The 144,179-nt window shown below is 39.4% G+C and overlaps 2 protein-coding genes across 3 annotated transcripts; one reads left to right on the top strand and one right to left on the bottom strand.

Moving 5' to 3' along the window:
* Window positions 1-62,396: 62,396 nt before the first annotated feature.
* zzef1 (zinc finger, ZZ-type with EF hand domain 1) lies at window positions 62,397-138,440 on the bottom strand. Of its 2 annotated transcripts, none has more exons than XM_017701730.2 (54): window positions 137,891-138,440; window positions 128,534-128,678; window positions 127,769-127,963; window positions 126,852-127,035; window positions 125,676-125,875; window positions 124,550-124,760; window positions 124,093-124,209; window positions 121,683-121,861; window positions 120,696-120,794; window positions 120,259-120,350; window positions 119,775-119,920; window positions 118,533-118,647; window positions 118,012-118,230; window positions 117,161-117,252; window positions 114,645-114,838; window positions 114,311-114,444; window positions 112,272-112,342; window positions 110,963-111,077; window positions 109,407-109,566; window positions 108,171-108,292; window positions 107,119-107,238; window positions 106,472-106,641; window positions 106,266-106,347; window positions 105,939-106,140; window positions 103,865-104,007; window positions 103,393-103,636; window positions 103,073-103,152; window positions 102,898-102,988; window positions 102,138-102,660; window positions 100,650-100,814; window positions 99,835-99,954; window positions 99,474-99,635; window positions 99,163-99,292; window positions 96,935-97,073; window positions 95,315-95,480; window positions 94,958-95,220; window positions 94,569-94,735; window positions 93,245-93,404; window positions 92,653-92,810; window positions 90,679-90,959; window positions 90,147-90,321; window positions 88,465-88,597; window positions 87,914-88,131; window positions 87,126-87,446; window positions 84,298-84,398; window positions 83,711-83,846; window positions 83,202-83,561; window positions 82,443-82,586; window positions 80,199-80,367; window positions 78,814-78,912; window positions 77,348-77,513; window positions 70,588-70,738; window positions 67,650-67,721; window positions 62,397-65,249 (listed from the first exon to the last, which is right to left on the bottom strand). In XM_017701730.2, the coding sequence occupies exons 1-54, from the start codon at window positions 138,317-138,319 to the stop codon at window positions 65,169-65,171; spliced, it is 9,111 nt and encodes a 3,036-aa protein (XP_017557219.1). In that variant the 5' UTR covers window positions 138,320-138,440; the 3' UTR covers window positions 62,397-65,168. The 2 variants fall into 2 exon arrangements, with proteins under 2 accessions (XP_017557219.1, XP_017557220.1); XM_017701731.2 differs by having other exon boundaries at window positions 112,272-112,339.
* A 307-nt stretch (window positions 138,441-138,747) lies between these two features.
* LOC108429703 (neuferricin) lies at window positions 138,748-143,325 on the top strand. Its single transcript, XM_017701648.2, has 4 exons — window positions 138,748-139,170; window positions 140,580-140,720; window positions 141,797-141,983; window positions 142,428-143,325. Exons 1-4 carry the CDS (start codon window positions 138,873-138,875, stop codon window positions 142,603-142,605), a joined length of 804 nt encoding a protein of 267 aa, XP_017557137.1. The 5' UTR covers window positions 138,748-138,872; the 3' UTR covers window positions 142,606-143,325.
* Window positions 143,326-144,179: the final 854 nt, after the last annotated feature.

Genomic DNA, 144,179 nt, shown 5'->3' with positions numbered 1-144,179 from the left:
TTGTTTTGGTGGATTTAAAAAAAAATAATTAAATTTAAAATCTGTGTTTTAGAAATAAAATTACAGGTGTCAACTTCACTATTTGTAATTGCCTTAAAACATGCTTTTGCACTGAACCATAAACCTTTATTTTGAGATGTCTTAAAGATTCTGAAAAATGTATACTTAGATATGTCCAAATTTTTGACTGGTAGTGTATATATACAACCCCATTTCCAAAGAAATTGGGATGCTGTGCAGAATGTAAATAAAAATAGAATGCAATGATATGCAAAACCGTAATGCCGGGGAGCGAGGAGGCAGATGCATATGCGGAGATAAGCGACTTTTATTAAGGGCAAATCCAGGGTCGTGGTCGATACAGTCCAGGGTCATTGAGCCAACACGGATTGATCGGGGAACAGACATGACAAACAAACAAGAATCAAATAATAAACAACTTCCCAAACAACAATCAGAACGACCAAACAGGCTTACAAACATACAAACAAAGACCAGGCCTACACTTAGGAAAACACAGGGCTTAAATACAAGAGGGCTAACGAGAGTTCACAAGGGCGGAAACAAGAAACAAGGGGCAGAACCGGGAGGAAACCAAACGAAGAAGCACATGGACGTTAAAAAGTAAACAGAAAGCACATGGAGGAGTGGGAGGAGCCAATCATGACAAAAACAAATAAACCATATTTTTATAAGGAAAATAGCACAAAGACAACATATCAAATGTTGAACATTTTTTTAATTGTTTTTTGAAAAATATATGCCTATTTTGAATTTGATGCCAAAAACATGTTCCAAAAAAGTTGGGACGGGGGCATGTTTACCATTGTGTTTCATCACCTCTTCCTTTAATAACACTCTGTAAGTGTTTGGGAACCGAGGAGACAAACTGCTGTAGTTTTGAAAGTGAAATGTTTTCCTGTTCTTGATTGATATAGGATTTCAGCTGCTCAACATTTCAAGGTTCTTGTTTTTCATATTTTTCATAACCCTCCAAATGTTTTCAGTGGTGACAGGTCTGGACTGCAGGCAGGTCATTTTAGCACCTGGAATACGTGCAGAATGTTGTTTGACATTTTTTTGCTGAAATAATCAATGCCTTCCCTGAAAAAGACATTGTCTGGATGGCAGCATATTTTGATAAAACATGTATCTATTGTTCAGAATTAATGTTGCCTTCAATAATGTACACCTATACCCTCATGAATATTGGCTTTTGAACTTTGCCCTGATAATAAGCTGAGTGGTCTTTAGCCCAGTGGACACAGCGTCCATGATTTCCACAAAGAATTTCAAATGTTGATTTGTCAGTCCACAGGACACTTTTTCACATTCCCTCAGTCCATTTTAAATGAGCTCGGGTCCAGAGAAGGTGGCAGCATTTCTGGATCCTGTTTATATATGGTTTCTGCTTTGAATTTTAGTTTTAACTAGCATTTATGGATGCAGTGATGAACTGTTTTCACAGAGAGTGGTTTTCAGAAGTGTTTCTGAGCCCACGCAGTGATTTCCACTACAGAATCATGTCTGTTTTTAATGCAGTGTGGTCCGAGGGCCCAAAGATCAAGGCCAGCCAATATTTGTTTTTGGTCTTGTCACAGAAATTCCTCCAGATTCTCGGAATCTTTTAATGTTATGATGTACTGTAGATGATGAAAACCAAAAGTTGTTTTCTATTTTATGTTGAGAAACGTTATTCTTTAATTGTTGCATGATTTCACAGAGTAATGAACCCCTCATCATCTTTTCTTCTGAAAGACTCAGCGTCTCTGAGATGTTTTTTTATACCCAGTCTTGTTATGGACCTGTTGCTAGTCAACCACTATGTGTCTTTTTAGCATTACATAACTTTGCCAGTCTTCTGTTGCCCCATCCCAATGTTTTTGAAATGTGTTGTTGGGATCAAATTCAAAATTGGAAAGCAATTATAGCAAAACTGATATTTCACAAAAGCAATGATATGCTATATTTTATTACCATATTTTTATCATCAGATACTAAAAAATATGGTAAAACCAGTACTGAATTGACTCACACAACTCAGCATAGTGTTCCTAATGAACACTAGAGGAGAATTCAGCGTGGTTGATTTCTGCTGTGAACCTTTGCATCTCTTCAGCTCTGCGCCTCATAATAAGGGCCAGATGGCTCCTCTCTCGCCATCAGAGGCTTCCACCTCTCTCATCCCTCTCTGTCGGCATAGTAACTGCAGCAAGCAACGGCTCTTTAATGACCCGGGCAAACTGATTGCAAATCAGTGACGAGCACAGCTGCAGCCTATAGCCACACAGGAAGCATTAGCGTTAATGTCAATGGACCAGCTTTCCGGACACAGATTAAGCCTGGCTGAATTACTGTGTCAGGCGAGGTTATCTATAGTACACGTTTGGGCTACATCTAAAAAAGAGAATACGCACAAAAGTTTGGTCTCACTTGTGACTTGAATCATTTTAGCTATTTTATATGCTTACTGAACAACACCTTAAATGATTTAAACTATATACCAAAAGGTTTTGTGACACAGACACAAAATGGCACAGACTTCCCTTTTCAGTAATCTAATGTCCAATCACTGCATTGACTGCACATTATAGTAAGTCATAAATACTAAATAATATGCAAAATTACAGGTTAGTCATTTAGCACTGGATTCAGGGAACAAGAAGAAGTTATTAAGTGATTTATGATAAACTGCAATGGTCTATTTAAAATCGTTTGTCGAGTTATCTGCCCACTGAAATACACAGGATTTGATTCTAAATTCTTGATGTTACACAGCTTTCTCAGTCTTTTTAGAATCATCTACAGCTCCATTCATCATTCTGGACACATCTTAAATATTAGAATGATATTGGATGAAACAGAAACATTGAAGCCTTAAAGTAGGATGAAACTGAATAAGTGTTACGAGTGGAGAAACTGACAGTGCATACTGAAACTCTCAAAGCATCACAGAGAGTCCACACGTATTGCCATAAATTGGTTTTGGTTTCATCAAACACATTGACAGTGATGGTGAGGCTTTGACATGAGCAATATCCTCTCAGGAATCAAAGCGTCCAACAGAGGAGAAAGCACAGGGTGAATCAACAGTGGGGCACGAAATCGCTTCATCAGGACTGGTCTTTCTGAACATGGTTGGCATGTCTGCGCACACGTAAAACTCAACTTCTTAAGTTTTTAAAGCCCATTAACAGAAAGTTTCAGGTCTTCTGTAGCCAGCAGATAATGGCAGGATATGTGCATTAGCCTAGGAGCAGCACAAAATGTGAGCTGATGCCCTCAAAATGCATCTGATATGAACAATTACACACAGGTCCGCCAACAAACTGCACGCTCATCCACGCTTTTTCAAAAAATGCTTCCATCAACATTTTTCGCATTTCTTTGTATCGATATAAAGAGTTTTCCACTGCATCAACGCATAAGAACTTTTTTTCCAATATTTATATTTTTTGTAAATATCTAAGGCATGGAAATGAGATTCAAGTTCTTAAAATTAACTTGTGGCCACGACATAGTAAGGCATCAGACAATTTACTTAAATCAATCCCATGCCTTACTAATTTAGAGTAATGGCTTAACTATCTCGTTCTTATGCCTTTCCAACTTGTGGCCACAACTTAACTAACATGGTCACAACTTAATTATCTTATTATAATGCTGTACTAATTTGTGGCCATGACTTAACTATTCCATTCACATGCCTTACTAACTTCTCGTCATCACTTAACTATCTTACTCACATTCCTTACTATGCTGTGGCCATGACTCATAGTCATGAATTAAGCATCTCATTTCACTTCAAATTCCTTACTAAGTTATGGTCACGACTTAACAATCTCATTCCCATGCTTTGCTAACTCATAACCAAGACTTAACCATCTCATTACAATGGCATACTAACTTATGGTCACAACTTAACTGTCACATTCCCATGCATTAGTAACTTGTGTTCATGACTTAACTATCTTTTTCCCACGCCTTACTAACTTGGGGATATGACTATCTTATTTGATCTTATTTGCATTCCTTAGTTTGGCCACAGCTTAACTAATTCCTGGTTACATCTTAATTATCTTATTTAAACTCCTTACTTAGTTGTGGTTACAACTTAACAATCTCATTCCCATGTTTTGCTAGCATGTAGTCAAGACTTAACAATCTCATTCCGGTGGCTTACTAACTTGTGATCACAACTTAACTATTTCTTTCCCATGCCTTACTAACTTGTGGCCACAAAGTAACTATCCTATTCACATGCCTTAATAACTTGAGGCCACAACTTATTCCTTACTACGTTGTGACTACTTAACTCAAGGTCACGACTTAAGTATCTCATTTGCAAGCTTTATCAATTTGCGACCATGACTTAGCTATCTTTTTCACATTCCTTACTACATTGTGGCTACAACTTAATTAACTCAGGCTTACAACTTAAGTATCTTATTCCCATTCTTTGCCAAGTTGTGGCCCCAATTCAGCTATCTCATTACAATGCCTTACTAAGTTGTGGTCACAACTTAACTATCCCATTCATGTACCTTTATAACTTATGGCCACAAATTAACTTGTTTGTATCTTGTTCCCATGCTTAACCAACCTGTGATCATGACTTAACTGTCTCATTACTGTATCTTATTAACTTATTAGCTCAACTATCTCATTTGCATGTCTTACTAACTCAAGGTCAAGACTGTCTCTTTCCCACACCTTAGTATGTTGTGGCCATGTATTATTTTCATCAAGAAGGGATGCCTGGGCTCTGTACTTTTGAGACATGAATGCAATTTTATGCCTGGTTTAATAATCGTAGGTAAATCCATGCAAAACTGGCCACTACAAGTTGCTGAATTATTAGCAAATTGAATGGATTTTGCAATCAGCCTAATTTCCAGTATCAATGTCACAGTTGGCCCCTCCCAGTTATCCATGTGCTTTTGTTTATTTGTCCATGTGCTTTTTGTATTGATTCTTCCCTGCCCTACCCCCTTGTTTCTAGACTCTGCCTTTGATTGTAACCACCTGTGTTTGCCACCTGTGTCTTGTTGTCCCTTGTCATCCCTGTATTTAAGCCCTGTATTTTCCCATGTTAGCTTGCTGGTCTTTGTTTGAGGTGTTTGTACTGTTTGAAGTGTATTTGGGGATTTTTTTGGTTTTGGTTTTCTGGCTTCTGTTGTGTTTATCCTGTGTTCCTTTGTTGTTATGTCTGTCCCTCCTGTTCTCCATGTTGGCTCTATGATCCTGGACTGTTTTGACCCTGACTGTGGATTTGCCCTTAATAAATTTCACTTATCTCAGCGTATGTGTCCGCTTCCTCATCGCTCCCCAACGTTACAATCAACAACTATTTTCTGCATGATCCTCCCACACATAGATAAGCACGAAGAAGAGAAACACATTTTGCACTTTTCTTTACTCATTGCCTGTAAACTACACATTTATGCTTATACTCCAGTACAGAACACACAAGCAGAATGCCTCCACTGAAACTAGCAAACAATTGGCTCAATACATCAGGCCCACAGTCTGCAGTTTTGAGCCAGCAGAGACTCTCCTTTATCTTTCTCCTTTCCTGAAACAAATAAAATCCCCTTAATGCAATGTCAGAGAGCTTGCCAAAGGCATCTGTCCCTCCCTCCATACAGTACAAAAGTTCTTCAAACAATGATGGACCAATTCCATTAAGCCATGACAGCACTAAATTCCTAGTAAATGAATCAACACACAAAGTCCTGTATACAATCTATTCCCAATCCATTATCTCTATCTTGAGGCACAAAAACAGTCTTAATCAAGCCTCGCATTGGAACCCAAGGTGATAAGCATTAGATTAAGGGTGCTTATAGAATGCCGTCATATTCAGTGCTTCATAACATCATAACAATCATAACAGTGATTTTCTGTTAACCATGGTTGGATGGCATCCATTTCATAATCAGGGACCAGGAAAAAAAATGAATGTCTTATTAAAAAAATGTTATTATTAATTTTATTATCAGTGAAACCAAATAAAACCTCAACACTCTGTATAAATGTATTCATCTACAGCCTTAAAACGCTGGCAAATGTGGTTCTTTGGATCGATGCTATAGAAGATGCTATATCACTAAACCTGGCCTTTGAAGTCTACCTTCTTGTGAATTCAAGCTCTGCCACTCCAGTTCCAGCTAAAGGAGACTCCAACGGAGTCCAAAATAATCCAAAGATAGAGATCTAGACAAAGTTGTTCACAGTGTTTAAAGTGAAGTGGCTATTTGTGGAGAAACCTTTGCCATTTGATTTGTGGTCCATAACAACCAGTCAACCTACACATGTTTGCATATGGAATGTTGATAATGGTAAAATAGTGTTAACTCATGCCTTGTAAGGATATTTTGCCTTACAATAGCCTACATGTACCTCTACGCCATGAAGATTATGTAACCCTTATTAGTCGCACAATGGGGAAATTTCACCTCCGCATTTAACCCATCCATGCAGTGAAACACCACATACACACTAGTGAGCACACACACTAGGAGGCAGTGAGCACACAACAATGTCTCAATGATGTCTCAGGCTCTACTCAGAGTACTCATAACTACTTTTATTGTAAAAAACTTTCTGTGATTCTTCAGAAACTCTTTGGATGTCTGATTCCTATCATCACCACTGAGACAATTCTGGCTCAGCAAATTTCTCTACAACAGAGCATTTCACACCAAACCACTCTAAATGACTTTGTTTATCTCAACCATTTCATTATACAAACATTTTGAAAAACTGGTGGAAGTACTTTAGGAGTACTCGACCAGCTGGATCACATGAATTAACGTGTGATAGATGCAGGAAGTAAACTCAGCAGAAGTTGGTGACCACTGCAGTAGAAGAACCATTTTTGTCTAGAGAAGCTTTAATCGATGGGATTCAGTGGAGTTTATTTAAAAGAATCATCAACCAAAAATGGTTCTTCTGCAGCTCCAAAGCACTTTTCCAGTACCTTTATTTTATGGACAGTGTAATTGTCCCAGCTTTGTCTGTATGTCTAATGGCAATTTTCATTGAAAGGCCAAATAATCAGTAAAAGCTTGAATAATCCATAAGGCCTTTTGATTTTGCGGTTTCCTGTCCTGTGTCTTTCAAGTGGCATTTTGTCTTTATTTAAGCTCTTCTAAACATAGCACTTGGGAATGGTGCGGAATGAGGAAAAATATGCAAGAGGAAGAGTACAGATTTCTACTGAACTCAAGGGGCGGATGTGAATTCCCTCAGGGAGGTAGATGGAGGGAGAGAAAGGGACTTCTGGGAATTGTCACTCTTTGTGGTGTTTGACTTTTTCATGTGGGCTCTGACTGAGGCCTAATCCTTCAACTGCCTATCTTTGCTAGTCATCACATCCACTGGTTTTCTGCACAGTAAATCATTTGTTTATAGTTATTGTGATACCAGCCTTCACAATATTAATTTTGAAGAATGAGTGTCTAACCAATCACTGAATGTTTTACTGTGTGCAGTGAGCATCATGTTTGGACTTCCAGAAGGAAGTCCAGCTAAATTTTCAGTGTCCACTCTTCACCTTTATTACAGCTTCCATTCTTTTCAGGAGGCTTGCTTTCAGTTTTCGAAAGACGATCGGCAGGGATGTTTTCCCACAGTGCCAGTCAAGTCCAGTCTTAGACGTTGGTTGCATTTTCTACTTCTCATGACATGTTATCCCACATGCACATTTAGACTCATTAGTTTATAAGACCTACTCCACACCTCAAATGTTCAATTTAGGTGTTCTAGTGCAAATGTCCTTCTTTGTTTGTCTAGTTTCTTTTCTCAGTGAGGGCCTCTTGGCAGCAACGCATCTTTTCAGACTATTGTAGTAGCCTTCTCACAGTGGAAGAGTGGACAGAAACACCTGTGGATTTTTTTTCAACAGTAGAGCTTGATTTTCTCCTCTGTCTCAAACATGAAAGCTTTAAGTGCTGTTTGTCTGATGGTGAGAGTTTTGGTGGTCTACCAGGTCTTGCATTGTTGTTACAAGCCCATATTTTCTCCATATCTTTAAGTGATATTTGAATTCCAGTTCTCCTGGAGGCCAGTTCACCTGGAAACTCCTGTTTTTTTGTATATTTTTTACATACCCATTCCTTATGCAACTCTATGTAATCATTAAAAGGCAGACAGCACTTCAATCCTGACCCTGAACCAGCATCTGGGCCATCAGCAAGCAGCGGAAATGTACTATGTGACCGCCCATCTGCTGCACACTAAGGGTGAATGATATAGAAAATATATTTCCTCACATTTGACATTTTCCTTATATATGACGTGTATCACAATGGAGTAAACAACCAGTAAAACAGTCATGTCTGTTTACTTTTTAAAATAATTTTCTGACCAAATATGTAGAAGCAACAGGAGGATAAATCAAACAATCAGTAAAAACAAACCAATATAAGGTGACGTTATAATGGGATGACTGTATGAGTTACCAACACAGAGTAACAGAGACTAGACTGGAGATGTTTAGCACTGCCTGTCAGTCTGAACTGATCTCTGACTCTTGCCATGTTATCAAGACCACCTGTTTTGGATTATGAAGTTTCTGTGGATAGCAGCAAGGCTTTAAAGGCAAGGACCCGGATATTTGCTAACGTTTGCTCATTTGGTGCAAATGGGACCATCATTACTGCTGTGTATAATGGATCATAAAATGGTTTGCATGAATCCTGACATTTAAAGCTTTCTAATGCAATATAGCATTGGAATATTGTATTGCTGGATGATGATTGATGATGCTTTGACGGAAGTGTACTAGTTTCGTGATCTAGATCAGGGTTACTCTTATCACTCCAGAAACTGAATCCGTTAGGAAGAGGGATGTTTCATCAAGACAATGACCCCAAACAGTTTGGGTGAAGGTGTTTGCTTGGCTTAGCCAGTCTTCTGACAGTGTATTCAATGTATAGTTACTCCCGGGATTCTCCATGGCAATTCTCTTTGCCATTTTTTTGACATAATTTGAAAAGGCCAGTTTCCCTTTACGATGTCTCAACATTTAATGATGAACAGACCAATAGAAGCAGTCCATAATTACTTATAATTTATCCATTTACTTCCATTAAACATGGTCTGGTCTCCTTGTCATGAAAAGTTACCTTTTTGAAACTACAAGGTTTTGTTCTGACAGTAGCGATATGTATGTAACGACATGTATGGAGTTTTCCACGATAGTGATAACATACTGCACCCAGCCCTACTGCATGCCACCGTGAGAAACTTGTCAAAATTTGTGGAATGACTCACAGAGGAGGACATTGATTGGGGTGGCTGAGGCCGAGTTACCGTGGACAACACAGAGGCATGTACAGTAAGCCAGCAGGCCCAAATCTCCCTCTACATTCATCAGCGTCCTGGCAGACACTATGTGTATGCTGCAGAGGGGAAATGTGAAATAAACAGCGCTCCACACACCTCTCCTCTCTGTCAAACAGGAAGCCAGAGAGAACATCGCTAACTGCAGCGTAACAGGGGGGACATTCGTTTCATTGCCGGCTCTGCTTGTCGCTCAGAGAGCATTTTAATCTCGTTGCACATCAGACCGGAATGTGCGGAGACTCAAGGAAACGGGCCACGTGGGAAACTCTCAGCCAGACTTGTACAATTAGTGTGAAGATGGATCACAGTTTAATGCAGTACCAACCTGGGTGACCAGAAGACAGACTAAAGTCATGAACATATAGAAATGTATATTATCCATATAGCACAGCTTGAATCGTCCATCACACACACTGCCGTTGTGTTTTGTATGTTTAGAAAGATGAAGCTGAGAACCTTTCACTGCACTATGGTGCTCCAGACTGCATATAACTACTATTCACATATGCTGTGACCAAAAGGGGATCTTTGAAGGCTCCTTGAGGAAACTTTCAACCTGTTTTGTAAACAAGATATTTAAAGAACCATAATGAATGTAAATGTCCATGTAATATTCTGCAAAATTCTATCTGTGCATAAAGTCCATTATCTTCCTACTTAATAAATAAAAAATGCAGGACATCATATTCTATGCTACCTCCTTCTTGTGAATATATTTTCAGTGCACACAAATACAACTGAAAAAAAACTCTTTAAAAATGCATCATGTTGAAAAATAAGACAGCTTTAAAAGTTTTCAAGTCATTGAAAAATGTTTGTTTGGAAATTCTGATTTCATCAAATGTCATACAGCACAACTGATAACAAAGGACTTTTATTCCGATGTGGTTTTATAAAAGAGTGGGCAGGGAACCATAAATAGGCAGTGCACCATATATAAGATCTCAATTGACATTCATGGTGCAATGGTAATGTGGGCACAGGGCATTGTAAGACAAAATAATGCCCAATAAAAGATTTATGTTTAATTTACCACTATTTTATCTTTATGAACATTACATATAAAGACATGTGGAGGTTCACTAGCCATTATTTGGTAAACAAAATGGCTATATTTGTATTTTTGGCACAACTCCTGGCTCCACTGTAAAAAAAAATATCATTATCATTTCATATCAAACCACTCTGAATGACTGATTACATCAAAACGAACTTCAGTGGTATTTCCCTTAGAGACGGAATTAAACAAAACAACCCCATTCAAAGTGACCCACCTCATTCAAATGGATTTGGTGTGAAACAGTGGTGGTGATAGGAACCAGATGTCTGAAGAGTTTAATGCCTCTAAAAGCACTTTCACAGAAAGTAATTGCATGAATGGTTATGAATGCATGGCCTGATGCCTGCACTCTTAAAAGGGGGTTTTCAGTAAAGGCAGCGGAAGACTCATTTGAATGCATAAATGGTTCTTCTCTGTGATGGAAAAGTAAATGTATATGATTCTGTATAGAACCATATTCATTAAAATGGCACTTCATTGCACCAAAAAGGCTTCCAATGTGAGTCAAATAACCCTTTTTCAGTACTAGTTTTGCTAAAAGTGTGAGACATTGTTTTTTAATGCTAGATTGGAAAAGAACTTTGGCCAAAAATGTATTTTTTTAAATCCATTTATTGCAGAGAAGTACATGCAGGGGTGTGTGGGGCAAAACCATTATCAACATTACTTATAAAAAGAAACATTTTCAATTGTAAATATGCTCCAAACAGTGACACAGTGAGTCTTTTGGGCTCTTGTCATCTGCTGTGAGAGGCATATGAGTGTATTATTTGCATAACCATGCTAATTAATGTTGCTGTTCCATGGAATTTGGTCCAAAGGCAGTATAGAGAGTATAGAGATTGAACTAAAGAGACCAAAGAACTGAACCTGGGGGGACTCCGCCTGCCAAAGACATACTGTTGGATTCATAACTGCCAATGGTGACAAAGCAGTCATACCAGTGCAATAGGATCTAAGAGGGTTTTGACGCTCCAAGACCTGGACCAAGGATGGGATCTATGCTCTTTCATTTTTAATGAAATGTTATGTAAATTCCTTTTGATGCTTAAAATGGTCTCCCCTCACTCCTGTCCCCTGAGTCTTTCTGGTAGTTATTTTACCTCCAGCCTTATAAATAAGACCTGAAATAATTAGGGACTGGTTCAGATAGTCCTACTAAATTTTCCAACTTGTCCAACCAGGAGCGGGTTTAGCAATTCTGGGGGTCTAAGCAAAAGGCAGGAATTGGGCCCCTTGTGTGCACATTTTTAATTTAGTTGTGACTCTGGGCTCCCGAGTGGCATGTCCATTCCCCTTCTGTGTGGAGTTTGCATGTTCTCCTCATGTCTCTGTGGGTTTCCTCTGGGCGCTCTGATGTCCTCCCACAGTTCAAGACATGCACTAAGGTGAACTGGAGATGCTAAATTGCCCCATATGTGTGAGTTGGTGTGTATGTGTATGTCTGCATGTCTGCCCTGTAATGGACTGGTGATCTCTCCTTCCACCCAATGAGTGCTGGGATAGGCTCCAGCAACCCCCCCAGCCCCCCCCCAAAGGTTCCAAGAGGATAAGCGGCTTATATAATGTGTGTGTGCATGTGAGTATAAAGTGAATATTTATTTCTTTTTTCCAGGACGTAATAAGTAATGTAATCCCAGCTTGAGAGATGTAATTAATAACTTGAATGGATTAATTTTTGAGTAATTACCCAACACAGGAGCCACCAGCAATAACGTTACATTGCACTACAGCATTATGTATGGTCTGTTGAACAACCAGCATTCAGGTTTGTTTAAAAAAACAAACTTAACTTTGATAATGTAGCAACAAACATTTTGCTTTCTTCCCTCTTTCAGAGTGTTCCAATAGCAAATGATGCTAGCACGCAACAATTAAAACCAACATGCTCACATTATCACCAGTGAAGCCATCTATACCACCTGCAAGTGGCAAATCGAGATACTTTTTGATGGCCAAATTTCTTTTTTTTTTGACTTTGACTCATTTTAACTAAAATCTCATGATAATTTCAGATAGGTCTGTGGTTTGTGTACATTGTGACGTGAGACATACATTTGTCATTTCCAGCTGGACATCCTGAGGGCTTTGCAATGTTACAATTGAACGCTCACTTGCTGTAGTTTTTGCATTTCTCTACCACACTTGGATAACTTTTATTAGAATTTCCCTCTCAGTACTCATACTATGTCATCATATATCAAGACAGTCCAGAGTCTGGCTCATGTGGGTCTTAGGCAGATGCATGCCTTTGCCTAGTGCAAAGACCCCCCTTTATCCAGCAGTAATCTAAAATTCTACAGGGTCAAAGGCAGCACTGAGATCCAATAAAACCAGAAATGAGAGCTTTAGCATGAGGTCTGCCAGGAAGACTCTAATGCTACATCATTAATTAATTCATTCGTTCATTACTCCTGACCAAATGCTGGCCTACACCTGTCTTTATAATTACTCAACTTATATAGCTGTTATGCTGCTTTCAGGCGCTGGCTTTTCAATGTTCGATGTGAAATCTTATCTGAGCAAGCTTATTAAAGTCACATGGTCATGAATCGGATACGTATCCAATATAGGACAACATATGAAAGGATGTGTTCACTTTACCAGGCGGATGTGACACAGATCTGATGTTTTTCAGAGTTCTGTACACACACAAAATGCCTCTTCATTTGGGTTGCTGACGCCTGACCTACATGAATATGAACTGTTATGTAAGAGAGATCAGATTTTAGCAAAAACATCAGAATTGAGCCATGATGCTTGTATTATGAATGTAGCCAAAATGGCTCAGATTGGATTAGATAAGGTCAGATTTTGTGTCCACACAGCTCTGGAAACATCAAATCTGTTCACATTAAGGCAAAAAAAATCAGATTTGTGAACATAACCCAAAAGTGCCAATTAGTGCAAAATGTTATTTGCCATTTTTGACCATTTTATAAACTATGTTGATGTTAAAATCTTCAGTTACAATACAAAACAAAAGTTATAATCAATGGAGATAACCGCCAGAAGTTCAGGAAAAACATCAATGCAATTTGCAGAGTATCTTGGGGGTCTGTAAATAGTTAAATGGTTTAAAATAAAATATGAACCTTAAATACAAAACAAAAACCTCTTTGCACTGCTACTCCTCCTCCACCTTTCTTACCAGTTCACCTGGTTGAGAACAGTAGCACTGCTAGCTTCTGCCAAGCATGTTTCAACTAGAAACAGACAATCTAATTTGAAGCATATTATAATGTCTTTAACTAAAATGATTTTTTGGCTAGAGATCTGATATTAAGTAAAACTCTCTTCGTAGAGATAAAGGAAGCCCCTGGGACATTCTGAGGCTGATATGATACAGATAACAGATTAGGCTGGCTTACTGTAAATGGAATGGACTGCATTCCTTCTATTTCTAATCAACACATGAACAGATGAACATTACAGACATCATGGATCCCAGTCTGTTCTCAGAACAGCTGTTAGTAGCATCTCTAGTCTGCTGCTGCTATCAGTAGCACTCAGTGAACATTCTGTGAAAGGGGAGATGAAGGACAAGGCTGCTGCTGAATATCAACTAAACATGTAAATATAAGTTGACCAGGTCACCCAAAATTTTTGTATGGATTGCCCCTCATTATCATGAATGGCTTTATAAAATTCAAATGAAAACTTTATTACAAAACTGTTGTAAAATGTGAAATCATTTGTCATGATTGGCCCCTCCCGGTCCTGTCCATGTGTTCGTGTTTTGTTTTGGTCTAGTCCATGTGTTCTTTGTTTTGGTTTCCTAGTCGGCCCCTTGTTTTGTGACTCCATCCCGATTGTAGCCACCTGTTTTCCGCCTGTCCCTTGTTATCCATGTGTTTTATAAGCCCGTGTTTGCCCTTTGTATTCGCTGGTCTTTGTACTGTTCTGGTTGTACTGTTTGATTGTGTTGGATATATTGTATTCTCATGGTGTTTGGTGTCGTTTCATTCAGTGTTCATTTCGTCATGTCTGTCCCTCCTGCTCTCCGTATTGGATACCTGAAAATGGACCATTTTGACCACGACCCTGGATTTGAGGGTATTTTATTATGTGATTATTTGGTTGTTTTGGGTTCTTTTAATTAAAATTGGTTATTACAACTTTAACTGCAAGGTTGTTGCTGAGTGGTTTCTGTGGTTTTCTAAATGTGTTGGTAGGTGGTTGCTATATTACGAGAGGCAGCTGCTTAGTGGTTGACATGGTGTATCATGTGATTGCTAGGGTATTGATAGGTGGCTGCTATGGCATCCTTTATGGGTGCGAGGAGGTTGCTAGGTGGTGTCGGGACCAGAGAGCTCTCCGTCCTCCGCTCCGAAGTTCCCGACGATGTGAAAAACGTTAATAATTAATTAAAGTCAAATCAAAGTTTTACTTTTAATTTAATCTGTTTTCTAATTTGAAAAGAGTAGCAAAGTAAAATTTTGGGATTGGAAAAGCGTTCTTGCAAAAGTTAAAGAAAAGTGAAAAACCAATCTTGCAAAAAAATCTAAGTCAGATGAAAAGACCAAACTTCAGCCGCAGGTTCGGTTCAAAGGGAAGAAAAGGCCCTCTGTAAAGATTGGTGGAGGAGGGATAATGCTATAGGTTTGCTTTACATGGGTTGCCCTGGGACCCTTAGTTCCAGTGAAGGGAAATCTTAATGTTTCAGCAGACCAAGACATTTTAGACAATTCTATACTTCCAACGTTGTGGGAACAGTTCTGACCTCAGTCCCATCAAACACCTTTGTAATGAACTGTAACAGAGATTGTGAGCCAGGCCCTCTCGTGCAACATCAATATCTCATCTCACAAATGTTCTTCTGGATAAATGGGCAAAAATGCTCACAGATACACTCCAAAATATTGTAGAAGGCTTCCCAGAAGAGTGGAAGCTGTTATAGCTGCAAAGGGGGGCCAACTCCATATTGAGCTCTGCTCCATTTTTGTAGTAGCCTGCAACGTAGGAGCTAATGGGACCTCAGGGCTGAGTAGGATACATCAGTGCAACCTCAGAATTCAACTGAAAGAAGGATGCATTTCAAGGCCCCATTTTGAAGACCCTCCATGTTCTTTTAAAATGACATATGCAGCCAAAAAATGGGACCTTTGAGGGTTGCAATCCTGTGCATGAGACATGGCTCTACAATTGTACAAAGTTAGGTGATTCTACCACAAAAGCTGTAGGAGGAGAAGGAGTTTACATTTTCAACAGAGAATAAATTTCCAATGAAGAACATTAAGTTTGCTTAGTCAAGCCAAATTAATTAAACCCCCAAAAGAGAACAAGTAACTAGGTACCACTTTAAAATAAGACTACCTTTATAAAAGGTTTATATATGGTTTAAAAATGTGTTTATTGATGGTTATTAATTAAGTTGTAAACACATTAAAAACCATTAATAAGCAGCTATAACACATAAATAGAAAGGGCAACAGTGGCCTGTTGTTTGCCAAATAGTGAGCCCACATCCATTTTTACTGTTAAACTTCAGATCTTATTGAATTCTAATCTTACTTTGTCTTCTTCCATCAGTCAGCATTTGACCTATCAGCTTCATACAGGTATCTTAGACTGCAACTGGACAATAGGTTGGACTGGTCAGCCAACACAGACATCATGTATGGGAAGGGTTAAAGCAGGCTCTACTTCCTGAGGAGGCTGAGATCCTTTAACATCTGTAGGAAACTCCTGCAGATGTTCTATCAGACCATGGTTGCCAGCAGTCTTTTTTATGCTGTGGTGTGGTGGGGAGGAAAAGGAGAGATGAGATGCGACTAGACAAGTTGGTCAGGCGAACGAGCTCAGTGGTTGGCGTGGAACTGGACTCTGTGGTCAAGGTGGCTGAGAGAAGGACATTACACAAACTTCTCTCCATTATGGAGGATGATGGCCACCCACTGCTCACCATCATCATGGACAGGGCGAGCATGTTTAGTGGCAGGTTGCTGTCACAGAGCTGCACATATTGCACTTTCTTATTACCTTATTGCGCATCTTGCACATCTGGACACTAGACACTTTATTTGGTACCAATATCTGCACATATTTATTCATTCAGTGTGGTCATTATATGCCATTACCTGTACCTCATCGTACAGTCTTTTTGCACTGCATCTTTCATCTCAGGTTATAGATCTTATTACAGATTGTTGTATTTTTCTATTTGTATATATGCCTGTAGATAGGAAGTTCTATATTTATTCATCCTGTTATATTGTCTTTACCCTTATTACTAATACTGTAAAGTGTTGTGCGTCTGCTACTGGCTGCTAAATTTCCTTCAGGATCAATAAAGTATCTATCTATCTATCTATCTATCTATCTATCTATCTATCTATCTATCTATCTATCTATCTATCTATCTATCTATCTATCTATAACATATTTGTTGATAAGCTTAACCATTTAACCATAAATCAATATTAATAATGATGAGATGTACATTAACATCTGAAATGACTAAGCTCATATTCACAAGGCCTTAGCACTATTTTGTACTTTGACATTTTCAGAATACTATCTGACATCTTCCTCATAATTGATATTAGGTATTGATATAATGCTTCAAGATGCTAATGTACACCAGGCGTGAAGGCCCTATTATGATCACTGGGGTTGAGTGGAATCGTCTTCAGGACAGCATTCCAGCTGTAACATTCTGTGACCTGTTTAAAACATCCCGAGGTATTACTTACTCTGCTCCAAGGCAATCATGTAATTTTCAGTGTTGCAGTTGTTGATTCACAGATTTCAGGCATTTGTGTTTGGTTTGATGTTTCTTTGCATCTCAAATGGTCTATGACCATTTGTTAATGAGTTACTAACACTTATAACTGATAAAAAGGAGCCTTATTTTAAAGTGTAAAACACTTCACCATTTATTAATGAGTTATTAACACTTATAACCTTCAAAAGGGAGCCTTATTTTAAAGTGTAAAACACTTCACCATTTGTTAATGAGTTATTAACACTTATAACCGCCAAAAGGGAACCTTATTTTAAAGTCTAAAACAATTCACCATTTGTTAATTAGTTATTAACATTTATAACCACCAAAAGGGAGCCTTATTTTAAAGTCTAAAACAATTCATCATTTGTTAATTAGTTATTAACACTTATAACCGCCAAAAGGGAGCCGTATTTGAAATTGTAAAATACTTAACCATTTGTTAATGAGTCACTAACACTTATAACTGCCAAAAGGGAGCCTTATTTTAAAGTGTAAAACACTTCATCATTTGTTAATGAGTCACTAACACTTATAACTGCCAAAAGGGAGCCTTATTTTAAAGTGTAAAACACTTCACCATTTATTAATGAGTTATTAACACTTACAACCGCCAAAAGGGAGCCGTATTTTAAAGTGTAAAATGCTTCACCATTTGTTAATGAGTTATTAACACTTATAACCGCCAAAAGAGAGCCTTATTTTAAAGTGTAAAACACTTTACCATTTATTAATCAGTTATTAACACTTACTAAATAAGTGTTCACATTTATGCAATAAAAATCTTCACAATGTCATGACAACAGAAATGAAAAAAATACTTTTATTTGTCTGACAAAATACAAAGTTCAAAGGAGGCTGACATTTAAACTGTCATAACTAAAAGTGCATAGACCAATGTTATGGCAATTTACTCTTTAAATAAAAATGTCTTTGAAATGAACATAATGTTACTTACCACATTCCTTAAATCAGATTCTAAATGAAATCTGCCTAAATGCTTACCAAGTCTCTACAAAAACAGTTTTCAGAAAAAAACTTAAACAAACCAAAAATAAACGTCACATACTTCTGCATTTAAAATTTTGGTTTTCACTTGAACTTAAAAAAACATGCCACCTAAACTTTTAACACGACCAAGTGCAAACAGCTATCAAACAGGCTTGCTTCTCCTGATGGGAAGAAGTGTACCCCCAGCCTTCATGCCTTCTATTTTCTCTTTCACATCTTCAACTCCTTGAATAGCAGCCTCACACCGCTTAGCAAAGGCCAGCACTGTCTCTCCACTAGGCTTCTCGGCCAGTACCTCTTCATATACCTCAGGAGCAGCAAAAGCATGTTCTCCAATCGCTGAAGTGTTCCACCGTGTACACCACAATGCTCCTGTCAATGGCATGCTTCTGAAAGGCCCTGGTCATGGTCTTTGCTTTTGGTAATGTTTTAAGGATGGATTTGTAGCGGCGTACAATTTCACTTTTTAACAGTAAAAACAGAGACAAGCTGTAAAAGGGTTTCACTGCAGAGAAAATCATAATAGTCAATCATGCTTCAACAAAAGTTGGGCAATATGATTAGTTAAAGACAGACAAACAGGTGTCAAGTTACATCCAGCAAAACAGGACTAATTTTGTCCTCTTTGCAGTCAAACATGCAGCTGATTAAAGCGTATTGTGACACACCGTGACATAGAATGAGAATTTAAAACTTTCAGTATCCTATTCTATATTCCAGTCATTCTTTTTAGTTTTTTGTCATGTAATTTTAATTGCATAGCTAACTACCAACTATGACCCTATACCTTAGAAGCCTAAAAGCAACAGGCTGAATTCTGAAATCAAGACTTAACTAAACCTACACCAGAATGTTTTTGGATGACCTATACATGCTGCCAGTGCATCGACACCTCTGTAAACATTAAATTATTGCTTACCACACTGTTGAAAGTTCTTGTGCTCTTTCTGGTGTTTATTGGCTCCCTTGCTGTGCTTCTTTTTGGGTTTGTGCTTGTGCTTCCTGGGGGTTGAAGATAAGGCTGAGGATAAAGAGGATGAGGACATGGATGTATCAGAGCTTTCAGAATAATTTGCAGTGACTGGATTGTCCATGGTTTCTTCCTTTGTTTTAACTGAAAAGTACAAAAAAGAATCCCTGAGATTGTAGCCTATACACTCACTTTTCAACACAATACCTATTATCGTAGGAAGAAAGTAGCATAATCAGTGATAAGTGGAGGGCATACAGGGTTGTTCTGAGGAACTTGGGGTACAAACACTATACCGTAAACAACAGCAGGTGGTTTGTGGATTCCTGGTCCGGAAGCCACACACAATGTAATGAAAGAGTTTTGGGGACCATTAAAGGACATATCCGTAGACTGAGAGGAAATCGCACAGACTTTGTTGAAGAAGCACCTCATGGATCTTGAAAGGTCATCCTGGCTAGGCTCTCGTCACCCTGATGAGCCACTTGGACACTTGTTCATGGATGTACAGAAAGCCTTTCTAGTCTGAATTTCAAGGCTTATTTTCCAGTGCTCTATCATTCAGTAAAGACTGCTCTGAAAGTCTGAATTGGGAGATCAACTGTGCTTAACCTTTTCATTATTATGTATGTATGAATGAAAATGTTTGCTCATTAACAAATGGTGAAGTGTTTTACACTTTAAAATAAGACTCCCTTTTGGTGGTTATAAGCGTTAGTAACTCATTAACAAATGGTGAAGTGTTTTACACTTTAAAATAAGGCTCCCTTTTGGTGGTTATAAGCGTTAGTAACTCATTAACAAATGATGAAGTGTTTTACACTTTAAAATAAGGCTCCCTTTTGGCGGTTATAAGTGTTAGTAACTCATTAACAAATGGTGAAGTGTTTTACACTTTAAAATAAGGCTCCCTTTTGGCGGTTATAAGCGTTAGTAACTCATTAACAAATGGTGAAGTGTTTTACACTTTAAAATAAGGCTCCCTTTTGGCGGTTATAAGCGTTAGTAACTCATTAACAAATGGTGAAGTGTTTTACACTTTAAAATAAGGCTCCCTTTTGGCGGTTATAAGCGTTAGTAACTCATTAACAAATGGTGAAGTGTTTTACACTTTAAAATAAAGCTCCCTTTTGGTGGTTATAAGCGTTAGTAACTCATTAACAAATGGTGAAGTGTTTTACACTTTAAAATAAGACTCCCTTTTGGCGGTTATAAGCGTTAATAACTCATTAACAAATGGTGAAGTGTTTTACACTTTAAAATAAGGCTCCCTTTTGGCAGTTATAAGCGTTAGTAACTCATTAACAAATGGTGAAGTGTTTTACACTTTAAAATAAGACTCCCTTTTGGCAGTTATAAGTGTTAATAACTCATTAACAAATGGTGAAGTGTTTTACACTTTAAAATAAGACTCCCTTTTGGTGGTTATAAGTGTTAATAACTCATTAACAAATGGTGAAGTGTTTTACACTTTAAAATAAGACTCCCTTTTGGCAGTTATAAGTGTTAATAACTCATTAACAAATGGTGAAGTGTTTTACACTTTAAAATAAGACTCCCTTTTGGCAGTTATAAGTGTTAGTGACTCAAAGAAATATCGAACCAAACACAAAAGCCTGAAATCTGTGAATCAACAATTGCAACATTGAAAATTACATGATTGTCTTGGAGCAGAGTAAGTAATACCTTGGGATGTTTTAAATCATGAGAAAGATGTCAGATAGTATTCTGAAAATGTCAAAGTACAGAATAGTGCTATGGCCTTATGAGCATGAATTTAATTATTTCAGATGTTAATGTACATCTCATCATTATTAATATTGATTGGTGGTTAAATGGTTAAGCTTATCAACAAATATGTGTTGAAGTTGATAGGTCATGCTGACTGATGGGAGAAGACAAAGTAAGATGAGAATCCAACAAGATCTGAAGTTTCACAGTAAAGATGAATGTAGCCTCACTATTTGGCAAACAATAGGCCACTGTTGTCTGTTCTATTTATGTGTTATAGTTGCTTATTAATGTTTTAAAATGTCTTTACAACCTGAGTAATAACCATTGATAAACAAATTTTAAATCATTTATAAACTCTTTATAAGGGTAGTCTTGTTTTAAAGTGGTATTGGTAATGAAATATAAATTAGTAATAAGGAACACAGTCACAGCTTCTTCCCTCACAAATATACCGTCTTTGAGCATATATCCAAAAATTCATGGAAGAACATGGAACTATTGTCTACCCATATTTGCTGGTGAGGAGTGAAGGATATTTCTGGCCTTCCAGACAGGAAGCTCTGGAGGAAGCAGTTGTGAGCTTGATTACCGCGGCCCTGTTGACACTCTGATCTAGAGGCTTTTGCAGTGAAGCTTGGCTAACGCTCGAAGGCAGGGAAGTGCCAGGGGGTGTCATGTTATGCAGACTTTGCCTTTCAGTTTGTAGCACTTCTTCCTCCTCAACAAAGCTTCTACCAAGAGTTGGGATAGTCCCATTTACTCAGTTCACTTACCCAAGTGACATTTTGATGGGTTTTCAAATGCAAAAAACTTTACTTCTACTACCTCTTATTTTGGAGCTTTAGCATTTTATTTTAGACCAAAAGGATCCCAAGAAAGAGAATAATAGAACAAAGCAAACGTCAGTTCCCATGCTAATAGATGCTGGGCATAAGTTCCAGTGCAGCTCTACTGAAAACTCCAATGAGGGCTTTTTTCCAATTTGCACTGAACTGAACTTTGTTTAAAGGAAAAGTGATGCGACAGTGGTAAACATGCACTGTCCCAACTTTTTTGGAATACATTGCAGGCATCAAATTTGGAATGTGTATATACACAAATCCAACGATTACTGTCCATTTGATCAGCTCTACTTACCATATAGGTGCACTTTGTAGGTCTACAATTACAGACTGTAGTCCATCTGTTTCTCAGCACCCCCCCTTCTTTCACCCTGTTCTTCAATGGTCAGGAACCCCACAGGACCACCAAAGAGCAGGTATTATTTGGGTGGTGGATCACTCTCAGCACAGCAGTGACACTGATGTGGTGGTGGTGTGTTAGTGTGTGTTGTGCTGGAACAAGCGGATCAGACACAGCAGTGCTGCTAGAGTTTTTAAACACTCACCTTCCACTCTATTACACACTCCTACCTTACTGGTCCACCTTGTTAATGCAAATGCAGGTACAGTAGTTCATCTGTTGCTGCACAGTTTGTGTTGGTCATCAGGTCACAGGACGTTGCCTACAGGATGCTGTTGACTGGATATTTTTGGTTGGTGGACTATTCTCAGTCCAGCAATGACATGGAGGTGTTCAACCAGCATTTTATTTCCTCTGACACACAACGTTTAGAATATCAGGCAAGTTAGCCTCGCAGTTCTCATTCTGGGGAGCTGGCAGTGCTGCCTTTTCAAACAATTTTTACCTCTCTTTTTCTTAAACATTAAAATAATCCCCAAAGATTATAAACTCCAATTTTCACTTGTGTTATCTTTAAGCATATCTTACTGGTTAATGCTTATTATCATATCTGTTGTTGTTAGTCCACAGTTCTTGTTGTAATGTTAGTGTTCCCTAAAGCACTCAGTGTTACCCCGTCCAACAAAAATCTCCAGCCCAAGGTTTGCTTGACCGCGATCCACCAGTAGCTGAAAGTACAATTTTCTCCCATGACTACATTTTCAAACTAGCGCCCTGTATCAAACACTTCACAGCATACAGTTGCATGTAGAATTTTGGCCTCCCAATCAAATACCATGTTATGCTGATTGTCCAAGTGAACGTAAATACACATCCTCTGCTCTTCTTTATTCTGAGCAAAAGCTATGACACTTTATATATAATTTAACTTTTTCCAGCATGTACAAGTCAGGTCCAAACTGAGCCCTGGTCATTGGACAGCTCAGCATGCTTGGAGGAGAAGCTAACTGACAATTCTCTTATGTCAGCTAAGAGACCCCAGAGTTGGCTGGCATTTAGTTAAACCAATTACTCTGTCTTGGATTCCCAGACAGAGTCAAGGAGTATTTTGTTCTGAATGTTTTTACCTCTACTCGTTTTTGCGATAGGCTAATTTTACTACTCAAGTCAGGAAGCAAGCAGCTAAAGCATTATTATTATGAGCACTCTGAAAAAGCATGGTCCTTCATGTGTCTTGAGTAAAGACATTGGTTCTACATAGAATCATGAACACCCAAAGAACAACTTTCAGGTTTAAAGTGTTCTTTGCATGGTGAAATTCAGATTGATAGAGAATGTGTAAATAGTTCTTTATAGTACCAAAAATTATTCTTCTATTGTCACAAGCTTATAATGCCAGAACCATTTTTTGGTGCAATAAGAAATTTGTACAAAACATTGTCCATCAATCTGAAGAACGATTTTACCAATGAAAGAGCTATTTAAGCATGTAAAGAATTCTATACAGAAACTCAAAGTTCATTGCCTTTATTCCAGAATCTTTAAAGAACCATGCTTTTTAAATGTGAAGTATCAATACTGTAGTGACTCACTACTGGCTGGTGCTGCCTCAGGAGGCGTGGCCATGTGAGCAGCCACACACGGAGGCTCATGGTAGGTGCACACCCACCTAAAAAGCAATACTTTAATGATATTTAAATGCTGTTGTTTGTTACTGTAAAGATGTTTTGTCATTTTATCATTGTCACATTAAATGTCGACACTACAATACTTATACTTGAGTGTGAGTTTAGGCTAATGTACCCACCTCTCCTCACCCTTACTGCAGGGACATGACCCTCTTCTAAAGAACATGTGCATTTATGTTAGAATAACCAACACTGGTGAAAGATCATCAGCTGGATTTCAGTGAGCAGGCAGCTAAAGCACCAGAGCACCAACAATAAGGCTCTAATTCCTGATTATAGTCATTTTTTCTGTTGTGATATTCAATGTGTTTAACTTGGTTAAACAAAGAAATGTGCACACACAAAAAGCTGTTGTACTTTTACAGATCCACATAAAATTGTTCCAGAATGATTTAGGTTCATGTTACCTCTGGACATTTTAGTTCCACAACGACACCAAAGTCCAGCTGCTGGAAAAAATCATTTCACATCTTCTTCATAAATTGCTAATTATACTTGTTTCCACTGTAGGTGAACTTTCACATAAGATTTCAGCCAAGAGAAAAAAAAACTCTTTAAACCACATCTAGAGACTAAATATAAAGAAAGAAATCTCTCTCCAGCTTTGGATTATGGGTTATATTTAGGGTTGGTATGTAATGGAATAGTAACTATTTGGATTACAAATTCAGAATATGGAAATTAAGCATATGTATTCAGCCAGCAATATATTTAGAAAACTGCTTTGTCTGTTTCACCAGTGATTTCAAATTTGTTTTTGAAACATGTCTGTAATGGTTCTTTGAAAAACTCATGTAAATGAGACGTGTAAGCAAGAGAAACCTCTATAAAGTTCTGAACCTTCTACATAATCTATAAGTCCAAGCCAAGAGCCATTTAGGAACTTTTATTTTTAAGAGGTTAGCAGTTTGAGATGCTTGGTGTAGCGCCAAATGGAAGAGCCATTCGGTGACGTTATTGTGCTTTGAATATCTCTGTGAAAAGCTTATTATTGTGCCTTTCACGGTTTGGCTTGTCAAAATGACTTTCAACAGTGCAGGTTCTCCCACAAGATGCAGGGAATTCATAAGTGCATCGCAAGTGAAGCGCAGTCATTGCTTCAGTTATCAGCACACATGCTGGCTTTCTAGGAACAGACTATGATTCACTCTCCAATATGTCTGCCATGCACTTCTTGCAGAGGCGACTTGTAATACTTGTGATACATAGTGGCTCGCCTCGAATCAGATCTCCCATCATAAACTCCAGGCAGATTTCAGGTACGGTTATGATAGTGTCTAAAAATAATATGATCTGACAGCACAAGGCAACATGCGGAAAGATGAAATGAGCCCAGAAGAATGAGTGAGGGCCGCCGGCAGTCCCGGCCAGTAGAGCGTTTCTTCAGCATGTGGAGACGTGTTCGAAATGAAGGAGGTTTTTTTAGGTACTTTTACAAATGATATGAATATGAACTGATTAATGGTAGTAAGCACATCAAAGTACTGTTAGAGTAAGATTAGTTTGACCTGTCACGCTTGGTTTCTCCCACTCCCCCATGTGCTTCTTTGTTTTGGTTTCCACAGTCCTGCCCCCTTGTTTCATGACTCTGCCCCTGATTGTTTCCACCTGTTTCCCACCTGTCACTCGTTATCCTGGTTTGTATTTAAACCCGGTGTTTGCTGGTCTTTGTTTGTATGTGCTGTTTGATATGTTTCATGTTTGAAGTTTGATGTGTTAGGTTGTTTGTTTGACCCGTTTATATTCATTATGTCCGTACCACCTTATCCTCATTTTGGCTCTCTGATCATGGACAGTCTAGACCCTGATTTTGGACGTGCCCTTAATAAAAGTCGCTTATCTCTGCATATGCATCCGCCTCCTCACTCCCCCATGTTACAAATATACAAAACAATGATCCAAATCACACAAGAAAATCAACCTTGAACTCCCTTTACAAAAGGAAAGATTAATGTTTTGAAATTACCTTCAGCATTCCTTGACTTGAATACTATTTAAAATCTGTGCTGTGCATTTCTGAACTAGAAGTTCAGTTCTTAGAGTACTGTTTAGTGTTTCGAGAATCACAAAAAATCAGGCAGGTACTGAACCACAAATTCAGGCGACTCTCACCAGTGAAGTTTTTATGGACTTCTTTAATAATAAAATTGAAAATATTAGACAACAAATTCAACCCACGGTATTAAATCCAACTTGGCTGTCATCTGACATGGCTGATATAAAACATAACATAATTGTAGAAGAAAGGCTGGAAACTTTTTATGCATTCCCACAGCTAGAACTAGAGAAGATTATCTCCTCTGCAAATTGCACAACCTGCACACTCGATGCAATTCCCTCAAAATTGCTCAAAGAAGTACTGCCAGTTATTATAAACCCTCTTTTGACTATAGTAAACTCATCCCTTAGACTGGGCTATGCACCCAAAGCTTTTAAGCTAGCAGTTATCAAACCTCTGATCAAGAAACTAAATCTTGATGTTAGTGTATTGTCTAATTACAGGCCTATTTCTAGCTTACCATTTATATCCAATGTAGCAACCGTTAAGCTGCAGTTACCACCTAGAGTAGCATCTGCTTTACCTTCAGCAATATAGCTGGTTGCTAAAAACTACGACACTACTGTTAGGCTGCAATTGGTAAAGCTGCAATAAGACTACGGACCAGTATATCCAGGTTCGGTGAGGAGGTGAGGTGTATAACAGCATACAAAGGAGACTGTGGTAAAGTTTAAAGAAAATTAGTTAAATGAAAATATACTGGTTTTTCAGTTGACTCGAAAGTATTTAGTTTGGTTAAATTAATATTGGTTAAGATTTTTTCCCCCCTTAATTTATTTAGTTTAATTTATACCTATTAAGTTTAAATAGAATTCTCTCTTTAATTAACTTAGTCTGGTTTATGTCTATCCCCCTTTTTGTTTAGCAGCAAGTCAAATACAGATATCCAATACAGAACAAATATAAAAATTAACGAAAATAACAAAAATAGAGCCTGTGATGGTGAGTGATAGGAAGGTAAGAGTCTTTCAGGCTAGCTTTCTCCTACTTCACCAGTATGTAGTGAAGATGATTCTCAAAAAAACAGTTCAACTCTTGGGTGGCTCGCCGGATCCTGATGGTCCCCAACAAAAAAAAAACCTGACCTCTGGAATAAACTGGTTGCGGCTGGACTGTCTCAACCCAGTTTATCGCCTTTGCACAACTAATTCTCTGCATGTTCAACTGGATTATGGGAGATTTGAAGTCACCAAGCCTTTTCCTAATGGATGCATGCCTTGTATTCACTTTTCTGAGCAGGGTTTCTAACATTTCTTTCTCAATAGTTGCACTCTAGCCGTAGCTGCTGCACCTCTCCTCAGCACGAGGGGGAAAAAACAAACAGAGAATGGGGGCGGGGCTCCCGATGGGCTGCACAAAGCTGTAGGCGGGACAACTAAATTCTCCGCTGTAATTCGTTGTAGCAGATCCAATAGGAAGCGGAGTTGTACTGAGCGGGCGGGACATGAGGCAGTTTCTCACTCTCGACTGGTTGAGATTGGTAGGTCAGGCAAAAGTTAACCCTTCGCTAACTGGGAAGTCTTTAATGTGAATTATGTTAACGCCACAAGAAATGCGGGTTAGACTAAGATCTTAGAAAAAGCTGTGGCCCAACAACTTAGTTCATATCTACATAAGAACCATATATATATAAAAAATTCAAATCTGGATTCAGGCCACATCACAGCACTGAGACAGCTCTAGTTAAGATAACTAATGATCATCTTCTTGCCTCTGATCAAGGCTCCCTGTTAGTGCTACTTGACCTCAGCACAGCGTTCGATACAATAGACCACAATATTCTCCTAGAAAGGCTAGAATACATGGTTGGAATCACAGGGACGGCCTTATTATGGTTCAAATCTTACTTAAAAGAACGTTATCAGTTCATCAGTATAAACAATTTATCTTCCAATTATTCAAAAGTAAGATTTGGAATTCCTCAAGGCTCTATTTTAGGACCATTATTATTTACACTATACATTAGGCACAGTTATAAGTAACCATGGCATTAACTATCATTGTTACACAGACGATACGCAACTGTACATTTCAGCCAAGCCTGATGACAATACAGATTAAAGAAAATAGAGGACTGTGTAAAAGACGTGAAATGCTGGATGTTATGGAACTTCCTCCTACTAAACAGTAACAAAACAGAGGTTCTCCTTCTGGGTCCAAAATCGGCAAGAAATAAATGACCAGATTTAATTTTAAATCTCTCTGACTTTCCAGTTACACCTGGCTCAGCAGCAAAAAATCTTGGCGTCATAATTGATTCAGATTTATCATTTGATCAACACATAGGCAGCATCACTTGCAACATTGCCAAGATAACAAATGCCCTATCCCTGCGTGATGCAGAAACACTAGTACATGCCATTATTACTTCTAGGCTAGACTACTGTAACGCACTACTGTCGGGATGTAGCAGGAATCTAAGCAAATTTCAACTAGTCCAAAATGCCGCAGCCAGGGTCCTCACTAAAACTAGAAAATTTGATCATATCAGTCCCATGCTATCATCACTTCATTGCCTGCCTGTTAAATTCTGTATTAATTATAAAATTCTTTTATTGACATATAAAGCCCTACATAGGCTCGCTCCTGAGTACCTGCAAGAGCTTATTTCCTATTATGAACCATCACGACTACTCAGATCACAAAGTGCTGGCTTATTAATAGTTCCTGGAATTCATAAGGTTGCAGATGGAGAAGAGCCTTTTCATAAAAGCCCCCAAACTCTGGAATGATCTTCCAGAAAATGTTCGGGACTCAGACACAGTCCCAATCTTTAAAACTAGGCTGAAAACTCACTTGTTCAGTTTAGCTTTTGGTAGGTAATGTTCCCCTTTAGATAAAGGCAGCAGATCCAGGGGTCCATGGACACAGGGAATTATAGTAAACTGATGTGCTGGTGCTGTCGTCCCGCTGCTCGCACGCAGTCACTCGGGTTTGTGGACGGTGGAGCAGAGGGATGCCAAACTGTTTCAGAGTGCTCTCGTGTCTGTGTCTCCTTCTGGTTCTCTCCTTTTAGTTAAGCTGTCATAGTCAGAACTGCCGGAGTCATTAGCCACACTCTGGAAATGTTCACATTCCCTGTTTCATGTACAAACAAACAAAATAAAACTAATTCCACCTCTCTGCCTTTTTTCTGAGTATGCACATCTTTGTCTTCTTACTGCTCTTTATCTGCTTACTCTGTATTCTGCTGTAACAATGCAAATTCCCCCCAGTGGGATAATACAAGTCTATCTTATCTTATCTTATCTCTTATGACCGCCCACATGTCCGGCTGGACAATCCTGCTACCCGCTTTAGACCAGCTGCCCGCCCCAGCTACCACCACCTACCTTGGACTAGCTGCCCACCCTATATTGACATTATATTGAAGACTCCTAGCTATTACTACTACTAATAATACTGCTATTAATATTAGTTGTATAATAACTTTGTAGGTAGTCTGACCAGAGGAGGATGGGTCCCCCCAGTGAGCCTTGGTTCCTCCCAAGGTTTCTTGTTCAGCTCTGAGGGAGTTTCTCCTTGCCACTGTTGCCCCTGGCTTGCTCACCTGGGGGTTTTGCTGTGTAAAAAGCACTACAAATAAATTTGATTTGCAGAAAAAGTGGAAGAAGAATCAAACGACTGTTAGCTGGCTACAAAATGCATTTAAAGACTATGACTTCAGCTAAAAGGGGGTGTTACTTATTACTTAAGTGCTGACTGAAAGGGTGTCCAAACTTATGCATACAGCACATTTAATGGTTTATTTCTTCCAATCTGAAGATTTCAAAAGATCAGGTCTTCATCCAGTCTCACTTGTTTACTAAACCTCCACCCTGCAATGGGAACATAGCTCTACACCTGTATCAATACATATATGCATGTGTTTCTCCAGTCCTGCATGGTGGTGCTGAGGGTGATTAAGTGGCACCATCGCATTTGTTTGTTGGAGTCGCTGCGGAAGCCTGCGTCATTCCCATGCTTCATTTGGTCAGTGGCACAGTCTTAAACACCCCCAGCCCCCACAATTACGTCATCCCTCCTTCTCTTTCTCTCTCCTCTTTTTTTTTTTGCTCCAGTGATGCGTACGTCTCCGGCATGTCTCTGCAGTGGTAGCTGTTGATGCTGCTGCAGTGGGTGGGCTTTCCCCTTTTCCTTTCTCTCCCCTCAAACTATCCTTACTGATTCAGCACCAGTGAGTCACTTCCTAACACATTCGCACACACATACTTGTTTTTATAAAATTATTTATACATATACTGTATTTTCACCTACATGGCTGTGCAAAAGTCAGAGACCACCCTTCATTTATTTATGTTGTAGTTAAAACAGCTGATAAATTCAAGATATTTCTAAATAGAATATAATTATAAAATTATTGCATAAGAAAGGAGACAGGCAAAGGAAAATAAGTGAAAAACAGGAGTTTTTGAAAGTATAATTTAAAAAATAATTAAATGATAAAGAGAAGATGGGATTCGTAATACCAGTGCAAGACCTGGTAGACCAGCAAAACTGTCAAAACAGTATTTTTTTATCTTTGAGAGAAAATCAAGCTCTACTCTTTCTTTAGGTCTGAAATCCACAGGTGTTTCTGTCCATCCATTCAACGGTGAGAAGACAACTCAACACTATGGGCCTGAAAGGATGTGTCGCTGTCAAGAAGCCCTTACTGAGAAAAGAAATTAGAAAAAAAAAATTGCAAATGAAACACAGAAGCTGCTGGTGTTTTCAGTTCAACTGAGTGACCACCTCAGAGTCCAGACCTCAACATCACTGAAAGTGCTTGTTATTACTTGGATCATACAAAGTAGAAAATGCAACCAACTTCTAGGACTGAACTAAAAACAAGTCCTGTGAGAAGAATGGAAACTGGAATAAAAGCAAAGAGAGGACATATTGAACACTGTAAAACCTCATATTATATGAAGTTATACATCACAATACAGTGGGGCAAAAAAGTATTTAGTCAGCCACTGATTGTGCAAGTTCTCCTACTCAGAAAGATGAGAGAGGTCTGTAATTTTCATCATAGCTACACTTCAACTATGAGAGACAAAATGAGAAAAAAAAATCCAGGAAATCACATTGTAGGATTTTAAAAGAATTTATTTGTAAATTATGGTGGAAAATAAGTATTTGGTCAATAACAAAAGTTCAACTCAGTACTTTGTAACATAACCTTTGTTGGTAATGACAGAGGTCAAACGTTTCCTGTAAGTCTTCACCAGGTTTGCACACACTGTAGCTGGTATTTTGGCCCATTCCTCCTGCAGATCTCCTCTAGAGCAGTGATGTTTTGGGGCTGTCGCTGGGCAACACGGACTTCCAACTCCCTCCACATATTTTCTATGGGGTTGAGGTCTGGAGACTGGCTAGGCCACTCCAGGACCTTGAAATGCTTTCTACGGAGCCACTCCTTCGTTGCCTGAGCATCGTGTTTGGGATCGTTGTCATGCTGGAAGAACCAGCCACGTTCCATCTTCAATGCTTTCACTGATGGAAGGAGGTTTTGGCTTAAAATCTCACGATACATGGCCCCGTTCATTCTTCCCTTAACACGGATCAGTCGTCCTGTCCTCTTTGCAGAAAAACAGCTCCAAAGCATGATGTTTCCACCCCCATGCTTCACAGTAGGTATGGTGTTCTTGGGATGCAACTCAGCATTCTTCTTCCTCCAAACACGACGAGTTGAGTTTTTACCAAAAAGTTCTATTTTGGTTTCATCTGACCACATGATATTCTACCAATCCTCTTCTGGATCATCCATATGCTCTCTGGCAAACTTCAGACGGGCCTGGACACGTACTGGCTTAAGCAGGGGGACACGCCTGGCACTGCAGGATTGGAGTTCCTCTTGGCGTAGTGTGTTACTGAGGGTAGCCTTTGTTAGTTTGGTCCCAGCTCTCTGCAGGTCATTCATCAGGTCCCTCCGTGTAGTTCTGGGATTGTTGCTCACTGTTCTCATGATCATTTTGACCCCATGGGATGAGTTCTTGCGTGGGGCCCCAGATCAAGGGAGATTATCAATGGTCTTGTACGTCTTCCATTTTCTTACAATTGCTCCCACAGTTGATTTATTCACACCAACCGGCTTGCCTATTGTAGAGTCACTCTTCCCAGCCTGGTGCAGGTCTGCAATTTTCTTCCTGGTGTCCTTCGACAGCTCTTTGGTCTTGGCCATGGTTAAGTCTGACTGTCAGGTGTCTTTTATACAGATAATGAGTTCAAACAGGTGCCATTAATACAGGTAAAGAGAGGAGGACAGAAGAGCTTCTTAAAGAAGTTACAGGTCTGTGAGAGCCAGAAATCTTGCTTGTTTGTGGGTGACCAAATACTTATTTTCCACCATAATTTACAAATAAATTCTTTAAAAATCCTACAATGTGATTTCCTGGATTTTTTTCTCATTTTGTCTCTCATAGTTGAAGTGTAGCTATGATGAAAATTACAGACCTCTCTCATCTTTCTAAGTAGGAGAACTTGCACAATCAGTGGCTGACTAAATACTTTTTTGCCTCACTGTATATGTAGCTTTTACAATTTTCATCATTTTCTGTTCATAATACAGTACTGTGCAAAAGTCTTAGGCACCCAAGACACATTTTCAAAATCTGTTTATTTGTGTAGTTTGTGTTTATTTGCTGAGAAAAGTGTTAATATTTGAATAAACAAAATGTATAGAATATTAATTAATAATAGAAATAATAAATAGTTTTTATGGGTGTCAGTGTGTGTTTGTTTAACCATTTCCAAGCCTCTCCTTGAGGAAGCCCAGTATTATATGTAGCTAAAAAGCAACTCCTGGTTTGACCAATCAGTGCTTCAGTAAAATGTGCTCATGATGTAATTGATGATATTAACAAGTCTCTGTGGTAGCTGTGAAGGTATCAAGGAAACATATGGACCCAAGAAATTCTTGTTACTTTTTATTGTTTTTATGTTTATTTGAATTATGAATACGACTTTATTCTAATGTATATTGTGATAAACTCACTGCTGAGAGAAATTGTTTTAAATTTTGCTTAGATGCCTAAAACTTTCACACAGTACTGTATGTTTCCTGCATTTTCCTCACACTGAAAATAAATAACTTGAACTTACTGGACTGTTTTGACCAGAAATTAAATAAATGAAAGGAGATCTGACTTTTGCACAGTGCCAACAGAGAGACTCCAAAACAGGAAAAAATGTGGAATAAAACCACTTCACATTAACGTTAAAAGTCAAGAATGTTTTTGATTTCTCCTGCAAAATTGCTATTTTGGAGATAGTTTGGTTTGCTTTGGACAGCAACAAAATGTATGTATCTGTACACACACACACACACACACACACACACACATTATATATATATATATATATATATATATATATATACCGTGTCAATATGTATAATATTAAACCCCATATGTTTTATGCATATAAAAGTACCAATATGTAATGATAGTAAACAATTTTATCATATATATGCTACCACCTATATGTAATAATATACCTCTAAAGTATGTGTAAAGATCTATATGTGATATGAATTTTCTAAGACAAACCATAAAGCTAACCCTAACCTTCACTTCAGGGAACCAAAAGAAATAGCTTTGCATTTTCAATAAACAAAAAATATATTTTTTGCATTTGGAGCATTTCAAGCACTCCTCTTTCTCTCTGCTTTACTTGACAATCTTGCTGTCTTGCGACTGCTGTCCACTCCCTCTCTCACACACATACATCACCTGCAATATGCAAACACACGTGGCCACCATGACCTGCTTCCTCGCATACACAAATACATGCAAACTCAATCAGGCCCACAAACGTACTCTCCAGAAAGGCCAGTCAGAAATCCTCTAGTCCTAACAATCCTAAACTGAAATAATGAGGACTGCAGCTGGGAATAAAAGGCTATTAGGGGCGCACATTTGCGTCCACAGCTATAATCATTTCTCATCTCCCACTGTGTCCAAATGACACTTAGTCAAGCTGCTGACGAGCTGACAGCTTGTCACGACGTCAACTCTGGCTCAGACGCCTCCACACACACTCAGGAAAACAAACAGTCATGCCGGCATGCGCGCACACACACACACACACACACACACACACACACACACACACACACATATACACACACTGAGCAGTTGGATATTAAGTTGCTTCGTGCTCATGAATGCTACAGGGCACATCACGCTGAGCTTGCTCCAGTAAAACAATGATGTAACATTACCTTTAATAAATATCAACCCGATTACATATGCAGTCACAAAGTTATGTAATTACATTAATGTCCAATTTACAATCTGTATCAACAGTTGGTTTCAATGTCAACAAATGAGAAATTACTTATATTAGTTCATTTGTCGAATACATACAATGTAAAGAGCTGCTTGAATTTTCTATTAGAGCCTCCAACAATGTGTACTATGAGGGTGATACTGGCCCTTTATGAGAGGACTCTAATCACTTGAATAAAGTTGGACAGTATATTTATAGTCTACTTACAAAAAAAACAGAATTCCAGAAAAGACAAAGTTTTAACATGTAATGTTAATGTAAACACCCCCAGGTGAGCAAGCCAGGGGTGACAGAGGCAAGGAGAAACCTTGGGAGGAAGGCTCATCAGGGGGGGACCCATCCTTCTCTGGTCAAACTACCTACGAAGTTATATTACTAATATTGATAGCAGTAGTATTAGTAGTAGTACTAGCTAGAAGTCTATGAAAATTTCAGTGTATAGGGTGGGCAGCTAGTCCAAGGTAGGTGGCGGTAGCTGGGGCGTGGGCAGCTGGTCTGAAGTGGGTAGCAGGAGCTCTCGACAGTCAGTTGTCCTTCAGTGTCCGGCCGGATATGTGGGCGGTCGTATACTTGGAAAAAAGGCAGGGAGAGGGAATTAGTTTTATTCTGTCTATTTGTACGTGAAACAGGGAATGTGAACATTTCCAGAGTGTGGCTAATGACTCCGGCAGATCTGACTATGACAGCTTAACTAAAAGGAGACAACCAGAAGGAGACACAGACACGAGAGCACTCTGAAACAGTTTGGCACCCCTCCGCTCCACCATCCACAAACCTGAGTGACTGCGTGCGAGCAGCGGGACGACAGCACCAGCGTCTCAGTTCACTATAATTCCCTGTATCCATGAACCTCTGGATCTGCTGCCTTTATCTAAAGGGGAACATTACCTACCAAAAGCTAAACTGAACAACTGAGTTTTCAGCCTAGTTTTAAAGATTGAGACTGTGTCTGAGTCCCGAACATTTTCTGGAAGATCATTCCAGAGTTTGGGGGCTTTATGAGAAAAGGCTCTTCCCCCAGCTGAAGCCATCTGAATTCTGGGGACTATTAATAAGCCAGCGCTCTGGGATCTGAGTGGTCGTGATGGCTCATAATGAGAAATAAGGTCTTGCAGGTATTCAGGAGCAAGACCATGTAGGGCTTTATAAGTCAATAAAAGGATTTTATAATCAATACGGAATTTAATAGGTAGCCAATGAAGTGATGATAGCACTGGACTAATATGCTCAATTTTTCTAGTTTTAGTGAGGACCCTGGCTGCAGCGTTTTGGACTAGTTGGAGTTTGTTTAAATTCCTGCTCGTACATCCTGACAGTAGCGCATTACAGATTTGAACCATAATAAGGCCGTCCCTGTGATTCCAACCATGTATTCTAGCCTTTCTAGGAGAATATTGTGGTCTATTGTATCGAAAGCTGTGCTGAGGTCAAGTAGCACTAACAGGGAGCCTTGATCAGAGGCAAGAAGAAGATGATTAGTTATCTTAACTAGAGCTGTCTCAGTGCTGTGATGTGGCCTGAATCCAGACTGAAATTTTTCATATATATGGTAATGTGGCACAGTTAAACTAAAGTGTTGCTAAAAGTCTAGGGGTCTCACTTATAAATTATCTGATTTCAGTTTTAAATATGCATGGATTTGAATTTTACCTAATCATAGGAGAAAATTCGTGCTAAGTAATAAAGCACAAAACATGAACTTTGGTGTTAAAATGTGCACTGATCATGGGTTTTCAAACTAATGGCTCATTAGACAGCATCTTACAGCCCACCATGTGTTCTAAATCCGCCTTCATGGATTCATACATGAAGTTGAATCAAGAAATTGAATGGAATTTTTGGATGAATCCACCAAGAACTTGCTCTTATTTGCACTTGCTAATGTTGCTATTAGCTGTTGACTAGTTACATAGCTAGTTTAAACATTTGCGAGCCTGCAAATCAATTTTCAAACAAACCCAATTCCAGTAAAGTTGGGACGTTGTGTAAAACATAAATAAAAACAGAATACGATGATTTGCAAATCCTTTTCAACCTATATTCAATTGAATACACTATAAAGACAAGATATTTAATGTTCAAACGGATAAACTTTATTGTTTTTTGCAAATATTCATTCATTTTCAATTTGATGCCTGCAACACGTTCTAAAGAAGTTGGGACAGGGGCATGTTTTCCACTGTGTTACATCGCCTTTCCTTTTAACAACACTCAATAAGCGTTTGGGAACTGAGGGCACTAATTATTGAAGGTTTGTAGGTGGAATTCTTTTCCATTCTTGCTTGATGTACTACTTCAGTTGCTCAACAGTCCGGGGTCTCCGTTGTCATATTTTGTGCTTCATAATGCGCCACACATCTTCAGTGTGTGTGTTCAAAGTTTATCCGTTTGAACATTAAATATGTTGACTTTGTAGTGTATTCAATTGAATATAGGTTGAAAAAAATTTGCAAATCATTGTATTCTGTTTTTATTTATGTTTTACACAACGTCCCAACTTCATTGGAACTGGGGTTGTACTTATGCAGCTAAATATTTAAATATAAAGGCTAAACTTGCCCTGACTACCAGCCATTTTGGCGGATTGCATAACATAAGCTATTTAAATTCCGCTTATCCTAATGCTAATGTTGCTAAAATCAAAAATACAGCGCTGTTTGCAAGAGAAGCCATATAAACAAAAGCCTGAAGAAGTAGGAACATTGTCGCCATGGTGCTATAACTTAGCTGTTAATAGCTACAAAGCTAGTTTAAACATAGCTAGCTAAATCTGCCTTTGTGGAATCATTCTTTATGTTGAATTAAGAAATTAATGAAATTCTTAGATGAATCCACCAATAACCTGATCCTCCTTACAACAAAAGGTGATGATCGCATAGCATAGTGGACAACTTCACTACATCCATGCAAGAACACCAGTGCTATCACAATAATGGTCTATTAATAAAGTATATTCTAGAAAAAAGTGCTGAGACTTATCTTAAGCACAAATTCAGAATAATATTCAAGTATGTTTTACAAATTAGGCCCTGATCTTTTACCACCTACTCTTTTTTCTCTGTGCAACTTTACATACTCTGAAACAGCTTAGATTCAAAACTTCAGAAAAAAATGCTTAGCTTGTAATAACGTGCCTTGTTTGCTCTCTCTCCTCTCCTGAGGAATGCCGCACCAGTTTAGGCCTTTAAATAAAACGCTGGCCTGATTATGTTAGAGAGAAAGGAGACAGAGAGAACAGAGTGAAAAGAGAGAGAAAGAAGTGAAAGAGAAGTCACTGATCTTAGATAGGGTATAAGAGAGTGGCTGAAAAATATAATGACACTAGCATTCAGACATTAGAGGCAATCGAACTGAAAAAATTAGATGGTGGATGCCACAGACCAATGGATGAGCAGCTAAATGGAGGGTGGAAGGCGAAGGGTGAAAAGCAAGGCCTGACGTTCCAATTTGCAAAGCAAATGATCCGAGGACAGGGCAGGCATGCAAATGAGCCGACCTGATAGAAGAGAGAAAGGAGAGAGAGAATGATCTTTTAGCAGAAGACAAAGCAAGTTAACACCAAGAAGGGAAGCTGGGAAATGTAGTTGCAAAATGGCAAAAGTTACTCTCACTATGCACTGTCCTTTAAAACCCACACAGGCTTTTAGTGGGCATAAAACTGCATGATAGTGGGCATGAAACTGTCACTGCATGATACAGACAGAATACGATATTGTGATCATATTGGTACATACTGCAATCGCGATATGTCTCACAATATACTAAAAAAACTAGTCTGGAACCCTCCGGGCGTTCAAGGCCTTCAGAGATAGAATAATGGTTTCTGTCAACTAGGAAATACAGGTTGCAATTAATTTTGTATTTGAGGAAATCATCAAGCTTGGATTGAAACTCTTTTAGCAATACTTGTATTTCATTTTTAAGTTTTGATTAGAAACCAAACTCCAGATCTTGACTCAAGACTCTCACACCAGAGACTTCAGACTTGACTCTGATTCACACCTACCAGACTTGAGACTTGACTCAGATTCGCACCACCCAACTTGAGACTTGGCTCGGATTTGCACCTCCCAGAATCAAGACTTGACTCCAATTCATACCACAGAGACTCTAGATCTGAGTCTGATTCACACTTCCCAGACTCGAAACTTGACTCACATTCTCACCTCCCAGACTTGAGAATTGACTCTGATTCACAACTTCCAGACTCAAGACTTGACCCAGACTAACACACCAGAAACTCAAGATTTGCGTTTTCTTGCTCAAGCTTTTGACTGGTAATTACAACCTGGACTGACACTTGAAATATTGCTTCCCTGTCAGAAGCTGCTACAGTAATTGTAGTTTGTAACTGTTTTTAATACTGAGATGTGGCATAACGTTTCATTACTGCCTAGCGCTTGCCATATGAATCTTAATCATCCAAAGTGGACGTCAATTGAAGGTCAATTTACAGGTCAAGGGAGGAGGTTCATAGCAAACTGACACTACAAAGTTCAGGGAGGACAGAAATGTAGCTAAACTCTTTACAACATTAACAATTTCACTCAGCATTCAGCCCACAACAGGTCAATGCTGCTGATAATTGCGTCAATTTTGTAATTAGCACTCAGTCGAAACACAGCACTTAACAAAGAGCAGCAGCGGGTGGAAATTAGAATTCTCTGGCTAATGCAGCCTCATAACTCTCTGAGCACTTTACATTCGGTGATGTGGACAGTGTGCGCGTAGTTGGAGAATAGCAATCTTTAGGTTTTTCTTTTTCTTTAGGACAGTAGGAAACAACCCCCTTGAAACTAGAGTTATAAGGGGTAGTGATTGAAATCTTCCCTTATGAAATAGGACCCTCAGATAAAAAGAGCATTAACAGCTACTAGCACTGCTCTGTAGCTGACCCTGTCAGTCTGCAAAGATGGAAGAGGAGAGTAAAGTTCCTCACTGCTGGGCTTTAGTTACATTTAGGGCATCATATGCTTTCAAAGAGGGGGAGAATTATTTATTATCACCCACCACTAATTCTTCACTGATATGAAGCTGAAGTCACCTATCCTCCAGATTCTCGTTCAAATTTTCCCGTTCCACTTTACATGGTGCAGCAGTTGAGGCACCAGAATGTAACTACTGCACCATTTAAGTTCAAACAGGAAATATAGCAAACTAGCTACTAAGACATCAGCATAATATTAGCGATTTTTTAATGCTTTTTATGGAAACAAAATGACTATAAAACACTGAAATTACATTAAACCAAATAATACAATGGTTTTGGTATTTTTTTCATATAAGAAAATACTCACATTTGTGGGTTTCTCTGGTCTCTTGTGCGCCCATCTTGTTGTTTTTTTCTTTTTTTCTCATAACACAACATTTTGCCTCTGAAAAAACATCAGAACATGCAGACTCCACACAGAAAGGACCCTGGCCGCCCAGCCAAGGAACTAAGCCCAGGCCCCAGGTGAACAGCAGAACTACAGTGTACTGGCTTGCGGGTCACTTATAACACAATCTAAAACTGTAATGGACCAATTATAATCTGTCTGAGGGCCACATTTGGCCCTGGGGCCAGACTGTGGATGCCCCTGCTTTAGATCAATCAGAACAGGTTCCACAGCTACACTTATTCATTGTATTAAGTGTAGCTGTTGAAGCGGTTAAGAAATATCAACATAACGTTGTTTGAATAAATAAAGCAGATTTAATGGATTTCTCTTCCTGCACCATATTAGTTGTTGATTACGAAGGCATCACAAAGGAGGATGATGAAACCCCACATTCCATTCATTTACGAGTGATAGTTGACAGAACTGTGTGTGTGTGTTGGTGCAGGTGTCTCTGACAGGTACTTGACTGTAGCAGAGCCAGCTGTTCATGACAGAAAGCAACACAGAAAGAGCAGAAAAAGCAGCACCATAGGACAAACCTTGTGACAGAGTATAAAACCCTTATCTCAATTTACATGGCAGGCTAATTGGTGGGTTTGGGGGGGTCCTTCACCTTCGCAACTGTCTGTTCCACCTTCATACACCACTTCTTCTGAAACGCATGACACCATTAAACATTTAGGAACTTTCCCTCCCTGGCCATTCTTCAGGGTGAATGATGATATGAGCGAGACGAAGTCGGCATGAAGAATGAAGAAACTGGACGTACACAGAGAGAGTGTCGTCTTTCAGCCTTTCATATCGCTGTATCATGTGTTCCTCAGATGAACAGAAAATGAGTCTGCCCTGTCACACAGCATCAGGTTTCCCACTGTTTTTGACGGAAACGCTGGTGTACACATGTACAGTGACAGAAAAGTGGATGAAAACTGACTCCCTCAATTAGCTCGGGGCAATATAACAGCTAAATGCAGGGCTTTGTATCCACTTAGACCAATGCAGGCAGCTGCTGTTACTAAAATGGATAGATTTAACACGAGGTAAGTGGTTTAATCGGGTAAATTAAGCTACGAATCAAACCAATTAAGTAGTATCATCAGTACATAATGGAGATGCAAGCCTAGTTCTTCACAACCAGCATAACTAGTTTAGCCTTTTGTTTATAAGGATTTCAAGGCTGAGTCTACAACCGCATACTACTAAGCTATGCATACTATGCTAATGCTATACTCCAGTGGTGTACTATTTTTGATACACTATTTAGGGTGGTCGTAAGTAGTCTTGGACACAACATAAGTTTTAAATATAATGTTAAAATTTTCCAAAGAGAGAGAATCTTTTGTGTGTGTATATGTGAGTGTGTGTCTCCCTGCAGTCGGACAGTGAAGGTTATGACCACCATGCAGAACCAATTACTGCAGCTGAAATCCTGGCTCGCGCTAAGTATGTCTTACTCTGCTTTAGCTTTTACCCCACATCTCCTTTTCAAGTCCTCCTTCTTGTTCACACCATCTACATATAAATCTACAGCTTTCTGCACATTTGCAGCCTCTCAGACTTCAGTTGTTCAGAATTGCCTATCGTTGTCAGAGTGGCTTGATGTGAATTGGTCAACTGTAGGGAAATCTTGGATTTGGGGCAATTCATCATGGAGCAGGGGCAATTGTGCTCTCTTGGACTACCAGCCACAGATGGCAATACATCATACAATGTATCCACAACCATTTAATGTAATACTTTTATGATTATACTTTTTTTTTTTGCTGTTTCTTAGTGTACCATTTCCCATCAAATCACTCTGAAAGACTTTGTTTACATCTTTAAAAATCCAGTGGAGTTCCCCATTATCATGCACATCACATGGAAAATCCACAGGGCCAGGTGAGCATCTAATTTGGCCTTTCATCTAATCCGCAAGATGGGTCTAAGCTTTGGATGTAGACTTCATATTATTATACTTATTGAACTACAGTAAACAACAAAAAGTTCCTAAATAAATAAATAAATAACAAACATGGGCAAACTATGGTCTTTTAGTACTCAGTTCATGTGCCATGATTGTGTCCTCATTCTTAGAGATCTGCTTTTTTCTTTGTCTTCTTCTTCTGCTTAAAAATTCTTGCTTCTTTTTTTTGGCCTGCTTTTCTCTCCTCATGTAGCATCTGTTTCGTGCTCCCTCCACCGCTGCTCATTTTATCTTTAGTTTTTTTGCCATGAGGCCAGAAACTGCCGCATTGCTTTAGCTGGGAATATAACTGACCTTGCAGAGGTTTTGCAGCTGCTACAGACAGCCACTGTAACACACACACACCCACACCTCCACACCCACACAAAAGAGTACACTGTCAATCTCCTCTTCAAGAATCACTGCATTCTGCTTAGGTACTGCATCATGGGGGGGGCATTAAGGTCGCATTTGCACTGGCTGCAGTTTTTAGTTTCCCCCTTTATTTCCTATGAGAATATTTTGGATTTTTTTTTTTTTGAAAGCTGCCCACATACTGGCTTTGTAACACATGCATAATTATTGAGTAATGCGTTCAAAAGAAATTATTATAGACTGCTAATAATAAAATCCACAAGATGACATGGCATGACGTAATGTGTTTACAGGCTTGTAACTTCACAATCTCCCTGGACAAAAGAGACAAGGGAGTTCAATGCCAGATCTGGCCAAATGCCACTGCTATTTCAATGTATTTAATGAACACTTGAACAGTATAATTGCACAAAAACTTTATTTAAGTAAATGAAATGTACTGTTATTTTATCACACTTTAGTAAATGAAATTCATTATTTCCTGGGGAGAGGGCAGAAGTGTAGCTCTCTCTCTTGAGGCTTATATCTTGTGGCTAGGCCCCTGAAAGCACAACCACCCTGAAATATATTAACCTCTTATTCTCCAGGGTATTTCTATCTGAATTTTCATGACCAAATCAAAAGGGAAATTTTTCAGTAACTGCACGAATACATTTTAAGTTAATTTTTTTTTGGTAAAAGCTCCCCTCAAACGAATAGAAAGTATGTTCACACATATTGCTATATGCTTAAAATTTATTGCTGAAAGCCAAAATTCTTTGACACTATTTGCATTTTTTATAAAAATATTTTTTAGAGAGTAGATCACTGAAGAGATACCATCTGTTTATAGTTTATAGCCCAGATTTGTGGAAAAATTACTTTCTGTAGACAAAAAAATTGTGAGTTCAGCTTATTATAATTATAACATCACCCATCTATTTGACTGAAAAGAAGACAGTTACAGCCTCATATTACACCCACCTTTTGAATGCAGCTTATGAAATATGAAAGTTCACTGTCATCTTGTGAAATTGCTGTTTTAGCTATGAAAATGATCTTTTATCATTTACATCTAAGCAACGTAATGAGACAACCCCCTTAATAAACAGCACGCCTTCTTTGCTAGAAAGTTTTTACAATGCCTGGTAATGCTGGCAAACACAAAATGACCTTTGCTGGTCATCTTGCTTTGTGTTGATGGGCAGGACTGGGAGGCAGATCCAAAGAGTAAAAAAAAGATTATTTCAGTTCATGTATTAATCTGCATACCTTCAATTTTGTCTCAAAGGAGTGTGCCTTATAAGTTTTATTATTTGGAAATTAAACATTGTAAGAGTGTTATAAACAGAACAAATGTCAAACCCTGAAGGATATGGACCCTTATGTACATGCAGTGCCATTTACATTCATAAAATATTGTCATTTTGAGGAAACTGATGCAAGCTCTTCAGAAAAATGACAGCTGCTTTGTAAAGGTGTTATTCAGTGCTTATGCATGTGGCATAAAGCCCCCATGAAGGTAGCCTTCAAAGAACGTTTTACTGAATATTAACAATCAAGGCTGTCTGAGGAGCATTTAAAAAAGCATCACTTAATTTAGCTAAACTTGTTTACAAAGTAAACCCTATAGTTTTATCTGAACCGTTATCATTTCTGAATGCAGCATAATTGAATGGGACTAAACATCAGAACCACAGCCCCTGTTTACCATGAAGGGATAAAATCACATAAATAGTTTGGTCTTCACAAATAAATGAGAGCTAAATTAGTACTCTAAATCGCCTTGTCTCTCTAATACAGGAGTGAAATGAAAACGTGTGTCCAGGGTATTACACACGTATACTTTACAATGCTAAGACGCTGTTGGTTGCTGATCTGGGGCCAGTTTCATCTCATTTCTTACAATATTTAAAGTTTGTACCAAATTCCATGTGATTAGCAGTGATGCCTGCCAGCCGCTGTCTGAGGAAAACCAGGAGGATTCTAAAGGACTCAACCCACCCAAGAGACTGTCTGTTCTCACAGCTGCTGACCGGGAGTAGGTACAGAAGCATAAAGTCCAGAGCCAGCCGGTTCCGAGACAGGTTCTTCCCCTGGGCCATCAAGCTCCTGAACAGCCAGTAGTGCTGGTGTATTGGTCTACAGGCCTGTCACTGCACCCCTGAGTCATCATCTCCATGGACAATCACCGATTCATCCATATCTCATAAGACTCACTCTGATTCTCTAAACCTTCAATCTAGCAAATCTGTACTTACACATTGACATCTTGTACATCTTCAAATTGACATCTTGTACATCCATATCCTGTTCAATCTGGAAGATTTCTACATTAGTATCCTATCCCTATGTTCCTGCATCTCATTTATTATATACCTCAGACTAACTGCATATATGGAATGTGTACAACAGCAAATTTCATAGGTTTATTCCATAACTTATTACTGTACACTGGAATAGTATACTAGTGTATATTTGGTATATGTGTATATTCAGAGTCGGGATGTGTGTTTGTGTGTGTGTGTGCGTGTGTGTATACATATATATATATATATATATATATATATATATATATATATGTATTTCTTTTTCATCTTAGATATTTATATTTTTTTTGTACTTAAATTCTATAAGGGGACTACACATCTAAGACTTTCACTCACTTTCCACCTGTGTAAATGTGATGTGACAATAAATGTGAATTGACTTGCCATTTATACTTATATTTATATGATTAGCCATGACACAGCAAAGGTGAGGACAAACATATGAACATTTAATGGAGCAGTAATGCTCAGAAGATGAATGGCTTTAATAAGGCCAGAAGTTCACTTTATTCTTCTGTTTGTCCGCCGTTGGGGCTAATCGGCTTCATTAAATAGAACTAGCTAAATTTATGTAGCTGGTGAACAATCTGCTCTCGGCAAAATCTGTCAGCTCCCTATGTTTTTTTTCGTTTTTTTCTTGGTCAGTCTGGAAGTTTTTGCTCAAGCTGCCATTGCAACGCACTGAGGTTAAAAGGTATGTAAATGCTTCAAAGTCCCTGGTGAATCTGAGCATCCCTGGTAGTTTCCTGCAAAATGTGCACATATACTGCATGGACTTTTTCCTCTTATTCTGAAATGCTGAAATTTCAGCAGATTATAATAGGTTATAATTCAACTTATAGTACAAGCAGCAAAGTTTCAGCAGGAAGAAATATTCAGAGCTGGTAGTTTATTGAAACATGTCAGCTTCTGTTTAAGAGGGTGTTATAAGTGGCCCACCAGCCAGTAAACTGCAGTTCGTCCTTTCCTTTAATTTTAGAAAATACAAGGATGTATTTCGCTTAAACAGCAAAGAAAATGTACCCATATATATTTTCTTTTTTGTACAGCTTACTTGTTTTGGGCCGCGGAATGCAGGCATTACAGCTGGTGAGTTTTGATTGGTTGGCGAGTGGAGCAGCTCATTGGCTGTTCGTGCTCACAGACATCACAAACGTACAAGGTGCCGTTTTAAACTCTTATAACTTGAGTTTTAAAGCTCTTAAAACTTTAACAGCGGTGTTAAAAGTTTATGATGTTCAGTGTTCAGGAAATACATGTATTATTTTACATTAAAATGTTTAAGCATTTATAAGCTGATTTAGTTCAAGTGCTCCATATTAACCCATCCATTTGCACTCGCTCTGGAGCGCCCTCTAGCATTTGAGAAACCCAGAAGACATTACAGAGTGGCAATTCTCCTCTCTACAAGTTCTCTGGTAAAGTGCCACACTGCGCTAATGAAGTTAACTAAAGCTTAAGGGCCTTTCTTCTCTGACTAGACATGCAGCTTCACGACATTTAGTCAAGACTACAGCCATTAAGCACAAGCTTAACACTAAGAACAGCTGATGTCAGCGAGATGGAAACCTGAATATGTTTTCAATTCGAGCCAAAGCAAATGCAAACACCTCATTTTCCGAAAGACTGTAAAGCATTTAATATCAATAGACATGAAACTTATTAGACTAAATTCAAACATACCTTAAGGGTACAACAATGATCTTACATGAACAGATGGACGAAGCACCAAGGAAACAAGGGGCTAGACGACAGAACAACATGAGTGTATAGATTAATGAACATGACAGGTAGCTACAGACAGGTGGCCTAGATTGCAAGTTTTGGTTATGCTGGGTTATCTTTACCTGGCAAAGTTTCTCTGACTCTAAAACTGTTCTGTGTGGGTGGGGCAAGCGACATCAGCTTTGTCATTGGTCAGAGAAACGCCAGTTTACATTGAGGGGACAGAAATATGATGAAACACAGACATTTATCAGACCTTCAGAAGGTATTCATAATTTACACTTTGTACATACACATTTTGGGGACAGAGGAAGAAAACTAACAAAATTAGACAGAAAACTTTAGGTTTAGGTAGATTTAGGTTCCCCTAAGTATTAAGTGTGGTCAACCACCCAAAAATATCCATCTAAGAGCACGTCTTTGGTCAGAAACTAACCGTGTGTAACTGCACACCAACCATGCAGAGTGATTTCTAATAAAGTGGCCAGTAAATGTAGAGAGAATACTGACTTTCAAATATCTACTGAGCTCAAGAAACAGAAAGTTAACGCATGTAATAGAAACACCGGGAGAAATGAAGAGACTAGAAGTGAAAGAACAAACTCTTCCCACAGCTTTTACCTGCAGCTCAGAGGCCTTCAGTAGGTGGCTGGCTATCAAAAGTCGAGGAGCAATAGATTTTTTTTTCCTCCTATCACTCTTTCTCTCTCGCATGAAACCTTTCACCTTTACTGCCCTCTCCTCTCACAGTCTTTCCATCGTTTGCCTGAGGAACCTCCCTCTCTCTCTCAACTTTTGCAGTCCTCCTACAGACCTTCGCATCCTCTTGGAAAAACAGACACAGAAAGAAAGGAAGAAGTGAGGTAGGGTTAGAAAGAGTAGGCGATATTCTGATAACATCATCTCACGCATGAGGGAAACGAGAATTTCAAGACACTGTTTATCTGTTAATAGCATCCTTAGTTATTGCACACATTAAACATATAGAAGACTGTTACACCCTTGTACTTGACTGTCTGTGACTCTTATTGGGCTACATAATCATTCATTTCCAGACTGTCAGTATTATTAATTAAACCACACAAACTGATGGTTCAGCCAAAGAACTTCTCTTACCTTAAATGTTGTCCAGTTTCATTAGCCTCTTTCTGCAGGCCCCCTGTTGGTCAATCTGCTGGCAGAATGAAAGTCGACTTTGATTACTTAAATTAACAGTACCAAACCAAATCAGATTAGATTTCACAGTCTGTGTGTGAAATGTTGTGACTCTGTGTTGGGCTGCTAACGAGCAATGGGGCAGTAATGGGGGGTAGCCCCCTGTTGTGAAAACGATTCATACATTTTTATAAATGTTGATTTAATTACTTCAAAGATGTAAATCCACTTTGCTTCATTAAATACATTCCATTACAAAAATTGCATAGTTGCAAATCCCCAGTGATGCTACAGCCTTCCTTGGCCAGGAGTCCACTCTGGGTGGGTAAGATGGTCCTCCCTCACCCCTCTCTTACTTGGCTCAGTGCTAACTAATGTGGGCGTCTGTTGGCTTATGTAACGGAATTGGTAGATAGTGCTCTTGTCCAAGTGCTTTCCGGTGTCCAATGACGTTGTATTAGTGGCTATTCGAAAAGATGAGGTGGCACTTTATATGACTGGTGCTAGTCTCACCCTAGCTAGGAGGTGGAACTGGACATGGCTAAATTGTCAAAAAGACTGGGGGAAATGCAAAAAAATGCATTGTTCAACTGAGGGGCCTTCAAAACAGGTAGAAGTGGCATTTCATGGCTCCATTGGTAAAAGAGTTAAAGACAAAATTCAGGCCTCAGGCTACTACTACTAGTGTCTTTTATATGCAATGTAGTTTTGCCCATCTTTAAAGATAAAAGGATCAGAAGGTCTCAGAGCTCTTCCATTACTCGTTAGCTACATTAGCCTTACAGCTCTGGTGCAAAACTATAGAAGTAGATCTATGACATTAGACATGTTTTAGCTGATTGACTACAAATGGGATAAGAGGAGAATCGTCTAAGTCTGACTTCTTTTGTTTTCCCCAAACTATCACTTTAACTAGGATAGCCCTTATATATCTGAATGAGATGAAAAAAAAGAAAAAGTTGAGAACCTGGCATCTACTCTGTATGCAGTGCCATGGTGAAATTCCTAGCAAAAAAAATCAAGTCAGCTGGAGCCAAGACCAGATCCGAGCATCCAGTAATTTGGCCAGTCGAAAACAGTCAGAGAATGCTTGACCGTGTCATGGTTCCACTGGCAGCATTTGTGTCGTGCCAGTCGATACTGGAGAAATGAAAGGGGAAAACAGAGCATGACAGGAAGAATAATGCCTAATTCCTGCCTGTCTTCAGCTTTAGTTGTAACTAGGAGAATGGACAATGCGCAAGGTCAGTCCTATTATGAAGGTGTCCCTGAAACTCTGCAAGTGTTAGTGAAGCCACTGAGCTACAATCACTACCACAACTAAGGGTACCTACTGTATGTAAGGCCCTGTTCACACCTGGCATTAACACACGTCTTGAGTGATCTGATCATAAATGAATTGCACTGATTACAGGCGTGAACAAGGTCTGCTGGACGTCTGAGTGATCTTATCACCCAAACATTAGGTTGAGGTCAAGGATGCATGTGACCACAAAACATTTACAGTGTGAACATTAAAGTATGCTGATGTGTCAATAGATATCTTAGACATCTGAAAGTTGCATAATGTAAGAATTTTTTGTTAAAATTGAAAGAAATACAACCCCAATTCCAATGAAGTTGGGATGTTGTGTAAAACATAAATGAAAACAGAATACAATGATTTGCAAATCCTTTTCAACCTATATTCAATTAAATACACTACAAAGACAAGATATTTAATGTTCAAATGGATAAACTTTATTGTTTTCTGCAAATATCCACTCATTTTGAATTTGATGCCTGCAACACGTTCCAAAGAAGTTGAGGAATGCTCAAAAAACAGCTGTTTGGAAAATTTCACAGGTGAACAGGTTAATTGGTAACAGGTGAGTGTCATGATTGGGTATAAAGGGAGCATCCCTGAAAGGCTCAGTCATTCACAAGCAAGGATGGGGCGAGGTTCACCACTTTGTGAACAACTGCGTGAGCAAACAGTCCAACAGTTTAAGAACAACGTTTCTCAACATGCAACTGCAAGGAATTTAGGGATTTCATCATTCATCATACAGTCCATAATATCATCAAAAGATTCAGAGAATCTGGAGAAATCTCTGCAAGTAAGCGGCAAGACAGAAAACCAACATTGAATGCCCGTGACCTTCGATCCCTCAGGCGGCACTGCATTAAAAAGATTCAGATTCCTTTATTGATCCCAAGGGGAAATTGCAGTTGTTACAGTTGCAGCCATTTATGTAAAAATAAACACTTTACTAATAATTTAAGACAATATAGAGAAATTTAGAGTATGTACACAAGATTTAAGTACTTATGAATATAGTAAGGTGGTGGTGATTGTGATAGTAATATGAAACATCATTCTGTAACGGATATTACCACATGGGCTCAGGAACACTTCAGAAAACCATTGTCAGTGAACACAGTTCGTCGCTCCATCTACAAGTGCAAGTTAAAACTCTGTCATGCAAAGCGAAAGCCACATATCAACAACACCCAGAAACACCGCCGGCTTCTCTGGGCCCGAGCTCATCAGAGATGGACTGATGCAAAGTAGAAAAGTGTCCTGTGGTCTGACGAGTCCACATTTCAAATTGTTTTTGGAAATCATGGACGTCGTGTCCTCCGGGCCAAAGAGTAAAAGGACTGTCCGGATTGTTATCAGCGCAAAGTTCAAAAGCCAGCATCTCTGATGGTGTGGGGGTGTGTTAGTGCCCATGGCATGGATAACTTGCACATCTGTGAAGGCACCATTAATGCTGAAAGGTACATACAGGTTTTGGAGCAACATATGCTGCCATCCGAGCAACGTGTTTTTCAGGGACGTCCCTGCTTATTTCAGCAAGACAATGCCAAGCCACATTCTGCACGTGTTACAACAGCGTGGCTTTGTAGTAAAAGAGTGCGGGTACTAGACTGGCCTGCCTGCAGTCCAGACCTGTCTCCCATTGAAAATGTGTGGTGCATTATGAAGCGCAAAATACGTCAACGGAAACCCCGGACTGTTGAGCAACTGAAAGTCTACATCAAGCAAGAATGTGAAAGAATTCCACCTACAGAGCTTCAGCAATTAATGTCCTCAGTTCCCAAATGCTTACTGAGTGTTGTTAGAAGGAAAGGTGATGTAAAAGTGATGTAACACAGTGGTAAACATGCCCCTGTCCCAACTTCTTTAGAACATGTTGCAGGCATCAAATTCAAATTGAGTGAATATTTGCAAAAAACAATAAAGTTTATCCATTTGAACATTAAATATCTTGTCTTTGTAGTGTATTCAATTGAATATAGGTTGAAAATGATTTGCAAATCATCGTATTCATATTCTGTTCTTTATTTATGTTTTACACAACGTCCCAACTTCATTGGAATTGGGGTTGTACCATTACTGATCAAGAGAAAAAGCAATGCTCTAAAATATGGTGTTTATATGCCGCTGCAAGTTGCCCTGTGAAGCCTGAATAGGAATTTAATAGTCAGAGGCGTTAGATTGTTGTTTTTTGGATTGCTCCAGATCTGTATAGATCTCAAATGCAACATTACAATGATGAAGATATGATGACAGTAGTAGATAGTATTACTCAGTCACATCCTTAAAAAATATCATTGACCAAGTTTGGACAAGTTCTGAGTTCACTTTGAAAACTTTTCCAACACACTCACAATCATCAGACTCTTATGCCTTGGGCAAAGGGTCCAAAGCACAACCAACATTCCACACAGCATACAATTTCACAGTTCACCCAGAGAGGTCTCCAAACCCCCAAAACGTACATATTGTAGTTTCAACCAATTTCTTCATCTCTGCGTAGCTGTTTCCTTCGTTTCCTTTGCCATTCGTTCACAAGCTGTGTTAGCAGTGTGTGCAAACTCAAAGTTTGTAATAGTCTATGTATGTACATGTAAATTTCTCCTGACAATTTGTCCAGAAAACAGACACAGTGACAGGCGAGTGAGCCAGTAAGGAGCCAGTTGAGGTGGTTCAGGCATCTGTTCATGATGCCCCCTTGAAGACTCCCGGTGGGGGTTTATCAGGGATGGCCTTCTGAGACGCCAGGGTCATCTCAGGACCCACTGGAGGGATTATATCTCCAAGTTGGTCTGGGAGCAACTCGAGGTACCCTGGAATGAGCTGGAGTAAGTTGTGTGGGATAGCATTGTCTGGGATTCTTTGCTCTCCCGACTGCTACTGTGACCCTATCTGGACTAAGGCATTCAAGCATTCATGGCTTGCAAAAAAATATATTTTTTCCCGTGGTTGATGACAAAATATGTGACGGAACCTCCTGCTGACCATTGCTGCTTCGCAGTAGTAGGATTTTCCAGCTCCATTGAATATAATGGAATGTCCAGTATGCCATAATTTGTCTACTGCCAATGTGTGAACATACCACTAATACCACGTGTAAACAGTGCCTTAGATACTAGTTTCTTATTAAAACATTTGTCTCCTTTAAATCAGTAACTGAGAAAATATGTTCTTTGGTGTTACTATTTTGTCTATAAAAATAGAGAAAAGTGCAGACAAAACTGAGATGAAAACAAGATGGTTATTGTGGCTGTTTTTAGTAGTCTATTTATACGTATAAAACTACATCAGAAGCCACATAAGGAGGAAAATTGTGATGACTTAGCTCAGTGTGGTTTGAGATAAGTGCATAATTTAGGTATGTAGTTGCACAATGTTGACTTCTATTCTTTGTTAGCCTAAAGCTCCTGTATAAAACTAAAGCACAGCACCATCTTGAAGCTTAAGGATCCCCCACATAAAGACAATGTTCTCTACCAGTTAAAGGTTTTCCCAGAAGAATCAGTTAAGAGGTCTTTGTAAAAAATAGCACCAGAACTATTTCAAGAACGCTGACCAACTGCAAGTGCCATAAAGACAGATTTAGACCAATTACAGAAAGCCTGTAAACAACAATAGCCAGTATAATAACACATAGCTGTTTGTATATCATCACATTATGAGATCAACTTATTGTATTGGTTTATTGGTTTATTTTTTCTGATTGATTTATCATCCTGTTGCTTCTACACACTTGTTTACAGGCATCCCTGGTTGTTTATTCCATTGCGATACACATCATATATTTTCAAATATGAGGAAATATTTTTGCTATATCATTCATCCTATCAGCAGGTGTGAAGTCAGCTAGTACATTTCTTCTGCTTCCTGATCGTCCAGATGTTGGTTAGGGTCAGGGTTGAGGTGCTGTCTGCCTCTATTTTAATGATACAGTGCAAGAGTCAGAGACCACCTTCAATTATTTAAAATACAGTAAAAAGTTATACAGTTATATACAGATGTAGGTAAGATTATATGGTGAAGGGGTCAAATAAAAATAGGTGAGAATAGATGAGAAGTTTCAGAAACTGGAGTTTGAAAAATTAACAAGCGATATAGAGAAAACGGGACTCCTAACAACCATGCAAAACCGTCCCCCTCAGATAACCGGTACTTAAAGCTTTCACCTTTGAGCGACCAAGCTCCACTTATGATTCAGGTCTAAATTCAGAATTTTTGTACATCCTTCCATCCTTGTGAACTCAACACTATGACTCTGAAAGGATGTGTAGCTGTCAAGAAGCCATTACTGAGAACAGGACCCAAATTAAAAAGAAGAATAAATAATCAATGGTACTTCATGGCTGTTTTGACTAGGAGTTAAATAACTGAAGGTTGGTCACCTACATTTGCAAAGTACTGTATATTTAGGTCAGGGGAAACACTTTACTGTAGGCTACATGACATCTGCATAAGCATATCATGACAACAGACATATACTTACATCAGAGGTCGGCAACATGTGGCTCTGGATCTGCCTGTGGCTGCAGAAGAATTCGATTTTGATCCATTTAATCTGCAACAAGAAACTGTCAAACACTAAAAAGTAGTGACACTGGAGTGAGCTTTTCGCTCAACTTTTCCAGTTCCACCTTAAATGGTGCAGCAGTTACATTCTGGTGCAACAGGCACCATTTAAGGTGGCACAAGAAATTGAAGTTGGTGAATGAGAAGCTGACTTCAGCCTCGTAAAAAGTCGAACATTAAGATTATTGCTTCGCTTTAGGAAAAGTCTCCTGCTGGAGATATGAGACAAGTAGCTATAGCTCAGCTAAAGCTTAAAGCAGAACAAAGTACATCTGCATTTTTGTTTTTACGCTGTCATATTGTTTTAGCTGATAATAGTACATTAGCACAAACTGAACATATATACAGCCAAGATGGCAAAATGGACATAACATGTGGCTCTCAAGGTGTTTTGATTTCTGTTGAAAGGACAAAATGGCTCTTCTTAACATTTTGGATTGCCGAATTCTGCTCTACATAAATGTTTATTAAAGCTTATTCCAATAGGCATCATTCACTAAAAAATGTATTTGCCAGTTTTGATCAACATTTGCCTAAAGTAGCCTTTATGACAGATGAGGCCTATTGGAATGAGCATTTATAAACATTTATGTAGAACTATACCAGCTGTCATGACATGTTTATGTAGGTGTCACATAGCCTAATGAAGAGTATCCAAGATTAAAGTTGTACTAGTGTTTATACTAGACTTTAGGCCGAGCCCTCACTTTAACACTATAATGGAACTGTTATAGTCAAATGAGTCCATGAAGAAAAGGCAGATTGGCCTCATGTGTTTCACACTCTGCAATCAGACACAGCCGTCGATGATGTTACAAAATCTGGGTTGAAAGGTTGAACAGGACTCATTCTCGTGGGTTATTTAAACGAGCCAATTATCAAGCAGGTCTCGTAGGAAACGACACCCACTGCCCTTACTGTCTCGGGTGGGAGGCAGGAAGTAGGTCTCATTATTACGATGATAGGGGCTGAATCCAAACCTCACATATAGAGTGCTGCATAAGGTGGAGAAGCCACTGGTTCAACACAGGGTGGAGAAGCCATTTCATCCTCGGCTTAGATGTTCTGTTGATGGAACATGTGGATAAGTTAGAGAAACCTCCAAAAAATAATGAATAATGCATACATAAAACAAGCTGCCTGGATCTCTGCTGAACCATTAGGCACTGTTTCTTTGCATTTGTCATGTCTGCTGTCAGATTAGACTTTAGGAGTCTTGTTTACTCACTGGAATGAAAGAAAGAGAATAAAAGCTTGTATCACTGGTGTGGGTGTATGAGCAGGACGCTTGTATGGGGAGGGTGGCAAAGATAGTTTTCTGAGGTTCTCTGTTCTGTGTGATTACAAATGTGCTGAATTAAATTTTGCCATTGCTCTGTAAAGGCTTAGCTTTGGCCATGTGATTAAACTGCACCTGCTGAGATGTTCCAATAACCTCTTTGCAGCTTTCTTACGAAGGACAAATAATTGACCACAGTTTCATTTTCAACACACTTGGGGGAAAAAAGCGTAGCGTAGCAACCAAGACCTCTGCTCCACTCCTGAAACACATACACACATGCGCACACACTCACACATGCCCATATTGAACTTGATGCCAACAATACATTCCAAAGAAGTTGGGACGGGGGCATGTTTCATCACCTCTTCTTTTAACAGCACTCTGTAAGTGTTTCAAGAGTCAAGTCAAGAGGCTTTTATTATCATTCCATCTATGTACAGGTACACAGCGGAGTGAAATTACGCTCCTCCAGGAACATCAAGGTGCAACAAGGAACAAAAAGTACAAAGTGCAAATGTGCAGACATAGTGTGCAAACAAAAATGGGAACTGAGGAGACTGCTGTAGTTTTGAAAGTAATATGTTTTCTCTAATATTCTTGTGTAATATAGGTGTTCAGCTGATTTCAGTGCAGGGTCTCCTTTGTTATATTTTTCATTCCATAATGCGGTAAGTTTTCAGTGGTAACAGGTCTGGACTGCAGGCAGGCCAGTTTAGTACCTGGACTCTTTTAATACAGAGCAATGCTGTTGTAATACACGCAGAATGGGGTTTGACATTGTCTTGTAAATGCAAAGCCTTCTCTGAAAAAGACGTTGTCTGGATGGCAGCATATATTGCCAAAACATGTCTATATCACTCAGCATTAATTGTGCCTTCACACATGTGCACATGACCCATGTCATGTGCACTAATGCACCCCTACACCATCATGAACACTGGGTTTTGAACTGTGCACTGATATCCCACTTTAATGTGATATGTCCATTTTAAAAGAGCTCGGGTCCAGAGTCTCTGGATTCTGTTTATATGCGGTTTCTTCTTTGCATTTTAGAGTTTTAACTTGCATTTTGTGGATGCAGTGATGAAAGGTTTTCACAGACAGTGGATTTCAGAAGTGTTTCTGAGCCCATGCAGTGATTTCCACTAGAGAGTTGTGTCTGGTTTTAATGCAGTGCCACCTGAGAGCTCAAAGATCACGGCCAGCAAATACTGGTTTTTGGCCTTGTCCCTTACATACAGAGATTTCTCCAGATTCTCTGAATCTTTTGATGATATCATGTACTGTAAATAAACAGCAAAAGTTATTTTATGTTGAGAAATGTTATTCTTTAATTGTTGCACTATTTGATCGCGCAGTCTTTCATGGGGTGGTGAACCCCTCCTCATCTTTACTTCTGAGAGACTCAGCGTCTCTAAGATGCCAATTAACCATCAGGTGTCTTTTTAGCAGTACACAACTTTACCTGACTTTTGTTGCCCCCGTCCCAACTTTTTTGGAACGTATTGTTGGCATCAAATTCATAATGGGCAAATATTTTTCAAGAAACAATCAAATTTCTTCAACATTTGTTGTCTTTGTACTTTTTTCAAAGAAATATAGGGTTTAAATGATTTGCAAATCATTGCATTTTGTTTTTATTTACATTTTGCACAGTGTCCCAACGTTTTTTGGAAATGTGGTTGTATATATAGCCCTGCGATGGACTGGTGACCTGTCCAGGGTGTATCCTGCCTTCCACCCAGTGATTGCTGGGACAGTCTCCAGTTTTCCCTGCCACTCGGAAAGATAAGTGGCATAGAAGATGAGCGTGTGTGCGTATGTGTTGTATATATACTGATTTTTCTCTCACACTGAAGAATAAGATTTGTGCTATTCTTTCTGGTTACGTGTCAGGAGACTAAAACTAGGGAGAAAGAGGCAGAACTCAAACAGCTGCAGCTTTCCTCAGATCCTCCTCAGTTGCTGTTTGACATGAGATAGGTGAGAGAGACACACAGATTTCCTAAAAACACAAAGCCCTACCAGCTTTTGAGGGAAAGCTGTGATCCCACTGTTCTTTAGAGAATTCTATATTTCTGCTGTAATGTAGGTCCTTTAAGGCGACCTATCCTGCTCATTTTCAATGTTCATAATTTTATTTGGGGGGTCTTCTAGAATAGTTTTACATGCTTTCATTTTCCAGAAACATTATATATTTTTTCCCCATACTGTACATCTCCATTTACCCTAGGTTGGAGCTCCTGCATCTTTAAGTCCCGCCTCCCAATGAGCCAAGTGTGCTCTGATTGGTTGGCTCGCCCATTCTGTTCCTATTAACCAACCAACATCAGTTACACCATACATGTTCTGTCTTAGCAGCTGTAAACACAGTTGTGGCTGCATACTGGTCATACTCGTTTAAATGAGTTAAGTTGCTTGTCTACTGCATCTAAATTCAGGATTACAAGCAGAATGCAGCTCAATGATACATTAATAAACAAATTCAATTCATTCACATCTGAAAATCACCTCAACTTTAACTGGTGCTAGCCTGTGTCTCATGGAATTTAGGGTAATAGGAGTCCACATTATTGTGGTCCTTGCTGAAGGTCACAGTAAGGGCACAGAGGGCACCAACAAGCACCCCTTTAAACACCAAAATGTGAAATGGACACCATGCAGGCTTGCAAATGTGCCATTTTGGACTGAGATTTAATTTATTGCCAATTCCATCACATCAGTTAACAACGTCAGTCAACTGATGACCATGTTGGCTAGCACTGCACTGAGTAATGGGGGGAGGAGTGGGGGGACCATAGAACCCTCTGACTTTCCGACATTTCTCTCTGAGCATTAGGATCTGTCTAAGATACCCCGCTGAACATAACGCAATGCAAAGTTCCATGAAGTTTTAAAGGAGGGCTACAAAAGCCAGAATCCAGCCTGGGCCTTCTCCCTAATTCTTCTAGTAATGCACTGGGTAGAATGTGACTGCTCCATGTCAGTGCTAGGTCATAAAGCAAAAGCAGAGCATCTGATGAAGAACAGAAAGTCGAAGCTCAGCACTGACCCGATGGCACCCTGCCAACGACGTCACCACACCGTGCTGTAATCTCTCTTGCTGCATCCGCAGGATCTGGAACCTTTTGCAGTATGGCATTCTGGCACTGGTGCTTCAGTCTCACATACATCACTGCAGAAAATTTAGCTTTTGTTAAGAAGGGTCTTCTTAGACCGTGCACTTCAAAAGTTTTGTCAGGAATGTATACAATAAATGAACGTGTTCACATATTAAAGACACTGAAAGATGTTTAGATCTAGAGCAATTTTTTGTTGCAAAACTAATGGAAAACTAAGCCAATATTCCACAAAAAGCTGCATTAGGAACATACGTCTACTGGTGAGGCCAAAAATGCAGTGGCGGACGAAGTACACAAAGCATGCACTGAGTCAGAGATACCCTAGGTAAAATATTACTCCAGTAAAAGTACAAAAGTATTTGCCTTCAAATGTACTTAAGTATCAAAAGTAAAAGTACTAAAAGATTAATTAACTTAATTTAACTTAGTTACAAGTTTAAGCTTAATTAAAACTTGCTTTAAGGTTCACAAATGAGTTTTCCTTTACTGTATTGCATCTGTAGGTCTCTGTTCATAAACATACTATAAAATGAAAAAGACGCGTCAGTCACAACTGCATCTGTGGACATATTTCTATATTGTGGTCTGTTTACACAAAGTTAATTAATCATTTATGTTAAATAGACACTCCCAAAAAGCTATGCTGCTGCACTGGGTCAGTATGACCAACAGGTCAAAAGAAGCTCAGGATAAAGTGACCGCTGTGCCCTGATTGGTGTTCTTGCTTTGCACTTCTTTCGTTTTGACATGTTAAGTTTTTATGCACAGATAAACCAAAAGGAACAATAGATTTCTTAAAATGTAGTGGAGTGAAAGTAAAAAGTCGCCCAAAATAATAAAAACTTCAGTAAAGTACAGATACACGAAAGGTGACTTTCTAGTTCTACAATTATGCACTGTTGTCCATTTCTCTGCAAGCTTTGTTAGCTCCCTTTTATCCTGTTCTTCAACGGTCAGGACCCCCACATAGCAGGTATTTCCTGGGTGGTTGATCATTATCAGCACTGCAGTGACACTGATGTGGTGGTGACGTGTTATATTGGTATGAGTGAAACAGACAGCAGAGTTTTTAAACACTATGTCCACTCACTGTCCTACCTTGTTGGTTCACCCTGTATATGTAAAGTGAGAGACAGTAGCTGCTGCACAGTTTGCGTTGGTCATCCTCTAGTCCTTCATCAGTGAACACAATACTGTTGATATTTTTGGTTGGTGGACTATTCTCAGTGCAGAAATGAATTACTGAAGTGTTTCAAGCTCACAGAAATTAAGTACATTCACCAATGTACGGTTATATAAAATGTATGGTTATTAGCGTATTAGCGATTACCTGGTTTAATGTTGACCCTTTTGTGGTATTTATGTGTGGATCCACCGCATTATTGCTTTTTTATATTATAACCATAACAATTTATGTAAAAATACCAGAGGTTTAAAATATAACAAGTGGCCAGTGTTGGGTTCTCCTTTAGCAACTGTAGCCAGTCAGCAGCCTGTCCATGTTATCCACCCTCTCTCTCACTCACACACACGCTAACAGCAGGCCATGTAGGATGAGAACAGAGTGAAGGGACACTGCACCTCAACACATTTATTCCTGCAGGTTCACCCCAACACCATGTGTAATATAGTGTAGGGGTGTTCAGTCACTGAAAATGAGTTGTTACTATTATGTGTTCTTCACAGAAAACAAACAAAGCCAATGCAATCTGAGGTTGAAATAATAAATTGCATATATTTTTCATTTGATAAACATTGAAAGTATGTCCCACAGACCCAAACACCACACAAAGGTATTTTTCTAGTTCTATATTGACTTAAGATGTAACACGTCCGACGTCTGGTTCCTATCACCATCACCGTGACTATAACAGAATTGGTAAGTTTTGTTTTGTAGAATGGAACATTTTATACCAACCCACTTTAAATGACATTGTTTAGATCTCAGCTATTAAATTTCGTGCTAATTCTGAAAAAAAAGTGATTTTAACTGAAAGGTGCGAAAATAAAACATTTCAAAAGAACTTAAACTCTCCCCATGATTTCAAAGGGCAGTAATGCAATGCTTCTATCTTAAGAAGTGTACTCAATAGCTAACACTGAAGGGTCAACTTTACTGTGTATTCAGCAATATTATATGGATCATAGATGCTGATACAAAGTTTAACATATCAACCCAGCAATACTGCTTAGTCCACCAAACGGCCAACAAGGACAACCTCAAAGATTAACTGCCATGTAAGACAAACTAATCCTGAAGGCCAAATCATGCGCAGAATGAACTCTGAAGTTCCGACGTTAGCACTCCTCCTTCTCCCGGGTGGGATTTGAGGCATGGGTGCTGTGATCAAGCTTCACACTGTCATAGTGTCACAGGTTATTTATAATTCATTTAACCCACCACCATACGTCCCCTTCTGATGACATCTTCACCACGATCATCATCATCCCACTCCGCAATCTCAGCTGTGGGTTCCTTCTCACAGGGGGAGAGAGGGAGAGCGAGAGAGAGAGCGTGCGCGCGAGAGAGAGAGAGAGAGAGAGAGAGAGAGAGAGAGAGAGAGAGAGAGAGAGAGAGAGAGAGAGAGAGAGAGAGAGAGAGAGAGAGAGAGAGAGAGAGAGAGAGAGAGAGAGAGAGAGGCTGACTGAGTCAGAAATGAGGGGGCTGCTCAAGTGCAGGAACTGCACTGAATCATCAGCATCTTATCCAATATTTCTTCCTCCGATTTTATTATCACTCCAAATATCAGCAGCAGCAGTGGTGAGTCGGACCATGACACATCCCCCATTCATTCTCTATGCATGGATGGCTAGAATGAGGGAAGGAAATGAAGGAGAGGCAACATTAGGAAGCAAGAAAGTAGCTTACTATCGGAGGGAAAAACCTCAGGGCCTTCTAGGACCTCAAAGAGAAACTAGAAAATGCAAAAGGGATAATTTACTGAAAGGCCCAGTGGAAAACTGACCAATCAGGAACTGTGTTTGTCCGTGGTATTGCGGTAGATATGACTAAGCGAACTCTCCTATTGGTTAGGACTAACCAAGCGGGCGGCAACACGTGGCTTTACTGCCCTGCTCAAAAAAATAAAGGGAACACAAACAACACAATAGAACTCCAAGTAAATCAAACTTCTGTGAAATCAAACTGTCCACTTAGGAAGCAACACTGATTGACAATCAATTTCACAGCTGTTGTGTAAATGGAATAGACAACAGGTGGAAATTATTGGCAATTGGCAAGACTCTCAATGAAGATTAGCAAGACACTCAATAAAGGAGTGGTTCTGCAGGTGGGGAGCACAGACCACTTCTCAGTACCGATGCTTTCTGTCAGATGTTTTGGTCACTTTTGAATGTTGGTGGTGCTTTCACACTCGTGGTAGCATGAGACGGACTCTACAACCCACACAAGTGGCTCAGGTAGTGCAGCTCATCCAGGATGGCACATCAATGCGAGCTGTGGCAAGAAGGTTTGTTGTGTCTGTCAGCGTATTGTCCAGAGGCTGGAGGTGCTACCAGGAGACAGGCCAGTACACCAGGAGATGTGGAGGAGGCCGTAGGAGGGCAACAACCCAGCAGCAGGACCGCTGCCTCCGCCTTTGTGCAAGGAAGAACAGGAGGAGCACTGCCAGAGCCCTGCAAAATGACCTCCAGCAGGCCACAAATGTGCATGTGTCTGCACAAACTGTTAGAAACCGACTCCATGAGGATGGTATGAGGGCCCGACGTCCACAGATGGACCACAGACTGTCCAGGAGTTGTCGAATGCTGTAGTCCAGGTCTGGGAGGAGATCCCTCAGGAGACTTTCCACCACCTCATCAGGAGCATGCCCAGGTGTTGTAGGGAGGTCATACAGGCACGTGGAGGCCACACACAATACTGAGCCTCATTTTGACTTGTTTTAAGGAGATTACATCAAAGTTGGATCAGCCTGTAGTGTGTTTTTCCACTTTAATTTTGTGTGTGACTCCAAATCTCGGCCTCCATTGGTTAATAAATTTGATTTCCATTGATGATTTTTGTGTGATTTTGTTGTCAGCACATTCAGCTTTGTACAGAACAAAATATTCAATGAGAATATTTCATTCATTCAGATCTAGGATGTGTTATTTGAGTGTTCCCTTTATTTTTTTGAGCAGTGTATATATAAAATGGATTGCTACACTATAGGGGATGTTGGGATTCAGTAGTAGAATGCAACAGATGGTTTACCTTCTAGGAGGGCAGAAAAGGCTGACAGAACTATTTGCTTTGCATTTGAGGTGTTGGTATAGAGGGTGGAATTGTGTGCTTGCTTAGTCTGAACATGTGTGTCATGTGAGACATGAAGGAGAAGAAAGTGCTGGTGTAGGTCATCTTCGGGATGTTGAAGGCCTCTTAACAATAATATCAGCTTTCATAGAAGGTGCTTATGAGACACTGGGGAAAAAAGCATGAACGAAAGAATAAAAAGAAAACTCCTTGAAAGTGAATTGAACATTTCTACATGGATGAACAGGCAAAGAAATTCACATCTCAGCAGCAGTAAGCACAGGAATCTACCATGCCAAAGTCACACTTCATTTTGTTGACCTTCCAGGCAAAACAGCCCTTAAGTACAAGTTATTAATTTAACCAAAAAAAATACAGAAGCCTTAATAACAATGTTTTCTATGGCTTACATTCTTTTCAGGAGACTTTTCTTTGATTATTTTCTATCTAAACTCCTCAGAAATATTTCCTTTAGCCATGTTAAATGGACACGAGAAAATGACAAGGCAGTTGAGTAGACTTTGAGTAGTTTGCTTGTGTGAATGTTAGGGTCTTATTTAAAGAGAACATATTGTCCTTTGGAAGCAGCTTTTGTTGGAAGGATGCAGCTGTAACTGGTTAGTTTTCAGACTGAAAGGATGGAACAGTTCAATTGGCAGTAGGTGCACAAAAGAGTGGACAAAGTAAATACGGACAGATTTGATATATTATATCCTACATTATACTTGGACTGCTGGGATAATAACTTGCACTTAATGAAAGGTTGTCTCTGAATTTTGCCCACTGCTGTACTAAATCACTTTTAGGGTTATGCTTTACTCCAGAAAATGATCAATTACTGCACATATTTCTTTACCAAAATTGCAATGAAAGGAATTCTCATCCAGTTTGGAAAATCAAAACAGGGACGCATACTAGTGCATCATAATAGCATTTTAATTAAAAACGAATTACAGATAAACTCAAATCTTTTTTTTTTTTTTTTAAGTGCCATGGCATACAAAAATCAAAGTGTCAACCAAGAACAATATATTAAATCATTCTGATATTTATTTAGGGGAGAGAGCTGATATGAAAGATTTGTATTCCTATATGTGCAATTATTATCATTATTATTCACAGCTATATACATTCAATCCATGTCAATTCAAATTAAACGTCAAAGTAATGGAAAAAAAGACATTCGTGAAAATAAAAAGATGCTTCAAATCAAGCCATATAGTTCTATTTTAAAAATATAACTGCTGAGAAATTCTCTTACTAGCATACGATTCATCTTAAATTAAGATTGCTTCGTTTCAAACATAGGCACGCTTGTTAATATCTGAGGCTTCGAGAGACGGGAATTCCACCTGGCAGCCGTCATGAAACTGGAGTTCAGGCACTGGGAAGTGGCTAACGCTCCATAACTAGCATTTGTGTAAACAAAATCACTGAAGACTGAAGGGTCTTTGTCAAACCTTCATGCCAGTCTCGGTCGTCGCTTTAACAAACAGCCAAGTCAGTCTGCAAAGTCAAAAAATAAAAAATTTTCAGAATAACCTATTTTTTTAGTTGCACACTATCCTGTTATACGACCAAGATTAATGGAACTATGGATGTTCTTGATGACGAGTCGCAACTTTTTAGTGTGTCGGATGCTTTCTTTGGCATTAATAACCATCTTTGCTGACTTTTACCCACTAAAATAAAACCAAATCAAAATAAGCATTATAATTGTAATTATGATTAACATACATGTGATTAAGGTGCACCATGAAAAGATCTGTTGGTTTCAGGGGGAAAAGAAAACAAATATCATAAACGAATGAAACCCTACTGCCAGCTCATTGCCTATACTATTAAAATCAGTTCCCTCAACGAGACGCTCATCTAACTCTCCAATTCAGAAAGAAACTATTTTCCAACTTGCTAATATGGCCAAGCATAAACACAAACTAGTAGCCACTGTCTCTAAAATTGTTAATTGGTTGCTATTGGTTTTCACTCAATGTTAGCAACATTAGCATTTTTGACTAGAGGGGGTATTCAGATGAAGCCTTTTCAAACTCTTAAGCGTGCTTCTTTCATTGTTGTTCAGTGAGTAACACACTCAAAAGCACTGTGCCTAACTGTGCATATAGGTTCCACGTTTCTATGATGAGCACCCACGAAGGAGAACCATATTTATTCACAACTGACCATTTATATTCATCCAATATAGTAGAAAAGCTAGGTTTGGCTGTTTTTCGAGCACTTGGAGGCCGAAGCTTCCACATTAAGATTACGACCACCTGCATGTGGAAAATAGGCTTCTATTTATTATTATATATAGTCACTGCACCACGTACCTTGTGGTCAAAAACAGCATCATCTAAGAGCCACTTCAGCAGACAAGTGATCAATTCTCGAGCTCTACATATACTTTCTCCAGAACAACTCTCTCAGTAGCATTTCAGGTTTGGAAACATTCAGCGCAGCCAAAGAGAATGAATTCAGCTTATATCTGTACTGAGTGACAGTTCTACTCGAATGAAATCAGACTTTGAATGTCAAACTCCATGCAGATGTGTGTTGCATACATTATACACCAAGTGCTACACCAAGACGCAGAACAGTGAGACAAAGTGACCCTCTCTCAATTTAGGAAACGACATCACTTAAACCACCCTTTAGTGTGAATTCAATTTAAATTAGGTCACTGGAGGTTAGCCTGTGACCTTTCAAAGAGCTCAAGCCAGGGGGGTATTATTTTCATATTTACCTTCTATACCCATTGTAACTGACCCAAGACCAATCTAGTTATGACTGACCAGCTGAAGGGTGCCTGTGGTATCTGCATGGCACCTCAAAATAATATCCCAAACTGTTACGTCAAATGACGACTGAATGTGGTGTTTCAAGTGTGGCTACTAGATTACAGTATACAGACGGAGTGAACATTCAAATTTAAAAGAAAAGACAAAATCTGTTCCTTTACATTCGCCTCTTCTAATGGTGTCAAAGGTCTTGAAGTTCAAGTGGCTATTCGAGCAGAGAAGTTTGTGGTATGTGCCGCTTCGTTTTGGAGTTTTCGTCTGAGCTGAAGTCTCGGGCCACGCTGACGGATGAGACTGCACGCTCGTATTTTTAGGCGGCATGTGTCCACAGAGAGAGGCGGAAGAGTGTGTGTGAAGCAAGGAAAGGTGACCTGCTTTCACTATGATCGATTGTCTCACCCAGAGTGCGTTCCTTTTTCTTTTTTCCCCTTTCAATGATGAAAAAAGATGAGCATAAATAAATGGAAGAAAGACCTGTGGGAAATTTGGCACACTGTGATGACCTGTTTTAAGCACTCGATGGGGCTTCAAGTAAAGCAGATAAATTAAGAGAGCATACAAAAATGAAAAGAAAGGAAAAAAACATAAAAGCAAAACAAAATGCTGCACAGCTTTCTCCCCCTCACCGTCTTCGGAAATCCTTGGTCTCACCTAAGGCAAAAAGTCACGGTTACGGGAGCCTTTCCATTGAAATCCCCTGAAATCACCAACCATTACCAATAAAAATGATGGGGAGATAACTCTTCGCTCTGTTCCTGTTAGAACGCAGGGGAGTGGCTCCGGTTTATGGGCGATGATTCTGGAAGACTTTCTGAGGGGCTCTCCTGGTGCACCCATTACCTGCCTCACTAATGTGGCCACGAGAGGACACTGCGCTGGCAGTCCCGGCTCGCTAGCACTCAGGGGGAAAGGTTCAGCAGCATGGTGGATTTATTTGGGTAATTGATGGCCAAACTGATGGCAGCGATGTTCTTCAGGGCCTGCACAATAGAGAGAGAGAGAGAAAGAGAGAAAGGGGGGCAAAAGGGAAAGATAGAAAGAAAGGCAGAGAGAGAGAGAGCAAAAAAAAGAATGAGACACATGATTATGCAAAGTATTGCAGGCAATTCATCAAACTGTTTTACACACCTGTGGTCCTTAAAATGGAGAAAAAAGAAATAAATAACACCCACACAAAGACACGCACACAAACACACAGCCACAATTATTATTTCATAACGCCCGAGTGTCATAATGTCCACAGTTATTCAGGCCAGAAACATACAAGCAAAACTGTTTGGTGTGAAATTACTCAGGCACAAAGTCAGAAAACAGTGCATTGCAGAGTAAATGCTGACAGTTGTCTAACACTGCACAGAGACAGACTTCACTGTATTTAGTGCCATCCTACACATTATCCACACAGCGCAGCACTCTTCACACCTCTGCTGATCAGCTTCGCCGGACCACGCAGGCTAATAGGAGCTTATTACTAAATGCATTAGAGTAAACCACAGCCCACACACATACACAAAATACGAACAGACACTAGCAGTACAGTACCATGCAAAAAAGACCACCCTTCATTTATTACATTTCCACTTAAAACAGACATGAAAATACAAGTTATTTATTTTTCAAATATTTATTTTTAAAAAAATATTATGTAATATTCAGCTTTTCAGTATTTAGTGTGTCCATCCTTTGTCTTTACTATATCTTCCATTCTTTTCAGACTTCCTTTAAACGTTTCAAAGAAATCTGTAGGGATATTTTTCTACACCTCCAAAGTTCAGTCTTGCTTGCGTTTTCTGCTCCTCATGTCCTCACATCCAAGCTATCCTACACATTCAGTGATGGTCTGGACCCTAGGATGGTCAGTCCATTGTTCTGAGAATATCAGCAGTTTCTTTGTTTGATTTGTAAGTTTTCTTCTTTGCTGTCTAGTTCCTTTCCTTTTGACAGCTAAACATCCTTTCATAGCGTTGGGTGGTCTTCTCACAGTGAAAGAAACTCTTCATCATTATCTTCTATCAATCCTTCTCAAAAATATCTGAAATAATGAATAACTTTCTTTGTACTTGTTTTTCCTGGAAATCAAGTAAATGAAGGGTCTCTGGTTTCAGCAAAGTTCTGTATTCATGTATTTTCTTCTTAATTCATATATAAAGAATAATCAAAAAAATTTTCCTCTCCACTCAGCTCCACAAACACAGTTGTTTTTTTTCAGCAACCAAACTGAATTAGACGTGTGGCTGCAAACACTGATGTAACCGAAGGCAATTCTGGATCTGGTTCAACTTGCTATGAACATCTTCACACAGATGAGGTCAATGCTGAACCAACAGAAAACAAAAAAAGGATTTTTGTTATTAAAACTGAACTGAGGAGACGAGCTGCTGCACTGAGCTGAATGATCATTGTTTGGCACAAAGGCAGCAATGAGAACAAAACACCAAATGGGCATAACATGGCTGGCTGATGAAACACCGTCTAATTACGTTTTCAGGAAATATAAGCAAGCACTAGGGCTGTTTTGATGGAAAATGGTTAACGCTGCAGTGTTTGGGTGTCTTATCACCTCCAGAAGTGGGGAGAAAGTAGCAGCGGATGGTAAGGGCAGCAAACACTCAAAATAGAGAATATTTCTAATATAGAGAATAGGCATATATAATGTCTTAAAAGATGAAAATAAGTCATTGTGATTAATCACACTATTTTGTTTAGTTAGGTGCAACTGATCACATCTGTACTGGCTCCTCAAATGATTTTTTTCCCTATTTAAAAGCAGTGAATTATGTTATGGCTTTATGTGTGGACAAAATAAGCTTAGTCACAATGCATAATTCAATAATGTTTTTTTCACTGGGTAAATGCAGGCTTCATATAATTTTTACAGAATGAAACTATTCCAATGTGTTATAAAGGAAGAGAAGTCATAATTTAAAAATGAATAGGAAGACTTCACAAAATAAAGTCCTGCGTTTTGATAAAATGGGCCATTTGGCTTCCTGTTTAAGTGGGAAAAGCTCACAGCTCACCCTCGGAGATATGTGCAGTAGCCAGAACATGAAAAAGACTTTGGTGTGTTATTTGACAAAAATGGTCCACCCTTTTAAGGTTGTTTTTGTCAGACTGTGTCAGTTATGTTAAATGTTTTTCATATGTTAAGGTGGCATTTAGTTTGGGATTTATAGGTCTTCCCTCATACAAACAGATAGGAGCACTTCTTATGAGGATTTTGGCACTAAAATCTGCATAAAAATCACTGTTCTATGTAGAGGATGTGTTAACTTTTTTCACTCAGAAGATCAACAAAATGTCCTTTGGCCAGGGTGTTCAGAACATAAATGAAAAGTGGGTACTAAAAAAAAAATGTAGGCTGCGTAATGTAGGCTTACCTGAGCTGTGCGTGTGAGGAGCTGCTCGTTGGTGGTGAGAGCGAGTAGATACTCCTGCAGAATGCCCTGTTCCTGATGGACAGAGAAAAAAAGAAAGATTATGCAAGCTGTTACTCCACTGATGAGCTGTGAGTGCTAGCAAAGATCCCTAGCAAAACATAATCATAGCTGTCATTATTGATTATACTGGTATCCATTATTTTTATTTATCAACTACTCAGTCTCTTCTTAATAACCTCATATTTCCAAAATGGTAACTTTAAAAGTAAAGAAGGTTTTTTTCCTTCTCCTGTAATGTAAGTCAGTGGAACCAGACATTTTACCAAGTCAGTGTGCGTCATTTCTTTTGTTCCACTCATCGTGACACCCCTATAAGACAGCTGCTTACAGTTGTATAATAGGTCTAAATCCATGGATACAGGTCAGGTAGCAGAGTCCAAACTATACACAATGAAACAACATTTAGCATACAACGAAAACTGCCAGAAGAGCTTAGAAGCTCCAAACTGAAAAATTCCAAATTAATTTTAAAGCCAGGTTAAAAACATTTCTCTTGTCATCCGAGCTCTAAACTTGTATCTTACTCCTACAGTGCAGGTTTCTTTTCATGTTTTTATTCTGCTTTTATGTACTTTGTGCTTCCCCATCTTTAAGTTATTAACTATTAAATATGAACACTTCCACTCAGGCACTAAGCCAGGGCCACGGGATGATGGTAAAGACATAAGCCAACAACTGCCATCTCTTTACCAGCAAAAATGGATGGACTTATCTACCATTTTCCAAAAATGTCCACAGATGGAACAATCAGCACAATCAGTTCACAGTTCAGAAGAAACATGGAAAAACATGTGATGATGAGCGCCTCCCCGAAATGAGCCCAGAATTGGTCCTGGATGAGTCAAGCATTTAATAATATTCAAGTGTGAAAATGCCCCAAGACGACAGCATGCCAACCAAGTGATTTTCCATTTTCTTGCTGAATATATTCACAAGTTCCGAAATGGAGGACAGCAAGGCTTGCTCTCAGCAAGATAAGAACTGCTGATGCTTGCAAGCTTACACTGTTTACAGAAAGACTAAAAGTAGGATGGGGACAGAAAAATGTCCTGCAGGAGACATCCTCCTGATTCAAGCCAGACTCCTCTTCATCTCCTAGTTCTCTGTTTAAAGCGTCACTTTTTTAGCACAGCTGCACCGGCCTTAATGCCATCTATGGAAAAAGGTTCACGGTTTGCTGAATTTTTCCTTTTGATGAAAGCGGAAAGTCTCCAAGACATTCATGCTATGTTCTTTGTCAGCAGTTACATGGTTCAGTCTCTCATTACTGTTGTTTTTAATGCAAAAATGGGTGCCAAAATGTTCAGATTAGTAGGTGAAAAAGAGAAACAAGAGCAAGACAGTGTATAAATCAACAAAGTGTTTAGCATAAGGTTTGCACCTGTGTCTAATGTCAAAATGTTACCATGAACAACCTTTCAAAGACCTTGTCTCTACACCTGGAGTTAAGTCAACAGAACAAAGAACAGAACTGAGCATCATAACTGTAATGTGATGGATAAAAAGCTATAGTTATTTATAAGGTAGATTTTTAGGCACTGATGTGTCTCCAACATTATCATTAATCATTAGTTAAGTGATAATTATCTTTCCTAAACAATGTGATGCATACATGTAAGCATGCAGCAGCATCTTTGGTTCAGCAAAAACTGCTCAATGTTGTTTCACTCGTGAATTTCTGAAGTACTTTGTCTTATATGTGCTTCGACACTTGCACTATTATCTCTGAGCATCAGACTCTGCTGGAGTTTAGTAAATATTAGTCATTCATGCTAAATGCAGCAGCTGTGGAGCCACAGATTTCAGTGGACATACTCATCCTGCCAGCAAGCTGCTATCCTAAAGGCTAAACCAAGGTTAAAGGCTACTCTCACCCCAAAAGACTCTCTAATATTCAATATATATCTCAATATATTACTATATTCACTTCATTGCTCTCACACTTGACCATTCTCCCTTTCAGAGATGTATGGACACTTCTTACTGTGGTAGGGGAGCTTGACGATCGTGAACCGAGACACTTCTTACTGTGGTAGGGGAGTTTGACTGAATTGTGAGCCGGGAAAATTCATACTGTGGTAGGGGAGTTTGACTGGATTGTGAGCCAGGACACTTCTTACTGTGGTAGCAGAATCTGACTAGACCACGATCGGGTACACTTCTTGCTATGGTAGAGGAGTCTCACTGGATCATGATCCGGCATACTCTTCTGTAGTAGTGTTTTTAAGGATGCTTTTTACCACAGTAGCAGAGTTTGACTAGATGGCAAGCTGGTACAGTTCTCAGTGGAGTTTTACTAGGCCATTAAGCTGGAACAATTGTCACTACTGGAGCAGAGTTTGACTAGGCCTTGTGCCGGGACACTTCTTGCTGTGATAGCGAAGTTGAACTAGATTGTGAGCCAGGACACTTCTTGCTGTGATAGCGGAGTTGAACTAGATTGTGAGCCAGGACTAAGCTGGGACGTTTTTTTTTTACTATGGTAGTGGATTTTACAAGATGTTACCTAGGATTTTTTACTGCAGCAGCAGAGTGGAGTGTAACAGTGGAGTTTCGGTGTGTAACAGCCAAGACCTTTGCATCTCAACAGCAAAGTCCTACAAGGTCACAATCCAGGGAACTATTCACTGCAGTCAGGGTTGTATTTTCTAACTGGCAGGTAGAGAAACTGTGTGTGTGTGTGTGTGTATGTGTGTGTGTTGTTTGCTGTTACTTGGAACTGTTCTTGAGTTTGGGAAAGCTCATATATGTATATTCAAACTTTATAAATTCAACAAATTATTGTTATTACTATGAATATAATTATTATTATTACTAGTACTACTATTGGTACTACCACTACTACTACTATAAATAGCTGCAAGATTGTATCACTCACCATGGCCTTGGCCTCAGCAATGAAGAAGAGTTCAGTAAGGGCACGATGAAGAGGCAGAAGAACAGTGATGCTGGTGGGGTCCTGACTTACACCACTCTCCATGGTGGTGAAGAGCTGCCATAGGGGCCTCAGGAGGGTCAAATCGCAGCCCCTGGAACACACACACACATAGCGTTTGTTGGTCACGAACAAGATTAAGAATACACAGGGTGTGGTATCTCCCGGTGTGCACTGCTAGGTCTCACAAACACACATAAATAGTAAAAAGAAAAAGATAATTTCAGGCTGAGGGATCCCACATAATTCAGTGGCCTGGTTTACTATGGCATCATTCTCAGCCACAGGAGGGCAGGTGGACTTTTTTGCATGGCCTATTCCTCCACAGCCATTTGACACCACAGACCATAATGTCCTCATTTTAGATCACACTCTCACACAGCGTGTGGGGCTGATTGTGTCGTGGAGTCCAGACACCATGGAAAACATGCAAATCGTCTCAATGGCATGTGACCTTGTTGTCATGGCAACAATCAAGGGAGGAAGCATGAGGACAGTGTTTTATGCAAAAGCTTTGTAAATCTGAGAAGCAGATACCTCAAACACAAATGTGTGCAAACACACACACACACACACACACACACACACACACACAAAAGGTCATAACCAAGACTGCTACACACACATACACAACTACCAATGAGGTAATCAGGATAACCCATGTATAAAACTTTTAGCAGGTATTCCCAACTTTTTGCAATTCTTGACCCATGCTACTGACCACAAAAGCCTTTCCAGACTAATCATTAAGCCTGACCAAAATATTTAGGTCAAATAATTACCACAACAAAATTATTTGTATTTTGCCTGATTATGTGGCTAAATATCTTTAACTCGTGATTAATTTTGGGGTTAAAAAAAACAAACAAACCAACCAACCAAAAAAAAAAAAAAAAAAATCACCACAGCCCACAGGTTGAAAACCACTACCCTAGATACAGGTTAACCACATTACCCAAACCTATACAGAGATGCCTGAACGTTTGCGAACCCCTTCAAATGATCTGAATATCGACATTAAGGTGACCTAAAATGTGATCAGGTCTTCATTTAAATCAGAATAACTCAGATATTCATAATATTTAGCCATTTGTTTACCAAACTGATCCAACGTTAACAAATATCTTTGTTAACAAAAGTTTATGAATCTCTGCTTTCAGTAATTGGTCTGACCTCTCTGATCAGCAATGACTTCAACCAAACATTTTGTAACTGAATTTCCAGAATATTCTTCTGCATCAACTATTCTCCGGTAGACTGACTGGTGTGATTAAGAGGTAGGTCTTGCTGCAAGATCTTCCTTCTGTTTAGCGTCAGTTCATGGAGGCATGCCTTGACATTCTCCTGTAGAATTTCCTGATAGAATCACACAGACACACACACACACACACACACACACACACACACACACACACACACACACACACACACACACACACACACACACACACACACACACACATTTTCTAAGCCGCTTCTCCCTCAGAGTCGCAGGGGGGTGCCGGAGCCTATCCCAGCTGTCATCAGGTGGAAGGCAGGATACACCCTGGACAGGTCGCCAGTCCATCGCAGGGCAACTGATAGGATCCATTATTCATATTACCATCAAATGCTTGCAATCTGCTTTTGTTGCTTTAAACATGTAGCTGGCTTGAATTAGCTGAATTCTCTAATTAGGAGGAGTGTCTACATACTTTTGGGAAACTGGGATTTGTTTCACAATATGAGAGAAGTGTTTATTGAAGTTCAGGCAGGCAGAACGATGGAGAGTGAGAATTCGGGTTGTTGCCTGAGGTTCTGTTTCACTAAGCTGAGCTGCACCTGTTGTCCTCAGAGTGCAGGCTTGACCTGACAGAATGAGGCTTCGAGTAGGAGGGACTACTTTCACATGATCACCAGGAAGGGCGTTTTAGAGGAGTTAAAAGATGTAAATTTAATAGATGACTTCAATACAACCGCAGCTTCAGCAGAACCTGAATGAGAAGAACCACCAGACCAAGCAGGCAGCTCTTTAATATTATGGAAAAAAATCATTCCTCTGTACTGTATAAACTTATACTGGGGCTTTAAGATTGCAATAATAGTTTTTCATTACATGCATTAATTATTCATCCTAAATCCATCTGGTTATGACAATCTTGCTTTACTGTGAGTATTTAAAATACAATGCCTGCTTTTAAACTCCAAAAGCTAAAATGAATAAAGCTGCACAGTGTCGCATGTTTGCTTATGCAATGTGAATAACACCTGTCAGATAGTGATGAGCAGTGCTGCTATCTAAATTGATGTGCCTTAGGTGTGTATAGCTTATGCTCAGTCAGCCTTAATAAACATTTATTATGCTTTGTTTGATTAAGCAAAAGGTTAATGTTGACATCCCTACACAGCACAGTGTTTTTACTTGTGTTTTGAAGTTTTAGTGTTGAGTAAAGTTGATTTTGGAGCTGTTTTTACACCCAGTGTGTTAAAAAACGTATTAGTCTTATAAGGCTGTGTAAGCACTGCATTTTTGGAAGGACATCTGGTCAGCATTTACATCAGTTAAGACTGCAACTAAGTAAGCAAAAAGGAACATATTTTTTCACTACTGGATGATCCATCATTTCTGTTGGTTTTCCTAAAAGGACAGTTTTGCTGTGAAGGTAGAAGTCAAGTGTATTGTAGCTCTGGGAATAGAGCTTCTGCTTCTGTTTCTGTTATTTAGCTTTAATCTTTTAGTTATAACATGATATTCTCAAAGTAAAGACCACATCTGAATTCATTTCACATTGATTAGTTTTTTTGGTGTTTTTGTCATGTTATTCTTACGCTAAACATTAGTCCATTTCACATGTTTTGAAGTTGTTTTTTATTCTGCTTGTTGGAACATGTTATTGTTACCTTTAAGATCACATTTGAATGCATTTGACATACCTTTTTATACTAACCATTATTGTGTTTTGTTATATTCTGTTATAATAAGGCAGGCTAGGGCTGTAACAACTAATCAATATCACTGATAATGTTAATAATAAATAAATATACATCACTGGAAACTAATCTAGTTATCAGTTAGTTGCCTTGATGATGCTCTGCCCAATTACATCATCTGACTAAAAATATGGAAAAACGTCACATTAATTTTTTTTGTTCCTTGTAAGACTCATTACTGTCATGACTTACTGAACTAGACAACTAACTACAGAAAACACATGGCAGGAAACACAGCAAAAGCTCAGCATGGCAACTTCTAAAACAGAGCTCACTGAATATAACAGCATTAAAAGTGTTTTAAATCAAGCTTCTTTTGTTTAGCAAAGTCAGTACTGTTGGCCCAAGTGATAAACTTTATATTTGTCTACATCACATGGATAAATTACAATTCAATATCAGAGTTGTTTGTGCACTAATGCACACTTTCCATCCACACAAATGCACACACCTCACTCCCACACAAATGCAAACACAAATGCACACACTTCCCTCCCACACAAATGCAAACACAAATGCACACACCACACTCCCACACAAATGCACACACACTTCACTCCCACATAAAAACGGTACTTTAGGTCACTAAAAACTGAACTTTTGGAAGATGTTCTGTAGGTTTTGCGCTGATTTTTTTCCTATAGAGGTCCATTTTATAATATTTATGTAGTTTTTAGTACTAAAAACTATACTATTTAATTTTTCAGGACCATCTTCCAATCTCTCCTTACCCCTCGGAATTATACATTCTGTCTACTGTGCCTGCAACACTGATATGTGTACCTCTGTTCCAACTGGTGGCCTGTACTATGTTTCATTCAAAAACCTGTCTGGGCTGAAATACCTCTTACAATTTCAGTGTGAATGGCTGGGGCTAAACTGCGGTAAAAAGGCATGTACAGGTATGTGTAAGCGTGCTTGTTTTTCTGACATCATGAAAACAATAAATGCAAAAGGGGTTGTTTCTTAGTTTAGTTTCCAAATATGGACTGGGCATAGATTTGAAAACTTGAACAGTGTTTACACATTCCATTAAATCCTTATGTCAAAAGAGTGAGAAAAATGTGGTTTTCTGTGACATGATTTCACTTGATGTCATATATTCCCCCCATTATCGTACTGCTTCATGTGAGCAGGCAGTTATCTAAGCATTTCACTGCTAGTTGTACCGTGTATGACTATGCATGTGATAAATAAAACTCAACTTTAATATGGGCCTTTTTTATTTCAGTGGTTTCATGCATATAGACACACACACACACACACACACACACACACACACACACACACACACACACACACACACACACACAAATTCCAAAAGTATTCACTCATCCAAATCATTGAATTCAGGTGTTGCAATCACTTCCATGGCCACAGGTGTATAAAAACAGGCACCTAGGCCTGCAGACTGCTTCTACAAACATTAGTGAAAGAATGGGTCGCTCTCAGGAGCTCAGTGAATTCTAGCATGGTACCATGACAATGCGCCACCTGTGAATGACATCAATGATGTCATCACCAATGATGATTGGGAATGACAGCAACTCAGCCACGAAGTGGTAGGCCACGTTAAATGACAGAGCGAGGTCAGCAGACGCTGAGGCGCATAGTGCGCAGAGGTCACCAACTTTCTGCAGAGTCAATCACTACAGACCTCCAAACTTCATGTGGCCTTCAGATTAGTTCAAGAACAGCGTAGAGAGCTTCATGGAATGCAGCTGCATCCAAGCCTTACATCACCAAGCGCAATGCAAAGCGTCAAGCGCAGTGGTGTAAAGCACCACCACTGCACTCTAGAGCAGTGCAGACGTGTTCTCTGGAGTGTCGAATCACGCTTCTCTGTCTGACAATCCAATGGACGAGTCTGGTTTGCCAGGAGAACGGTACTTGTCTGCATTGCGCCAAGAGTAATGTTTGGTGGAGGGGGGATTATGGTGTGGGGTTGTTTTTCAGGAGTTGGGCTCAGCCCCTTTTTTCCAGTGAAAGCAACTCTTAATGCTTCAGCAGACCAAGAGATTTGACAATTTCACTGTTCCCACCTTCGTGGGAACAGTTTGGGGATGGCACCTTCCTGTTTCAACATGACTGTGCGCACCAGTGCACAAAGCAAGGTCCATAAAGATACGGATGAGTGGATTTGGTGTGGAAGAACTTGACTGGCTTGCACACAATCCTGACCTCAACCCTATAGAATACCTTTAAGATGAATTACAGTGGAGACTGTGAGCCAGGCCTTCAATGGTCAGAAATTCCCATAAACACTCCTTAAACCTTGTGGAAAGCCTTCCCTGAAGAGTCGAAGCTGTTATAGCTGCAAAGGGTGGGCCAAAATATTAAACCCCTATGTATTAAGAATGGGATGTCACTCACACAAGTTCATATGCGTGTGAAGGCAGATGAGCGAATACTTTTGGAAATATATATTCATTGAAATTTGTTAGTAAATACTATATATATATATATATATATATATATATATATATATATATATATATATATATATATAGTATTTGCTAACAAATTTGAATGATGAGCCATAATTCCAATTCACATTAAAATTTGTGTTCTATCGCTAATTTATTCTCATCAAAACACAGGTTCCTTCACAAATGAAATAATCTTGACAAATAATTTGACAGAGAATATAAAAATTTTTTTTTAGAACAACCTACAGTACTTGTACTGCCATACCATCAGCTGAAAAAAAACTTGTATATGACATGCAATATTTAGTTACTGACACAGCTCTAGATGCACCTCTTCCTAATTGCTCCAAGCCATGAACAGACTCACTGATTATGGAAATCAACATTAGTTGCATGCAACTGTTTGTAAGTTATGCTAAAAGAGTGATTTTTCATTTCAGAACTAACTGAAGATTACAATCTTTTGGTAGATAGCTAACCCATATTAGGGCTCCTTCTACTTCTTTGGTCAGTGGAGCTGCAGCTGGATTCCAGTATATAGTGTCAATTACATTTGCATTGGTGTGGTCCTGTATACGCTGATAAAGTGCCAACATTAACACTGCTGCTGTTGACTTAATACTGGCAAATTTGCAGTGTAACCATGCCACACTATGGTAAACAGTCCTTGTGCATAATTATCAAGCTTCAACAGAACGGCTGAGATATTGAGAGGGAAAAAGAGAAGAAAGAAAGAAAGAGTGTCCATAGATATTTGATTATTCTAGAACCTTCAGGAATCTTTCAATGTTTCCTGCTTTTACATATGGCCATTTGTAATAGGCCTCTACAACTGAACTTTAATGTGGGCCAATGAGACAGAGAGACAGTTCACTCTTGATATCCATCTTGCATGGTCTGATCACAAGTGGACAGTGAGATGTGTAGCCATTCATAACTAGTATTTCCATGTGTCTCAAATATGTCTCCAGGGAACGGATTTTGTGACTGGAAGAAAAGCGGCACCCACATTTACTAGGTTAGTGTCTCACTGTCTGATGTCTGACAAAAATATACTGCGAGTCAATGAAGGGGCTGTTAAACGTTTAGACCAGGTCCTTTGCTGTTAAACTGATGCCTCAAGACAGCTTAGCATTAACATTGTAAATGCTATGTGGTAATATGTATGCCTGACCACCTAGAAATGTGGTCAGAGTAATCAGATCAAAACATGTCTCCAAGGTGCACTGCACCCTGTTCAGATATGTACTTAGTACTGTCCACTTATGATCGGATCACCCACGACAATAAGACTTGACACGTACCATTGAGAAGGGCGCTGCAGTATTCGCAGCAGCAGGTGAATAGCCTTCAGTCGCTGGCTACCTGTTTGACGACAGGCCACGCCCACCTGCCATTCCCAGATGTCGGTCAGTGGGAGGTGGGCGAGAGCCTGGTCATCAGCCAACATCTGCTTCAGGATCTCAAAACCTGGATTTAGAAGAAAAGCAGTGAAAATACATATTAATGATGGTTTAGATACAATAAATTACAGTTCCTAGTACAGTAACATTGTTCCCTTCATTGATTACAGTGGTGTGCAACCGCAGATTGACCAGAGCATGTTCTATAAACATAACAGAAACAGAAGAGAACGTTTCGGACCATTCAGTTCAGCATGGCAGCTCTCTTTCCACAGTTTACCTCAAAGGCCACAGAAAGCATGAGTTTGCCAAGTTTACCTTAACTCCACTACTGATAAAGATAAATTACTTCACAGCTCCTTACTCAAAGCATTCACAACAAGGGCTGGAAAAGCTATTTCATATTCCCGGACAGGATCATAATTTCAACAATAGGGCAGAAGGGGGCACGGCTCAATTAATGTGGTAATTAAGAGCGGCAGAGGCACAGGTGAGGAGCGCGCATCTGCTACTGCCCTAGCACAGGCCACAGTAATCAATCACAGATTCTCTAGGCATATGTCCACCTTTTGTAACACGTTGGTGAGAGCAGAGAGACGGGAAATCTACTGTAAACACATTGATCAAGCAACTGCCCTAACATCAAGTGGAGTGTTATTTTTCTAAAATGTAAGCATGCACCATATATATTGGTGGAAGACATTATATCTGGAGATAAATGGGAGAATGCAATCATTATTATCAGCTCAACTGAAATTATGGCCAATAACTACGAATCATGTTGTTACAGTTCATGTTCTATCATTGATTTACTGTTATTCAAACTCAGGTTTCATCAAAATTTAAATAATCCTGAAAGGCTAACAAATTTTGCTTAGGACTGATGGCTTCAAGACTCTGCAAGGTATTGCTCTGTATAACATGAAGTTAATTTGTTTAGATATATAAAGATGACGTTCCATATCATATGAATCAGCTCAAGCTATGAGCCTGCCATCTCTCTTTTCAGACATGCTGCGGTGAAACAAGTGGCTGAAGACGTTCTCACCTGTACTTTAAAAGTTGTTTTAGACTGCTCCATTTGTGAACAATAACTAAAGGCTTTAGAAAAGAGTGCTAAATAATACAGAATCTCTATACTAAGCAATATAGAAAAGTAACACAATTAACTAAGTTAAAATAATTTAGATGATCAGTTTAACATCGGTACAAACCACATGCAGGTGTAAGTTATTTTTTATCACACCAGACATGCAACATAAGTTCCTAAGTGGGCTATATTGCTATATACATGCTGCCTATACAGAGGGTACAAGAGATAGAGAGGGAGATCCCAATGTAAATCAATGAATGATTGAGCTGCTGACCAGTCTGGAAGCGTCCACGATGTCCTCCGGTCACAGTGAACTTGTAGCCCCACTCTGTGTTACTCAGGTCTGATATGAACCTGTAGTAAAGAGTGTCCCCTACAGGAGAAAAAGAGAACAATCAAAACATAAAGAAACGGCAACCAAACACAGCTGTTACAGGAGAGCACCACATCTGAGCTAACGCAGAAGCCTCTGACAGACGCTTCTCAGACTCCCAGGAGTAACACAAAATAGAGGTGGGTGACATGGAACATACAATACCCACACGATAAGAACACACGATACTTCAAGAAATGTTCACAATGTATGACATTTATTTCTTCTGGCATCTAATAAGTTGAAATAGACAGAAAGGGCCAGTAGTTCCACATTTAAAAAATAATAAAAAAAAAATAATAAAATTTAATTTTTAAAATTATTTAATAAATTACTTAATGTTTCACATAATGTGCTGCTCTAAATACATATCAACAGGACTTATGTTCTGTTTGTAATGACATATGCAGCTGGTCAGTGCTTTAGAGGTACTGATAGCCATGATGCTTTAAAAATAGCATATTTTGACTTAATTTTTCAAGATAATGATATATAATGTCATACTGTCTAGCCAAAGTACAAAATCCATCTTTATTCTATTGATACCATATACCGTCCTATCATAACACCCCTTCTACCTGGTCTCTTCCTGTACAGCACTGTGGAAAAGTCAGACACCACTCATCAAAAAAAGATATCTAACAGAAACTTGCACCAAAGCCTCAAAGACGTATTATATTTTTCAATTGTTTTAGTATTGTGTCCACCCATCCAAAGAAATCTACAGGGATATTTTCCACATATCCAAAGTTCAGTCTTAAAAGTCGGTTGCATATTCTGCTTCTTATGATCCAAGAAATCTAATTCAATGACATTTTGTCTATTTCCTTTCTTCAGTAAGGGCTACACATCCTTTCAGACCCATAGAGTTGATTTGTCTTCTCACAGTGGAAAGATGAACAAAAATACCTGTGGATTTTTTTAGATCTGAAAAAAGAGAGAAGCTTGATTTTCTCCTCTCTCTCAATGATGAAAACTCTAAGTACTGTTTATCTCACAGTAGCAGTTTCAGTGGTGTGTTGTTATGAGGCGTTTCTTGTATATTTTTTAATGTTTCTTATATAACTCCAGTTCTGGAAACATGTTTTTTTCCCCACTTATTTTCATTTGACTTTTCTTATCCTTTTGCAAGTCGATTATCTTATACCTAATCTCCTCAAAAATATCTCCCAAAAAACAAGCAATTTATACTTAATGACTGAAAGGTGGTCTCTGACACCTGCGCAGTAATGTATTGCAACAAGTACTCCTGCTATAATAGTGCATAAGCCTCCACAAGCATTTACCTGGTATCTCCACATCAGCCCATTTCTGGAAGGAGCCACTGAAGGTGTGCAAGTCCTGCTGGAAGTCAGCGCTGCTGGCCAGCTGGAGCTCGTCACAGCCCTCTTCAGTTTGGCAGCGCGAGTCGAACTTGACCGACAGATAAAAGGCCCCAGGGATGTGCACCTTGTCCTAAAACACCAGAGGAAAAGAATTATTTCAGACTGCGTTGAAAAATCTGCCGACAGCGAAAGTTCTGAATGTAACCTGCAAGTCAAAGCAGTTTAATGTTGTTTTCACTTATAGCTTTGAAAACAGCAACATATTCATTCAGTAAATAACATACAGCAATTATACTGTGATGTGCGGTTGATGAAACGCAGATATGACAAGCCTGCATTATTTCTGATCAAAGTAATGTATGGTTGTTGGATCACATGAATGCCCTGACAGGTTGAAACATCTGAAGGACATCAGTGTTATAAAGGCAGACACTACAATTACGATTGGCAAAAAGATGCAATATGCAGTCTTGCTCTTATACTACAAGTGGGTGAACAATTGAGATTAATAAATATCTTGATCATTTAAATTGCATAATAATTTAAAATTTAAATTACAATTCGTTGATTGTCTTTCAGGTGCCAAAGGATTTTGCCGTTATTTAATCATCTGCTTCACATGATCATTTAAATCTGTGGTCAGTTCAAAAATGTACATAACAGAAATTATTGTAGACAGTACAAACATCTCAGACTTATAAACTACACTCTACCTCTTGGAAACATTATAACATAGAATTTCAGGTTGACAAAGAATGCTGAAGCATATACAAATGAAACAAAACCTCATAAGAGCCACTCTCTGGAAGACAGAAAAAGGGATGAACTTGTCCAGAAAAAATGTGTCAATGGTTTATAAGGTTTAACTGAGGAGAACCATGAGAAGTTAACAGAGTAGCATGCATTTGAGCTATGTTTTCTAGTGGAATGTCCGAATATGTAAACAATTACGTGATTACTGCATTTTCAACAAGAAAATATTGTTATGAATAAACATGGATGCACAAGAGGTCTAAGAGCGCTCTGATAACACAATAAAATAAAATATAGCACTCACTTCACAGATGTTTTACTTTTGGAAAAGCGAACCACACATTGTAATTCACTATTAAAGTAACATGTTCACTTTTAAGTACCCTTTTTAGTCACCCAGTTTTACTGCAACCATTAGAAACTTTCAACACTGAAACAATATATTTTGTATGCTACAGCTTTACATTTTTATGATTATGGCCAACTCCAGCAATGGAGGGATTTTCCATTCACATAGGTGCATTAAGTATGAGTGTTGGGAACTCCTCAGGGAGCAACCACAAACTCCACAGACCATCAGTCTTTGCTACAGGGCTAATGGCTCAAAGGGTCCCATGGAGCCATTTTCTTACTATGCACACTTTGTGTTGCCATGTGGACTAGAGGTGAGCAATATAACAAAAATAACATTCAACACATTTCAAGCCATTTTCTTGATTCACCTTATGCAGCACGATATTCAGCTTTTCTGAAATTTAATAAAATTTAATTTTCAACATTTTACAAACTGCACTGCACTAAATCCAATTAAGGCATCTTTGTAATGAAACATGCAGTTAGTCAGTGTCTTTAAGTACTGACAATATCCACATTATGCTAAGAAAAGCCTGACATAGTTTATCACAATATTGATTAAATATTGCCATAATGCCCTCCTTTAATGTGGACATATGACTGTTTGGATTTGCTATGATTTACTTGGCTGTATAAATATGTGTTTGTCTTTATTTAGTTTATTGCAAGTATTTCACTTATTTTGTTTTGAATGTAATTAAAATGTTAGTTTGTATTGCTTCTGTTAGTTGTGTTGATTGTACACTCCACGTTTTATCCATTACATCTTATGTATTCTGTTTGTAGATAACACCATCCTCATCCTTATCCACTCTGTGTTATATGTTATCCTCCTGTGTTTTAGTGGACACATCATCACCATACCTTGCCTCCAACTTTCACCCTGATCTCCCACAACTATTTCACAATGAGCATGTCAGCAGTCAGCTGTGTGATCTGGCGCAAATTTTCACGGGAGTCAAGAGGCGACTGAGCTGATAAACGGCAATCAGTCAAATATATTTAGCAGCGTTTCTTAAACATTTGTTTGTGTCCTTGGCCTAAGGATTGTGTTCCAAACAGAATGGGAGCAGCATGAGGTAGACACACATTTCATACCTCAAAGTTGGTGTTGTTGTCGTACGGGTGTTTGGACTCCCGGACCTGCACAGCCATCCCGGGCTCTTCCATGAACTGACAAGCTGTCAGGGACAGACTACCCAGCAGGTTTTGGCTGCAGCCCTTCAACACTTTCTGCAGAATCTAAGACAAGATGCGGGTGGGGGGGGGGGCAGACAAGCATGGTCACAGATGGCATAATACCACTTTTTCTTTTCCAATATTGATCCAATATTTTTCCTTTAAGAAAACTAAGCTTTAAAAATTGAAGCACAAAGGAGTGGTTTGGTGAAAAATCAAATTTACACAAATTTCTATTCACCGCAGATATAGATGATATAAGCTAAATACTGATCCTTTGGTTAACAAAGACTAGAAATCATTTATCATCCAAATCTTTTCAACTCACTACAACCACATCCTGGTCTTCATTAAAGTTTGCAGACTTGTCTATGTGATTTATGACACAATAGCCTTGTTCAGTTACACTGTGAAGTTTTCATTTTTATAGTTCACAGTAGGTCTATAAGTAAGTGACTATTGACTAATGTTTGCTAGCAACTTTAGCCTTGTAGCTCTAGTGCCAAGAACCTAAATTTACCTATCCTGTACCTATCCTGTATATCAGCAAAGAAAGCATCTCCTAACTGCCAGGAAAGTTTACACCAAAAGAATTATTCTAGCAAAAAAAGTCTAAAATTTTTTTAAATGTTGCCCTCATTAAGAGCAAACCAGCTCATGTATGTTACCCTCACTCACCCTCTCCCACAATGCTTTCTCCTCCAGCTGCATCAGCATGTCCAGGATGTAGGCCATGTGAGAAGCTCCACTCAACTCCAGGTCCTCCTCCCTGATGGGGGCACTAGAGGGCCAGTTGGCCAACAGGGATGCCAGTACATGCCGAGCGTAGAGGATAGCGATGGCTTCATTCACCTTGAAAAGGTACTGACGGACAGACTTGTTGCTGCGCGCATCCAGTTCTTTATGAAGGAGGGCTGAGCTCTTAGTGCGCCTCTGTTTGGCATAACTGAGCTGTAGGTCGCTCTCTGTAATGGTGATCAGCTTCTGCGTCACCATGTTGGTTTCCTCTGTGGCCTTCTCACAGCGGATGGGCTTAGACTGAGAGAAAGCAAATATTGGAAATGGAAAAGATGCATGATAGAAGAACTAGTCAAAACTGATCCCTAACTAACAGGTGTCAGTGTAGCACAGAGCTTCTCTGAGACTAATCTTATGACTGTTACTTATAACTTATGTCAAAGACACACCACACAGGGGATGACGATCATGTCCGTGTCCACGGCTTTGGCGATCCGTTCCTCTGAGCGCGGCCGTTTGGCAGGCTGCCACTTCTGTGCAAGTGTCCGGATAGTCTCATCTGTCTTTATTACATCTCCATCAAACCTAGGTGGACATTTCATTTGTATAGTGCATATTACAATACACAAAATCACAAATAAACACTACAGATGCCAGCCTTTCTCAGGACACAAGATGGAATTCCTACTCAAGGCTTTTCAGAGTTGTTTCAAATACATTTATTTCCTGCATTAAAATACATAAATTACATACATGCAGTCAGATGTATAAGTTTTAGCACACCCAGTCGAATTACATATTTATTTTTTATTTTTCTTTGGATTTTTTTTTTTTAATCCTCTGTCATTTTCAGCACATTTTAATGTACAATCTAACATTTTAGAAAAAACATTGGGAATAAAAAAAAATAACTTTTGCACAGGACATATTTTGTTTTATTTTTTTCAACCAATACGTCAAATGTGCAAAACCATGTAATCTGAACTTGGGCATAACTTTTGCACTGCTAACTACTAATAAATCAAAATGGCCTCACCGTTTCTGCACCTCCAGGAAGAAGGAGTCGGTTCTCTTCATCTGGAGCTCATACATGGCCCTCAGGATGTGCAGAGGAGCATTTAGGGCATCATGGGTAAGCTGCAAGCACACCAATATTTCAGTGTTAGGACTACTGCCAACTGACTGGCTAACAAGTAACAGTCCAAGTCAACTGATCAGAGATGTAAGCTTCATTAACAGAGTGAATATCTATGAAGAATCAATGTCTTTTTCCTCAGTCAGAATCACTAACGGCAACTAATCATAATAAAGCATGCCCCTGCTGTTGTCTGGGCAAGAAGGATGGCCTTTTTTCCCCCAATTTCTCAATCAATAAGTAAGATACTGACCAATGTGAGTCAAAAGAAGTAGGTAGTTGGCACTCTTATCTAAAAGAGCTGCTGTCCATTGATATTGCATAAAAAAGAAAAGCTCACAGAAGGACATCTGTGTTATGAAGTCCACGTTGGGTTTAGTAACCCTAGAGATTTAACTGGGCTTGAATTTTTTAACAGAATTCCAATATAGCCTGAGAACTTTGCATCAGAACCTAATCAAAGCCTGACAAAACTTAAAAAAATGAACCATAGCAACCCAATTCACCATGTTTTGAGTACAGAAAACTGAATTCTATCCAAAACTGTCTCAAACTGACCCATCACCACCCAAACAGCCGAACAAAACCTGATACTTCTAATAAGAGGGCCAGTCAAATATTTTGCTACAATAACCTGAACATGGATAAATAATGGAAAAAATGACAAAATACAATGATATAATAAATAATCAACTTGATCAAAACTTCAGCTTAATAATCAATACCTTCTAACATGCCAAACATTTTCATCTGTATGAACTGTCCACAATGCACTGTTCTTATGCTACAATTACAGCATCTCCTCTGATGAAATTAATCCAGCTCGAATAGGACTTTAAAGTCTCAAAGTAACAAAAACAGCCTGTTTAATTCTAAAGGATAGAGAGAGGTCATAAAATGGTTAAGTAAAAATGAATTATGACCATTTGTGGTAAGTTAAAATGTAATTTCAAAAGGTCATTGTTGATGTTGATCCTGAACGTAAAATGTGAACTCAACCAGAGCTTAATACACTGCTCAAAAAAATAAAGGGAACACTTAAACAACACAATATAACTCCAAGTAAATCAAACTTCTGTGAAATCAAACTGTCCACTTAGGAAGCGACACTGATTGACAATCAATTTCACAGCTGTTGTGCAAATGGAATAGACAACAGGTGGAAATTATTAGCAATTAGCAAGACACACTCAATGAAGGAGTGGTTCTACAGGAGGGGACCACAGACCACTTCTCAGTACCGATGCTTTCTGGCTGATGTTTTGGTCACTTTTGAATGTTGGTGGTGCTTTCACACTCGAGGTAGCATGAGACGGACTCTACAACCCACACAAGTGGCTCAGGTAGTGCAGCTCATCCAGGATGGCACATCAATGCGAGCTGTGTCAAGAAGGTTTGTTGTGTCTGTCAGCGTAGTGTCCAGAGCCTGGAGGCGCTACCAGGAGACAGGCCAGTACACCAGGAGACGTGGAGGAGGCCGTAGGAGGGCAACAACCCAGCAGCAGGACCGCTACCTCCGCCTTTGTGCAAGGAGGAACAGGAGGAGCACTGCCAGAGCCCTGCAAAATGACCTCCAGCAGGCCACAAATGTGCATGTGTCTGCACAAACGGTTAGAAACCGACTCCATAGGATGGTATGAGGGCCCGACGTCCACAGATGGGGGTTGTGCTCACAGCCCAACACCGTGCAGGATGCTTGGCGTTTGCCAGGGAACACCAGGATTGGCAAATTCGCCACTGGTGCCCTGTGCTCTTCACAGATGAAAGCAGGTTCACACTGAGCACATGTGACAGACGTGACAGAGTCTGGAGACGCCGTGGAGAGCGATCTGCTGCCTGCAACATCCTTCAGCATGACCGGTTTGGCAGTGGGTCAGTAATGGTGTGGGGTGGCATTTCTTTGGAGGGCCGCACAGCCCTCCATGTGCTCGCCAGAGGTAGCCTGACTGCCATTAGGTAATGAGATGAGATCCTCAGACCCCTTGTGAGACCATATGCTGGTGCGGTTGGCCCTGGGTTCCTCCTAATGCAGGACAATGCTAGACCTCATGTGGCTGGAGTGTGTCAGCAGTTCCTGCAAGATGAAGGCATCGAAGCTATGGACTGGCCCGCCCGTTCCCCAGACCTGAATCTGATTGAGCACATCTGGGACATCATGTCTCGCTCCATCCACCAACGCCACATTTCATGTTAACAGCTCATTAGTCCAGGTCTGGGAGGAGATCCCTCAGGAGACCATCCGCTACCTCATCAGGAGCATGCCTACGTGTTGTAGGGAGGTCATACAGGCACGTGGAGGCCACACATAATACTGAACCTCATTTTGACTTGTTTTAAGGACATTACATCAAAGTTGGATCAGCCTGTAGTGTTTTTCCACTTTAATTTTGTGTGTGACTCCAAATCCAGGCCTCCATTGGTTAATAAATTTGATTTCCATTGATGATTTTTGTGTGATTTTGTTGTCAGCACATTCAACTTTGTACAGAACAAAGTATTCAATGAGAATATTTCATTCATTCAGATCTAGGATGTGTTATTTGAGTGTTCCCTTTATTTTTTTGAGCAGTGTACATATTTTGGAGACCTGTGAACCCAACAGAACCCTACAGATCCCTACGTGAACTCTGTATGAGCGGTTGGGTCTTACCAGGTTCAAACAAATATTTCAAGTTCTGGCATACCCTACCAGCTTTGCAGCTTCATCTTTGTGAGAAAACCTCACTAACCTGGAAGCAGGCTTTTGTTTCCTCATCTAGCCCCTCCAGTGGGTCAGGCCTGTTGGGGTCAGCATCATCAGTACAGCAGCTGGAGTGGTCAGAGTCGTGCTCCTTCTCCCTCTCCCTGTCCTCCTCACGATCCGCGCAATCACTGTCTTCCGCCATGGAGTGGATCTCCCGCTTGGAGGAGTACAGCATAATGGAAAGAATTTCCAGGTCGCGCAACAGCCACATCTTGCTGAAGCCTGTGCCTTTGCTACACTTGCGGACCAGCAGCTGGGTGAGGCCGGCTCTCTGGATGGCTTCCTGAGCCTGCTCTCCACCATGTTTCTGGAGAGGGACATAATTGTATACTACTAGTGTTGGGAAGAGTGATTAAAAAAAACAAAAAAACATCTGAACTCAAGTTAGTACACATTTACTTAATTGGGCATGAATAATAAATAAGTATTGTATGTCATTTTAGAGTCTGTTTTGACTAGGTATGGAACTTAAAACTGTGACACATGATAATGCAATATTGTGAGGGAAATGACACCAACAAAGCAGTGCTAGGTCTGGAAGTATTTCAAAAAGGTGATAAATTTGTACATGGGATGCACCAACATTTCACCACCCAACACTTAATAAATCATTTTTACAGTAACAAAAACTAGAAACAGTGACTAAAAACACTGTTTTGTACTGTTTTGATTTTGTACTCCTGGACTTAATTAGGAGGGGTGTCCACGTACCTTTGGCGACATAGTATACATGCCTTATTTTTGAGTGTGTATGCATCTGTGTATGATGATCACCTTGAGAGTGTTGTAGAGGCCTTTCAGAGCAAGCGAGAGGACCCAGGTGGCCTCCACTGCATCGGGGGCACTGCTCTCTACCCCAGTCTGCAGGAGGTGGTTCACTATAGAGATGAAATTCTTCAAGTAGCGATTCGGGTGGACAGAGCTGTGCAATGAAGATGAACTCTCCAGACTGCTGCTACTCTCATCAGACTGCACCAGCTGATAGTCCTTGACTGTGGAAAGGTTGAGTAATCAGCCAAGCTTGAAACCAAAATTGGCCTCAGAATATAATAAAGCTGTCTGAATTATTTCTGGGGTAATATATTCAACTGATTTTCATCAAATGAGAGTGAAAAAGCCAACTGGCAGGTATAATCAGTTTTCTGACTAAGGGGAAAAGTGGGCTAACTATAAAAGCGTGCAACAGGCACTTAAAAGTGTCAGATTAGCAATGTGCCAGACAGGCTGTAAATTAGTTATTATACAAAAACAATAAACAAGCTAATGACGTGGCACTTTGTGCATTATAAAACCACAAAGAGTGTTTTGGTTGCTGCCTCTCTTACCAGTCCTCCTTTTACGGGTTTTCACATCCACAACCGCAGCCCGATTCTTCTCGGTGAAGTGTTTGAGAAGAATGACACTGTGTTGTTCATTAGCGTTGTCTATGAACACAGACTGTGTACCCATACACAGCACCTATAACAAATGCCAGCAGACAGCCATTTGTTTGGAATACCTCACCAGCACATTGACAACACTATATCTGGATAATCAAATTTAACCTTCACTGCTGCTAGTTACTGCAACTATTTGTCACTACTGTCATTTAAAACTGAATACTTGTTTAATGGTGCAGGATGGAAGGTAAATAAATCAACTTCAGCAAAACATGGCAAGTGTAAGCACAGCTCACAGCTCAGACTTGACAGCGTCTCTTCAACTGAGACACACAACAGAATAAGTTACTAAGTAAAAGCCTGTGGATAAAATACTGTTAAAGCTGTGCCATGCAGCATTTTTTTTAGTAAATAAATAAAACCTGGTTTTCATTTACATGAATCTGTACTTCTATATGTTACTGAATGTTCTATAGTACTGGGCAAAAATCAGAAACCACCCTTCATTTAATTTTCTATCAAAACAGCAAAAGACCTCCAAAGTTCAGTCTTAAAAGCTGGTTGATCTTTTTTTCTTCACATAATCCAAGTAATCTCAAATACTTTGTGATGTGCTGTGGGTTTTAGGGGCCAGTCCCCAAAGCTCAGGTTCTTTGTTTTGTTTTATTTGCATTTTTTTGTCTATTGCTTTTTCTCAGTCAGGGTTACCTGACATCTACACAACGTTTCAGACCCATAGCATTAAGTTGTCTTATCACCGTGGAACGATGGACAGAAACACCTTCACATTTTCTTAGCACAGATGTTACAAAGATACTTCACAAAAAAAGATTGCTCAATATCCAAACCTAAGATTTCATCAATTGTAATTCTCACTTCCTCCCAAAAGGATTGCATACCAAAAAAATACTAGAAAATACACACACTTTACTGTAGGTCATATCATAAGGCAACATGGCTCCTACATAAGTCTGAAAACTGACAAACATATATAGTCTTATTTCCATAAGTAACTGAATTAGCTTATAATGGTCAAGTTCAATGTCAAAACCTGTGGTTTAGGTGGTGTTGTAACACTTTGTGGGGCCCAGTCACACAGAAAATTATGGCATTTGTAGCTCACTGTATTTTTGATAGGTCAAACACAATGTTGTTTATGTGCCACAACTTTGGTTGCAAAATCAAACAGGTGAGTATTCCTAAAAATACTTTGAAACTTTGTGGTAAAAAAACAAATGAAAATCTACTGTGCTGTAGTTAGATTGTGAAGGTTTTGATACTGATACTCTGTTATAAGAGAGGTTTTTTCCTCTCTCCCCTAAGTACGATATTGATGCTGATTTTTTACCTGTTAGCAATGGTTTCACACTAGTGACAATTATGTTTGTTTTCTCTGTGCCTTAATTAAAGTGAATCACTATAGCAATGTCATGGCACTGTACTAACTTTTCTCTAACCCTGAAAAAAAAATCTCCTGAAAAATAAATACATTTTTAACTACAAATGAAATTATGAGTGAAATGAAGGATGGTCTCAGTTTTTGTGCAGTACTGTATGTTGTTTTGTTTTTAATGAGTTGCACTAAGCGATTCAAGCTCAGGGAGTTGTGTGTGGGAGTGTTGTCATACCTCAGGGAAGACCACCAGCACAAGTAGAGTGAAGACATTGCTTCGTTTGAGTTGCTGTGGTAACTGCTGAATGCAGTGGTCAGTGAAGGCAGCAATAACGCTACACCACTGAGGACAAGCATTTAGGTTCCTCAAGATATCTGCCACTGAGCAAGCCCAGTCCAAGCCAATGCGACTGTAATGAAGCAAATACAGATGTATAAATGCACATAGTTTTTGTCACCTTGTTATCCCAGAAATGCTAGAATGTGATAAAATACAGTATGATGACATTTATCGCTATCATAATTAATTACATTAAGTTACATAATATCACAGTATGTTATTCTTTGCATGTCATTGGGAGTACTTAAAGAACAATGGCAAACTAGATGTTTTATAATAAAGAGTTTATTTAATCAAATCTAGTCCAGTTCAGTATGTAAACCAGTGAGTGAAAATCACTGTATTCATAACAAAAAAATGCCACAGCATGGTAATAACATTAAAAAAAAAGATGATTAAGAATGAAGCTGACAAATGCATGTCTCACCTGTCCAGGCACACTGCCCCGAGGCCAAAGAGAAGCTGAGTGGTCTTCCAGCCCTTTGTTTCAGTGGCAGCTCCATCAGTCAGAGCCAAAAGCTCGTATTTTTCAGACAGCGCCTCACTTACGGCTGCATCTGCCTCCTCAGGTGAGATTCGCAGCAGGAGCTGGCCCAGAAGTCCCAGCGTCAGGTGGTAGGCCTCATTCAGGCAGCCAGCATTAGAGATGACCACGCGGAAAAGCAGGGGGAGGATGGGGCTCAGGCTAGACAGGGAAATCGTGCTGCCCTGTAAAGAGTTCAAATGGGTAAAAGTCTTAATATAGCTAGTAAAATAGTAACAGCTTTTGGTAACAAAAAAAACAACAAAACAACTGTGTGTCCCTTTTCACATGACTTATTCACAATATATGTTACCATTGGGCACCATTATCAGTAAACACAGCATAAATTTCCACTGCTATCTGCTATGCCGATGACATTAAGCGAACCGGATAATAAAATCAAACTTGGCAAGGTTGAGGACTCTGTAAAAGACATAAAACAAACTGTCTAACTTACCTCTTAAACTTAACAATTTCTCAGTTGCATCAAGCTCATCTGTTAAAAATCTTGGTGTCATGATAGACCCTGTTCTGTCCTTCGATGCACATATAACTAATATCACTAGAACAGCCTTCCTGCATCTCTGCAATATTGCTAAATTAAGAAATGCATTATCTCTACAGGATGCAGAAAAACTAATTCATGCTTTTATTACTTCAGTGCTAGATTACTGTAATGCCCTGCTGTCTAGATGTCCCAGCAAAAGCCTCAACAAGCTTCAGCTAGTTCAGAACACTGCAGCCAGAGTCCTCACAAGAACCAGAAAGTTTGACCATATTAGCCCAGTTTTATCAACCCTACACTGGTTACCAGTTAAATTTCACATTGACTATAAAATTCTATTACTGACCTATAAAGCTCTAAACGGACTTGCCCCTCAGTACCTGAGTGAACTCTCCTACTCAGAACCATCATGCCTACTTAGATCACAAGGTACTGGCTTTCTACTGGTACCTAGAATTAATACAGTTACATTAGGGGGAGAGCTTTATCATACAAAGCCCCCCGGGTTTGGAATAATCTTCCTGTTAATGTTCGGGAATCAGACAACAACCTCAGTTTTTAAGTCTAGGCCAAAAACTTACATGTAATAGTACATGTAATAGTCAAGCATTCGGTAATTAGTCTTCCCTATCAGATCTAGACCTGCTGGAGTCTCTGCTGCTCTGTTATACTGTAATCTGTGATCAGTCACTTTTTACAGAACTGACTCTTGTTTCTTCCTTTCTTTGCAGAGTTGAACAGCTGCGCACCCTGCGCGTCTGATGCTGTTGGCCCTTCTTCCCCGATCGGGTGCCACTGCTCACCAGCCATCGGCTTGATTGCTGTTGCTGCATAATGATAAACTAATCAAATTAGCCACTGCTTTCTTTTTTTTCCCCCTACTTTGTTCTATAATACTTCAAAGTAAGAATGTTTGCTATCTGGTGTTGACCAGAGGAGGATGGGTTCCCCTTCTGAATCATGATTCCTCTTAAGGTTTCATCCTCTTCTAGGGAGTTTTTCCTTGCCACTGGCTTGCTCATGGGGGCTTGGACCTGGATTTTCCTTTTCTTTTCTTTTTGTAATACTGATTGTTCTGTAGAGCTGCTTTGTGACAACACCTGTTGTAAAAAGCACTATATAAATAAACTTTCCTTGCTTGCTACTTTGTGTATATAAAGGTCTAATCAACCTCGGACAATTTGCCACATGTACATGTAGAATATAAGCCTGAGACTAAATGAAGCTCATCTCTGAAATGTTTTTAACTACTGTGACTTTACTCAGTTCCTCGTTCTTTTTCTTAAATATATAAATGTAAAAAAGGAGCAAAAATGATTAACTGATGATATTTGAATAGAAAATAAAAGGAAGGAAAAAACCTTAAACATTACCGGTTTAGCTGGAGGCAACATGGCTGCCAACAGCCCCAGAATCCTCTCCCTGGAGCACTCAGCGAACACATGCTCCTGCAGGGGCACTTTAGCAGTCCTGTTTTCGTGATCTTTACTGACGTCCACGTTCTCAGAGGTCTCACCGCTTAACTCAGCAACTGTGAGAGAGGGAGAGAGCATGTACACATAGCATAAGACATCTTGATACAACTTGGGTATACAGATTTGTTATGTTAATAAAATCATCCAGTTTGCTTAGTTTCTCTGCCTAGCTGCCAACCAAAAAGCTTGCTAAAGGTCAACGAGAGGTTACGAATTTTATTGTAGTCCTGCTGTCATATCCATCTTCAGAATCGGACCAAACAGGCTGCAGGTCAAGCATAGAATATTTGTCATTTTCAGTTTGTTTGTGTGGTGAAGTAGAAACACAGATATTTCCATTACAAAGGAATGATACAGCTGTTGAGAAAAAAAGGGCTGTTATCACAAATAACATCACCACCGGAACACTCGACCAAACAGATTGTGCTGTCAGAACTAACTCTTGTATAAAACCTACTAATTTACAGTGGAATATTCCATCCTGTCTCACCCTTGGGCCCTGGAGAGAGAGTGTCCTCACTGGACACAGACAACGTCTGACTCAGACTGGGAGAGTCCAGCGTGTCCTGAGAAACCAACTTCCCTCGTCCCTCTTTTTCCTCTGTAACCAATGGCGTTTTAGGAAGAGGGGTCGCATCAGTAATCATCTTCTGTAAAAGAAACAAGCCAACAACATCCACCTGTTAAGAAACGATGCAGATGGTTCAAATTGCATGTACCCTAAATTAATATCCAGAACAATTACAACAGTACAATAATGATGTGTAATGAAGAATGAATATGGCCTACAACAAATGCTTTCCCCTAGAATAAAGTTGCATAAGCACCACAGAGCAAGTTATCATTTAAGGAGATTTATATTGTTGTGTAATATTTAAAGCCACACTGTATAAGCTACTGTTAGGGCTGTTTGTGGCGTATTTTTATCATTATCATGATGAGCTTCTGCAATAAACTGTAATGAGATTGGTAGGTATTTACTGTTTAAAGCATCAGTTTTTTCTAAATCTGCATTACCTGCATCTTACAAGTTTTTTTAAGCAATTAAATATAGCTTAATTTGTTTTGTTGGGCTATATTAAATAAAATTACACATTTCACAGGCTACAAAAAATTATATTGGAAAGTGGCCGTCTCAAACCCCAAGTCCTAAATTTCAACTTATGAAAATAATACTTAATTTTTTTTTCAATGTTTCTTTTTGCCTTTACATTTCTTTTAAAGTGAAGTTGAAACATTTATTCTAAATTTTAAATAATTAAAAAAACCTTTTAAAAAATGCCACACCTCTGCATTTCAGAGCAGCAAGTGAGACTGCATCTCTGTATCTTAGGTCCCATTACTTTGAAGTAGATTTTTCCCAAAATCTGAAAATCAGTGTGTATCCTTAAGGACTGACACTACTGCAACACATATTTTCTGCAATTAAATGAACACTTTCGTGCTTTAATCAAAAGTATTATGATTTTATGTGTGTACAGTTGTTCAAAGCTGTGTCTCCTAGTTATATACTGGTTGTTCTTTTGGGTTATGCTAAAAATGAGCTGAAATTGTAACTACTGAAAAATTTCACTAGTGTTGTGATTGTTTTGGTATGTGACAAAATGGAACATTCAATCATTTATTTTAATAAAATAAATATAATTAAGGTACAGGGTCATTCAAAGCAAAAGGACTTTAGTCTAAAGTCCAAATCAATTAAACGTCCAAAATATGCTTCCAACTATGACTTTGAACCAATTTGATAGAGTGATTCCTATACTCACATATATGTACATAAAAATAGAACCATTTGGTTTTTTGAAGAAACTGACTTTGTCTTTAGGGGGTGGTGGAGAGCAGATGGCGGCAGTGCTGCAGGGTAGAGAGGAAGTGTCCGTGCTGATCTCCTGGCTGGACTCTGGGGTGGTGGGACACAGCTCACTTTCTGTAGCTGACTCATTAGACGAGAGCAAGGACAAAAGGGCTGAAGCTCGCAGTCCTAGACAGAGAAGAAAAAGGAGAAGGACACATGGAGACATAATGAGACAGAGTAAATAAGAACAAGGTGGCAGGGGAGACAAATAAATAAAACAATTAAGTTCCCCAAATTCATGCTCTTCAAATATTAAAAGTCAAAAGATACCACACATTAATAAGTATGACACTTAAAGCTGAAACCACAGTAATGATCACAATTTCCCATAAAAAGGATCTCTGTTACCTTTCCCTGTCTGCCCCTTCATCAGACATTCTGTGATGAGCTCGGAGCAGCGGGTCTGAAGGGAAGCTGCATACCCAAGAGCAACAGCATCCAGTGGCTCACCCTCCAGCTCCCTCTCACTGATCAGCTCGGAGGTGAAAAGGGCCAGGCCTGCAAACAGGAGCCAGGAGTAGTTGTGGATGTAGGGCTGGATAAGCCTGTGCCGGTCACTGATGCGGATGGTAACCATTGGGTAGACTGTGATCCGGTGGGTGGGAAGATGACTGGAGCAAAGTGAGAGAAGTGGAATGAATGAATTTAATCCTTAAAAGTTGGGTCTATATATCAAGACTCCAGGTCTTGGGCCAAACACTCTACCTGTCAGGGTACTTCTTGGCATTGTAGCAGCCAAAGCAGAGGTCAAAGTCCTCACATACGTTACAGTTGATCCTGCTGCCCACAATGAGGCCCTGGCAGTGGTCACAGGCATACTCCATATTTACCATCTCATGGTCATCCTCATGCCCTTCTGGTTTGGCCCCACCTGTGGAGAGCAACATGACACATTAGGCATTATAGGACAATTAACAGCTGAATGAATATCACTGGCAAATCGTCTAGACCAGGGGCCTGTCTCACACAGCAGGGTTTCTTGCTTATCCTGCCAGCTCTAGCTTAGTTTTATGTAGCTGTGGATCACACTATACAAATACCAAAATAATGGCTACTGGAGGACCAATGCGTGGACATATTATTCAAGTTTTGTGAATATTTGCTAGTCCTAAACGTATTTAATGCCTGCTGAAATCTGCTTAGCGGGTGGCAGACATCATTTTTATAATTACCGAGCCTCCTTGCAAGTAATGAGAAAAGATGTTTGAGTGATGAATCACTCTTCACAATCATGGACAAATCCCGGTTTGCCAGATGCCAGGAGAACTCTAACTACCAGAATGCAGAGTGCCAACAGTAAAGTTTGGTGGAAGAGGGATAATGAATGGTCTGAGGCTGTTTTTCACAGTTTGAGCTCTGGTCTTTTGTTCCAGTGAAGGGTATAGTTAATACTACAGCACACAAATACATTTTAGATAATTGTGTTCAACTTTGTGGCAACAGTTTGGGGAAGATCCTTCCCTGTTCCAGCATGATTGTGCCCTTGTGCTCAAAGCAAGCTCCATAAAGAAAAGGTCTGATGACTTTGGAGGACCTTCAGAGCCTTGACCTCAACTCCAATCAACATTTTTTGTATGAACTGGAACGTCGACTACAAGCCAAGCCTTTTCATTCAACATCTGTCTATGACCTTGCAACCACTCTTTTGACAGAATGTGCATAAATTCCCACAGACACACTCCAAAATCTTGAGGAAAGACTTCCCTGATAATTGGAGGTCATCAGCTCCAAAGCAGAGGCCAACTCCATGTTAATGTAGTTTTGGAATAGGATGCCCAACAAGCTTATACAGGTCTGATATAGTGTATCTACCAGTGAAGGCAAAATTCAGGGCTCAAAACTGGACTCAAGGTCTGAAGTTAAAGACCTTAAAGGGCATAAGCTTGCACCTAATCTTAATGCTTTTGCCACAAGGTCCCCTCTAACTTGTTGACTGCACTGTGTGGGACTGGGAGCCTGTCCCTCCACTCAAACCTGCAAATAAACTACATTTTCCTCAACTTACTTGGTGTTTACTTTGAATTTCCCAAGAAACAGCAGTCTAAGAATAGTGTGAGGCTTCAAATATGTCTAGGCAAAACCTTCAGCTGTCGTGGTTTGTGCAACGAACATAAACAGATGAATTTAAGAATACCACAACTTCCTCTCAGGAGGTTTACTTATAAATATTTAGTCTTCTGTTTGGTGGGATATCTAAGAAAATCCTGGACCAGTCTGTGAGCAAATACTTTGCTCTTGCAGAAAATTGGAATGCTTACTAAAAATCTACAATGCAATAGATTTTGTGGGGAATGACATCAGAAGTTAAAGAGTGCTGAGACTCACTTAGGAAGCATGTTTTACACAGGTCCATGTCCATGCACTGCAGGCAGCGGTAGCGGTGCCCTGGAGCGATTCTCTCACAGCCGTCACAAGAGATCTCCACATTCAGCAGGTCACAGTACCGTGCAATGAACATGTGCATCTGCAGAGAGAGTAGGTCAAATGTTGGAGGTAGACTGCAACGAGGAGAGTGCTACTCAGACTGAGTGTTTTTAACTAAGGCATTAATTATTAGAAGCTAATGGAAATATTACTTAGCAACAGAGCTCTATTGTTTATTATCTACTTATCGCCTGGATCTTTAATTACTAAATTATGCTGAAGAAAAGCAGATCCAAACAGAATTAACATCTAAAAGGTGTGTTTATGCAGTAACATGCCATTTTCCATGTTTTTTTTTTTTGCATTAACAAAAGCAGTATTAACAAAAGGAGATTTACTCAGGGAGGTTTATATAAAGCCAAAAGGCAAGTTTGCAGTTTAGGATAAATTCATTTCAAATATTTACTAAGAGCTTACGATGCCTGGCTCATGGTGTGGAATTGGAACAGGCTTTGACATTTTCCCTGTGTTTACCAATTCAAGACAAAGACACTTTCCATTTGAAGACATGTGTTGGATGCCCTTTAAACCATCTAACCTGCTGATATTCCACATTTTAAATAGGATCCAAATCCATTATTTACTTGAAGGGCACCTCCACAGGAAATGCATAACATATACATCATAGCAATAGCAAAGAATAATATGTAAATGCAATACTTGAGTTTTTATGAGCAGCTTATCAATATTTTCAAGATGACAACCCCCTCCACAAACACACACACACTCTGCTGCAGCTTAGATTGACTTCTTTATGCTATCTTCAGCTTATACATTGTTATTGAAAAACCTCTATTAAATCACATTAAATAATATAACACCAAGAAACTTCATGTCTTTTGGTAATAACTACAATATTGCACCTTGCGTTTTGAGAGCATTCATGAGCTCCTTCTGGTGTAGGTTCAGAGCTCTTTCTTCTCTTTAAATTATGCACAGAAAAATTATTTGCATGCTTATAGTGTCCCTTGTGGATATACTTTGGACCGCTAAACAAGCATGTGTCAGAGTTTAAAAAATTCATCCACATGCTTTTCATAAAAAAAATCCCAAACAAAAATAATGAGACATTTTCCACCGTTATAGCAGATGCACTGTTAAATTCAGCTGTCAATACCTGTGGGAAAACATGACATATCCAATTTTTCATAATTTAACAATTATTTTTAACATTTAAACTGCATGATAAATCTCTGAGAATTTGTCAGTTAGTATGTTCCATTCTGAGAAACAAAATATGCAACAGTGTTAGCAATTTACAGTAAGCTAATAGCTTATTAATACTCTGAAATAATTAAATGTTTTAACAGTAAAAGGAAATAAAACACTGCATGTACATATTAGGTAATATTATTTAGCAAGCTGCTACAGCTTCTCTAGTTCTCTTTATCTTCTTTCCCAACACTTAATTGTCAACCACTGGCGATATCTGATTGCATCGCTCTGTCGTTCAGGCCTACCAAAGGCCCATATATCAGTTATTCAAATAATTTTTTTGTTCTCAAAGTATCACAATGTAACATATTAATAATTTTTATTAAACTGTGTTTACTAGTCACACTGGATAAACTGGATACATAGGTAATTTAATAAGAAAGTAAGTAAATAAATAAACAAATATTGTTACAGATATAAGCTTTCACTTCTCTTTAAAAATATTTTTCAATGCTTTTCCATGTAATATGAATTCCCTATGTAGGTATTCTTCAAAAAAGGGTACCCAAAACATCTAACTAACTGGTTTCTTGCTCATACTATCAGAAGAGAAAAATGCTGTAAAATGTGGACCACAGGACTCATGTTCAAAAAAAGAATGAGCTTGTCTTGACTCTGTAAACACAGGGAAAATGTCAAAGCTTGTTATAATTCCACAGCACATAAGCTCAGTGTGCCCTCACCACACAAACAAATCACAAATTTCTTCACATTTTTTTCTGCCAATAGATCCTGTTGTCTGCAACCTAGCCTCATCATGGTTTTTGTACCTCTGGACTCAGAAACAGTAGTATTCTCCTCATAAGATCTATAGACTATAAAAACAAAATGGGCTACAACACAATGACCTGCACCCCCACAAGTGATCTTAAGTGTGTTTAGAACTTTTCTTTGTGTGCTTGTGGTAAGTCCACCTTTCTCTTGTCCTCCGGGGAAGCCTGTGCGATCTTGTCAAACCATTTCTCAAACATGCCGTCCATACATTCATCCATCCACTCAGAGTTCCTCTCATAGTCTGCGATCTCATCCTCTTCAGTCCACTGACTGCAAGTTAGATAAGGAAGAAAAAAAATAATAAACTTATAAAGATACTGTAGCCTGGTCTCAAGCTACTGAACAGACTATGTACTGAGCTCTATTTGGAACTAATTTGGGCTAAAATATTTATCTGCCTATCTGTCTATCCAATAGCACTCTGAGCTCAAAAGGGGGCACCACCACATACCTGATGGCAATGTCATGCACACTGATGTTCTCTTGAGACATGGTCAACAGCAGGTCAGGCAGCTTGATGTTCAGAAACAGAGGCAGATCCAGCACCTCCCAGCTCATATCCAGCAGGTGCAGAAGGCATGTCTGAGCACATGACAGGGCAGGCAACAGCGCTCTGGGCAGCAACAAAAAGGAAAGTGAAGCAAATAGGACCGGGATAGAAGTTTGGCAAAAAAAAAGGCCTTTTTGAAATAATATATATGATTTATTTTAATTAATGTGATTTTTGTTCTGCTTGCTAAAGGACTTCATACACACACTAAGCCATTTCAAATGAAGCATGAAAAACTGGAGTACAAAATAACCACACTCACTTGTCACTGAGGGCACTGAAGCCTTGCACTGCCTCTACGAGCATAAGAATTATCTGATGATAGGAACGTCTGATCTGCTCTTTCAATTCTGGCCCACAGCCTGATAACTGTGAGAAATAACTGACAGAGAAAGAGAGAGAGATAAAGAGATTATTATAATTAAACCAATTCTACAACTGTTCATTTACTTATCTGTATATTTAGACAATTTAAAGGGGAATCCCACCAATTTTCAAGTTAAGATGTAAACAAAATCATTCAGAGGGGTTTAATGTAAAATCCTTCATTCTAGAGAAACTTACTAAGTCAGAATTGTTTACAGTCCTGGTGACAGAAACCAGACAACCAAGTGTTAAATACCTCTAAACATTCATCACAGACAGTTAATACACAAACACATACACCTGAGGCCAGACAGATTGTTGTATGATGCCTATGAGATAAAAGTTTGGCCTAAAATGTATATAGGATTTTTAACATGTATGGTGGAGAGGTACATGTTTGGTATTATAAGGCAAAATAGTCCCCAAAGAAAGCTTACTTTTTCAGATTTTCCATTATTTTATTATCATCAATACATATAAAACTCTGAGGACACATGTAGGTTAACTGCTTGTTTTGCCTAATAAATAAAATGGTTATATTTGTGTTGAAGAAATGGTGACACCTGGTTTCTATCACCACCAGTGTAAAGAAATCTAAGCCAGAAAGTTTCTCAACACTTAACTAATCACTTCAGACCACTCTAAATTTTGCATCTCAAGCAAAATTGGTGGAACTCCCATTTAACAGTAGTCTGGAAAGAGAGGTCGTACTTGGTAAAATCTTTCTGGCAGGCCAAAAACTCCTGGAGGAACAAAATACAGGGTGCTTGGAAGAGATGTGGTTTTCCTAGGGATAGTAAACACTGCTGCACCATCTCCAGAACTTCACACACGCTCATAGCCTGGGACTTCTTCAAGGCAAGGGTCTGGAGAAGGCTACACAAACACACACAAGCAGAATGAAGAAATTAGAGGGGTACTATGCTAATTTACAATACTATTTTAAGATGAGCTCTAAAGAACTGTGAAAAAAGAGACCCTAAACTGATTTTATTTCTATACAAAACAGCCACTAAGTACACAATTACCAAATATATTTTGGAGAAGAATAATATAATCCACTTGCATACAAAAGAGGGTAAAATCTAAAAAAAAGTAAGCAAAAAATGTGCTCCCAAAACTGGAGTTGAAGAAATTATTAAAAGATTTACAGAAAATGGGATTCTTAACAATCATGCAAGACATAGCAGACCACCAAAATGGTCACCACCAATCCTTAAAGCTTAAAGTTCCACCTTTTCCTCAGATCTGAGAAAAAAAAGGATAGACAAGTGCCCAGACCTCATAAATAAATGTGTTTTAGTGTACTTGGATTGTGAGAAGCAAAAAATACAACCAACTTCTAAAACTGAACTTTGGGGGTGTGTAAAAATCTGAAAAACCTAAACTGAGTCTCCCGAAAAGAATTGTTTTTAGTTGTTGACGTTTATTTATTTTTTGTTGTTGTTTTTTGTTTTTTTAAATATACTGTTTCTGCTTTTTTCTTGAGGCTGAAAAGTGAACCTGAGCTTAATGGCCACCTTGACTGGAAATTAAATAAATGGGCACCGCTCTCCTTTGCACAGTACTGTCTATTAAAAGGCAATCACAGAAGTACACGTCATTATTTTACTCTCTATAAGGTTTCCTTAAGGCTTAAAGTCCTGCAAGTAAAATGAATCAATGAATAATTATTATACTATAAAATGTATATAATGTGAAGAATGTTGCTATGAGAGCAAAAGAAGTTAAAAGGAGTCATATCCAACATATTTTTCCTGAGGTCCACTACTGTGTGCGCATTTGACTGTATTTATGTCATCATTCATAATTTATAATTCATTTTTACAAGACAATTTACAACTCTCTTTATTTCTATTAATTAAATAGGCTATGCTTGTTCAGAAATAGGCTTGGTTCTGATTGGCAGCTCCACATTGTGCTTTATCTGAACAGCAGTTTGGGCTCAACACACCTTATAACTTCAGTGTGAATGGGCAGGGCTAAAATGCCATAAATGTTTGTAAAATGCTAAATGTATTTGAAATGTGTTTGTTTTTGTTACAACAAAAAAACCCAATAAACTCAGAACTGGCTTTTTTGCAGCTTAACTCAATGTATGAACCACTTACATAAAAAGTATGTTTTGAAACATTAACAGTGTTTATATACTGCATGAACATCACATAGACCACACAGTAACATGCCCAATGTCCATACCTGGTCTCACTAATCACCATGTCCTTCATGAAGCTAAAGATGTGTTTGAGAATGGGAAATCTCTCCTTGACCGACGGTGCAGCACGGGTCTCCTCTACTGATCGGTAGGACAGCAGCCTCAGGCGGCCGCGGCTGAAAGGTGCCTTACGAGAGAAAGCCAGCGGGGACGCAGGCTCTCCAGACTGTGAGTGAAGGCTCTCAGTGGAGCCCCTGGAGCCTTGGGCACTGGTGCTGGCACTGCTGGAGGCTCCAGGGTCTGAGGCAGAGGACACCTGGGTCTGCACACGTAGGGGGTGGCTTGACCCAGTGGCGGGTGCAGCTTCAGCCCCTGTGGGAGTGTGGGAGGTTGAGGGAGATGGACATGGCTGGAAATCTCCTTCAGACATGGAGACAGAGCGTAAAAGATGGGCAGTGCTACTGCCCTCTGTTGGTTTAGAGGCTTCAGGGTCTGGAGGAGGTACAGGGGCAGCACAGCTAGGACTGAACCTGAATAACAGCAAGCTCTTACTGATGCAGATCTCGGCTGGAGAGAGAGAAAAAAAAAAGTGCAAGAGAGAGCAAAAATTGTAAAACATCTATCTAAATACATTTTTTTCAACATTGATGCTCAGTCCTTCAGCTGCACTCATTATCAGAAGGAACAGATCAAACAATGTTCTGTCTGTCCTCTCTCACCATTATTTCTACTGTTAAGGCACCAGCAACTGGAAACAATACAGAATTACACTAGTACAGAATGATTCAATAATTGGCTACTTACCCAAAGACTCCATTGTAACTTCGCTATGACCATCCCCTGTCTCCCCAGGCAAGTTCATCTTGCTCACTAGGGAGCGCTGTTTCATCTCCAACTGAACACATCACAAATACATCTTTGAAAAAAGAACTAAATCGATTATTTTGACTAAGTATGAACAAGCAAGGCTTAATCTTACCATCCAGGTCCTAATGCCATCAGCAAGTGAGTAGACCTGCATGAGGTCCTCACTCACACAAGTCTGTCCATGCTTAGCCACTGGAGAAGAAAAAGAGACAGGAAGGTATGGTTATAAAAACAGAGTGGGCATATAATATCAGTATCAATGACAGTTCTTTTTATGTTTAATTGGGAAACAGATTTAGGAATCTGTAAGCAATCTGTATAAGACACAACACAATAAACAGACAGTTTTGTAAGCAGACAGGACATCACCTCATGCCACTAATGCTACTAGCACAGGATTGATCACTATGATTATCCTATTGTTTTATTTACCAAAGTTATTCAGGGACGTCTGAAGGGCTGGGGTGTGGTACACCATAGCAGCCCAGATTGCATTAACTGCCTGATCGACCTTCGACCCTGCAGCAAACTCATTTCTTATTAGATGTTTCTTGCATGCCAGCATGAGATTTCTCTTAAGCTCTCCCCTGCCATCACAGGAATCCTGGGAAGGATCCCAGCGGGCAAACTCCACCAGGAACTCCACTAAGTCATCCTCAAAAGAGGCTGATTTTACCTACAGGACAGAGTAATGGTCAACACAACAAAATTCACATGTTAATCAACTTAATATTCACATATTTGAAAGCATTAATTAACACAATATGTAAAGCATAGGCAAATACAATGGATCTATATACAGCATAATATTACAAATATATTTAATAACAAGGACCTTGAGACCCAAGTGAGGCCTGATTAAGTTTTATTTGATGGAGTTAAGTATTTGTGGTGGTGTCTGTACCTCAGTGGTGCAAGATTCAGACTCTCTGCTTCTGGGAGGCCCACTTAGACCATGTCTGAAGACAGGCTTCCAAAGAGGAGAGACAAGCACGTGGGTCATCAGGGCAGCAGGAATCTCCTTCATACCACGAACCTCAGAGCAACCTGTAACACATTTTCCATTGGAAAAAAATTGCCTAATATAATCTCTTCTTCTTCTTTTGGCTGCTCCCTTTAGGGGTCGCCACAGCGGATCATCTGCCTCCATCTTGCCCTATCCATTGCCTCCTCTACTTTCACACTAAGCCTAATGTAATCTAATGTAACTAATTACCTAAATGTAACTACAGAAATTTTGTAATTAATCAAGATTAACAACCCCAATTCCAAAAAAGTTGAGATGCTGTGTAAAATGTAAAAATATGTGAATATAAACAGAATGTAATGATTTGCAAATGCCATAGACCATATTTTATTCACAACCGAACACAGAACACATACCAATATTGAAAGTGAGACATTTTGCAGTCTCTAAACATCTGGGAAGTGAGGAGGAAGTGGCTGGAGTTTTGGGAAAAGAATTTTGTCCCATTCTTGTCTGATGTAGAACTCTAGCCGCTCTACAGTCTTTGTCGGATATTTTGTTTCATGATGTGCCAAATGTTTTCTATTGGTAGGCAGGCCAGTTCAGCACCCGGACTCTTCTTCTGTGAAACCATGCTGTTGTGATGGATGCAGTATGTGGTTTAACACTGTCTTGTTGAAATATGTAAAGCCTTCCATGAGAGACGTTGTCTGGATAGGATTCATCTGTTGTTCTAAAACCTCTATATACTGTTCAACATTGATCAGGCCTTTCCAGATGTGTAAGCTCCCCATGTCATAGGCACTAATGCAACCCAATACCATCAGAGATGCAAGCTTTTGAACTGTGTGCTGATAACAACGGATTGACTGGATGGTTCCTCTCGAGTCCACAGGACACAGCGTTCAGAAAGATTTTAAAAATTTGATTCTACAGACCACAGAACAGTTTTCCATTTTGCCTCAATCCATTTTAAGTGAGCTTTGGCCCAAAGAAGATGGCGGTATTTCTGGATCAACTTGACAAATGGCTTCTTCTTTGCATGACACAGCTTTAACTTGCATTTGTGGATTGCATGGCAAACTGCATTCACACCCAATGATTTCTGGAAGTGTTCCTGATCCCATGCAGTGATTTCCAGCATAGAATCATGTCAATTTTCAGTGCAGTGCTGTCTGAGGGCCCAAAGATCACAAGCATCCAATATTGACCATCGGCCTTATCCATTGCGTACAGGGTTTTCTCCAGATTCTCTAAATCTTCTGATGGTATTGTGTACTGTGGACAGTGCGATATCCAAAGTCTTTGCAATTTTACATCGAAAAACATCTTTCTGAATTTTTTCCACAATTTTTAGACGCAGTTTTTATTTGTAATCTTTATTTGAGTGACTCCGCTTCTCTAAAATGTTCTTTTTATACCCAGTCAGAGTTGAATTAGTTGTAAATTGCTCATCCAGCTGTATGTTATTAATATGACTTACTTTTCCAGCCTTTTGTTGCCTCTGGCCCAACTTTTTTGAGATGCATTGCTGGCATCAAGTTTTAAATGAGTTATAGTTTTTCATGAAATGGTAAAATGTCTCACTTTCAACATCTGATATGCGTTTTATGTTCTATTGTCAATAAAATATGTATCTATGAGATTTGCCAATCATTGCATTCTGTTTTTATTTACATTTTACAGTGTCCTAACTTTTTTGGAATTGGGGATGTATGTGAGAAACTTACTTTCAACATATTTTTTGTATTTCACTACAGTTCACTATATTAACTTTGGTCCTTATTCATAAATTGTTGTGTAAAATAAAATAGTCATACAATGTCTTTTGAAGAGGATATTCAAGTGCTTCACAGAGTCAGGGGGCTAAATAAGTTCTTGTGACTTAAAACCTGTTGCTTAAGACATACTGCAAAAGAGGTTCCTAGAGCAACACACACTAAACCAGTAAGAATCATACACTATGATATGGAGAACAAAAATTGTTCTTATATCCACAGAAGCAGCATACCATAAGTGGATTTCAGGGCCATGGTTCGGGAGGCCAGGCGGCCCATCAGCCGTGAGACAAGGAGCTGGAGGTCAGAGATCCAGGATACATTAATGTCCGGCAGACCGTAGGCTGTCACTGTGAACTTGTAGCCCCACTCTGTGTTACTGCTGTCTGAGTGGAAGAGAAACTGGAGCTGGTGACCAGCTTTGAATGTGACCTTCTGCAAAACAGGATAAACAAAAATGCCAATATATTTATAAAATCAGGTGGATAAGATGTTAACATCTTAAATGCAATATTTTTTTAAAAAATAAGTTGAAGTCAGTCAGACAAAACCCAGCACACCTTTGGCCACTTCTCTGTGCCAACTTTCATGTCATATCGTACTTTGCCTCCTCTTGAATCAGTAAACTCCAAATAATCAAACCTGTCAATTTGGGAAAATACAAAATAGTTAATAGAAAATAGTCTGTCATTCTTTTACATGTTTACAGATCAAAAATCACTACTTCAATACACGTCACCAGAAGGGGCAGTATTGTTTTAGGTACCTCTTCTCTGTCTCACAGCGGTCGTCAAACTCCACCTCAAAGTATGTTGCCCCAGGACAGAGGAACACAGTGTTTTCATGTTTGCTGTCCTCGTAGTCATGAGGAGACTCCATCGTCCATGTCTTTAATACCACTGGCTGCTGGGGATGCTGACAGCTCTCCAGATCAACCTACAGCCAAAAATAAATAAATAAAAATTAAACCTTTTAAAAAAAGAAAAACAGTAACACTTAAAGGGGATTTAACTTTTTTTTTTTATTTTAAAGGGGACAAAAACACAGACATGTTGGTTCACTTTTGAATAGTGAATTAAACGCCTGTATTTGTGTTGTAGGCATTGTGTGTAGGCATATTTTATATGTTATATTATACACACACACACACACACACACACACTCACACACACATTATGTACTGTACTTCAGAGTTGGCATAGTTCTCTACCACATACAATTTCATCTCAAACCTCTGAATGACTATTATAAAATAGAAGGGAAATTTCTCTTTTTAACATGACCTATTCAGCCAAAGTAATTATCTCAAAACATTAATAAATAAAGCTACTAGAAAATTTTCTATAAAAACTTGCCTGCCAGTATCTGAAGATTAAAAGGGTAGCCTCTCACATACATGCACGCACAACTGACCTTTGGGGTATCCTCTGTACTCCTGCAGAGCTCCTTGAGCAGTTCCGGCAGAGTGAAGAAGCTCCTGAGCAGTACGCAGTGAGGGATGTCCAGAGCACACAACTCCAGCAAAAAGACTGCCTAGACACCATGGACATCAAAGTGTTAGACAGACCTCACACACTGTGTGTTTGAAGTTGTGAATGGACTGTTTGAGCTTGGGTTTTAGCTAAGGGGTGTTGCACAAGCGACAGCTAAGAGCCACACACGTCACAGAACATGTTCGATTTCAGCTTTCACTCTAAGGCTGCGTGAGGTGTGTGGCATGTTTAGCAAGTTGACTAAGCTAGGTAACTAAGCTCTCACTACCTTGGCTAAAGCAATAGTCCCAAACACCACAGAACAGGTGTGGTTTTGGGTTTGTCACCCCAAAACCAGTTAGCTTTATCTCAGTCAGACATTCATTTCTGTCAAACTTGTTTCAGCAGAGCACCAGTTAGTCAGAATCAAGCCTGTACTGTGCTGTGTGGCACTGTTAGGTTCTCTAGTCTGCTCACTAAGCTAACATCCAGTAACATCAAAAAACTACAGAACAGGTTTAATTTCGCCTTTCTGTCCCTTCAGAGCCAGCTGCTCGACTTCACGCCCTAAGATTTGAATCATTATCATCTAAACTTGGGTTGGTTCTTTAGTTAGACAGAATCTAACATGTTCCCTAGTGTTCATGTTAGCAAAGTTAATGCTAACCAACTCCTCTCTCTTGGTTTGCTGCACTGCTGAACATCTCTTAATTGTTAGGTAGGTGTTTTGACGTTCATTGTAAGATTCCCTAAAAATGTGAAGTGTTTACCTATTTGGTTACAATGTAAGCAAACTGCTCTTTATAACATATTTACTCAAATTTTACAATAACACAGGACTAGACAACAAAAAAAGCCTCACAAATGCTGACACTTACCTTGGTAGTACCGTATACAGCAGTAATAGACATTTTGAAGATATTAAAAAGGCTAGTGGCAACAAAAAATAACTTTCAGAAGAACGCTAGAAGAACATTCATGTGGGATCAGTACCAGCTGTCTGGTTGCCATGGCAAGGATGGAGCTGCCGAGTTTGGCCGTGATGTCAGCGCAGGAGTAGGTCTCCAGCAGGGTGCTCAGGGTGGCTCTGGTGGCGGTCAGGAACTGATCCACATCTGTCCAACAACAAGCATATGCTTTCTCTGTTACATCTTATACAGCTTAGAAACATCTAAACTGATCTCTCCATGCAAATACAATCTAATGGCCTCTCGTTTATAAATAAGATTAGGTTTCGTGTGCTGATACTTATCTTGGATAATGAAAGCTGCTGTTGCTGAGGTGTCTAGTTACTTTTTGTGGTTAAGGGGGTGAGTTGCATTCCTCTTTTTCAGAAAATCTATACTATCTTTACCTGGAGATCACATTGTGGAGTGAGGGTTGACATGAACTAAAATAAAACTGCATATGTATTTTACCTTCAAACAGCACATCACATTACCAAAGTCAAGTCATTCAAATGGCTGAAACAAACATAGATGAAAGTGGAGGAGTGGAAGAAGGAAGCTTAGCTGTTATTGCTTCTAGATCACATTTAATACTCTGAGTGAAAGTACAGATTCTAGGATCAGCTTACTTGGACTATAATATCTGATTAGCTGGGAAGTAACCACAGATTGCAGTGTCCAACAAGTAAAATGCTAATTCAGCACAGCAGCTGTAAAAATCACTTACCTGGTCAGGCAAGCAATCTGACATTTTAGTAGACAAGCAATTTGATCCAATTTGATCAACAAGGTTCCTGAAAAATGTATCTGTTTTGGAGGTATATAACCTTATTAGGCTGGGAGACAGGAAATCTAGTCTAATAAATGTTCCTCATATACCTCTAATAATTCTGATTATTACCTCTGATAATTCAGATTGGTTTTCACTTCCATTTTTAAGACCTATGTATCTTAAGTGTAAGCGAGCTGGCAAAACCACAGATTTCTGTGAGACTGCTGTCATTTTGTCCTGCACCTGCTGTATGCAGTCACTCGCCAGACTTTCCAGCTAACCAGTTCTATACTGTAATAATCAGGTCACCATTCAATTTAATTGTACAAAATCATTAAAGTGTAGCTTATTTAAAAATGCAATAATAAAGATATATTCAAATCAATCTAATCTAATTATCAATCAATCTAATCAATATGACCTTGCAAATGGAACTATAAACATTTTCAGTTGGAGAAAGATCTTTTGAACTGAATTCTGAACCCTAATTAATATTGGTATGAGGCTCACATCTGATCAAGATGTCTCTGGCTAGTTCAGTGGCTGTGGCTGCTCCTCCTTTGAGCTGCAGGAAGCACCAGGAAAGAAGACTGCCCTGAAGAGCCCAGAACAGAGACAGCAAGACCTTCCGACTTGGTCTTCCACTAGAGTCCACCATCATTACTTCACACTAAAACACACATCCCAGAAAATATAAAGCATTAAAGACATGAAGTGGATACCAACATCAGCCATAAACAATGCAGACGAAAGCTGATCCTCTAATGCAAGCGGTCACAAACTTTTGCAAACACTTTAAGCCAATTTCACACCAGAAGTAACATGGCACACGTGGTAAGCTGGAACGACTCCATAACACTTGTTATTTCAACACACACAGGTTGGGAGGCGAAAGCGGTTTCTGTTTACATTGCATTTTCACGTAATACAAATGTAATAATAAATGTAACAAAACAGTAATAATAATGATAATACATGAAACATATATAGTGCTTTTCAAGAAGCAAAAGACAATACAGAATACAAACAAGACAGAAGCAGACAACAGAGAAGAAGTGTTAAGTTGGAAGCTAGAGAGAAATAACATGGGTTTCGAAATATAATAAATGTCTTTACTGTCCATTTATTGTTTAAATAAACTTCAGGTGGGAAACAGATCAGCAATATAAAATGTGACTTACTACTGTAACTATTGCTAGTTTTCTCACCATGTAATGTACAGTCAAATGAAAAGTGGGAGTAGCATGTAGGTTCACAACATCAACCTAAACTCCTAAAAAAAAAGATAGTTCTTCAAGGGTTCTTTGAATAAGAAAATGGCTCTATATAGAACCATGAACCCTCTCTGCATGATCATGAAAGAGTTCTTAAGACTAATGGAGAATCTGCTGTTTTGTTTTGTTTTTTTTATAAAAAAGTTCTATATAGCACAAAAATGGTTCTGCGACTTCAGAAGAACCTTTTTGGTGCCCTACAGAACACTTTTCAAAAGGGTTCTATATAAAACCATCTACTGCACATTCTCTATTAATCTGAAAAACTCCTTTATGATCATGCAGAGGGTTCTTTGAGTGCTCATATAGAACTATTTTCTTTACTTTAAGGCACCCTTGGAGAACCATTTTTAAGAATGTACTAAACGGATATCTATCACTATGTGAAAGACTTAAAACTAGATTTGTTTATTAGCTTAGAATGTACATTATAGCATGAATAACATTCCTTTACCATTCTAAGTACTAGCATGGAGCACAAAGCATGCAACATAAATTTAAGCTGAGAGGGAACAGAGGGGGGAGAGAGGGAGAAGCAGCAGCTAAGGACGAAAGAGCTGAAAAGCTCGGTGAACAGAAGGACTGGAAAGTCTAGTTGAAATTAAGCCACTGAAACGTGGCCAGTGTACCTTCGGTTAGGTTTGTTTTGTGTTGTTTATTTGGGTGAATTAAAAGATATGGCTGCTGCAACCATGAATCCTGATGTCCTCCTTGAGCCCAGGGTAGCACATGCGGCGCTACAGGGCTTTAGTGCTTTTCTGCAAGTATGTGTGTGAACATTAAGTAACAAACCTCTTTTGTGGCCACATGGAGCAAAGTGTCCATGACTGTGAGGACAGGGGAGATGTCAAAGTCAGCAGGAGCTCCTTTGGGAGGCAGCAGCAGCAAACCACTTGGGTCCTGATCACTATACAGTGAGACAGTGAGTTTATGTTAGAATATACACCTCACATAAAATATATTTTGTAAAACAGCACATTTGCTTACTCTTGGAAGCTGACTGGTAGACCTACCAGGAAAATGTGAATGCAGGATGACATATTTAGCTAGTCCTCAGTTTTATAACTGTCAATAATTTTATGCATTGTTCTCTTCCCGTTTCATTTTCGTTGTTTACTCCACTGTTGTTTATTTGTCCACGGTTTATTACCTATAAATGCTTAACTATTAGGAACATAATACACTAAGACACATCACATACATTGTGAATTGTTTTATTTCAAATGTACTTTTATGAGCTAATGAACATCTTAAAGAATTTTTTTTTAAAAGAAATCTTTAAAACATCTCCAAAAATATTTGTCCACATAAAAAAAAATTCATAAGAAATAATAAACCAAATAAATTACAAATAAAACTGAAGCAAAACAAAAACACCACTGCACTCTCAGGGAATTAACAAACTCACTTATGGAGCTTTCATATTGAGCTTTGGGCTGTTTTTATTTATTTTTTATTATTTATTTATATGTTTTTTTACGGAACTGAATTTTGTGAGTAGGTCAATTTGAAATAATTTGTCTCGCAGTGATGCTGACGAGAAGAAACATCAGTCTTACACCTGAAACAGTTTTTAAACAATGTTTTTGTCCTCATCTTTCCTTTTTCATTATGCCATGTCGTCACTTTACTACTTACACCAGAAATACAAGGTATGACTAAAAAGTTTACAAAAATGTGAACTTATTTGCTTTCTGACCTGATATTAGGCCCTGTACTCTCTGTTTTGATGTGCTGCATTCGACTAAATCATTTAAATGCATCTGATTGTATAAACTCCAACACAAGACACACAGGCTCATGTTCATGTATGTTGATTTTTTTTCATTGCTTGGTTTGTTCTGCTGAAAACCTTCTGAACTTTGGTCCACCATTTAATAACCCCTGCTCTAGAAGCTGCATGAGATAAGATATGGCTTGATGAGGTGCGGTCCCAGCATTTTTGAAACATGCCTGTGGTCCTCAGAGACACATCCACAACATGGACCACTCAAGATGGGTGTTAATGAGTCATTTACTGTGTCCACGCAACATTTAAGTACCTTTATGAACATTACTTCTGCGTTGCTGTGCTGCTTGAATGTGTGTGTTTATATCTTACCTGAAATAATTGCAGAGCGACTCAAATGTCAGCTTAACTGAGTCTGGCTGTTCTTCATCTGTTATGTTCTTCTAAAATATAAATATAAATATTTATTAAAAATAAACAAACATTAAATTAACACCTTCGTTCTCTCTCTCACACAGCCCAGATTTTTCTCTTTTACACAACCACTGTCGGTTCTGCATGCCAAACTCACTGAAGTCTGATTTGGCACAATTTGTGAGACTTTGTTTGAGGAGGCAGTATTAATTTTCCCTCTACATAAGTTTCCTATTTCTCCAAACTACTAGCCAGCTACACAATATGGCCAAAACTATGTGGACAGCCCTCCCAGTTACAGAGCTTGAAGAGTTAGATTTTACAGCCACACCCACTGCTAATAGGTGTGACAAACACCATCAGTACAATGGGTCTTACTGAAGTGCTCAGTGACTTTAAACGTGCCACTGTCATAGGACACATGTTTTATTGTACATGTGAACATTCACAGTACACGGTGGAAAAAGTATGTGAACCCCTAGGCTAATGATTTCTCCAAGAGCTAATTGGAGCCAGGAGTCAGCCACCCTGGAGTCCAATCAATGTGATGAGATTGGATATGTTGGTTAAAGCTGCCCTGCCCTATAAAAAACACACCAGTTTTGAGTTTGCTGTTCTCAAGAAGCATTGCCTGATATGAACCATGCCTCACACAAAAGAGCTCTCAGAAGACCTACATTCAAGAATTGTTGACTTGCATGAAGCTGGAAAAGTATCTCTAAAAGCCGTGATGTTCATGTGTCCATGGTAAGAAATACTATCTACAAATGGAGAAAGTTCAGCACTGTTGCTACTCTCCCTAGGCGTGGTCATCCTGTAAAGATGACTGCAAGAGCACAGCGCAGAATGCTCAATGAGGTGAAGCAGAATCCTAGAGTGTCAGCTAAAGACTTACAGAAATCTCTGGCACACACTAACATTTTGTTAACAAATCTGCAATAAGTAAAACATTAAACAAGAATGGAGTTCATGGGAGGACACCACCGAGGAAGCCACTGCTGTCCAAAAAAAAACATTGCTGCACGTTTGAAGTTTGCAAAAGAGCACCTGGATGTTCCACAGCACTACTGGCAAAATATTCTGTGGACAGATGAAGCCACAATTGAGTCGTTTGGAAGGAACACACAACACTATGTGTGGAGAAAAAAAGGCACAGAACACAAACATCAAAACCTCATCCCAACTATGAAATATGGTGGAGGGGGCATCATGGATTGAGGCCTGGACAGATTGCTGTCATCAACGGAAAAATTAATTGTGCAACTACAGGAAACGTTTGGTTGGTGAAGTTATTGCTGCCAAAGGAGGTTCAACCAGTTATTAAATCCAAAGGTTCACATACTTTTTCCACCCTGCACTGTGAATGTTCACATGTGTTCAATAAAAACATGAAAACATATACCACACAAAAACTTATTAGTTTAAGCAGACTGTGTTTGTCTATTGTTGTGACTTAGATGAAGATCAGAACACATTTAATGACCAATTTATGCAGAAATCCAAGTAACCCCAAATGGTTCACATACTTTTTCTTGCAACTGTGAGTGTGTGTGTTTATATACATGCATACATTTTATATATATGTGTGTGTGTGTGTGTGTGTGTGTGTACCACATGGCCAAAGTATGTGGACACCCCTCCTGATTGAGTTCAGGTGTACAAAATTAAGCACATAGCCATGCACTGGCAGTAGAAAACTTTTAATGTAGCACTCTCATACCACGCAACCCTTGTCACAAGTAAGTTTGTGAAACTTCTGCCCTGTTAGATCTGCCCCAGTCAACTGTGAGTGCTACTACCGTGAAACAGAAATCTCTAGGAGTAACAACCACTCAGCCACAAAACAGCAGAAACATGCAAATGCAAAGAGCGGGGCTGAAGCATGTAGTGACTGAAAAAAACTTTCTGTTCAAACAGAATCAGAAGCCTTTTCAGGGTTGCCAGATTGAGAAGGGCTACCTGGCTGCAAATAATACAACAGTTGCAGGCCTACACACCATCATGTCAAAGAGCTTGTCCCGTCGACTCTGTTTGTCTGGGTAGAAAATGGCCGCACCACTAAGGATTGCCTTCACTGCCTCTTTCCTCAGAGCTTTCTCTACTGCAGACTCTCCTTCAGGTCCATCCACCACTGCATTATAAACAACATGGACATCAAAATCACATTGATTTTCATTGCTCAATTACATGCAATCAAGTATGTTAGTGCTATTATGCAGGCATACATTATATTGCACAATAGTGAAGAAGCACATCTCATATGGGTCAGGCAATAGTAAGGTGTTGAAGATGAAACTGATGAATGAAATAGGGCAGTGTGGTGGTCTGTACCCTGACAGAGATGACTGTACAGCTCCCCTACAGCCTCAGCAGGGCTCACATCTGTGCTCACAGATGCTGTAGCTGAGGATGATGCAGTGTTTTCCAGGGGGCCTCGGGACTCCGGTAAGGCAGGAAGAGCTGGGAAACAGTTCTGAAGGAGCTGCAGCAATAGCACCCGGGTCTGCACTGCTTCATCTCCATCTCTGAGCACAAAAAATGCACATAAAATAGACTGAAGTTTGTGGCAAGTCAGATATATTACACACACTAAGCACACATAACCACTTAAAGTGAACATGAGTAAGACATCGCAGCACATTTTCCGTCTGTAATGTGACAAGTGCCTGAGAGATTAATTGGAAGAGTTGGGAGAATGCGGTTAATACTTTGGGCCACTTACTAAAATGCATAAGAACACAGCTAACTCAGCTAAAACGCATAAAACACAAGACAAACTATAAACAAACTTTAAAAGTCTCTAAAGAAATAGTAACATTCCAAACCATTATTGTGCATTAAAGTGGAATGACAGAGAAAAAAGTATTAAACATACTAACTAATATTTAATTAATACTTTGTGGAGAATCCTTTAATTGCAATGACAGCTTCAAGGTGGTTCCTGGAGGAGAAACTAATGTCTCACAGTGTTCAGGTAGGATTTTGGTCCTTTCTTCTACACAGATACTCTCTTAGTCTTGAAGATTCCAGAGGGTCCCCTAATAAATTCTGATCTCCAGTTCCTTCCTCAAATTTTCTGGTGACTGACCAAACTGAAAGTCTGTAGTATGTTTTGGATCATTGTCCTGCTTAAAGGTCAACTCACATGGTCTCATCATCATCATGGAGGATGGCAACAGATTCTTCAAGAATTTCCTTGTACATGGCTATGTTCATCTCCTCTTTGATAATTTGGATTCGTTCAGTACCATGAAATGAAAAACAGGCCAATAACATTGCACTTCCACTTTTGGACTTCATCGATGGTATGGTATGGTATTTTTAAGCTCATATGCATTTCTCTAAACTCTCAGAGACATTTCTCTAAACATCCACATAATATTGTTTAATTTTTATCTAATCTGACCAAACTGCATTTTCCCAGTATGGTAAAAGGCTTCTTCTGTAACTGCACTGCCTACTGTTATTTTCTGTGACCACTGTACCTGCTGCTTCCAGGTCTTTCTGGAGCTCTTTTCAAGTGGTCCTTTGCTCTTGGACTATTCTTCTAACTTTCTGACTGCTTTGTCTGACATTTTGTGAGGAACCGCTGTGCAGGTTAACAGTCAAGTTACATTTCCTCCACTTGCAGATAGTGACCCAATGGTGCTTACAGAAACACTCAGTAGCAGATAAATACATTGCTGGCCAGTGCCACTGCTATACTGCTCAACTATCTCATTGTGAAGGTCTTGGGTGAGCTCTTTTCCTCTACCCATCATGAGATTTTTCTTGTTTGACAGTTTGGTGATGAATGATTTGTTTACTCACATTCAGAGGTGGGTACCACTTTCAAAGATTGGAATTACTAAACTAATAGCATGCACAAACCCAGCTGATTCTAATTAGAAGAAATAATGGACCCTTTTAACATTTCTGGGTTCTTATTTCCTTCAGTTTCTGTTTGCAGTTAATTTTGTTTCTAACCGAAATAAATGGCACATCAGGCTTTAAGGCGTTTTGCTGTGTTCCTCAGTCCCACAACTCCAAACAGAAACAGCCAAACCTGGCATTTCATAAATTTCCGAACAAAGCACTAAACTCATTTGTTGGTCAGTGCAACTAGCTGACATCTTTGATTAGACAGCTCAGTACAATTACCCTGGAACTGGAGCCGTTTCTCTTTGCAAGCTGTTCCTAGCAGTAACGGTGTCAAACCTGCAGTTTGTAAGGTTCATCGTTCTTCCTCATTGATCTGTATGATCTGGCCCTCACTAGCTCATTCAGAACATTTGAAACTTCATGTACATATGAAATATAATATCTCAATAGGTTAGCTAAGGTAGCCATGTTAAAGTAACTTACAGTGAAAGTAAAAAATGCTATTCTTAAATAACAGACTATATTCTTTATTCTTCGTGTGGGCTTCTTGTGAAGTACCTCACTTAAATTTTGAAACAACCGGCAGGCTAACCCGATGTGTCTCTGTTTCCTCTTAACAGCACTGGAGTGTGAAAAGGCCCCATTAGAGGAATAAGCTGATTCATTGCTTTTTCTTTCTGTGTTCAATACTTTCTCCATATATCATTCCAATTTATTGCACGTAACTTTTTATGGATTGGAAGTTTACAATTTCTTTCATTGTGTAGTTAATGTCGGGTGTTTAATAAAAAAAACTACATATTTATTTCACATTTATTTATTACATTTATTCCACTATACATAACAAAACAACTGCTTTTGATTTTCTATTCTGACCAAGAATTTTCATTTCAGTGCAACACTGATTATCGGCACATTCTACCCTTACAGGACTAGAAGAGATGACCCCTGCTGTAGAAGTCTGTGTATACATGGTGCGTACTCACATAGACCTGAGTTTTCTGTAGAAGTCCCAGAAGAGTGGCAGGTTAAGCCCACTGAAGTCTAACAGAGCCTTCTGCTTGTGTAGAGACATGTCCTAAAACAACAGGTACAGGTGCACTGAATACATATAGTAAATGCCCACACACACACACACACACACACACACACACACACACACACACACACACACACATACATATATACACATATAGACACACACACACACACACACAAATACATATATTAGGGGTGTACCATATCGTATCATTCACGATAATACCGGTATAACTTTCTAAACGCAAAAAAATCCATATTGTGATAACAGCGACATTCTGATTTGTTGACGTGATGACACATGGCGGAGTCATTTTGGAACAGAAATAAGTACGGCGCAAAGCAGCTCTGTGGTGGAGTTTCTCCCACAAAGGGGAGAAAAGGGAAAAGGGGAGTGACTTCAGTAGTGTGGAGGTGGTTTGGTTATACAATCTCAGATGTATAACAGATCACAGTAATATGCAAGATATACAAGAAGCCTGTAACAACAAAAGGGGGAAATACAACTAATCTGTTTCACCACCTCAAGCAGAAGCACTCAGTTGAGTATGAGGAAAATCAAAAATGGCTATGCTTACACGCAAATACCAATTCATATTCAATCGGATTACAGATTCAGACTGAGGTGTTTATATGCTCACTCTCTTCAACAATTTGATGAAATCTTCGTTTACATGCTCGCCACTCACACACACATATAGCTTTATTGATGTTACAGAGCTTTAAAAACACTGAAAACAGTACATCCTCCCTGTTAATAGTAGCATACATGTGAGTGCAGCATGTGTGCACGTGTTACCATGTCTCGAGTGAGCTGCTGGATGAAGTAAAGGGTTTTCTTGATTAATGCGAGGCTTGAGATAAGGCCATGGTCGCCCCCCTCCAGCTGTGCGCTCAGCTCCTCCCCTATTCCCAGTCTCTCTGTGTCTGGACACACATAGCCACTGAAGGCCAGCTGTTGGACCCCTAGCCGCTCCGCTGAGTCCTGCCTTGTGCACAGGAACTTCACCATCAGGAACTGAAGAAAAAGAAGTCAGTGTGTGATGCTGAGTCATTTATCATGTCGGGCTGAATTGGCATGTTTGTATGGAGCTGTGATTCCATCCAGTGCATTCAATATGTACATTACTTAAGCACTTCTAAATTCGCATATTAAAACATGCTCTTGCACCAGGAATGAAAAATTGGGATTGAGTGAGATGTATATGTACCAGTAAATAGTACTTACAGTAATAGTGATGTTTTAAAAAAATTCTAAAAGAAACAGTGAGAATGAGAAAAGGAGAAAGACGGACACAGTAAGAAAAAGAGAATTCCTACGTTGGAGACACGGCACTGCTGCAGTTTGATCTCCACGTCGTTCCAGTCCTCCTCCAGCTCAAACCATCCAGCGGGTTCTTCCTCGCTCACCTCTGGTGCTCTCGCATTGGAATGTCTGTGTGAAAGGAGAACAGAGACAGAGAATCAGATAACAGCAAGAGATTAGTTAACACCCCCCATGCAACAAGACTCTAACTTTCAGATGTCTAACACACACACACACGTACGCACACACACAGTCTGAGTCAAGTTGCAAGTCAGCCATGCGCGAGTCCAAGTCAAGCTGTGAGTCAGTTAAGCACGAGTCTGAGCTGCAAGTCAGTTAACTACAACACCAAGATAAGAGTCAGTTATGTGCAAGTCTAATTCCAATCTTGAATCACTTACATGCAAGTTTGAGTCAACAGTCAGTTAAGCTGCGAGTCTGAGTTGAGTTACGATTCCGAGTTGAGTTGCGAGGCAGTTAAGCGCAAGTCAATTTATGAGTCAGTTAAGCATGAATTCAAGTCAATAGCAAGTTAAGCATGAGACAGATTCAAGTTGTGGGTTAAGTGTTCAAAGCAAGTTGCAAGTAGGTTAAGCCTGGGTCCAAGAGTCAGTTAAGTGCGAGTCTAATTTGAATTGTAAGTAAGCCCAAGTCGAGTCCCTGGTCAGCAAAACGTGAGTCGCTGACTCGAGTCCCTGTCCATGGCTAGAATGTACTCTCACTAGGCTTGAAAAACTGTGTGCAGTATACTCTAATCAGTTCACACTCCACACACCATGGCGTCTGAGCATGTATGGAGTCTAATCCAATTAAAAGTTTGCAAGCAAGAAAAAAGAAAAAAAAACACTGTTGTGCGAGGAAAAACTACTCTTGTGCTTGAGGAAAACCTCTTGTGCACGCAAAAGATATCTACTAAGCGAGAAACCCACACTCGCAGAGTTACTCGCACATAAGCAGAAACGCTCGCGTGCGACAGCAGTTTTCCTCGCATGCCAGAGTAGTTTTCCTCGCTTGCTAATTTTTAACTGGATTTGACACCATAAGCATGCACAGATGTAAACAGCCACACACAGAGTGCAGCACATGAGTCATGTGCTGTGCCCCAGGTTTTAGGTTCTATTCATGTACAGCAGACATAAACCCATATATTCCACTGTTGTGCAGCATGTACTTCTAGAACAACTCCATGTCTGCATTTCACTCAGCAATGACAGCAACAGCAAAACATGGAAAAGGCCAGTGCATGTATGACTTACTTGTCCTGAACAAACTCTTTGTAGTCCTTGAAGTCCCAGGAGTCATACTTTTTGAACCTCTTGAAATGCTTATCAGCATCAAATCCCTCGGAGTCATTATAGGCAAATACTAGGCCACATTTAGCCCCTATGGCCGCTTTACGCACCTAAAGAGAGAACAAAAGAATCAATAATATTTTTTAAAGGTCAAAAAAGAGCAAATGAAGCTACATTATAAAATACTAGAGCTGCATGACATGAAAAATCATATGGCAATTATAATACTTAATACTGCAACTGCAATATGAACTGCGACATGGCGTATCAGTGAACACTGAATACAGGCATGTGACACTGATAAAGATGGGGCTGCAAGAACTTGACTAAAAATATACATTTATCACACTTCATGCCTGTTATTTGTAGAAGACTCACAGTATTATAACTCTGGCTAAACGTCTAAAAGATGAAGGCAGTAGAAATGCTTCTGATGAGTCTGACTCACTTTGATTCTGATCTGTGTGACCTGGAAGCACGTCTGGTCCTCTGTAGACAGAATCACACTGGCTCTCCTTTTCCCACTCTCAGTCAGAAAGCCTGCACAAGTGAAGCAGCCCATAAATTCCAGGTACTCACTCCAATCTAACGCTCTTAACATCTTTGTATATATGACATTGGTTGAGTTACACATCAAAATCCTTCTGTTTAAGCTTTAACCTAATTCAGATATTAGTTGACAGCCAATACTTGAAAGAGCTTATGCGTTTTAAGAGTTAACCATTATTTAATTCTACTCTTATAACAGCAGTGAATTCAAAATGTTACCAACACATAAGGATTAATGTCTTTCAAAGCTACCATACTCAAAATAAAGGCCTACTTCTAAATAATAAAGTAACTGTTATAATGCAGCACATAAATTAATAACGGCTCTGAGAGTACCGTCTCCCGTGGAGGGCTCAGTCAGCATATTCTCTGGGCCACATTTGTCATCTCGGCTCTTCACATCACAGGCCTGCAGATGCAGCTGTAGAGGTTTTCCTAAATCAGACAGCACAGGAGAGAGATCACACAGGACAGCAGAGTTAACACTAGTACAAAACTACTGGTCCCATGAACAAGATGATGTGGATCCTGGTAATGAACATAAGTATGCCAGGCTTCTTGTATGTTTGTCCATTAAAAGCCCATTAAAAAGAGCTGTAGTACAGTAGAGAGGCATAATGATGTTGGAATCATCAGTATTGGCAGATGATTGTTAAAATGTTGTTTCTTTATTTTAGTGTTGGTGCTATGAGGCTAATGCCATTAGAAGTCTTTAGAAGTCACCCAAATCTCTTTTGGTAAACACATGCACAAAACCTCTCTTTAGACGCCACATTAACAGTTTCTGTCGTTTCTATTTATAAACACATACTCAGTTAGAAAATTCAACACTTATTTGTATAGAAAAACAACAGAAATCATGTACATAATGTGAAGCATCTAAATGTGACATGCATGCAAGTGAGAGGAAGTCTGAGGTTGTTCAGCTATACAACAGAGTAAAATTCAACAATTTTAATAGCTCGCTGTAATATGTACTGTGTCATGAACCAGGTCTGTGCGATCTTAAAGAGTTGGAAGAGGTCTGAGTTTGCTGAAAGAACTTTTGAGGTTATATTTACGTAGGTGATTTGGGTGACTATTGACTTCTAATGTTTGTTAGGAACATTGGCCTTGTAGCTGCAGTTAAAAACTAGAAGGAAAATATGGACAACAAAGCACATCTTGGCTGACAGACTAGATTTGAAGTAAGCAGAAAACTTTGTAAATCTGATTTTTCACCAAACTACTGGAGGAGGAATTACATACAACAAACCATTATCACGGACATCACACCAAATTCTAATCTCTCTAGTGTAATATGTTGAGGTTAAGTGAGGTTACCGTTTCGGTAAAGCATTCTGAGGCGCACTGAGGCCATGGAGGCCAGCAGGGAGGCAGCACGGTATTCCAAGTCCACTCGTTCACAAATTCCAGACAAAGAGAGTAGCACTTTAGCCACACTACCCCGAGCCAGGGCAAATGCCAAGAGAGTCAGCTCAGCATCCGGAGTCACACAGCAACTATAGCACCAGGGAGAGAGGAAGAGCAAGAAATCAATGAGTGCAGAAAAGAGAGAATGAAAGAATTAAGCGGGAAAAAAAAAACCCAAATAAATTCAAAGAGAAAAACAGAAATCAGGAACAGTGGACATAATGGCAGGAAGGAGGAGTGGGAGAAGAATGATGGAGTGCAAACACAGGAGATTACTATAAATTTGGTGAACAACAGCTGACTATTACATAATCACAGTGAAGGCAAACAACACTGGTAGGATCAATAAATACATACTGAACAGAGAAATCTGGTAACAATTATTCTATAACTGAGACTATTAGGGGCTGTGCTAAGAACTGACAGTATACAAAACAGAAAGCAGTAACCCAGCACCAAGGTAGTTTAATTGTGTGTACATACATACATACAAAAGTGAGTACACCCCTCATATTTCTGCAAATATTTTATTATATTTTTTCATAGGACAACACTATAGAAATTAATCTTGATTATAAGTTAAAGTAGTCTGTGTACAGCTTGTATAGCAGTATAGATTTACTGTCCTCTGAAAATAACTCAACACACAGCCATTAATGTCTAAATAGCTGGCAACACAAGTGAGTACACCTCAAAGTGAATATGTCCAAAATGTGCTCAAGGCGTCAATATTTTGTGTGACCAGCATTATTATCTAGCGCTGCCTTAACCCTCTTGGGCCTGGTATTCACCAGAGCTGCACAGGTCCTCTTCCACTCCTCCATGATGACATCACGGAGCTGGTGGATTTTAGAGATTATGTGCTCCTCCTCTTTCCGTTTGAGGATGCCCAACAGGTGTTCAATTGGGTTTAGGTCTGGAGACATACTTGGCCAGCCCATCACCTTTACCTTCAGTCAGTTGTTATCTTGGAGGTGTGTTTGGGGTAGTTATTGTATTGGAAAACTGCCCTGTCGTAAAGTTTACAAAGGAAGGGGATCATGCTCTGCTTCTGTACATGGTTCCAGTAATCCATGTTCTTGGACTGCTTGTCTTCAGCAAACTGTTTGCTGGCTTTCTTGTGCGTCACCTTCTAGGACGAAGACCAAGTAGACCGAGTTGATGCATTGCGCAGCGTATGGCCTGAGTACTGACAGGCTGACCTCCCACTTCTTCAATCTCTGCAGCAATGCTGGCAGCACTCATGCGTCTTTTTTTTGAGGCCAACCTCTGGATATGATGCTGAACACGTGGACTCTTTGGTCGACTCTGGCAAGGGCTGTTCCAAGTGGAACCTGTCCTAGAAAACCACTGTATGATCTTGGCCATCGTGCTATAGCTCAGTTTCAGGCTGTTAGCAATCTCCTTATAGCCTAAGCCATCTTTGTGGAAAGCAACAATTCTATTTCTCACATCCTCAGAGAGTTCTTTGCCATAGGGTGCCATGTTGTGTACTCACTTGTGTTATTTAGACATTAAGTTCAGTTATTTTCAGAGGACAGTTACTCTATACTGCTACACAAGCTGTGCACTTTAAGTTATATCCAAGTTTCATTTCTATAGTGTTGTCCCATGAAAAGATATAATAAAATATTTGCAGAAATGTGAGGACTTATAATAAGAACTTACAATAAGGATTTAACATTATATAACATTGTAGACATTGTGTATAATGTTAAAAATGTTAACTATTAAATCTTATTTAGAAACATATAACTGCAAATTTTCCTTTTTGATTAACAGATTACTCAGAGCCATAATGGGATGATTAACCGATTACGGAATAGTCATTAGTTGCAGGCCTACAATATTGCCAGTTTTCCAAAACAAAATAAAATGAAAATTACACATCTAAAGCAAATACAAGTGAATACTGGTGTGGCTTTGCAATGCTGAGGGGCATGAAAACCGGCACTGTTCCAAACATTATCATTATTTTGCATAGCACATCTGAAGTCAACAAAGTGGACCAAACAACAAATTTAGCACCATCATCTAAGCGTTCAAATCGGCCAGGAAGAGCTGGAGTGAATCCAGTTAAATAATTAAATAAAACTAACTAATGTGTGATATAACATATTCAATCCCTTTACTAAATTTCGGCAGTCGTTTTTGGCAGTCATTTTTCTTTAGCATATGTTTTTTTGCTTACACTCAGTCTTGTATTTCAGTCTTTTGGCACAAAACAGTCTTTGACTGCTTCAAAACAGTTAGCATTATCAAAGTTGAAGACCTCTCCTTTAAATCAGTCTGCTTTCTCAATGAGTGAGAGTGGTCTTACTCTGCAATTCGCAGGAGGAAGGCATCCACTTCTTCCAGAATGTTCGGAGAGAAGAACTTGGGGAACTCAGTGGAGGATGGAGTTAAGGACAGAGGAGGCATGTGCTGTAAGGCTTTTCTGAAGGAACAGACCAAAGCAACTGTTTTAGAATAACACTAGACACAATAATAACATTACATCCTGTTTAAAAGGCACAGTCACTGCAAGCTATTCTTTGCCTTGTGCTTACACATTCATCACTTAGCATTAGGAAGAGGGCTAGAATAACTAAAAGCATCCTAAACAGAGAACAGTATTCATTAGACACACAGCATTTTAAAACCTGGACGCACACATTCTCCACCCAAAAAAACAAAAAAACAAAAAAAAAACATGCTTGTCCTCTGGCAACACACCAATGAGAGGAAATCTTGATTAAATATGCCCCTTTTAAGCTTAGCTAATCTTGCTGACTCACTGCGTGCTCTGAAGGACGGTCTGAGCAAGGACAGGGTTGGTCTCCATGGACGCCGTTACCAGGGAGGTGAGGAGAGAGAGGTACCAGATAGCCGAGGCATCCGACACAGACACCTCTTTGCTCTTAGTGACCTGGTAGCCCATAGTCTTCAGGCCATGGATGCGTGTGTCACAGCCGTCACTTACGCAACGCTTGATGTTGATCTGAACATCTGTACAGGCAAAAAGCAGGACTTCAAATCCATTAAAAAAAATTCTTTTTTTTTTGTTTGCAAAAAACGCTAAATGACAAAGCAAAGTATTTCAGCAGGCAAAGCTGAGCATTTTTGTAGCAAAGCTCATTAACGATTAGTCCTAATGGGTCCATTTCAGCAACGAACAAGAATATGAACCAGAGTCAGAGTGTGAACAAATTAGCTAGTAACTGTGTGTTTTTCTCCCCATTTCAAGTTCAAAATCAATGAGTAACATAATTTCAGATTTTTTTTATTTTGTTTTCATTTTATTTCATTTCCTTTATTTTACCTTGTAAAAAGACAGAAATTTGGCTTTCTGTGGACACATTTTAAAAGATCAATAAAGATAAAGATTTTTAAGACTTTTCTTCTTTTTAAAAAAAATCCCATTTATGTGTTTATTTTAGAAACAATAGCTAATGCTCATGCTGTTTTAAAATTCTCATAAAAAATCTATATCAAAATATATTTGATGTGTCTTATTTACCTGAACTAATCATTAATATTTAAACATTTAAAGATGACTGTTGTCACCTTCCACTTATACAAGTCTGTTCCAAGTGTGTGTAGGTAATAAATTTGTTTTAACTGGAGCTTCCCAAGTTTTAGTTGAACACCTCTGGTCTAAACCTCTGAAGACCTCTCTAGCCCATATTAGGGACCCTGGGTCTGAGCTGGTTTCCCTGAGAAAACATTGCTGTTTTTGATGATCAATGCTATCATATCCAGGGATAAACAAGAATGTTCTGATATTTCAGAGTTCTGCTGTCTATATAGCCGTCAAAATTCATTCAACATATCTGGAGTTAAGTATACTGACAATATATTCCAATAGGCTGCATTTTCGTATGGAAAGACTTCAGCATCAAAAAAAGGAAATAAGACACTTACATGGGTGACTAATGTTAGCGTTGTCCAGCAGCGCCACATAGCCTGTGACATTGCTGGGGATGCGCACGTCTCTGATCTCCTGCAGCGAACGCCGATTCTTCCCCACAGACACCGATACCAGTTGAGGCATGTAGCTGTGGTCATTGGAGGCCACGGCGATAGCCAGCCGCCTCAGCACCACATCTGGCTTCATCTTTAACCTGCAACAACAGCACGGAGGACATGAATGGATGTAAGGACATAATTGTGCTAGGAGAAATAATACAGATGTATAGATCATTTCTGGTCAAAACCTTGTATCTCCAAAATGGCAACTTCACAGGAGTAGGGGAAAAAAAAACAAAAAAAAAAAACATTCTCAACTTTTATTTGAAGCTAATGGAGATTATTTCTCCATATAAATAATCTCAGAGATTATTTATGCCAAGTCATTCTTGAGTATTTCTAGTGATTTATTCACCATGAAATTCTGACATAATGTAAACTGAAATACAATGTAGTGCACTACTGTTTATCTGCATACTAAAAAAAACTAATCAAAACATGGCATATGGAAAAGTTGTATGTTATTTGTTTTTCTAATACATTTCACTCTGGAAAAATCTGAAATTGTGCATTAAAAATGGCAGAAATCTGTTCGCTGTAGAGCCCATGTGTCAAACACAAGGCCCTCGGGGCCAAATCAGACCTGTGACACATTCCTACTCATGAAAATACTTTCATTTTGTATTCTTAGTAGCCTGTTTCACCCTGAGATGCACTACAGTCCTCAGCATGCACTGCAACCTAGTGTGTGTTTTGATCTCCTTACCCCAAAAACAATCTATGGGCCAGTGGTTACACAAAATGAAAAAACTACCTAAAACTATTTATTTTTATTTATTTTTCAATTAGTATTCAGTGCCTATTTTGCTATTGCAGTTTTGGCTTGTTTTAAATAAACACTGGCCAGTTCAGGTCATACCAAAATGTTAAGGAAAAACAAAAACAAAAACACAGCTGGCCCACGGACTTGCTGCGATTTCTCAATATGGAGCTTTTGATGGTTAAGCTTGACAACCCAGCTGTAGAAGATGTCTTATTTTCTCTTAGACAATCAGCAAAAAAATAAACACATCTATATAAATCTAAACAGAAGCCGTTTTCTATTATACTAGCGTGGAGAAACCAACATACCTTATCCAGTGTGAGCGTGCACTGCCATCAGACTGCCAGAAGGACACCGTCTCACCATTGGTCATCTTATGGACATCAGCGGCATTGGACGAGGCCTCGATAGAGCTGTAGCACTGAGAGATAACTTTGACCCGATCCACCTCAGGGTCCTGGTTCAGTTCTGCCCGGTACTGAATGTCCAAGTCTTTGAGGGATAAAAAGAAAGCACCATTACAATGTTAATTATATATAAGTTGTATAAAGTTGTTTCCATAACTATCTGAACAAAAAACAAATGATAAAACATTTAACCTATTTGCTACATTTGCATATTTAGCAAATATGCATTTTTAGCATATGAAGCACTAATGAGACAGTTTTGGTACACTACTTTTAAAATGTATTGCATCACCATGTATTTATCACATATGATTCTAATATGATGTTTCTACTCTACAAATTCATAGGCTTCATATAATTAGTAGTAGTTCATATAATTAGTATAATTAGTAAAAATGTTAGATGTGTCCAGAATGATGAACAGAGCTGCAGATGACTCTAAAATGATTAAGAAAGCTGTGGAACATTGAGAAAGTTCTAATAAAATGAATGTCTGCATGCCTCAAATCGGAAACATGGCTATCAAAACTCATAGCAGATAGCTTAACAAGAAGGGTCTATAAATGGATAAATATAGTATATTTATCATTTCATGCATTACTGTTGTTCACAAAACATGAAATAAAGAATACATCTTGAAATATTAGCATTTTAGTATTTCAGTATTAATAGTAATTTAGTATTTCAGTCTACACTTATATACTATATGTTATTGCTGAAAAATCAGCAATTATTAATATGACAAGTGAATCCAATCTTTTGAACCATAATTTATATAAACAGACATAGGAAAAAAACATGCACAACCACGTCACCACCTTTCTCTTTCTGCAAAAGATAATCCAGGAAGTCTTGCAGTACGGAAGATCTCATGGTGCAGATGCTGTTGTAGCCCTCCAAAGCAGGGAAGGGAATGGCACTGCTGGGGATGCGGTTCCTGTGCAGAAACTTCAGGATCTTTGAGGCATGAGCTCCTAGTCTGTCCTTAGACTTGGAGAATATATCCACAAATCCTGGAAAAGACCAAGCTAGGTTATACATTTGTTTCTGAAATCAAAATAATAATAAAAGGCAAAACAAAGCTAATTAATATACTGCAAGTGGTTTTATGCAGCCAGAACAAGACAATACACTGCAGAATGTGCTGCATGCAATTTTTTTTTACATTCATTTAATTCCACCTACAAAGCTTCAACAATTAGTGTCCTCAGTTCCCAAACGCTTATCGAGTGTTGTTTAAAGGAAAGGTGATGTAACACTGTGATAAACATGCCCCTGTCCCAACTTCTTTGGAACATGTTGCAGGCATCAAATGAGTGAATATTTGCAAAAAAACAAAGTTTATCCGTTTGAACATTAAATATCTTGTCTTTGTAGTGTATTCAATTGAATATAGGTTGAAAACGATTTGCAAATCATCGTATCCTGTTTTTATTTATGTTTTACGCAACGTCCCAACTTCATTGGAATTAGGATTGTACACTTTATTAATTTCTTGGTGCAACTGTCAAAATTCCTGGCTGAGTGAAAATTTCCGGTGTAAAAGGCAGCCTCAAACTAATTCTAAAGGTGTCTAATCTTACCTGGAGTCAGCGAGCAGGCCTGCAGTTGCCTGATCACATGACTGAGCTCTCCCTGCAGATTGGCTCCGTTGCTGTTCTTCAGAGTCATTAGCATGCTCTCCACATCAACAACACCATCGCCCTCAGCATCAAACTGAGCAAAAGCCTACACAAACACAAATGAGGATGCATGTTACACAGAACCTACTGGTCAAAATGGATTTTGGTTCAAATGTTCACAGTCCGGTGCTCGTCAGTATCAGTTAATTATTCATCTAGCTAAACAGTCACTGGACACCCGATATTTAGACAAATGAGTTTCATCTGTAGATTTGTCATGATAATATCATCATAATCCAAATACAGTTATAAAGTATCAAATACATTCACTGGTACACCTTTTCAGTTGCTTGTTAACACAAATAGCTAATCAGCCAATCGCATGGCCGCAACTCAGTAGGGATAATCCTAAAGGAACAGCTTGTGAAAAGTGTTCTGGATGTAAAGAGAGTGTCAGACAGGATCATGAGCCTGAAGTTGGAGGTTGATGGTGTAATTTTGAATGTGCTCAGTTCATATGCACCACAGGTTGATTGTCAGTTAGAGGAGAAAGAGGAATTTTGGAGTAAGATGGATGAAGTGGTAGATGGTATCCCTAGAGAGGAGAGATTAGTGATTGGTGCAGATTTCAATGGACATGTTGGTGAAGGGAACAGAGGGGATGAAGAGGTGCTGGGTATGTATGGTGTGAAAGACAGAAATGCGGAAGGTCAGATGGTTGTAGATTTTGCAAAGAGAATGGAAATGGCTGTGGTGAACATGTATTTTCAGAAGAGGGAAGAACACAGGGTGATATACAAGAGTGGAGGGAGGTGCACACAGGTGGATTATATCCTTAGCAGGAGATGCCACCTAAAGGAGATTGGACATTGTAAAGTGGTACCAGGGGAAAGTGTAGCAAGGCAACATAGGGTGGTTGTCTGTAGAATGAGATTAGAAACAAAGAAGAGGAAGAGAGTGAAGACAGAACCAAAGATTAGATGGTGGAAGCTGAAGGAGGAGGATGGTTGCAGGCAGTTCAGGGAAAAATTGCAACAGGCCCTTGGGGGCAGTGAGGAGCTACCTGAGGACTGGGAAACTATAGCTAAGGTGGTGATAGAAACTGGCAAAAATGTTTTGGGTGTTTCGTCTGGTCAGAGGAAAGAAGACAAGGAAAGTTGGTGGTGGAATGAGGAAGTACAGGAGAGTATTCAGAAGAAGAAGGCAGCTAAGAAAAAGTGGGATAACCAAAGAGATGAAGGAAGTAGGCAGGAGTACTGTGAGGCTAGTCGCATAGCGAAAAGAATGGTGGCAAAGGCTATGAGAGTCTGGACAGTAAAGAAGGAGTAAAGGACTTGTATCGTTTGGCTAAACAGAGAGATAGAGCTGTAAAGGATGTACAGCAGGTTAGGCTGATAAAGGATAGAGAGGGAAATGTACTAGTGAGTGAACAGAGTGTTGAGTAGATGGAAGGAGTACTTTGAGGAACTAATGAATGAGGAAAACGAGAGAGAGAGAGGAGGACAACGGGGGGAGAGATAGTGGATCAGGAAGTGCAGAGAATTAGTAAGGTGGAAGTGAGGCAGCTTTAAAAAGGATGAAGAATAGAAAGGCAGTTGGTCCAGATGACATACCTGTGGAGGTATGGAGATGTTTAGGAGAGAAGGCAGTGGACTTTTTAACCAGGTTGTGTAACAAAATCCTGGAGAGTGAGAGGATGCCTGATGAGTGGAGAAGCAGTGTACTGGTCCCCATTTTTAAGAACAAGGGTGATGTGCAGAGCTGCAGTAACTACAGAGGTATAAAGTTGATTAGCCACACCATGAAGGTATGGGAAAGAGTTGTTGAAGCAAGGCTAAGGCGAGAGGACCAGATCATTGAGCATCAGTTTGGTTTCATGTCCAGAAAGAGTACCACAGATGCAATTGAGTGTTGGTAGAGAAGTACAGAGAAGGTCAGAAGGAGCTACATTGTGTTTTTGTTGATCTAGAGAGAGCATATGATAGGGTGCCAAGAGAGGAGCTGTGGTACTGTATGAGGAAGTCAGGTGTAGCTGAAAAGTATGTTAGGGTGCTGCAGGACATGTATGAGGATAGTGAGACAGTGGTGAGGTGTGCAGTTGGAGTGACAAATGGTTTCAAGGTGAAGGTAGGGTTACATCAGGGATCAGCTTTGAGCCCCTTCTTGGTTGCAATGGTGATGGACAGGTTGACAGATGAGGTCAGGCAGGACGCTCCATGGACCCTGATGTTTGCAGATGACATTGTAATCTGTGGTGAGAGTAGAGAGCAGGTGGAAGAGAATCTGGAGAGGTGGAGGTTTGCACTGGAGAGGAGAGGAATGAAGGTCAGTAGAGACAAGACGGAATACATGTGTGTGAATGAGAGGGAGGCAGGTGGAAAGGTGAAGATGCAAGGAGTAGAGGTCGTAAAGGTGGATGACTTCAAATATCTTGGGTCAACCATCCAGAGCAATGGACAGTGCAAAAAAGAGGTGAGGAAGAGGGTGCCGGCAGGATGGAGTGGGTGGAGACGGATGTCAGGGCTGATGTGTGACAGAAGGATAGCAGCAAGAGTGAAAGGGAAGGTTTACAAGACAGTAGTGCATCCTGCTGTGATGTATGGTTTGGAGACTGTGGCTCTGTCTAAAAGACAGGAGGCTGAGCTGGAGGTGGCGGAGATGAAGATGCTGAGATTTTCATTGGAAGTGACAAGGCTGGACAAGATTAGAAATGAGCAGATCAGAGGGACAGTGAAGGTGGAGCAGTTTGGAGATAAAGCCAGAGAGGCCAGGTTGAGATGGTTTGGACATGTGTTGAGGAGGCATAGTGGATATATTGGGCAAAGAATGTTGGAGATGGAGCCGCCAGGTAGAAGGAGAAGAGGTAGACCTCAGAGAAGGTTTATGGATGTAGTGAACGTGGACATGGAGATGGATGGTGTGAAAGTAGAGGAGGCAAAGGATAGGGCAAGATGGAGGCAGATGATCTGCTGTGGCGACCCCTAAAGGGAGCAGCCGAAAGAAGAAGAAGAACGTGGCATGGTTGTTGGTGCCAGATGGTCTGGTCTGAGTATTTCAGAAACTGCTGATCTACTCGGATTTTCACGCACACACCGTCTCTAGGGTTTACAGAGAACGGTCCGAAAAAGAGAAAATATGCAGTGATCAAGGTACCTAATAAAGTGGCCGGTGAGTGTATGTGACAAAGCCTTACCTTGTGGCATGCTTATTCCTGAAGGTAATGTAATTACCAAATAATTACCAGCCGGGTCTGGTCTAATATGACAATTATTTATAATGACAAATACATTCTGCTCTGACATCTACTGGTTCTCAGTGTTCATTAGGTTGGAAACCCAAACTTGTGCACTGGCACCGTTCTTCTAAACAAGCTCACACATTACACTGTCAGAGAGTAAATGTCATGTACCAGTTTCTTTGTTTCATTTCCACATTTTGCGGCATTGTCAGACTGAAAATATAAAAATATACAAAGTGCTCTTCAGATCTTGTACAGTCATATTCAACAGAACCAGTCAAATTACATGTTGAGCATACAGTAACAAAAAAAAGCACATCTTAATGCAATTTCTTATATATATATATATATATATATATATATATATATATATATATATATATATATATATATATACACACACACACACACACACACACACACACACATACATACATTATATATATATATATATATGTGTGTGTATGTATATATATGTATGTATGTATGTATACATCTGTTGTCTGAACAAAAGCTCACCAAAACAGGAGAAGAAGAAAAATTTTTTTTAATAAATGTCGAAGGAACCAGAATTTTTTCCCAAGTCATTCTGGGTCATTTCTTATGGTCCACTTTCAAATCATGTCAAAAAACGGAGAAAAAAGATACAAGGTTTTGTTCTGACACAGGCCACTTTATTAGGCACACCTTGCTAGTAAAAGGTTAGACCCCCTTTTGCCTTCAGAACTGCCTTAATTTCTCATGGCATACTTTCAACAAGGTGTTGGAAACATTCCTCAGAGATTTTGGTTGCTTATTTGAGTTACTGCTGTCTTTCTATCATCTCGAACAAGTCTGCCCATTCTCCTCTGACCTCTCACATCAACAAGGCATTTTCATCCACACAACTGCTTCTCACTGGATATTCTCTCTTTTTTGGACCATTCTCTGTAAACCCTAGAGATGTTTGTGTGTGAAAATCCCAGATCAGCAGTTTCTGAAATACTCAGACCAGCCCGTCTGGCACCAACAACCATGCCACATTCACAGTCACTAAAATCACCTTTCTTCCCCCATTCTGATGCTCGGTCTGCACTTGAGCAAGTTGTCTTGACCACTTCTACATGTCTAAATGCAGCGAGTTGCAGCCATGTGATTGGCTGATTAGCTATTTGTGTTAACAAGCAAGTGTGAGTGTGTGTGTATAAAATTTTATTTTTATATATATATATATATATATATATATATATATATATATATATATATATATATATATAATAAAAGAAATAAAAGAAACACAAATAAATTATTTTTAAAATCATACATTGTGATTTCCAGATTTTTCTTTTCTTTTAGATTATGTCTCTCACAGTGGAGATGCACCTAAGATGAAAATTTTAGACCCCATCATTTCTAAGTGGGAGAACTTGCAAAGTCGCAGGGTGTTCAAATAATTTTTTTCCTCACTGTGTATATATATTACACACACACACCCCGCAACAATTCATTATCAAATATGAGTATGTCGTTAATTAGTTGTGACCTGCTCAGCCTAAAATTAAGTGAAATCTTTCCTAGTGTGTACATGTTTGAACTGACCATAGATTAGGCCGCTTATACAAAAGGAACTGTAAATAACAGCAACAAAAAAAGACCGAAATATCAGTAATGTGCACAATATCTGTAGCACTTCTTCGAATTATCACAACAGTCGATTATATCAATCATCTCAAGGATAATAGAGATACCCGCTAAAATCAGAAAGAAATGTTGTATATTCAAGACTGAAGGGAGTCTATGCTCAGAAAAGGATAAAAGGCTAACTTGTTAGCATCCATCATGATCTGTTTTTGTTAAGACGTTCATCCACCAGTGCATTCAACTAATTACAACACCAACAACTCTGCAGTGAGGCTACCCAAACCTAGGTTACACGAAGAGGGAAAAGACAAAGAGGAAAATAAGAAACGAAAGCCCTCCCAAAACCAGCCAGTAACAAGAACTTGTGCAACAAAGCAAAGTTCCCTCAATGGTACGTTTCTATCAGTGTTGCAACCAATGAGAGGACAAGTGACGCTGTAAACGAGTGTGTGATAACGTCAGGAATGCCAATAATCAATTATGATAACACAGTCGAGCAGTTTTCTGAGACATAAGACCTGTAGTTCTCCTCCAGTATGGTCACTGGCAGCAATGACGATATCATGGAGCTGATGACTTCACTCACAGAAGTCATGGCACTGACCAATTTGCAATCACAACAGAATCCTTTTGGAAAAACAGACAGTAAACACAAACTTTGGTACTAAAAAGTGTCAAGCCATCCAGTTCCAGGTAGAAGCTTTTCAAGTCAGACAACAGTTTTTAAAACTAACATATGATTCTACTCTTCTTGCAGCTCGCTGATTTCAAAGTGAGTGCCAAAGATCAGAAGGACAGGAAGATGGAAAAGGAAGATAATGCAAGGGCTTGCCATCACAGCACTGTCTGAAACGGAGCCCATGCCAGTGTATAAGCTTTAACAACCCAGCCTAAAAGCGCACAATACTTTGGAACTTCTGAAAAATAAATGGTTTCCCTAAATACCATCTCAGGGATCTATAAACAGTTTACAGTGCATTCATCTGCACCATTAAAAGAGGCTACTTTTAAAGGGAAAATTCCATCAATTTACTAAAAAAAGTCTTTAATTAAATAGTTACGGTATAAACTGTCAGTCAGAGTGGTTTGACACAAAATGCTTCATCCTAGAGAAACTGAGTCACAATTGTTAACAATTGCTGTGATAGCAACCGGATGTCTGAAGAGTTCAATGCCTCTAAAAGCTCGTCCAAGGAAAGACATCACATAAAACTGTTATGAATACGCTATTTTACGTTTGCTTAAAAAAGGTTTTGTCTTAAAACATAATTTTTAAAAACAATTCATGGCAAAAAGGTGTATGCAGGACGCTGTACAGCAAAACAGTACCTGAAGAATTTTTTTTTCAGATTTAACACCATATTCCCTTGATTAATTCTACATATAGAGACTCAGAACTACTACAAAGGTTACGTTTTGGTAGAACAGAGCATTTTACATCAAATCACTTTGAATGACTGTGAATGAACTATGCAGAAATTTTGAAACATCTAGTTCTCTCTTAACTCTTATTCTCCAGAGTATATTTTGCTTTTTTTCCATCTGAATTTATGTGACCAATATGTAAGGCAAATTATCCAGTAACTGCATGAAATATATGCTTACAATTTACTGCTGAAAGCCAAAAATCTTTGATGCTCTTTATAATTTTTACAGAGCAGATCACTGAAGAGACACCATCTGTTTATAGTTTATAGCCCAGATTTTGGAAAAATTGATTTTCTGTAGAAAAAAATAAAATTCAGCTTCTTTTATTATAAGGATTTAAAATTGCATCACCCATCTATTTGACTGGAGGGAGATTTTACAGCCTCACATGACACCTACTTTTTGAATGCAGCGTATGAATTATGAAAGTTGTGAAGAATTTGACTATGTACATTTTGGATCCACCGGTGGTTGCAAGAAGTGTAAGAAGTTAAGTCATTCAGAGCGGTTTGACATTAAGTGCTGCGTTCTACAGAAATACACCCTAACAGAAGTGTTAACAATGCTGGTGGTAGGAACCAGGTCAGAGGTCTGAAATGCTGCTTTAATTTTAACGTATCTGTATATGCAGTGTGTTCTAAGGCAAAATATTTTGCCACTACAGTGGCAAACAATACACATAAAAACTCAGAAGATGTGCAGGTTTACTGGTCATTTTGACAGTAAACAAAAGGGTTAATGCTGTAGATGTCATACCCACGGGATCCTACCATCAGAAATTAGAGAGCAATTCTTTCTAAAATACACCATTTCACATTAAACCACTCTTTACAACTTATTGAGTGAATTATATAGGAAATTTGAAACATCATCTTTAAATGAAAGGCAGCAGAAATCAGTAATGGAACATATCATCCACTCAGTATTGTACACAAGTAGCCTTTTCAAGGATGTGCACTGTTCAGCACTTTTTCCACCACTGCCACAGATGCTATGGTAGTAAACTGAGCTGAGAGCTCTACATGACACCATGGGGCTTTCTGTATATTTACATACCCTGTATGACTAAGCAAGTCCACTTTGGGTGTGGCTTTGAACAGCCTACCTGTGAGTGTACCACTGAATCTGGGTCCAGCATTTAGGCAGAAGGTTAACTACAGTTATTTAAGAGCAATATTATAAGGAAGAAACTCAACAGCTTAAGCTAAACTCAACAGCTTATGCACAAATTCAGCTGGATTGTCTGGATGAAGCCAGAATGTTAAGCACTATAGTGCAAAGTGGTCACCTTATAATGTTTTCCCTCCTCATGAGAAGCTCTGTGAATAGCATAGCATATCACAACATGACTCAGCTGACTGACTGTTGCTAATGACTTTCCAAACTGAAAGCAAAACACTTTGAAGCCAAGAGAAAATTATTTTCTTTGCCTTGTGGTGTATAAAGCATGTCTGCGGTAACGCAGGTTCCTTCTCTGCTAAAGCTCTTTACACCAAATATTTGAGAGTCAAAGCATAACAGCACTGCATTACACACTTATTCACTGTCTAATAGCAACAGGAACACCTCAGTCATTAACCTATTCAACAGACTTGACTTGTGGCTAAACTTGAACTAAACTTAAACTTTATTTCCCATTAGAGGGGCACTCCACCCAAAATTAAAGTGTAATCATTGTTCTGGAAATGCTCATTCATCTCCTACAGTGGCACCACAAGACTCCAGAGCAGGATTTTCCTGTTTAAACACTAGAAAACGCCCTTCTGATGACGTATGTTGATTGTGGGAAAAACTACTGAAAAAATACAACTACTTTAGTGCGAACAATTAACGGTCAGTGGATAGACTTTTCCCAGTTGCTGATTCATGCAGAAGGAAATCAGACAGCTAGCTAATGTTATTGCTTGGAAGCCTAATACAATGCCTGTATTTATTAACCTCTAAATCTGTGGTGACACTAGCAGTATTGCAGTTGGGGGGGGTGGGCTCAATGGTTGTACATAGCACAGCATTATGGGTACTGTAGTGAGAGAGCACTGACAAAAATGGATACAACAAAAGTGTTAATTGATGAGGCTCAGGGATGCAATGCTATACTACAGGACATCACACGGCAGTTTTAAGCCAGAATGTTCCTTTGATGCATCCGGCTTTACGAAATAATGTTACTCTCATTCCTGTGTGCAAATAATGTGCATATAGACTCATACATGCGGTAATGGATGTTTTTGCTGTCATTAAAGCCCCTTAAATTAAAAGGAGCATTTCTGGGCCCTATGACAGAGTGGATATCTCACTCACCTGGAAAACTTATAGGGGAACTCCACTGAGTTTTCAATAATTCTACACAATGGTTGCGATGTAAACAAAGTCATTCAGAGTGGTTTGGTGTGAAATCCTCCATTCTAGAGAAACTTCTCAAGTCTGAACTGTTCACAGTGGTGATAAGTACCAGATGTCTGAAGAGTTTGATGTTTCTAAAAGCACCTTCACAGAAAGTTATGCCATGAAATAGACATATGCTGCCTGACTGACACAATATTTCACGATGAAATGTATTTTAATCCATTCACAGTGGATTACATGCATGGTGTGGTAAGGCAGTCCCCAAAGATATGTTTTCAGATTTAAGACTATTTTACCATTAACATTACATCTAAAAACGCAGAAGACAATTGTAGGTTCACTGGTGGTGTTGGAGAGCAAGTGAAATGGACATATTTGTGAGCCCTGGTTCCTGTCACCACTACTAAAGAAACCTTGAGTCTGTATGTCTCTCAACAATGAATCACTTCAAGCCACTCTAAATGACTGTGTTCACATCTCACGGACTGAATTATTTACAAATTTCGAAAAAAAAGGTGGAATTATCCTTTAAGAACAGGACGGTTCCTGCAGCACTGCCCCCTGATTCTTCTTCTACGGGACTGGGCTGATTTTGACGTGTATGTAAATCATTTCTATTTAAACTCAATCAGAGATAATATTATGGTTCTTTTCTGCCAGTAAAGCTCCGTTAAAAGTGTCCCAACCTCCTCGCACTCATCCCTCAGCGCGTCTCGGCTCTCCAACAGCTCGCAGAACTGCTCCAGGCTCACCGCCTCTTCTCCGCGGCCGAGCCGCTCCTCCAGCCAGCGGACCAGAGCGCTCTCGTTCCTCGCCAGAACTGACTCCGACACGGCCACTACCGACTCGCCCGCCCGGCCCGCCGCCTCCCTCAGCTTCACCTGCTCCATAAGGGTCTCGGGAGAGGGTAGCCCGGAGCTCGCCACGGCCGCACCGCCGGCTCCCCTCGCTGTGCCCCCTGCGCTTGCTCCTGCGGCCCCGCAGGCCGGGCTACTGCCACTACCACCGCCGCCGCCGCCGTCCGCGAACACCGGGCTCTCCGCCTCCACGTCTTCCTCGTCTCCGCTGCAGGCGCCAGCAGCACCGCCGCAGCCGCCGCTCTCCGCGTTCCCCATGCCGTTGTGCGGCCTCGGTGTTTATTCCGTTTCGGGCCGTTTTCCCTGAATCCCCTCTCCCGAATTCTCCGCTCTCGCCGCCGCACCGACCGACTGACCGTTGCAGGCCGGCGACGTCACATTCGTCAGCAAACTTTGGGTCTTCCGTACGGCTGGTTGTGGAAACGCACTCCCCTTAGCGGTCTCCTCCAGTACTACCAGTGACGGGACTTCGATTCAGTTTACTGAACCGAATGACTGTTTCAGGATTACTGCTGTGGAGATGTTCGATTCAATTTACGAAACCGATTCTTTCAAATTGCATTTTTTCATGAATCGAGCCGATTCAGTGATTAATTTCCTTTCGTGTGCTATAAATAAGGTTCGATTCAGTTTACGAGCCGATTCTTTAGAACTTACCGTTTAAATGAATTGAACTCTAGATTCATTTTCGTTCCCGGAAACACACAGCGATGTTAACTGTTTATATCGGGTTAACACGGCTACTTTCTTTAAATGTTATTCATTTATTTTTTCAGTGAGATGTTTCTCCCTGCTGCAATGCGGTGTATAAATGGTTAGCACAATGCTAAAACATTTGGTTGTGCTCGTTGCTGCGGGTTTAGCCCTGTGGACGGCGCCTGAATGGCTCACATTGACTTTGTATGGGAGCAGATTGTCTGGCTGGCTGTTTCAGCCCTCAGTAGATGTTTCAGCAGACTCGGGAAGACTGCTGAGGCAACATGAGCTCTCACTTTACAACGGGAGGGAAAGCAGTAAAGGACTTTATCTCGCCATTTTAGGACAGGTGTTTGATGTTGAAAAGGGGCGCAAGCATTACGGTCCTGAAGGAGGTTATCGTTTCTTTACAGGTATTCCGTCAGCACCCCCGCTGAAGCCTGCCATGCTTTGATTAATAACGTTAAAACACAATGATGTAGACTGAAAAAATACTCTATCCAGTAAAATACCTCCAAATAACCCTCCGTAATAATATCCAGGGGTATAAGGGCCTTCAAACCTCATGGAACTTTCACTCGTTCTTTCCATTACTTCTACGATCTTGAAGGGGAGTTCCACTGATTTTTCAAAATATGTGCATAATTAAATGGTTAAGATGTAACTAAAGTCCTTTAGAGGGATTTGATTTGAAGTGCTCTGTGCCAGAACTTACCAAGTCAGAATTGTTCACAGTGGCGGTGATAGGAACCAGACGTCTAAAGTGTTTAATGAATCTAAAAGCTACCTTACAGAAAGTACCACATTATATTGTTACAAATATGCTGTCTGGTGTCTGAGACATTGCTTTGAGGTAAAGATTTGGCCTAAAAATGTATTTTTAGAAGACATTTGTTGGTGGGGGGTACATGTAGGGTGTTATGAGGCAAGATAGTCCTCATAGAAAATGTTTTAGCAATTGCTTAATCTTCACCTGTGAACATGGCTACTCGCCTCCTACAGTGGTGTCAGAATACTCTCAATTTTACAGCTTAAAGAAGGAAAAACCCCTTCTGATTATGTATCTTGAATGTGGGAGTAACTTTCAAAAATATAACCATTTGAAGCTCCAGTGTTTTTTTTCCCTCCACTAGCTGGCTAATGCAGAAGTTATAGCTAGTATTACTGCTAGGAAGCAGAATGCCATGTATATCATGCCTGTATATATTAGCCTCTACATCAGTGGTTACACTAGTAGACAGAATTTCTTTTTAGTAGTGGGTGGGGATCACAATGGTAGTATGATGTATTTGCATAATCCATGCTGGTATTGTAGTGAGAGAATACTGACAGATGAAAAGACAAAAAGGATGCAAAATCAACTGATGAGGCTGAAAGATGCAATGCTCTGTTATAGAACATTACACAGCATGAATAAAGCTAAAATTTAAAGCTAGTTGTAAAATGTCCCTTTAGGACAATTGGCTCTGTATTAAGTAATACTTAATAGCCTGGTTTGACAAGTGGAACTGGTTTTAGGATAGTCAACCAGGCAAGACCTTCTCAATGACTGAAAACATGTTAACAGACATTCAGTGAGCTGTGTGTAAGATTACTCAGGTTAAATTTCAGTTCATGTTTATCACAACAGACAAAACATACAGCCAAGCCAGACTAGGTGAGCTTTCTAGGAACCCAAGGCAGAATCTATTACTGACTGAAATCCCTCTGGGCTTTGCAACAATTTAATATCAGCAAAATGTTATTCACACAGTGTAACAGTTACTGTCAGAAAGCTTTCAATGGCCAATCAATTTCATAAAACATATTTGTGCACTTTCAGGAAGAGACGCTTCGAGGGCCTTTGTGACGGGTGAATTCACTGAGGCCGGGCTGTCGGATGATGTTTCAGACTTGTCTCCATCTCAGATAGCAGCACTCTATGATTGGTTGACTTTCTATCAAAGGGACTACACGCCAGTAGGTAGGACCTGTATGTTAGCTCATAGGCCAGGGGTGTTGTGTCTTATGCTGTAGACTGGGGTTCAGTCCTCCACTTGGGCAAGCATCCAACACTATACCAATAAGATTCCTTGAACAAGACTCCTAACACTACCTTCACCTACCTGTATTAATAATGATCAAATTGTAAGTCGCTCTGGATAAGAGCGTCTGCCAAATCCTGTAAAACTGTAAATGTAAAAATTATTACCGGCCCTTTTGCGGATAAGGCTGGACATGACCGGCATACACTCTTTAAAAAAAAGGAGGTTCTTTAGTAAAGAAAATGATTCTATATAGAGCCATAAACACTCAAAGAGCCCTTTGCATTGATTAAAGGGTTCTTTGCATCATGAAAGGGTTATGTAGATTGATGGAGATGGTTCTATACAGAACCTTTTTGAAAAGAGTTCTATTGTTGTGATGTCAACTTTGTAAAAGTGGAAAAACCTTCTTGGGCGCTGTATAGAACCATCTACAGCACCATTTTGCACCAGAAGAGCAATTTTGCGAAGGAAAGAAGCCTTTATTCATGCAAAGTGTTTTTTGAGTATTTATGGTTGTATATAGAACCATTTTCTTTGTTTAAAAAAACCCTAAAGATCCATCTTTTTTTTTTTTTTTTTTAAATGTGTAGCGTTTCCTCCAAGCACATTCAGTGGTCCAGTGATGTTATGTTAGCAGCAGCTCAAAAAGATGTGGTGGCTGGTGATATTGTGTGTTTGGTCAGGAGTTCTAACTAGTGGGTAGAACTAAATATGACTAAATTGGGGAGAAAATTGGAGAAAAAAATACCCCAAAAAACAACCTTTTTGTCATGACTGCCCGAACCTGCCCAACTTCATACTGATCGGATGTCCAATTATAAACATGGCCTTTCTGAGACTGAAGCAATCATGTCAGTATGCTTACTCTTGGTCCGAATGGTTTTGGTTGGATTCAGTTCTGTTGTTTTAAGTATATGAATTAGAGATTAGAGATTGGAGAATTGGAGATCAGTGTCCATCATTTTCTTCTAGCTTCAGGGACGTGTACTATTTTTGAACCTCTGTGCTTCAGGCAGGCTGATCGGCCGGTTCTACACCGACAGCGGGCAGCCTACAGAGGCTTTGCGGCAGGTGGAGGCCTCCTTGGCTGAGGGGTTGAGACTGAAAACCCAGGCCGAGGAGGAGAACCAGCTGTATCCAGCCTGTAACTCAGAGTGGAGCTCCACCAGCGGAGGGCGTGTATGGTGCTCTACTAAAAGGTAAGTGATCAAATATCTTCTTACAATTGCCACTTTATTAGACACACCTACCATTTTTGTTAGAGACTATAGCTCATGTTGTCCGTGCACAATTTATGTTCCTCCTCTAGCCACTCATCAGTGGTCAGGACCACTGTTATGTGAATATTTTTGGTTCTCAATCTAGCAGTTTCTGGTTCTTAATCTAACACTATCATATCAGTGTAACTGCTTTGTATAAAATGTCCAAATAATATCTGGGATACAGTCTGTAATTATAAACCTATAAAGTACACCAATAATGTAAAATAGCCTTTGAGTGTAGATACTATGCATCTACATGGCATCTCTACCTATACAAGGTGATGCTTAAACACCACACCCAGCAATTGAAATGAAATGGCTTTGGACAATATGTAAGCCTAAGATAAAGTAACAGGGGTCTGCTTCTGCTTTTCTTCTCAGTGGTGGTGTTCACAGAGCTTGGGCTGGAGCTCCCAGAAGGCTCTTCTCACCTGGTTCAGGGAACACACGCTGTGTGTGCATGCGACTAGATGATCCAACACGATCAAATAATCCAAATCTAAAGGAGTATAAGGACTGTCCACCTCATGCAGAGTCGTGCCTCATTAGCCAAGACTGAGCTTCGTCAGATTGTTTTTTTTTTTTTTTTGGACACATTTTATTTTGACAGTCCTCTATAGATGATCTATAGGTGCTTTAATTGTTAAATAATTGTCTGGTGAAAGAGTAAGGTTTGTGTTTTGGGCTGAAGTTAAGGTGAGGTTTACGGATAGATTTAATAGAATCTCTTACATTTGAGGAATCTATTGAATCTATTACATTTGATTTCATTGATATTTAGTTGAATGTTAGTTAAAGACAGGGTATAAAGTCTCTACTGTGGAATCTCTTAACTGGAACTTTAATTTTCTGAAATTAGTGCCGTGATTCTCAATTCATTGTATTTCGATTATTGAGTCGATGTTAAATACTATAGAATCTTGCTTGCAGATGATGAGGAAGGTGAGGATGAAATGGATATTACTGGTATAACTGGCTATTTAAAGGGGCTACATGTAAGATTTCTGTTCATTTCATATGAATATTAATTGCACCCATGATTACTTTAAGGCAGTGGCCACCAACCCTCCTCCTGGAGATCTGCTTAATCCGCTTGTGTAAAGAAAGCGAAAGTCAAAGGAAAATAAGTCGAAAACAAAGGAGTTTCTAAACTTTAAGTTGAGAAAAAAAATGTAAAGATACACAAAATGTAGGACTCCTAACAACTGTGCAGACCTGATAGACCCCAAAAACTGTCACCATCAGATAAACAGCGCTTAAAGCTTTCATCTTTGAGAGAGAGGAGAAAATCATGGTGCTTCAGATCTGATGAAAATCTACAGGTGTTTCTGTCCATCTTTCCACTGTGAGAAGACTCAGTGCTAAGAGTCTGAAAGGATGTGTAGCTGTCAAGAAGACCTTACTGAGAAAAAAATGAAGAAAAATCATCAGATCTAACAAATAAGCCGCCAGCATTAACAGAGCAATAGACTGACCACCCCAGAGTCCAGACCTCAGCATCACTGAATGTGTTTGGCATTACTTGGATTGTGAGAAGCAGAAAATGCAACCAACTTCTAAGCCTGAACTTTGGAGGTGTGGGAAAAATATCCCTGCAGATTTCTTTAAAAAACCGAAGGCAAGTCTCCTGAATCTGTGAAAAGAAAGAGTGGACACATTAAATGCAGAAAATCTGACATATTATTGTTGAAGCTTCTGTGTAATTTCCTGTTAAATCCATGTTTTGTGCTTTTCTTCTCCTCCCACAGACATTACAATAAATATATGAAGGGTAGTCTCTGATTTTTGCACGGTATTGTATGTTTGTGAATAGGGGTGCGGGAAAAACTTGATTCTTAGATGCATCGCGAAGCAGACACGAACGATTCTTAATCGATTCATAAATGTCAAAAATCGATTTTCGATTTTCTAATATTTAATTTATAATGTCGTGTTGATGGAACATAAAAGGCAGAACTTTAAGTGGGTAAGTGCAGCGCCCGGGCAGTCTGTAGCTGCACATAACAAAAACAACTGAATGAGTGAGAAATCCGAGGGCTCTGCATTAAACGCCAGGCTAGATCAGGAGTAAACAACAACAAAGCGAACTCACTTCGCTCTGCTTTAAGCTTTAGCTCAGCTATAGCCGCTTTA

Source organism: Pygocentrus nattereri, chromosome 23 (assembly GCF_015220715.1).
Source record: "Pygocentrus nattereri isolate fPygNat1 chromosome 23, fPygNat1.pri, whole genome shotgun sequence".
Taxonomy (NCBI): domain Eukaryota; kingdom Metazoa; phylum Chordata; class Actinopteri; order Characiformes; family Serrasalmidae; genus Pygocentrus; species Pygocentrus nattereri.
The sequence above is the reverse complement of the archived record's forward strand: the minus strand, read 5'-3'. Positions and strand labels throughout refer to the sequence as shown.

What these genes read in the sequence shown, in the direction of transcription:
- zzef1 (XM_017701730.2), bottom strand. Translation starts at nt 138,319, where the DNA reads ATGGGGAACGCGGAGAGCGGCGGCTGCGGCGGTGCTGCTGGCGCCTGC. An exon ending in CAGAATGCTTTACCGAAACG is followed by an intron (nt 120,795 to 121,682) that starts GTAACCTCACTT and finishes TGTCTGATTTAG; the next exon opens with GAAAACCTCTACAGCTGCAT. An exon ending in TCGTGGACGCTTCCAGACTG is followed by an intron (nt 77,514 to 78,813) that starts GTCAGCAGCTCA and finishes TTCTAAATCCAG; the next exon opens with GTTTTGAGATCCTGAAGCAG.
- LOC108429703 (XM_017701648.2), top strand. Translation starts at nt 138,873, where the DNA reads ATGGTTAGCACAATGCTAAAACATTTGGTTGTGCTCGTTGCTGCGGGT. An exon ending in AGGTTATCGTTTCTTTACAG is followed by an intron (nt 139,171 to 140,579) that starts GTATTCCGTCAG and finishes GTGCACTTTCAG; the next exon opens with GAAGAGACGCTTCGAGGGCC. An exon ending in AAGGGACTACACGCCAGTAG is followed by an intron (nt 140,721 to 141,796) that starts GTAGGACCTGTA and finishes TCTGTGCTTCAG; the next exon opens with GCAGGCTGATCGGCCGGTTC.